This window comes from Pinus tabuliformis, chromosome 4_2 (genome assembly GCF_031772625.1).
Source record: "Pinus tabuliformis cultivar Carrire ecotype Pingquan chromosome 4_2, CPIR1, whole genome shotgun sequence".
Taxonomy (NCBI): Eukaryota; Viridiplantae; Streptophyta; class Pinopsida; order Pinales; family Pinaceae; genus Pinus; species Pinus tabuliformis.
This window is the reverse complement of record NC_142304.1, coordinates 116074099-116218277: the sequence shown is the minus strand read 5'-3', so window position 1 is coordinate 116218277 and position 144179 is coordinate 116074099.

Below are 144179 nucleotides of genomic sequence, written 5' to 3'. Positions count from 1 at the left end.
TTAAATAACTGAACTCACAATTAATTCAACAAACTATTTGAATTAATCCAACTGGACTTGACTCAGTTAACTGAGCCAACTAATTACAACTCAATATTACAACTCATCCTTATCTCTTTAACTGAAGGATAAATGCCTCAATTAATGGAGAAAATGTTGCATGTCCCCACATAGATGTCATGTTTGATTTTCTACAACTAATTAACTCATGGTGAATTAATTAATTATTTTACAAACAGTTGCTAAGGTCAAATTCGAATTTTTACTTCTCTATTTTAGTTTAGGGACTAACTAAAATAGGAAGGTATCCTGAAATTCTATTTATAGAAGTACTAAATTTAGCACTTCTATATTTAGCATTTCTTGTTGTTATTTTCAACACTCCATCTCAACAAGAAAGGGATTATCAGTAACTACAATCCTGTCTCTGTGGAAATCAAACTTGCATTTTGACAATGCCTTAGTCAAAATATCTGCATCTTGTTCCTCGATCGAAACATACAACAACAACATGATCCTCTTGACCACACAATATCGAAGATGGTGATACCAGCTATCAATGTGCTTGGACCTGTCATGAAAAATTGGATTCTAAGACAGTTTGATACAACTCTGATTATTGCAGTAGATCATGGTTGGATCCATCCTCTGACCAAACAATCCCACTAGAATCTTCCGCATCTAAATGGCCTCACATGCAGCCTGACTAGAAGCCATGTATTCAACCTCTGCTGAGCTAAGTGCAACTGATCTCTTATTCCTGTTGTACCAGGAAACTACAGCTGAACCAAGGTTGAAGATTCTTCTAGAAGTGCTCCTTCGATCTGATGGACTCCCTACCCAATCTGTATCTGTGAAGCCTTGAAGCTTCACTCCTTCTGTCTGTCTATACCACAATCCAAACTGAGATGTGCCTCTGAGGTATCTCAGCACATGCTTCGCTGCCTTCCAAAACAGCTTGGTAGGCTGAACCATAGCTTGACTCAGCTGGTTCACCACAAAGCATAAGTTGGGTCGTGCGTTCACCAGATACATAAGTGAACCCACCAACTATCGATAAACAATAGAAGTTACTACCTCACCTGAAGTAGCATCCTCCTTCCTCCATTTCCCAGCTAGAGGAGTCTGCATGGGCTTGCACTACTCCATGTGAAAGTGCCTGAGTATCTCATTGCATACTTTCCTTGAGACACAAATACTTCACCATCTTTATGCCACACCTCCATACCTAGAAAGTAGTGCATAAGACCCATGTATTTCATTTCGAACTCTCTTGCAAGGTCCTCCTTGCAAGACTGTATCCGCTGATCATCACGTGTCAAAATCAGATCATTGACATAAAGAACAATGATCAATGGTTTACCTTCTATCATGATGTGGTAAAGGTTTGCATCTGCTTCACTCTTGGTGAAGCCCAACCTAGTGAAATAGCTATCGATCTTGGTGTACCAAGCACAGGGTGCTTGCTTCAGCCCATACAAAGCTCTCTTGAGTCGGCACACATGTGACTCACAATTGAAGGTCTCGAAACCCTCTGGCTGCTCAATGTACACCTCCTCCTCAATCTTCCCATTGAGGAATGTTGTCTTCATGTCCATCTGGTGGATCTTCCACCCCATCTGAGCTGATAGTGCCAACATCAATCTAATAGATGAGTACCTTGCTACGGGAGAAAAAGTCTCATCATAGTCGATCCCCTAGACCTGTGAGAAACCTCAGGCAACAAACCTTGCCTTATGTTTCTCAACACTTCCATTAGCTACCTCCCTCACCTTGTAAAGCCATCTGGAACTCACCACTGACTTTCCCTGAGGTCTTGGGACAACATCCCACACACTGTTCTGAATGATAGAGTCATACTCCTCTACCATTGAATCAACCGAGACTGGTTGTTGCACTGCCTCCTCGAATGAAGAAGGTTTGGTATCTACACACTCCCCAACCAGGTCCATGTACCCAGTGTACCGCTCGGGTGAGATCCTCTATCTGTGCTGAGAAGATGGCTATCCCACACTCTCCCCTGCATCCAACATCAACCTGTTAGCTTCCCTTGAGCATTTGCGCCCATCTCTGGAAGTCTTAGCATGGGTGGATGTTTCCACTTCTAGATCCTCTGCATGCGGCTGCTCTGCATCAATATGAGGCTCCTCCTCCTTAGGAACTGAAAGTTCCTCCTCTGCATGTAACTTGAGCTCCCTCTCAAGTGATAATCGCATGGCTTTCTATTCATCGAACTGCAGATCCCTACATACCACTGTCCTTTGACTAGTAGGCAGGTACACCTGATAGTTGTGGGGTGTATCTGTGTACCCCACAAGTATTCCAAACTCAACTATTGGATCCAGCTTCTTCTAGGCATCTTTGGTCACATGACAGTAAATTGATGATCCAAAAATTCAGAAGTGACTCACATCTGGTCGCTTCCCGGAAAAGGCTTCCATAGGTGTCTTCATCCCTAATATATGGTGTGGGCTTCTGTTCTACAAGTATACTATTTTATTGCATGCCTCAGACCACAAATGCAATGGTAGGTTTTGGTCATGCAACATCACTCGAGCTACTCCCACAATCGATCTGTTATTCCTTTCGGCCACCCCATTTTGCTGTGGGTTATGGGGTGCCATCAATTCCCGTTTAATTCCTTCTGCAGTGTGAAAGTCTTTAAACTGCTGGGAGACATACTCTCCACCATTGTCGCTACACAAGGCTTTTCTTTTCTTTCCATATTCTTTCTCTGCCAAGGCTTTAAACTAACAAAACCTCAAGAAGGTACGATCCTTATTTGCATAAAGTAGATCCAACATCTACGAGAAAAATCATCAATAAAAATAACATGGTACCTGTGTTTAGTGGTGGAGGCTATAGAGAATGGTCCACAATCATCTGAGTGAACTTGCTCCAAGATTGCTCTAGCTCTACTATCTCGATCCGGAAAGGAAGATTTTGCATACTTACCTAAAGTACAACCTTTGGATGTATTCGTCTGCTCCAGTTTTCCCTTGGGTAGTCCAGTAGAAATCTGTTGCATGATCTTCAGGGCTCCATGGTGCAAGTGGCCCAATATTTTATGCCATAGCTCGCCAAAATCTTGGCTTTGCACCATCTCAACTTTGGAACTCAATGCATCATAGTCGTCTACCTCTAGCTTGTAGAGATTCTTTACTCGAATATCAATTTGCTTTGTCTGTCCAGTACCGATATGCCTCAGGAATACTTTTCCTTTACTAAAGACTACATCATAGCCTTTATTTTCTAGCATAGCGATAGACACAAGATTCTTCTTCAGACCTGGTACATACTTTACATCAGTCAGGGTGAGGGAAGCTCCATGCTCCCTTTGAAACACAACTGTACCTTCACCTGAAACACGGTACTTTCCATCATTGCCCATCTCGATCCGCATCTGGAGATCCTTCTCCTCCAAGGTACTAAAAAGATTCTTGTCACCTGACGTGGAATGAAGCTCCACTGTCCAGGTACCACACACATCCCACCATGGAAGAAACCATGCATGCGATAAGCGAGAAGTCTAGCTCAAACTGTGAGGGCAGTGCCTCACCATTAGATCCCTTCGAGGAACCCTTCTTGGATTTCTTCTGTGGACAATTTGTAGCATAATGGCCCACTCTTCATGACAATGAAAGCATCACACTTTTGATTTGTCAAACTTCTTCCCACCATGGGAAGAACTAGATTTGGGATGGGACGCCTTCCCTTTCCCTTTCCTCGCCTTACTTGCTAAGGCTAGATTTTCCTCATCATCTTGCTTCGATGAGGATCCATTTGTGGTGCTTCTTCTTATTTCCTCCTGCATTAGATCCGACCAAAGTTGTTCCCAATCTGGTAGTTTTTCTCTTCCATTAACCAAGTCTTCGTAGCTATGCTAGCTCTTAGGAAGACCGAGGAGTGAAAGACTCACCATGTCATCATCAGCGGTCGTGATCCCTACACTTACAAGCTCATCCCTGTAGGTGGTGAGCTTGTTTAGATATGTAGAGATCGTGTCGCCCTTTTCACACTTGATTTTCCAAAGCTTGTCTTTTAGCACCAGCTTCCTCTGATCACTGCTATTCTGATATAGATCTTTCAATGTTTTCCACATCGAAAATGGTGTCTCCTTCCCATGGAGACTCGAGACTATGTGGTCTCGAACTCCCTCCAGAAGGATTCTCCTTGCTCTAGCCACACATTTCTTCCATTTCGCCAATTGAGTAGCATCAGTTGGCTTGGGGACTTCTTGATCAATGAAGTCCTTTAGACCATTATCCTCTAATACTGCTTCCATGCGATCCTTCCAGGCTATATAATTCGAGCTGCCATCAAGGGCATACTCGAGTCTTAAACCGTTGAACGCCATTGGTGAAATTGAGATGTGATAAGAACTCGATTTCTATATTCAGGAACCTCAAACTTCAAACTTCTCCCTTCTTGTATACTTTTCTTCTCTTTGATCACCTTTGCTCTGATACCATGTAGAAATTCCCACTGTAGATCAATAAATTATGCAATAGACTAAAGCGAAATACAACATCTACTTCTATAATGAACTTTGCGGAAGCCTAATCGAATATGAGCAAGATCAATGAGAAAACATATAACTGGGAATGAGAAGTCAATCACACATAACACAGAAGAAATAACCTGGGGAAATCCTCAGCTGAAAACCCCAATCTTTGCATTATCATACAAGTGGAAATATGTTCAAGTTACAAAAAGAATCAACTCTCAAGCTATCCTGCTCTCTCTGCAATCAAACAATATAGCTCACAAACTGAGTAGACAAGAGACATGCCTGTTCTCAGCCCTCCAAGCCTCCTTTTTCCTTGTGTAGTTTTTATTGGGGTCCAGTGATGCCACATGTGTGAATTGACCTCATCACACTTAAAAAAGCTGAAGAAGTAACTGCGCAATCCTCAAGGAAAGAATTCCTTCTTCATGAAAGAGATATTCACAATAGAATATTCTAGCAACTGATAGTACACTGTCCCTCCATCTGATCTCAGCTGGGTCTCTGTCTGGACTGACATGCATGAGTTATTTATGAGAGAATATTTAGTTATCTGAAGTGCAACAGTTACATGCATGCATGCATTAACTAACTAAACTCACAATTAATTCAACAAATTGTTTGAATTAATCTAACTGGACTTGACTCAATTAACTGAGCCAACTAATTACAACTCAATACTACAACTCATCCTTATCTCTTTAACTGAAGGATAAATTCCTCAATTAATGGAGAAACTGTTGCATGTCCCCACATAGAATTCATGTTTGATTTTCTACAACTAATTAACTCATGGTGAATTAATTAATTATTTTACAAACAACTGCTAAGATCAAATTTGAAATTTTACTTCTCTATTTTAGTTCAGGGACCAACTAAAATAGGAAGGTATCCTGAAATGCTATTTATAGTAGTACTAGATTTAGCACTTCTATATTTAGCATTTCTTGTTGCTATTTTCAACAGGACCACACAACCAAAATCGAGGTTTCCCATGAAGCACCATCCCTAAAGAAAAATGGTCAGTAAAAGAGATCCCACGAGACTAGAATACATGGTTAATATCAAAAAGGGGTATAGGGTACAAGGGCATAGACCTAGCCCATTCTTTCCATCGAATCCCCCCATTACTCGATTCCCAGAAGTGTAGATGATAAGAAACTACAATAGTTAATTACCAACTGAAAAGGCATACCTTTTGGTTTGGGAGGCCCACCTTCAAACATATGATCATGGAAGATGGTGAGGGACCGCATGGTTGTCTCAGGTGGCGAAGAAATGGCACAATGAGATAGATGGTGGTTTCAAGGCGCTACTGTCTGCCAACTGAGGACAATATTGGAGAAGAAAATTCTCCTAGGGATATCACCCACGAAATGGTGGGTAACAAGGTCAAAACCCTAATCTCCCCAAATCAACAAGTTCCTATCCACCACATTATCCAATAAGTACCCATGATCATAAATTCACAATCACAAGATTACAATACCAAAAGTTTTCACAAGAATACATAGAATTTCATTACAACACTCATACAAGATTGGGGAGATAAAACATATCCCTCTTACATGTAACACTTGTTTTCACATACGAAAATAATTAATTATTTAATTCCACAAGTTTGATTATTCACCAAGACACATGTCTTAACCATAATTTGGCTATCATGTAAATTCCTATTATTTTATTTACAGTAAAGATTTTCTCTCACCCAAGAGTCACATGTTCCTAAATTTACTCCTAGTTGTTCCCTTATGCCCTTTTCCCCTTCCTTAATGTTTTCAATTGATCTTTGTTAACTAATTGTTACCTATCAGGTGTCCAAGTTAGTTTTAGTCACTTTTTTAAATTTCTCCATTTCAAAATTATGTCTTTTTCTTGGATTCTCTCAACTAGTTGTGGTTCTTTGATTTTGATTTCTTTGAATTATTTATTTAAGTAATTTTATTCTTGCACATGTCTATTTAATTTTTTGTTCAAATAAGCTTACAAATTAATATAACTTTAATTTCTTTCCTCCTTGAAATATGATGATTAAAATTCATACACATATATACTTGTTTAGCTCTATCTTACATAAACCCCCCTTTTTAAGTATTAGTTTACTAACATTAGATAATACATTTATTTAAATTATTATGTTTTCATATTAATTTTAGTTTTCAAAGTTGGCACTGATTTTACTTTAGATTAACTTGATGCTCAACAAATCTCAAGTTTTTATCTTTAATCACCCATAAAACAGCAATCCTTAAGGGCATATGAATTACCCATGATCACATATTTGCTTATCCTCTATTTGGTGCCAAGAGTGCCAACTCTAATGCTATTCAAGAACCTCACATTCTAAGGGTGCCATGGGTTTCCCTTAAAAACACCTATGGTTTGAGAAAGGTAGAAATATTAGCAGAATGGAAACTCAATAGTCTTCTCATTGCACTTTCTGATATTTTCATGGCGACGTAGGATTAAGGCTCCCCTTGATGTGTGACCCTCAATAGTTCCTTGTGAGCGACCATATCCATGGTCCAACCCTCATGACATCATGCAATTCCAAGGATAATTGCCCCATGTGCTTCATCTTGAGTGATGACTGGAGTGCTAGTACATATGACCAGGGACACTGATCACGCCCTTCCAAATATGTCCATTATCCTTCACTTACAACCCCACTACGCATATATGGGTGGTCTATTCAACACTTATTAATTCCTAAAAAGTTGTGATAACATCCATATATATATAATCCATATCAAAATGCCCACTATCTACATCGATATCAAATATCAAAACATAAACAAAAATCACAATGTGATTCAAAGCATCATTATATGGGTTGTGTCCATAGTCCTCTTTTCCTTCCAACTCAAGAAATAGTTATTAAATTTGATAAAAATGATATATCTATCATCTAGTAAGCATCATAAATGATCACGTATAAATTCCACAATCAACATAATCATCGTCATAATGAATGTAAAATATCATAATATCATGAAATACATTTCTCATTAAAATACGTAAAGTGTCCAGATCATCATAATGTTGTTCTCAAAGAATAATGTATAAGCCAAATGATTCCTTAAATACAAGATAGAGTAAATATCCTTTAAAATAGAGTGGGGCACTACATACACCCATTTTGAAATCTATACTTTATCCCTAAGTCTCAAAACAAGAAAGGAAAATGTTGATGCATCTCCTCAATATCCTCCCATGTAGTGGAACTGGGACTATAATTGTCCCACTAGACCTTCACTTGGTGAACCAATCACCACCTAAGATATATAAATTTTTGGTCCAATATGAAAAATAGGTCAACCATCACTGTCCCCTCACATGAGATCTGTAAATGACTCAAGTCAATAACAAGCAAAGGATTCAAAATGTAGTGACACAATACAAACACATGGAACACGTCATGCATACACGATAATTATGCAGGTAATGGAAGTATATATGCTACTATCTCTTTCTTCTCTATGAATTTGAATGGTCCCACAAATCATGGAGAAAAATTCCCTCCCTCCGCAAATTTTATGGAACTCTTTTGAGGTTTTATCCTGAAAAAGTCCTTATCGCTGATCTCATAACTACGATCAATCTGATGAACATTCATGTAGCTCTTTTTTCAAACTTGAACTTCCTTTAACCTTGTATTAATCATGGTCATATAATATTCCATCTCTTTTATTGCATTAGTCTATCCCAACTTAGAGGTGTCCTACAAGGCCTCTCGTATAGGGACTCAAAATGTGCATCTTGATGGAGCTTTGGCAACTGCTATTGTTGGAAAATTCCACCAAGGGTAGAAACCCTTCCCATGTGTTTTGTTTTTCCATCACATACATCTGTAACATGTCCTCTAGGATTTGGTTACTTCTCTCTATCCATCCATTTGTCTTAGGATGATAAGTTGTGCTAAATTTTAATGAGGTCCCCAAGGCCTCTTGGAAACTAGTCAAAAATATTCTGGCAAACACTGCTCCTCTATTCAATGTAATATTCCTTGGCACTTCATGCAATATCACTATATCATCAATACAAACTCTAGCTATCTCAAAAGTCATATACACAGTCTTGATTGGTATGAAATGGGAACTTTTGGTTAGAGATTCAACTACTACAAATATAACATCATGTCTCCTTATTGTAATTGATATTTCCACAAGGAATTCCATTAATATAACTTCCCACTTAGACTCTAGTAATTCATGAGGTTTCAGTAATATTGTTGAATGTTCATGTTCAAGCTTTACACACTGACATTACTAACACCTTTCCACAAAATTTACGATGTTGTTCTTCATCCCCTTCGAGAAGAATAGTGGTTTAATTTTTTCAATCATCTTCTTCACATTGGGGTGTGCCATGTGTATAGCTAATTAACTTTACTCAAGATCAGTTGTTGTATTTATTCAATTGGTGGCATGTATATCCTCCCATGGAACCGTAATAAGTCATCATTATCTAAAGAAAAACCTGCGTATTTTGGAATTATAATTTCATCTTCCTTCAAGCCTCAACTATCCTCCTTATACCAAGCATCCTCAATTTGTAATCTAAGAAAATTATCCTTCAAATTTGTTCTTAAGGGATCACCAAAAATATTTGAGGCCTCCTACTTCAAGCATTCTCCACCCTATTTATTCTCCCATTTATGTAACTAATATTGAAATCATATTAACTTACTAACTATGGCCTCCTTCTTTACCTTGCATTTAAATGGTCTTGCATGAAGATGTGTTGTAGCCCACAATGATTAGTCTTCAGTTCAAACTTCCTTCCTCATATGTAGTGACTCCAAATCCTTAGTGCATACATGGTAACAACCATCTCTAGATCGTGTATCATATAGTTCTCCTCATGGTGTCTAAGTTTTCTTGACGCATATGATATTACCATTCCATATTGCATCAATATGCATCCAAGGAATGCCTTGGATGCATTGAAGAAAACTAGAAATTCTTGTTCCATATTAGGTACTTTCAGGATCAGTGCAACTGCTAACGATTTCTTTAACTTCTTGAACACATCTTCACATTTTTCAAGCCAAGAAAAATTCGTGTGTTATTCCTTTGGATTTCATTAATGGGAATTTTTATCTTTTAAAACCCTTTGACAAATCTACAATAATATTTGGCCATGCCCATAAAAATATGTACTTCGTGAACATTAGTTGGTGACAACCACTCTGTAATGGCCTTAATATCTGCAGGATCTAATGCAATACCTTCCCTAGAGATAATGTACCTAATATAATGAATCTTAGATTGGTAAAAGGATGAATTATACAATTTCCCATATAGTTCTCTCTAAGACACTGCAAAATGAGTCATAAGTGTTCATTATGCTCTTCCAGGGTCTTTAAGTATAACAAAATGCCATCAATAAAGACATGCACAAACTTATCTAAACACTCCTAGAATATCTTGTTTATTAGGGTCGAGTAAAAACTTGATAAATTTGTCAGTATAAAAGGTAATACTACAAACTCAAAATAGCCAAATCTTGTCTTAAAGGATGTCTTTGGGATGTCCTCTTCCTTGCTTATTAACTAATCATATCCCAACATCAAATGTATCTTAGAAAACATAACTTACCCCTTTAATTGGTCGGACAAATCATCTATCCTTGGTAGAGGATATTAATTTTTTATCGTCACCTTGTTTAACTGATGATAATTAATGCATAATTTCTAGGACCGGTCCTTATTTTTCACAAAAAATTAGAGGCATCCACCACAGAGATACACTGAGTCATATGAACTCCAACTCTAATAAATATTTTAACTAGATTTGCAATTCCTTTAACTCAAGAGTTGACATATGATATGACATCCTTTATATAGGATATGTGCCAGGTTTAAGTTTGATCGTGAAGTCAACATCCCTTTTGGTAGGTATCCCTACTAATTATTTTGGGATTAAATCCTTGAATTTGGTAAGATTTGGATATTTATTTATATCCTCAGGGTCATCTGTATCATTAAACTCCACAATTGTGACAAATTGACATCCTTTTTTTTTGCATTTAATTAGTTGCATTGACAAAATGAAACTAAGGGACACCCTTGGCTCTTCCCTATCAAGGATTTCCTTTGACCTTCATCATCTATGAAATTATTGACGGTGCTGGATGTCCTGCCAATTCCTAGGGGTTCTCCCTGGTGTGAAGTCCCAATTAGACCTCACACTATTTGGGCTAGGAGCCCCATCCAGTATGTGGGCCTAATTTCCACCATGAATGTTTTTCTCTTAGCTGCGAAATGAGGATATGTTAGAGTGAGGACAAGAATGAAATGATTAGACAATGAGACAAAGTCAGCCCAATATTGTGTTGGGTCCCTATAATACTAGTGATTACCCCATTAATATTGTAGTTATACCCCTTATTAATATTGTTGTGCCCCTATTGCCCCCATATTGTTATTACTGTGCCCCATAGAATCCCTCTATTGTTATTTTTGTGGCTTTATATTATTATTGTTAGGTTGGCTGGGTTATATTGTGACTCCTTAGACTCCTATATATAGAAAGGAGGTTTTGTCATTTGAATCATCCAAGAATTGTTCATTTATGTAATGTAAAGGAGGTTTCCCCCTCGAAGAGGCTGAATTCTAAGGCGTTGATCTATATTTTCTATCTTTTCTTGAGCTGGTTTCATAACATTTGGTATTAGAGCTTTGGATTCTAGGGTTTCGCTACTCCAAACAAGTCATCGTGGAATTTTCGCTGTAACTTTTTTTTGCGACGTTTTAGAAGCTAAAAGAAAAACCCATTTGAGAAGACATCGCGCTGAATCTCAGGTCTGAATTTCAGAGCTTTTCGCGCTATATTTTCGGAGATATGATCTGAGGAAGTTTGTCCTTTTACAGAATCCTGAATTACATTCAAAACAGGTGACCTGGGGAAAATCGTCATAACTTTCTCTCTGAGCATCAGATTGAAATTTCATAAGAAGGTACAGAAAGAGGACGGACTGTAGTTTCTTTAATATATTTTTCAGAGCCAAAGGTCAAAACAGGGACACGTGGCACGTCGTACAAGTTAGCTCTACTGAATTAGTCTATAATCAGGTCAGTGTGGGAGATTTGGCATAACTCTTCATTGGAGAATCTAATTGGGGTCAGACTGGTGGCATTGGAAAGAGGATACAGAGGGATATAGCAAGTCACAATTTCAGAACTGGATGATCCAAAATTACTGAGATACATCAGAGGAAATATCGAGCTCCTACAAAGTGAAAAAAGGTGTGTATATTTTTTTAAATGTTTGCTTAAGCTTGGTTTGAAAAATTATTTTGAAGGAATTCAAAGAGCATAGTAAAGCATTATTATCTGTAATTGATGCCCCGAGGAAAGAAAATGGAAACACCTAATAGGCGACCTGAAAGCTCTAGCATGAATCGTGAAGAAGAGGAAGAAATGCAACATGATATATCAAAATTACAAGACCAATTGCAACAAGTGTCACTTGCACAAAAAGGAATAGATCTAAGATGGATGGTTTAAAGAAAGGCATAGAAGCTAAGATGGATTGTTTAAAGAAAGGTGTATAAGCTAAGATGAATGACGTGGAAGCTAAGATGGACGATTTGAAGATAGATTTGAAGACAGACATGGAAGAATTGAAGATAAATATGAATAAGTTGCTACAAGAATGGGTCACTAATGGTGAAATGGTAGTAAAGGAAAATCATGATGAGAACAAAAGAAATATTAATCATGATTCCATAGAATCTAATGTTGGATCGGAGACCCACCATATTCCAAAAATCGATATGAGGAAGTTTGATGGCAAGGATCCCGCAACATGGATATTACAGATGGAGCAATTCTTCAATCTCAATAATGTGCAAAACACACAAAAGGTACGTATGGAAACTTTATATTTGGAACCAAATCAGTTTGTATGGTATCAATGGCTTTGCTCGAGTAAACAATTTATCACTTGGGTAATTTTTACGGAAGAATTGATAGCACATTATGAGGATACAAAAAGAAACATTTTTTTATTCAATTGATAAGTCTCAAACAAAAGGGTTCAATAATGGAGCACATTGAGGAGTTCCAAAAATTGAACATAAGGGTAAAAAATATTCCAGAGGAGCATAGGATTGATGTGTTCATAGGGTCTTTAAAGGATAATATACAACATGATGTTCACCTTTGGGAACCTGATTCATTAGAGAAGGCATTCAGGTTAGCAAGAAAAATGGAAAGCAAAATTATGGCAACCAGGAAGCATACCACTCATAACTATAAAGACGGAAGTGTTGTTGCCCCTAGTATTCCACAAACTATAAGGTTGACACCACAACAACTGGAAGAAAAAAGAGCAAAAGGGCTTTGTTACAGTTGTGATAGCAAATACACTAAAGGTCATAAGTGTGCTGAGAAGAAATTATTCTACATAGATTGTGAAGAGGAAGAAGAAAAGGAGCAAGAAAGGTCAAAAGAAGAGGATATACTCCAGGAACAAAGCCTAGATGAAGAAAAAATAAATCCAACCATATCTTGTAATGCATTGGCAAGAATTACCACTCCTCAAACCATCAAGATAGAAGGACAAATCAAGAAGAAAAAGGTAATAGTGTTGATTGATTCAAGAAGCACCCACAATTTTATTCATTGTAAGGTAGAAAAAGAATTGAATTGCTTCCTATATCCAGCACTAGAGTGTCAAGTGATGATTGCAAATGGAGGAACAATAAATTGCTCTGGAAAGTGCCATAATATCAAGCTATCCATGGGAGAATATGTATTGACTAGCCCAATGCTTTCCATTCTAATGGGAGGTGCTGATGTTGTACTAGGAGTCCAATGGCTACAATCCTTGGGTACAATAGCTTTTAATTTTCAAGAACTTTTCATCAAATTTTCTACGAAAGGAAAGGAAGTTGAATTAAGGGGTATTGCAGGGAAACCAAGAAAGATAATCAGCTCTAATGGTATGGCAAAGCTTCTAAAAAGGGAGCAAAGAGGTGTAATTGCACAATTATGTTCGCTAGATGTTTCCACATCGGAATCATCTATTTCTCCAGATCTCCAAAAAGTCCTGGACAATCATTCCAAGGTATTTGAGACTCCCAAAGGTCTCCCACCTATGCGTGATCATGATCATGCTATTCATCTGATTCCAGGAAGTGTTCCTCCAAACATCAGGCCGTACAGATATCCTTATGTCCAAAAGAGTGAAATTGAACGTATGGTTGCAGAAATGCTAGAGGCTGGTATAATTCAACCGAGTCAAAGTTCTTTCTCTGATTCAGTAGTATTGGTGCACAAGAAGGATGGATCATGGCGCATGTGTCCGGATTATAGGGAGCTCAACAAGCTCACTATTAAAGATAAGTTCCCCATTCCTGTCATTGATGAATTACTGGATGAATTGCATGGATCAATTTACTTCACCAAGTTGGATCTTCATTCGGGATATCATCAAATCAAAATGAAGAATGAAGACATTCTGAAAACAACATTTAGAACTCATGAGGGTCATTATGAATTTTTGGTCATGCCTTTTGGCCTTACCAATGCACCTTCAACATTTCAAGGTTTGATGAATTCAATTTTCAAACCATTCCTTAGAAAATTTGTGTTAGTATTTTTTAATGATATACTAATCTATAGCAAGTCTTGGAAGGATCATGTTGAACATGTTGACAGGGTGCTACAACTATTGGAGGAGAAACAATTATATGCAAAAAGATCCAAATGTTTCTTTGGAGTCCAGGAGGTGGAATATCTGGGTCATATTGTATCTCATGAAGGAGTTAAGGTAGACCCTAGCAAAATTAAAGCCATTAAGGAATGGAAAATCCCCACATCCATAAAGCATCTGCGAGGATTTCTCGGGTTGACAGGGTATTATCGCAAGTTTGTTAAGAATTATGGGAGAATAGTGTTGGGACTCAGAATTGACCTATTTTTGACCTTATCTTTTTGCCGTATTATTATCCTTTTGCAGTCATAGGTTGAAAGCTTTTATTTTATAATGACATAATTACCCCAAGGTACGAAGTAACCTCCCGCATATCTATGTTTAATTGTTCATTGCATATTCGTGAATATCTTTATATTTATCCTTGGAAACGCTGACTAAACTGTCAAGTAATTGCCTTAAGCTTGCAGGAATTATAATGTATAGTTGTTGTAACACCAGAAACAGCAACTATGCAGTTGTTGTAACACCAGAAACAGCAACTACGCAGTTGCTGCAACACCAGAAGCAGCAACTTCGTAGTTGCTACAGTCAGCAACAGCAATCACCTAAAGCAAGCTATTTTGTAACAGCCGCGAATAACATATGGCAACTATTTAAAGAACCCTGACATGGCATAATCAAGCGGAGGTCTAAAGCAAGAAGAACACAGTCAGCATGGCCTAAATCAGGAACAGCATGGGGAAACGGAAAAGGAATGTGAAGATCCCGAGAAGACGGTCGAAGTCAGTTACCAGCTGTGTAACAGCCAGAACCCAAGAAAGAACATATTATCATACTGTTGTAACAGCGTTCTGAAATGCTTATTTTTGATAGAATGGGTTAACTGAATGGGCTGTAATACTTTATTGTAATAGATGTCTCCTCTATAAAGAGGAGACATCTACATGAAAAGGGGATTAGTCAGTGTCTATGGTCAATCTGTAAGAAGAGATCTTGAGAACATCAGCAAGTCTGAACTTTATTGTATTCAAATCTTTTTGGCAGATGAATATAAAACTGTTTTGAGCACTTAATCTAGTCTTCGTTTTCCTGGGGAATCTTGTGAGAGGGACTGGGCCCACTTTCCTCACAAGTTTCACCCATTTACTTTCTTGTCAAGTGTGTAAGTGTGCAATAGTTTCTTTCTGGTACTCTGTTTGGATTTTATAGCATTACCTCTGGTATTTTCTGTTTTGCTAGTACTCTGTTTCATTAATCACTTGAGTTTGTTTCTCACCGGTGAATGAGAGTGCAGTGTGCATTAGTAATCTGATTATAGGGGCAGGTGCTGAACGTCCCCACCTGGAGGATAGGGTCCTGATCCTCTGCCAACAGAGCATCCATCATTTTGCTTTCCAGATTTGTAGCTTTAATTAATTGCTTTTATTTTAACAAGTACTGTAATGACATAGCGTAAGAATCACGTATACTACAGCTTTTCAATGCTTTTAGAATTTAAGTACATATAGTACGCAGTAGCCTTTGGAATAAAAAGACTTTCCCTGGTTGACAATTAATGTGGTACTTGAATGTTTAATTCATAAACAATTCAACTATCCAACATTTTGGCGCCGTTGCCAGGGAAGGCAACTAAAGATCTCTAAAAGCATTAATGGTTTCTTTGTGAAAATAACAGGTGTATGAGAGGACGCAAGAAACCTAATTTTGCAGGCGGCAAAGGAGGAAGGAAGACTTATATCGACGAAATCATCTCTAAGGCCGAAACATCACAGAGGACGAGTTCCTGAAGACCTCAGATCCAATACTCCTCACAAACAGACCAACAGACGGAGGAAGTAATAGGACCTAAAAGGAAGCTGGAAGCACCAGAATACACTGAGGAACCGGTAGAAGAACCTGAAGAAACAGAAGACATAGAAGATAAAGCAAGTGATTCAGGAAAAAGACCAATGGAGGATAACAGAACAGAAGGAAGAGGGGAAAACTCGCTCTCTACCCTGGAATTCCCTATTGGGGAGCTCCCGAGAGGGACAACCCCCATGAAAAACATCCCACTCTCGGCATTACCCAATTTTCATGGGTTATCCTCCGAAGACCCGGACGAATTCCTCTTTGAATTCGACATACTGTGTAGAAGTTATGATTACATAAGTCCTAATCAGAAGCTGAAATTGTTTCCAGCAACACTAAAAGGGAATGCGTTGAGGTGGTTTATGAGCTTAGGAGCTCAGGCAATCACCACCTGGGACCAGATGAAAGAGGGATTTCTGGCAAAGTATCAAGACTACTGCCGGACAAGAGAAAGGAAGGAAGAATTGTTTAAAATGGTGCAGAAAGAGGACGAGAATTTGGAAGATTTCGTGGAAAGATTACAGTATAATCTACAGCGGTCTGATCATCCTAATATGAGTAAAGATATTTTGAAGAACAAACTGCTGAAAGGGGTAAGAGATGACTGCCTGGACATGTTGAACATGCTTGGGAAAGGGGACATTTCCAAAGAACCCTTTGATGAAATTATTAAGCTCTGCATGAGGTGTTCAAGGGGAGCGGCAGGTAGATCAAAAAGCAGAGATAATGTGTATTCAAGAGTTCAGAAGTCAGCCAGTGGAGGAGCAACAAGAGCTGAGATAGGTAACTTATTAGAAGAATTTAAAACTAAGATGCTAAGTTCTTTTGCTTCACAAATTGATGCTCTGCAGGTTAAGAAGAAACAGGCAGAAGCAGAAGCTGCTCTGGCAATTTTCTGTTCAAAATGCAGAGAAAAACATCCACTCAGAGAATGCCCACTGGATAAGATACCTATATGCACAATCTGCGAGAAGGACCATGAAACACAACAATGCCCCTCTCTGGCCGGAATCAAAGCAGCACTGCAAACAACTGAAGAAGAGGCTGAAGCAGTGTACCTGATGACACAGAGGAGGCAATGGCCGCAAAGACAAGGTATGAGCTCTAATACAACATTCAATCGTTGGAATAATAATCCTCCTTTTTACCCACCCATGAACCAAATGCAATACCCACCCTTCAATACAATGAACTTTCCACTTATGCAGCAACCAAATCTTCCTTTTCCTGACCCTACTATATGGAATCCTTGGGCTCCCCAGCAACCATACTTTAATCAATGGAATCCAAACTAGGCAGCCCAACAGATACCATTTCCTCAACAACAACAGTCTCTTTCCTTACCATCTAATAATCCTCCGAATAACCAGGCAATGAGACCACAGCTGCCTGTACAACCTAACCCCAATCCAAATAATAATAAAGCCCTGCAAGTTATTGACATTCAAAATCAGCCTGTCTCTCCCCTGCAATGTAATGATATTCACCTTCGCTCAGGGAGAATAGTCGAACCCATTATAGATGATATTACGGACTCTGACAAAGAAGAGGATAGAAAAGAGAAACCAGCTAACCATAGTGCTGAAACAGCAGAATCAACACCTAACAATAATGATCAAACAATAGATCCGCCATTCCCTGAAAGGCTGACTCTCACTAAAACACCTGAACAACCTACCTTCAACCTTTTAGGAGAGCTACAGAACTTGTATGTCAAAATCCCATTATTGCAAGCATTAAGGGATGTTCCTATATATGCTAGAACTATTAGAGACATTTGTATAAAAAAGCCTGGAAGGAAGGCTAAAGATCCCCTCACAGTTCATGTGATGGGGGAATTAACGGCCTTAATGACTGAAAAAGATTATCCCGTGAAGTATGGTGACCCTGGTCACCCTACAGTAACAGTCCAGGTCGGAAAAACCTTTATCTCTAAAGTCTTAGTAGATTTAGGAGCTGCAATAAATATTATGACACTCGAAATAGCACAATTGCTCCAACTAAAAAGCTTTATCAGGGAAACTCCAGCTATCTTAGAATTAGCTGACCGTTCTACGATTAAACCTGAAGGGGTCATTGAAGACCTTATAATCTCTGTAGAATCCTGGAATTACCCGGTTGACTTTGTGGTGTTACAAACTAAAACAAAGTTGGGGGGTCATCCGTTGATTCTAGGGAGACCTTGGTTGGCTACAGCAGATGCTTTCATCAGCTGTAGATCTGGATCAATGACCATCTCCAATGGACAAGAAACTAAACAGCTGACCCTCTATCCTCATGCCACACCCATGATTAATAGTGACAATTCTATATGGGTAGACTATGAGGATGAGGAAACCCAACCGATATTAACTATTGGACAAGCTTTGACTTTTAAAGACTCCACCGAAGATGAACTAATTAGCAGTTTTATTTCTGAACCCTCTTCGGTTAATCCAGAAACATTTAACCACTTCGCTGCAATCTTAGAACCTGAATCCCAGCAGAATATGAAAGATGAAAACTTATGCCAGACAGCATTAGGCAACCCTTCCAAGAGCACAACAATTGAAATTGAACCTGGTAAAACACTAAATATAAATCCTGATTTGACTGATGATGAAAAACAGAGATTAATAAAGTTACTCCAAGCAAATAAACAGGCATTTGCATGGGACTACACAGACATGAAAGGGATCTCCCCTGAATTATGTACTCACCGTATTTATATTAAGGAGGGATCCCGGCCAGTCTGTCAACCCCAGCGAAGAATGAACCCTAACCTTAGAGAAATTGTGGAGGAACTCCAAAAACTTTTAAATGCAGGATTTATATATCCAATATCTGATAGTGAGTGGGTTTCCCCACTCGTAATTGTACCAAAGAAGAATGGGAAATGGCGAGTATGTGTAGACTATAGATCATTAAATAAAGCAACCCAGAAAGATCATTTCCCTTTACCTTTTATTGATCAAGTATTGGATAATTTAGCAGGTAAGAAATTCTTCTCATTCTTGGATGGGTTTAGTGGATACAACCAAATTAGGATTGCACCCCAGGACCAGGACAAAACCACATTTACTAGCCCATGGGGAACCTTTGCTTACAGAGTACTCCCATTGGGCTATGCAACGCTCCAGCAACATTCCAAAGAGCGGTGATAGGAATCTTTTCTGATATGTTAAATGATTCATTAGAGATATTCATGGACGACTTTACTCCTTATGGAGTGACCTTTGAAGATGCTCTGCAAAACCTTGAAAAAGTACTTAAGCGGTGCATAGAAGCACACCTTGCTTTGAGCACTGAAAAGTGCCATATGATTATGAATCAGGGTATTGTATTAGGTCATTTCATTTCATTCTTAGGAATTCAAGTCGACCCAGCTAAGATTCAGGTGATTCAGAACCTTCCTATCCCCAAAACACAAACTGAGGTGAGAAGTTTTCTAGGACATGCCGGATATTACAGAAGATTCATTAAGGATTTTTCTAAAATAGCTTCTCCTCTGTTTGTATTATTAATGAAAAATGCTGAATTCAAGTGGACTGATGACTGTGAGAATGCATTCAATAAACTTAAGCATCAGTTGTCCGCAGCCCCTATTTTGAGAGGACCTGATTGGGCATTACCCTTTCATATTTCCTCTGATGCCTCAGATACGACAATTGGAGCTGTCCTGGGTCAGGAAGAAAACAATCTCCCCTATGCTATCTATTTCATCAGCAAAAACATGACACCAGCTGAGCTAAATTATACAGTAACTGAGAAAGAATTTTTAGCAGTTATTTATGCTATTAATAAATTTCGGCATTATATTACTGGCTATACTACCTTTGTGCATACTGACCACTCGGCCATCAAGTATTTAATGAATAAATCAATTACAAATTCTCGAGTCACCAGGTGGTTATTACTATTACAGGAATTTGATATCACAATTGTAGATAGGCCAGGAAAAGAAAATGTAGTTGCTGATTTTCTTTCTCGTTTAAAAACTGATGAAAATGTTCCAGTAGATGATTCTTTTCCTGATGAGTATCTATTTGCAGTATCTGCTCACTCACCTTGGTATGCAGACATTGCCAATTATCTAGTTGCAGGAAAATTACCATCACACCTATCACACAGGGAAAGAAGGAAGATCATCCAGCAAAGTGCTAGGTACAGCTGGATAAGCGGGTGTCTGTTCCACACAAGAATAGATCAAGAAATCCGGAGGTGCGTTGGGGAAGATGAGATTTATGATATATTGAAAGCTTGTCATGATGGTCCTTGTGGAGGACATTTTGCAGATAAAAGAACAGCTCACAAGGTACTTAGAATGGGTTATTACTGGCCATCACTTTTTAAAGATGCTAGAAAATATGTGAAGGCTTGTGACAGTTGTCAAAGAATGGGCCAGCCCAACCATAGGGATGAAATGCCACTTAATCCCCAGGTAACTCTCGAACCCTTTGAGAAATGGGCATTAGATTTCGTAGGTCCCATTAATCCTCCATCTAATCAAAAAGTTTATATTTTAGTATGCACAGATTACATGACTAAATGGGTAGAGGCCAAAGCACTCATTAAAGCTAATGAAGAAGCAGTACTAACATTCTTATTTGAGGAAATATTTGTTAGATTTGGACTACCCAGAGAATTAGTCACTGATGGAGGACCTCCTTTCAATTCTCATGGTTTCAAAGATACGCTCCAAAAATATCATATCAAGCATAAGATGACCACACCATACCACCCCCAAGCAAATGGGCAGGTGGAAAGCACCAACAAGGTCATAGAAGCTATCTTAACAAAAACGATAAAGGAGAATAGAAGGGACTGGTTTCAGCGCTTGCCCGAGGCTCTTTGGGCCTACAGAACCACTTGGAGAAACACAACAGGATTTTCACCCTATGAATTAGTTTTTGGAAAGAATGTTATTTTTCCTGTAGAGTTTGAAATTAAAACCTCAAGAACTGCCTTAGCTGTTAACCTTGATTTAACTGATGCACAGACAGCCAGGTTGCAGCAGTTGCAGGAATTGGATGAGAAAAGACTGGATGCCGTCCATCAAACAACTATGATACAGCAACAAAGAAGCAGATGGCATGACAGAACCATCAAGAAAAAGCAGTTCCAGAAAGGTAACTAGGCTTTACTTTATGATTCACGTTTCGAGAATTTTCAAGGGAAACTGAGAACAAGATGGTTAGGGCCGTACGAGGTGGATACTATTTTCCCAAATGGAACAGTTAGACTTTTAACAATTGATGGAAGCAGAACACCACTGTTAGTGAATGGCTACTGACTTCGGTTATATCAGCGGCCAGTTTCCAAAGAGGACTTTAAAGCCACTTGCATGGAAATAAAACAGTATTCTTTTCCAGGGGAACTTGTTGTCCCTCAAAGCACTTGAGTTTCTATTATTTATGTAATTTTTAAGATTAGACATTCTTTTTTTTAGAAACTAATAAATCCTGCCAAGGATTGCGATATTACATTTCAGTATTTTGCAGGTGTTAGCATTGGGAAGTAGCTGAGAACAAAAGTCTCAAAAGGAATTACTGTGTGGACTCCGAATTCCTGTTGCTGCAACACCATTCCCTGTTGCTGCAACACCACTTCCCGTTGCTGCAACACCACTCCCTGTTGTTGCAACACCATTTCCTGTTGCCGCAACACTATCCCTGTTGCTGCAACACCATTCCTGTGCTGCACCACCATCCCTGTCGCTGCACCACCATTTCCCTGTTGCTGCAACACTAGTTCCATTACTCCGGCACATTCCCCGTTTTCACAAACGTCTTTTTCCCAATCCCTGTTGCCCCAACGGTAATTTTCCATTGCTGCAACACCAATCCCGGTGCCACGATATTGCTTCCCGATCACGAAACATCCTTCCCAGCAAAATTCCCTCACGAACAAATCCTGACAAAATATACCACCTCTCGTGATGATTACAGCACCTTACTATCACTTCCCATCATTATCATTACAAATCACCCATATTCCCATGCTTTCAGATCCGCGGTAATTATTATAATTTGACAGAAGACAAGAAAAGACTTTTTGACGCAGCAATCAAAAAGGTAAAATATGAAGGTACGCACGTTTATGAATGGGCATTAAATAATAGATAATGCAGAAAAGTTGATAGGTCCATCAAATGATTGCATTCCCAATCATATCATTTACACGTAGGAAGGGGGGGGATTACCAAAGCAATTCTCATAATGACAAACCACGCCAACCACCGCCACCCTTAATTCTCCCGGTCGTATGTAAAAGCCACGGCATGTTACCATTTGCGATGTATACTCTGAGTTGAAATCGGTAGCTCGGCTCCGAATTCTGAAGATTCACCGAGACAATAGCCATGGGAGGAACCCTCATTACTCATGAACCTGGCACGACAGCAGTCCTGGAACTCTTTCCGGAAATTTACCAAATTTTCTTGCAAGCTGGATGGATAGAGTATTTCAGGAGACTTCCGGACTTTGACGAGCAGCAAGTCCTGGAATTCGCATGCAATTTGACAGAAGGATTCTCTGTCGTCCAAGGAATTCAAGTTCCAGTCACGGAAGAAATCATAGCTGAAGTCACCGGACTACCAGCCAATGGCACACGGTGGTTCAGCAGAAAGCACCTGATTCTGAATGCACAGCAAGACTTTCTCCAACCAGGCGAGGAAGTAGAAACCAAGGGCATAGGTGTAGCACTACGGTCGTTACCTCAACCATGGCCAAAAGTCGCTGAATTCGTCAAGCAATATCTGACGTGCGAAGGTCGTTACCAGGTAATTTACCAGCACGACTTCGTCCTGTTGAATCACTTAAGAAATGGTCAATTATTGAACATGCCATATTATTTGCTGGGTTGTCTCAAAAATATGTCACGATATGCTATGAAAGCGAAGCATCCAGTTCTCTCCCTAAAACATCATCGCTTAGCCCAATTGCTGATTAACAGAGCCCTCGCTCTAAACAACCCTCCACCCCCCATTAATCCCCATTCGGAGGAAGGAATTCCACAGTCAGAGCATGAAGGTCCTCATCAACAAGAGGAAACTCTTCGTCAAACTGAGGACACACCTCAGCAAACGGACGACATGCCTGAACAAATCCCTTTGGAAAACCCTCAGCAAACAGAGCATATTCTCGAACAACCCCAGCAAACACCCCTGCACGTTACTGAGAATGAACAAGCAGCAGCGGAATTAACCACATCTCCCAAAAGGACCAATCCTTCCGCTCCCATACTCTGTATTTCTACTGATGATTCCGACGATAATATCCCAATTACTCAGCTTAAACGAAAAATGCAGCAGGAAAAGAAAACCCCAGCAAGAAGAAGAAGAACTAGGGTTTCAACCAAAGCACCTACTACCCCGACTACTGTCCCTACCTTAAAGGCCAACAAGAAGAGAAAAATGCCTCAATTCCTTGCTTCTCTACCAAAACGAAAATCAGTAGTAGTTGAATCCCCTAATTCCTCCAGTTCACCACCCATCGCTTTAAGAACTCGCACTCCAGCCACTCCTCGAAACTCCTCTCCCTCACCCACAGAGGCTGAGATGCAGAGCGTTCATAGCTTCGTGACATCATATCTTAAGACAGCTGATACACAAGAACCAGCTGCCGACACCCAGAGTGATAGTGACCAAGTGGCTACAATACAAGAAACAGCCACTACCCCAGGTGATACACAAGAACCACCTGTGGGGAATACTGATCAAATTGACGAAGCACAACCTCTGCCTCCACTGGAGTCTACTGTCCCACAGGATCAGCCTACTATACCTGCCCTACAAGAAGAAATTGAGTTTCTGAAATCTCAGATTTAGGACTATCAGGAAGAGATAATAAGGGTCAGGGAAGCATATCAGAAAGAATTCAGCCTGCATGTTTTAGCAAGAGTAGCGTCTGCAGCAGAGAAAAGTAAAGATAACGAATATATGTGTACAAATTGTGGTGAAATATATACTCAGGCAGGATATAAGGTAGTACAAGAACCAATGAAGGAAGCCTCCGCTGCTGAAGATGAAACAAAGGAGTCTACTAATGCAGAAATAGAAATCCCACAATCCTCTGCTGAGATAGAAAAACCTGTTGACACACAAGAACCAACAGGTCCTTTAGAAGAAATGCAGGCAGAAAAACCTGTTGACACACAAGAACCAACAGGTCCTTTAGAAGAAGTGCAGACAGACAGACCTGTTGTTACACAAGAACCAACAGGATCTTCAGAAGAAGTGCAGACAGAGAGACCTGTTGCTACACAAGAACCAACAGGCTCTCCAGAGAAGATGCAGGACCAAGATCAAGGACTTACTGACACACAAGAACCAGTAAGTTCACCTGAAACTGCACAAGACCAAGAGCTTACTGACACACAAGAACCAGTAAGTTCTTCAGAAACTACACAAGATCAAGGACTTACTGACACACAAGAACCAGTAAGTTCACCTGAAACTGCACAAGGCCAAGAGCTTACTGACACACAAGAACCAGTAAGTTCTTCAGAGACTGCACAAAAACAAAAAGAGGAGCTTGCTGACACTATGCAGGAAGAAAAGAAAGAGGAGAACAAGGATTCACCCCGGCCTACCCAATCTTCTATGGAAGAAGAAGCTACACAAGAACCAGGAAATGAAGAAGGAAACACTGAAAGTGTTATGGAACGAGAAGAAGACATAGAAGGAAATGAGGAAAAAGGTACAGACTCACCCCGGCTTACCCAGAGTATTATGGAGGAAGAACAAATAGTTTCAGAAGGGAATAAAGAAGAATTGAATTCGCCCAGCCTCAGTCAAACTGCCAAGGAGCAAGGAGAAGTCGAAGAAAAAGGGACAGATTCACCCTGGCCCACCAAAATCACCTTGGAGCAAAATGGATTAGTACAACAGGAGGAAGAAACTCTAGTCAGAGATGAAGAGAGAGATGCTGGATCATCCCAGCCCACTCCAACAGAGCAGATGATCCTGGTTGATGCCTGTATACAAACAGAGCTCCCCACTGTTAATGATGCATGTATAGAAACAGAGAGTTTTCAGGAATTAAAAGGTAAGTGGTGGAGAGAATATTAGCAGTCCCAAGGCAAAGCATTCGAACAACAAAAGGGGACCTGGTTTGATCATGCTTATAAGAACTGGGAAGCACTGGAACAGTGTAGGGCCCAGTATAAAGAAATCAAGGAACTGAAAGACAGAATGTCCCAGATGTTTGAGTTATGTCAAAGAATGCTTGCCACAAGGAAACCCTCTTCTAACTATGCTACATTTTGAGGGAAAGACTTGCATTTATACAGATGAAGGCTGTCAAAGAGGGGAGGCCTCATCAAGTGGTCACAGCAGAGCAGTTTATGCAAACCTTTGCAGAGGCATCCAAAAACAATCAAAACCTGCTATGTGAACTATACCTCCATAATGAGGCCGTGTCTGAAGAAAGGAACATGAACATGATACCTGTAGTTGGTGACATACAGCTGAGAGCCTTCATCTCCTTTTTGGCTAATCAACTTACCTGGCAGAATGCCTTTGTCTCAGCCCACCATAACGAACATAATTGTCTTCTGTGGATTCGAGCTGAACCACAGAACGCTGCCACTTTCATTTCACAACACCTAAAAATGGTAAGCGACCCTGATATGAAGGATCATGTCATGAAACTGCAAACAGAGGTCCTAACAGACTATCAACGTTATGTAAAGACCAAAGCATCCTTGGCTGTTAAAGCAAATAAACTGTTTTGGGAAAACTGCCCCGCAGAGAGGCAGGAATATCACCCGTATAACCCATCAAATCTGCAGGTAGCACTTTCAAGGGTACCTCAGTATGTTGAATGCATGCAACATTGTGCTGAAAATTGGATGGGTTATAAATTTAAATTTCCACTTTTATGGTTGTCTGGTGATCAGTATAAGGGCCAGTTTGGACTATCTAACAGGGAAGAAGCGGCAGCATGGAAGCATATACAAACTGTTTGTGGTTTCAGAAAGAAGTTTGATGCTACTCCCTACAGCTATTGTCTTAGTAATCTGCATTGTTCGTCCCAGTTCTCTGACTCAGACTCAGAGTAGCCATTGCATGGGGACATGCAATCTCTTCAGTTGAGGGGGATGTTGGGACTCAGAATTGACCTATTTTTGACCTTATCTTTTTGCCGTATTATTATCCTTTTGCAGTCATAGGTTGAAAGCTTTTATTTTATAATGACATAATTACCCCAAGGTACGAAGTAACCTCCCGCATATCTATGTTTAATTGTTCATTGCATATTCGTGAATATCTTTATATTTATCCTTGGAAACGCTGACTAAACTGTCAAGTAATTGCCTTAAGCTTGCAGGAATTATAATGTATAGTTGCTGTAACACCAGAAACAGCAACTACGCAGTTGCTGTAACACCAGAAACAGCAACTACGCAGTTGCTGCAACACCAGAAGCAGCAACTCCGTAGTTGCTACAGTCAGCAACAACAATCACCTAAAGCAAGCTATTTTGTAACAGCCGCGAATAACAGATGGCAACTATTTAAAGAACCCTGACGTGGCATAATCAAGCGGAGGTCTAAAGCAAGAAGAACACAGTCAGCATGGCCTAAATCAGGAACAACATGGGGAAACGGCAAAGGAATGTGAAGATCCCGAGAAGACGGTCGAAGTCAGTTACCAGCTGTGTAACAGCCAGAACCCAAGAAAGAACATATTATCATACTGTTGTAACAGCGTTCTGAAATGCTTATTTTTGATAGAATGGGTTAACTGAATGGGTTGTAATACTTTATTGTAATAGATGTCTCCTCTATAAAGAGGAGACATCTACATGAAAAGGGGATTAGTCAGTGTCTATGGTCAGTCTGTAAGAAGAGATCTTGAGAACATCAGCAAGTCTGAACTTTATTGTATTCAAATCTTTTTGGCAGATGAATATAAAACTGTTTTGAGCACTTAATCCAGTCTTCGTTTTCCTGGGGAATCTTGTGAGAGGGACTGGGCCCACCTTCCTCACAAGATTCACCCATTTACTTTCTTGTCAAGTGTGTAAGTGTGCAATAGTTTCTTTCTGGTACTCTGTTTGGATTTTATAGCATTACCTCTGGTATTTTCTGTTTTGCTAGTACTCTGTTTCATTAATCACTTGAGTTTGTTTCTCACCGGTGAATGAGAGTGCAGTGTGCATTAGTAATCTGATTACAGGGGCAGGTGCTGAACGTCCCCACCTAGAGGATAGGGTCCTGATCCTCTGCCAACAGAGCATCCATCATTTTGCTTTCCAGATTTGTAGCTTTAATTAATTGCTTTTATTTTAACAAGTACTGTAATGACATAACGTAAGAATCACATATACTACAGCTTTTCAATGCTTTTAGAATTTAAGTACATACAGTACGCAGTAGCCTTTGGAATAAAAAGACTTTCCCTGGTTGACAATTAATGTGGTACTTGAATGTTTAATTCATAAACAATTCAACTAGCCAACAAATAGCATCACCTCTAACAACATTATTGAAGAAAGATGCATTTTCATGGACTCTGGAAGCAACAAAGGCCTTTGAACATCTTAAAGAGGTAATGTGCCAAGCACCGGTATTAGCTATACCGGACTTCACAAAAACCTGTATTGTGGAATGTGATGCTTCAGGAAATGGAATTGGTGTTGTTCTAATGCAAGATGAAAGACCCATTGCTTTTGAAAGTTGTCCAATCAAGGGAAAGTTTTTAAGCAAAGCTATTTATGAGAAGAAAATGTTGGCAATACTCCATGCACTTAAGAAATGGTGACCCTACCTAATGGGAAGACACTTCAAGGTAAAAACGGGTCATGATAGCCTTAAATACTTTTTAGAACAAAGATTATCCTCTGAAGAGCAACAAAAGTGGGTCACAAAGATGTTGGGTTATGACTTTGAAATCATCTATAAAAAAGGGAAGCAAAATGTGGTGGCAGATGCACTCTCAAGAAAGGATGAGGATGTGGAAGCATTGTTGTGCGCCATTTCTATTATCCAACCAGCTTGGATAAACGAAGCAAGGGAGGAATGGAAGAATGACAAAGATGTGTGGGCACTTATTCGAAAGTTACAACAGGATTCTAGTATGTCTGATACATTTAGCTGGAAAAATGATTTGTTATGGTACAAAGATAGCTTATACCTTTGTGAGAATTCCCAGCTAAAACAAAATATTGTTATGAAATTGCACACTTCTCCCTTAGGAGGGCACTCAGGATTTTTAAAAACTTACCACAGGGTTAAGAAGGAATTTTTTTTGGATGGCCTTAAATCAGATATTCAAAAGTTTGTGGTGGAATTTTTGGTTTGCCAACAAAATAAAGTTGAAACAATTAAGACACTGGGTCTATTACAACCTTTATCCATTCCAAGCCAACGTTGGGAGGAGGTTTCAATGGATTTTATCACAGGTTTACCCAAGTCTAAGGGAAAGAGTGTCATCATGGTGGTAGTTGATAGACTTACCAAGTATGCACACTTTTTTGCATTATCACATCCATTTAAATCTAGTACAGTTTCTACTGCATTTATGGAAACAATTCAAAAACTACATGGAAACCCAAAGATTATTGTAAGTGACAGAGATCCCATTTTCACTGGAAATTTTTGGACATAATTATTTTCTTGTCTTGGTACTCAGTTAGCTCATAGCTCATCTTATCATCCTCAATCTGATGGGCAAACTGAGATAGTAAACAAATGTTTGGAAAGATATCTTTGTTGCTTTGTATCTGATAAACAGACACACTGGGTCAAATGGTTGCCTCTGGCTGAATGGTGGTATAACAATTCCTTCCATACAGCAACAAAAATGACCCCATTTATGGCACTTTATGGGTATCAACCACCATCCATCACATCATATTTAAGAGAAAATTCTAAGGTTCAGGCAGTGGAACATCACATCGAACATCAACAACAAGTCCTCCAACTCTTAAAGGATAACCTCGTGTTGGCACAAAATAGAATGAAACAACAAGTAGATCAACATCGTAGTGAAAGAAGTTTTGATGTAGGTGATTAGGTATTCCTACGGCTACAACCATATAAGAAAATGTCCCTCAAGCAAGCTAACAAGGATAATAAATTATCACCAAAGTATTATGGTCCATACAAGGTGTTGCAAAAGATTGGTACTATGGCATACAAATTGGAGCTTCCTGCAGCTTCTCGATTGCATCCAGTTTTCCATGTTTCATGTTTAAAGAAGGTTATAGGCGACAAGCTCCCAGTTCAAACAATATTGCCAGAACTTGATGAGGAAGGAAAAATTATATTAGAACCAGAAGCAGTCACAGAAATAAGAACTCGACAGCTACGAAATCGATCAATTTCGGAGTATCTTATCAAGTGGAAGAACTTATCTGTTGAACATTCCACATGGGAGGATGAAAATTTTATGCAGAAGTATCCAGAACTACTCAAGCATTGAGGACAACACTTTTTTAAAGGAGAGGAGCATGTTGGGTCCCTATAATACTAGTGATTACCCCATTACTATTGTAGTTATACCCCTTATTAATATTGTTGTGCCCCTATTGCCCCCATATTGTTATTACTATGCCCCATAGAATCCCTCTATTGTTATTTTTGTGGCTTTATATTATTATTGTTAGGTCGGCTGGGTTATATTGTGACTCCTTAGACTCCTATATATAGAAAGGAGGTTTTGTCATTTGAATCATCCAAGAATTGTTCATTTATGTAATGTAAAGGAGGTTTCCCCCTCGAAGAGGTTGAATTCTAAGGCATTGATCTATCTTTTCTTGAGCTGGTTTCATAACATATTGACAAACTACAGAAAGAGGTACAAGAAAGTCACAACAACAACAAGAATAGGTATGCCATGAGAAGGATCAGTGAGCCAAAACCATATTAGAAATACATGAACAAGAACATGCTAGAGGTTAATTACAAATTAGTTCACAATATGTCACTAACATGGTGTGGAATAAGTAAGCATAGATTCAAAAGAAAACAAAGATGCAACAACTACAAACTAGTCCATAACATATTTCCTGTATGAAATCACACATACAAATACAATGAAGATGCCATACAACCAATACAACCACTATGAGTGAGCATGGGAATGAATGCCAAAAAAGAAGACTTCTTATTGATGTTGTTTCCAATAAAATTACATGATTTGCAATTCACTAAATCCCAACAGTGGAACATGCATTTCTCATACCATTATCTAATGCAAAACCATAACCTCATCACAATTCATCCTACTATCTACCAAGAGTTGAGTGCCTCTATATCTTCAATCACATATCAACTATATATTGCTAGTCCTAGCTCAAAAGCTAAAAGTCCCTCCACTAATGAGGCATGAGAGTCTACTTATAGAGGTGAGGAGGGTGACCTTTCATCTACCCTCATGAATCTTTACCTTACTCACTATCCTCGTATGTTCAATGACTATTACATTCCCAGTTGATATCTACATAGATGTGGGCATCATGATGAGAAACATGTACATATTGATAGAAGATACGATATGAGGAGAGTACATAGGGTTCTTGGAAACCCTAGAATCCTTGTTGATAATTTTGCTACAATGGAGACTTTCATATGCGAATGAACTAAGTATTAAATATTTATTTGCCTGCTATTGTCCCTCCTTTACATCCAACCAAATTTGATGTAATAGATTTGAGCTTCCTTTACACAGGTCAATATTTTCATCCTTCATCATCCTACAAGAAAATTACAACGGTTATCCATGTTTGCAAAAAAATAATATGTTAAAAAAAATAATTTACTAAAAGAAAGACATTAAATGGACCCCTGTATAGTTCCCTTTTGTGTAACGGTGGTGTTAGAGCAAGTGGACCTTGCAGGGTCTTTCTAGGCTTCCTCAATCATGTTTTATCCATGGACCTTGTTGTAGTTAATTTGTTTTATTCTGAAAAAAAATAAAAATCATAGATATATATATATATATATATATATATATATATATATATATATATATATATATATATATATATATACATACATACATACCCACCCAAATAAAATATTTTATATATATTTTTCAATCCAAACTTTGGGCCCATGCCAATTCTTACAACAAAATATTAGAGTTTCGAAATTCATGGACAAACAATCCCCTTAACATCATTTTATTCCTTTTTTCTCTTGCTTTTCCTTTTATTTTCATTCATATATATATATATATATATATAATGGTGTTTTCTGAGAAAGTGGACTTTGCGGGGTCTTTCTAGGCTTCCTCAATCATGTTTTGATCTCTGGACCTTGTTGTGGTTAGTTTTGTTTTATTATGAAAAGAAAAATTATAAAAAATCGTATATATATATATATATATATATATATATATATATATATATATATATATATATATATATATATATATATATATATATATATATATATATATATATATATATATATATATATATATATATATATTGCAATCCAAACTTTGAGCCCATGCTGATTCTTACAACAAAATATTAGAGTTTCAAAATTCATGTAGAAAGAATCCCCTTAACATCATTTTCTTCCTTTTTTCTCTTGTTTTATATATATGTGTGTGTGTGTGTGTGTGTGTGTGTGTATTAAAAGAAAAAAAAAAGAGAAAAAAGGAAGAAAGTGTTGTTAAGGGGATTCTTTGTGCATGCATTTTGAAATTCTAATATTTTTTGTAAGAATTGGCACAGACCCAAAGTTTGGATTGCACAATATATATATAATATTTTATTTGTGTCAATCCCACCAAGGCAGATCAGAGCAAAGTTAAAAATTACACAACTTTGGTGCCGCGATGTCGTTGTGTGGATCTGGGATTTATATATAGTGAGCCCAACATCACAAAAGGCCTGATCATTATGTGGAGGAGTGCCCCCAAGGGAAGATTTGGAAAATCCATCATCAGGGCGATTGACGACTATGCTCAACCCTAACAACACTCCCCAATGAAGTCATCTACCACCATGGGTGCCCCCGGGGGCAGTAAGTTATTTCCGCCTTCAACACATTTCTAAGACAAGAGAGCGGGATCAAGCCAACACATTTCCATGTCAAAAATTCCACGTCGTCACCACGTCACCTCTCTTCACGTCACCTCACCCACCCTCTTCCACATCACCTTCCACGTTGTTCACCACATCATCCATCCATACTCTTTTGTTTGCATTCCCATAACTCAGTTTTTTCTACTCTTTTGCCTATAAAAACCATGTTTTCAGCCAATTTACTCATTTTATTCGTTGTTTTCATGCCAAATGCTATTATTTTCAAAGATTGTAATTTTTTCTCCAATTGCCCACAAAATTGACAAGTATTTAGACAACCTTAACCACTTTCTGAATTTGAAAAAGAAAATCAAAATGAATAAAAAGGTTGGTATGATTGGTTCCTCAACCCATATTCCTCTCATGGACATGGAACATGATCTATTCGACCGTGTCTCTCCACTCATTTTAATGGAAATTCGTCAGAATTTCCTTGCCAACCAGGTAGAGTTAGAAATACCATTTAGAATGATCAAGTTGGGCTTGGTCTCTGCAATTATCCCTCAAGCATACTTGTTCCCAGAATTTATTAGTTGGTTGACTTCGTCCCTGTACCCACAAAGGTGTTATGTAATGAACTCTATGGGAGAAAATATTATGCAAGTTTCCTCATTGTTAATTAGCCAAACCCTTGATTTTCCTCAATCAAAAAACTACATTTCTTTCTTTGATGAAACCCTCTTGTTCATCTATCAAAATATATCAACATATGACATATAAAAATTGTACAACTATATTTTTCCTCCATATGTAGTTTTACCTTAAGAGTCAAACCAATTTCCCATATCTTGTTGTCTGAGAGTGTCAGTCCTGTTTTACAAATAATTGTGAGAATTTTGGGAAGAGATGAAACCTCAATAGTAGATTGTCAATATATAGGGTTGTTTCATTTGATGATGTAGCCTCATGTGGTACCAGAGATTCCAACCTTTTAGGAGCATGCAATTAATTCATAATTCCTCAATTTCAGTATTTCTAGGTGCTTTAGGTTTCCTTCGTTGTTAGTATACCTCTTCTTGTATGTTCATGTTGATCAATTTATGGACCTTGGTATAAATGTTAATGATGTCAATAGATAGAAACAAACAATTGTTAATTGGACTGACCTATTTAGGAGTACACTGAAAAATGGCAATTTTTCTTATTAGATTGCCTCCTTAATGTCCATTATGTATAGAATTATCAATAATCCTACCCGTCCAATAATTTTACCAAAGGGTCAGTCTCTTTTGCAAATGAGAAAAGAATTAAAGGTTGGAGATTGACTTTTATTTGAAGATTATGTAGAAATGAGATTGTATGGAGAAAAATTTTCACCATATAGGTTTCATTATTTTGTGCCTATGAGGATATTTGCATTGGAATTCATCAGAAAAAGCTTGAATGTGGATCAAATACACTTTGTCCTAGATATAAAATATTTTATATTCAAATTACCAAGGATTGTTAGCCCATTTATTGTAAACAATAGACAAGCAACATAGGATGTTGAAAAGATGTTGCAAGGAATGAATTTTCAACAAGGAGAAATATGACACTATGATCCATAGATTAGAGATATCTTGTGCACCTTATACTCATGAACCAAAGCCTCAGCTTGAGAAGTTAGAAAATGGTGGTTTGGTCGAGGCACAAGAAATCATGAATGTAGAAAATCCTATCCCAACTAAAAAGGGATTTAAAAAATGTGTTGCTGATGTCATTTATCTTAAGGGAGAAAATTCTCAAGATAGTAAAAAAACAAGAAAAAAAGGAGGAGAAACAAAATTTGAGCAGTTCATGGAGAGACCTTCTAGTGAAGTTGGTTTTCAGTTGTAGCTAGGAGGAATTAAATTTTCAATGTTGCCCTTTGAGATAACCCAAGGTCAATTGGTTATGCCAAAGCATATATAATGTTTTGTTGATTTTGATTTAGTTGGAAGACCAATGTATGAAACAAATTATAACAATAATGCTCAACCTTTTGAATAATACTAACAAGTAAACAAAGGGCTACTATTTAATTCCCACAGTGATTCAAGTTTTGTTGATGTCAAGTAGAAGATGTAAGAAAATATGATTACTTTAGTTTCAGACAGAAGGTTAAATAATCATAAGCTAGAAAACCTTTAATCAAGGTTTGAATATTTAACAAAGTATACTAAGATTGTAAAGATACTGATAATTTTATGATTTAAAGGGAGATACTTAAACAAATAGTTTGGTAACCCATTCTCTTTTAATGATTATAACTTCATAAAGGAAATAAGAATAACTGAAACACAGTCAAACTTACCAAATTACCTTATAAAAATTAAACATGTGCAGAATACATAATGAAAGATGTACTGGAAAAACTTACAAGAGAAACAAACTATGTGGAACAAAATTTAGAATCCTCTACTTTATTATTAATGATCCAAAAAAGTCGTGTACATGGAATGATTACAAAATTATTATGCAAGGGTGCAACCCTTAATAACTCGTAGAAGAGAGTTATTTATACTAGTTTGGATAGAAAACAAAATATCCTAAACTGATTACAAAAATAGCCTGAAAGAAAATAGGAAAAGAAAACTGTTGAATGATGTGTTCCTATTAGGCAAGAAGTTGTTGATGACTGTTCCTTCCAAAAATGTTGTGATGTCTTCTTGTTGGGATGGAAAGTTAATCAATTATTTCACACAATTGATCCCACCTCTCCTCGCTTGGTATCTCAAGATTTACCATTCTTCTAAATATCTCATGAACTTCAATGTATCTTTCAAAATTGGGTTTAGTGAGAAAAAGATGTCCAAGTTCATATTTCATTGTGAGGTTAGGGCTCAAAGATTCTAGAAACTCCTTTCCAGTAATCTATCTTTTTATCCCTACAAATTGACTGTTGTTTTCTTCAACAGTATATAATCTTTCACAGTAATTTTCCAATTTGACTAACTGATCATTTGATGACACTAACTCTGGTAAACCTTTCTTATTCAACATACTGAACTTAGAATGAAACCTTCGAACTGCAGTGTTCAAATCTTCACACTTTGTTTTCAGCTGAGTCATTAGATTCTTCTTCATTAGGACTTTCTTAATCTCCAAAATAGTAGTTGTCCTATTTGAAATATTCATCTCTTGTAACTGTTGCTTAGTCTTAGAGTTTTCTACTTTGATCATCCCTGTTGCTTCTTTGGGTTTTGTCTTCAATGTTGCCTTCTAATTATCTATCTTTGTCCTACATCTAGCAATCAATTCTTGCTGCTAAAAAATAATCTGTATGGATGGCCATACATCTGTTATGGAGTGGCTGACGTCTAATCAGATGTCCTCTTTGGCCTGGGCCAAAGTGTCTCCCATTAGAGTTTTAATCTCTAATTGTTTAACCTTGAGTTCTAACCTGTGTGACTTTTGCATTTCCTCTACATACAAGGTATCATTCTTTACCTTCTGTGACTCCATGGTTTGGAATTTCGGGAGTAACTTTTCATTCTGTTGTTTTTTTGCCTGTAACTCCTGTGATAACCTTGTTGTTTCAACTGTTGCTAATGATGAAGCAATGTTAGTGGGGTATGAACTTGGCTCCATACTTGCCATGGGAATTTCTGTTACTGGGGTCACAGGGAGCTGTGCTGCCTCATTTTCCTTGAGCAGTTGTTCTATTTGCTCTTCCATGTTCTTGATCTATATGTTTTTCTCAATAATGAGCTTCAATGTCTCCTCCTTGTGTTGTTCATTTTCTGCCATCTCTCTAGTTTGTGGATCCTAAGTTGAAGGCAGTTTCAATTGTTTCTTCAAAGTTGATATCTTTGTATTCTTTTTCTTAAGTATTTCTTCAATTTCTTTACAGTCTTGGGGATCATACTTAATTTTAACAATAAGACCTTCTAAAGACTTTAATTTGTTATCTTTAGCTAAAGATGACAGTTTTTCAATCTTAAGTTGTGACTGCACATTTGACAAGGCAGTTCTGAGCTTAGAAAGAGACATGTCAGTTGTAGTCATTGTTGAAAATAACATTTCACTTGATTGCCTATGCAAATCCATTTGATCAATAAGATGTATCTGGTTTACATCAAATGAAAATATGGTCTTCTTGTAATCTACTGTGGATTTGGGAAATGGAATTTGAGCTTGAAAAAATGCCATTTGCATCCTTCCTCTTTCGCTATCAAAGGTAGATAGAAGTCTGTGTTGAGAAGTGGATGTCTATGTCTAAAACTGATTGTACATTTGTGACTTAAGATTTTCATTATTTTGTTTAATTTCCAGAAATCTTGAGAAGATATTAGTGTCTTCTGATGAGCTCATCTCAGTTGACTGAATAATCTCCATAGGTTTAGTTGAAGAAGGAGTTGAATAAGTAGAACGAGGTTTGGGATCAATGGTCTCTGCTAATGAAATATATTCTAAATCTCCAAGATCAATTATTTATAGTGGCTTGCTTCCTAATGATATTGACAATCCTGTGTTTAATTTCTTTTGTAGTATAGAATACTCTTTAATGGATTTTGTAGCTGACTGAGTTTCTTCTCTGGATATTTTGTGTTGAGTACTCTGAGTGACTGGAGTATTTACCTATGGAGAAGTTATAACCTGTTCATCTGCTTCTAAGATATTTCCTTCAGATCACTACTCCTGGTTCATAAACTTCTCCAATTCTAGCCCAGGAGTATGGTTGTAAGGTGTTGCCTTCAATTGAAATCTCAGGGTTGAAATGATCCCAAAAGGATCATAAGACCAGGTGAAGCTTGGCTGGAGATTCATGTTCTTCAATAATTTGTCTGCCTCTGTACCTGTAGACCTAGTATTACAAATGAATGTCCCTACCTTGGCTTTGAGTTTGAACTGTGAATTTTTCTTACCTGAGACAAAATGGACTTCATCCATATTTATCATCTGCCTGATGTATTCCAGTGAGAATATCCTCATTGGCACATACTTAGGTAGTTTTTATGGAGCTAAATCACTGCCATATATCCTAATTTTAGTGTAGTTCTGGTATAGATACCAGTCACCAGTCTTGGTCTGTTTAGATAGGTGCAATATTTTCTTAATTTCTTCTCCAATTTTGGGCTCTGCCTGGCTATTGAGTAATTGAAGAACTGGATGTACAAAAGAATCTATAAACTGAGAGAATGTAAACTTTGATGATGCTGCTTTAACTAAATCTGTCCAGTGAATCACTGATTGATTCACTCCTTTCTCATCTTGCCTATTAAGCTAAATGTTCAATGAATCTCCCTGTTGAAACAAAATCAAATGAATTATGACTGAGCTACATTTGAACACTCCTTCTATGGTAAAATTCATAAATTGTTCATGTATATTATCATCCAGGAATTGGCTATAATTATACATGAAAGCAGATTGATATTCCTTATTGAAAATGGAAAAGAATCCAAGGATAGATTCATCAACAAGTTGATCATTTTCATAGCCTAGGATGTATGATAGCAGGGAGATGTTATGTCTAGTGGCTTCAGGGAACATAGAAGATAAGTAAGGTGGGTTTCTTTCAGGTAATTCAACATCTTCTTGCAGAAAAAGTTCAAAAATAAGGGCTCTCTATGGGAAGGTGAGTTTATTATAAAGGTCCATGAGAGATGCTGGTGAGAAATAGCTGAGGGAGTCAGATGAAGGTATCATCAACATTTGGTTGATACTTTGAGCAGTAATGGTGATCAAGATTTTTCCATCCTAAGTCATCACTATTCTCTACACAGGATCATACCTGGCTTGACACAAAGTGATCAAATCACAGAAACGATGAGTCTTGGGAAAGGAGAATAAGGGCAAAAGTGTCTCCCAAAAACAAATGGGATCTTCTTTATCTGTATATTTCTGCAGCCACAAATGCAATTCATGGAAATCAAATTCGCATTCACAGTCTGTGACTTTGAACAGAGCATTTGCAAGGGGAAGGTGATCCAAGTCGAGTGAGGTTGTAGATGGATTCTCTTCTTCGACAATTTTTTGTGTTTTAATTTTGGGAGCCATCTTGCTGCAGGGGGGAAATACCAAAACTGATTTGACTGAAGGATAGATGATAGGGAAAATATACACAGGGTGAACAAAGCTTTCGGCGATATGGATGGAAGCATAAAAGTGGTAAATGGTAGAGCCATGGGCTATTTATAAGTAGAATTGAGCTTAATTTATCGTTTAAGATATAACTGTAGGAAATTTATTACAAAGGAGAGAGATTAATTGTCCAATGGGAGGGTAAAATGGTTAAATGAGATTGGCAATGGGATAGGGGCGTATGGCTTTATGATGTGGCGGCTTGTGATTGGGTGAGGGATAATAGATGGGTAATGGATTTATGACATGGCAGATTCTGTATGGAGAAGGGGATAATGGGCAGATGATATGGCACAAGAGTGAGGTCAACTGTTGGAAGGATGGAAACCGTCGACGAGATTTCGGGGGGGTGGTGGTGGTGAGGTGGTTTATGGTTTTGGGCTAAGGGGGGCGGAAATGCTACGGGAGTGACACATAGAAAAAATGGGTGGCCATTGAAGCAACTTTTTGGACCCCCCCCCCCCCCCCATGCTAATGGGAAACAACTGAAGGGGGGCTGAAATTCTACCTCTGTCATTGATCCGAGTGGCATTAATCATGTCCGTTGAAAAGTGTCGGGATTTTATTCGGTGTTCATTTAATGTTTTGTTGTTTTGTGACTTTAGACAATTTAGCGATCTTTGCTTTTTATAACCTTATTTTAAAAGAAATTAAACTTCAAAATGAAAGCATAACTTAATAATCAAGCAAAACACATTTTTGATGGCACATTTAATCTGGATGCCTCAAATTTATTTGATTTTCAACTAAAGCAATGTTTTTTCTTTTGTTTGCTTGTCTAACATTTTATTTTATTTTTCTTTCCTTTTTTAGGGCAATCTAACCTACCATTTTTTCTGATATGGACATGAAATAAAATATTCCTAACATTCTGTTTTGTATTTTTCTTTTTGTCCATATCCTAACTTAACATTTTATCATATTTTATTTTTTATTTTCCTAATATGCTAACTTATCAAAACCAAAATTGTTACAAAATCGACTCTAGATGGGGACTGCTGCCCCCTGTGGGATACAAAGAATAAGCAGATCCAAGTTCCTTCTCCTCGGGCTATGGAGTCTTTGCTGAAACAAATACTCACTTGAAATTTTCAAAAATGAATAACTCTCTGAATATTTACAGATTATGCATGACCAAATGAAGAACTAGTACTGAATGTAATGTTTCAGGTATTTCCCATTGACTGGCAATGAGGAATACTCTCCTTCCAAGTTTTGTAGGATGAATGTATTGTTCCCTCTGACTTTTATAATAATGAATGGACAAAACCAGAGGTTGTCAAATTTTGCATGTTTGCCTTTATCTTCTCTCCTAGTATCCCATCTAAACAGTAGGTCACCTTTCTTGAAATTCCTTTCTCTAGCCTTTCTGTCAAAAATTTCCTTCATTTTATTTTGATATTTCTTTAGCTTATACTGAATTTCACTTTGTATTCATTTAACTCAATAATTTTATTAATCCTTCTTGAGAAATCATCCTTTTCTTCCCAAGATTCTTGGAGGAATTTGATAATAGGTAAAGCTAAATGAGTAGGAAAAACTGCTTCCTTACCATAAACTAATTGGAAAGGAGACTTTCCTGTTGATCACTTAGGAGAAACTCTGTTTGCCCAAATGGAATGAATAATATGGTTGTCCTAACTCTTTTTATGGTCTTCAAGGGTCTTCTTAATGACCTTAACTAAGCTCTTGTTGGAGGACTCTACTAGACCATTACCCTGTGGATAATATGGTATAGAATGGTGCAAAAGGATTGAATATTTTTGGCAGAACTCAATCATTTTAAGACTGCTCAAAGCTGCTGCATTATCTATAACAATCTATTGAGGACATCCAAATCTTGATAGGATGTTTTCGTAAAGAAACTTAATGACAGCAGTGTCAGTTGCATTTTTCACAGGTATAGCTTCTACCCATTTGGTAAAGTAGTCTGTAGCAGTTAAAATCCATTTGTGTTGATTGCTTGATTGTGGATGAATTTACCCTATAAAGTCTAATCCCCATTGTGGAAAAGGAGCATTAACTGATACTGGGACCAATGGAAGTGCTGAAAGTTTTTTTTTCCTGCAAACAGTTGGCATGGTTTGCAACTACTTACTCTTGCTCCAACCTCTTTGAAAAGTGTGGGCCAATAGAAACCTGCTTTTAAAATTTTGTAGGTTGTTGCTCTCCAAGCATAATGTCCACCACAAAACCTTGCATGAAACTGATCTACAATACCTTCTATTTCATTCTCAGTTAAACACAGAAGAACGATATTAAGAGGGTCCTTCTAATACAAATTAGCATTGATAATGCAGTTTTTTATGGATTTAAGCTTCAGAGATTTGCACCGCTATAAATGAATATCAGGTGGACATGGAAAATCCCTCAGAAACTGCACAATGTCAAAATACTAATTAGAGTGTAGATATTTCTGATCTATATGAACAAGAATGTCTTGGTGTGGAGGAGGAGGTTCTTGTGGATTCTCACCTTCTCTAAGAGGAGGAGGTTCTTGTGGATTCTCCCCTGATATTGAGGAAACCAAATTTATCCCCAATACTTTACAGTTGGATTCAACTAATAATTTGGCCAAGCCTTGGCCTTTCACTAGCTTTGTGGTTTTAATTTCAAGGTCAAATTCAAGAATCTTTGCAATCCATCTCCCTCTTCTCCCATCAGTGTCAGGCTCGATCAAAATAGTTTTTATAGCATGATTGGGAACATAGGTTGTAATGTGGGAATGTAAGACATAGATTCTAAAGGCTTTAAGGGCTTGGATCAGAGCATAAGCTTGCTTTTCAATAATATCATACCTGAGTTCAACATCTCTCATGACTTTGGAAAAGAAAGCTCTAGGATGGTCATCAGAGTCTTCATTCTTTTGTAATAGGACAACAACAAGAGTAGTTTTTGAGGAAAAAGAGAAAATACTGAAAGGTTTAGCATAATGAGGGCTAGCAAGAGTTGGTGCTTCTGAAATGGATTTCTTAATTTGATCAAATGCAAATCTAGAAGGGATAATCCATTTAACTTCATGATCCTTTTTTAGCATATCAGTTATGTCTTTGACAATTTCAGCATAGTTTGGGATAAATCTTCTAAGAAAATTATTTTTTCCTAGAAATGCTTGGATTTCCTTTTTGTTCCTGGGTAATGTCAAAGTTTGAATTACAGATACTCTTTTGGGATCAATCACTACCCCTTTCTCTGAGATGATATGTCCCAATAATTTTCCCTCTTTGATAGAAAAAAGTGACTTCTTAGGGTTCAGGGATATTCCAAATTTTCTGCACCTGTCAAAAACTTTCATCAAGTGCTTTAGATGTTTCTGATCAGAATTAGAAAAAACTGTAAGATCATCAAGATAAATAACAACAAATTTATTTACCTACCCAACAAACACTATATCCATAGCTATTTGGAATGTTTCTCCTGCATTTGTTAAGCCAAAAGGCATCCTAGCATACATGAATGTACCCCAGGGTGTAGTAAAGGTTGTCTTTTCTCTATCTGCTTGATCTACCATAATTTGATTATAACCAGAAAAGCCATCAAGCATGGAAAGTTTGTTTTCTCCTGAGACCTTTTGAAGTAGTTGGTCCATCTTTGGTAATGGATAATTGTCTTTTAATGATGCTTTGTTTAAGTTTTTGAAGTCTACACAAATTCTAATCTCTCCATTTCTTTCTAACAGGAACTAAATTGGAAATGCAACTAGAATACCTTAAAGGAAGAATTATCTAAGCGCCTAACATTTTCTTAAGCTCTTTTTCTATAGTAGGTATAAGAATTGGATTAATCCTCCTAAGTTTTTGTCGGTGAGGTTTTGCTTCAGGTTTTAATGGGATTTTATGTTCAATGAGATTAGTATCATAAGTGTTCGAATCCGCATAGTACCAAGAAAAAACATATTTATATTTTCTGAGTAGCTTAAGATATTCAATTTTAATTTTAGAGGTTAAATAGGCACAAATTTTTATATTCTTAACTTCTTCATTGTTTCCAATATTAGCTTCCTTAATGTCATCTTGTGGAGAAATAGATTGTGGACTTCTAGGGACATCATTATGATCAAATAATTTCTCCAAGGGGATAAGACCTTTGGGGATAAAGTTGTTAGACAACTGTATGATGTCATAATTAGCTATTTTGGAATTTAGGTATGAATTATCATTTTCCTTGGAGGTTTCGTTTGCATCCATCTTATCCTCATCAATTTTCAGAATAGAAAATTGATCTATAAGTTGGAGAAAAGATTTTATTTGTTCATCATCTTCAAATATTTGCCAATGCTTGGGATTGTCTGGAATGGATGGCCTATATTTGACTTGGATTTGGTACTGCAAATGTGTTTTATATGGGATCTTAAATGAGTTTGCAGAAACAGCTAAGTAGTTTGCATGAATATTCTCATTTCTAAGAACATAAGTTATGTTAAAGGCATTAAGGAAATTTTATATTGAATCCCAAACTTCATTTATATAAGACCTAAGCCTGGGATGCTTTGTTTGGCAAAGATTCCTAACATGTCTCACAATGAGTTCAGAATCAATGAAGACACTTGAATTTTATACCTTTATGCTTCTAGCTAACTCTAATCCTAGAAGGAAAGCTTCATACTCTGCTACATTGTTGGTAACTTCAAAATCAAGCTTGCATGATTGAGTGATATTTTCCTTTTCTGGTGAAATTAAAACTACCCCAGCTCCAACTCCATATTTTGTGCAGGAACCATCAAAGAAAAGTTTCCATACATCATTTTGAACAGGCTTAGGGTTTTCGATTATATCTTCAATTTTAGCTTGAGAATCTTGTATTGTATTTGACGATAACTGAAAGCAACCAAAGTCTTGATAAATTTCATAAATGGGATGGTTTCTTGGTTGGTTTGTTTTACACACAGTATGAACAAATCTAACTTCTCTATACAATCTCAGTTGTTCTCCTCCATAAACAGGAATAGTAGCATAAGACATGTCCATTTGAAGGGTCCCTCCTAACTTGGCACAACAGGATCTAGAAAGGAGCATCCCAAATTTTGGAGGAATATCAGTCACAACTATGTCTAACACTATGCTTTTTACTGGTATCTGGGCAAGGGTAACAACTAAGTCTTTTATCAGTCCTAGGCAGGGCACCCTTTTAGAATCAAAAGTGTAAAGGTCATGATAAGATATGGTAATATCAAGATTTAGATGTTCCATGATAATTTTGGGCATTAGGTTATGTGATGCTCCAGAATCAAGCATACAATTGTACAACATGGAATCATGGGCTTTCAAGGTTACATAGAAAGGAGGGACATTCTCATCAATCATATCTACACTGGGACCAAAGACTACTGATGGTTTCTCATCCTGAAGGCTAATTACATCTCCCTCAGCGTCTACAATTGTGTTTTGAATCCATTTTGTGACGTGATTATTCTATCTAGGGTTCTTGGAAAGTTCAGAGAGTGGAATAGGGATTTTTACTCTCTCAATATCCCTTTCAACATTGAAGGTGGTCAAAAGTGTTTTATCCATGAGAGGAGTTTCAGTTGACTGGTCCAAGTTTTGAATTGGAATAGTTTGGGTTTTAACAGATTTTACTTGAGGTTCAATGGTAACAGGATCTTTTGGAGGTCTTCCAGGCCCTGCCCTAGGCCTTAAATCATATCTCCTATTTAGCTCAACAATTAGAAATTCTGAGGACGCTTGATATTTGGATATTTTTGAATTTTCAACATCTTGTTGAGATACTGAAGATTGTGTAAGGGGGACAATGGCATTCTGTAGAAAAGAGTGATCTAAGTTATTAATATCTTCAGTTATGGTCATGGTATTGTTATCAAATTATTGATCATCAATTGATAAAGGTGTAGGAACCTGTCGATCATTACTAGGTCTTTGATGAATTATTGAGGGGTTCTTTTGTATTGACCTTGGTTTTGAGTTGGGGGCCTAGCAATAGTTTGTGGGACTATTCTAGGTTGTGCTTCAATTTTTGAAATTTTGTTAGAAAGGTTCCTAAGCAAAGAAGTTATTTATCAATTTTCTAATCTTCAAGTTTAGATTTAGAGGAGGATGAATCATCTATATTAGCTCTCAGTTTTCTTTCTTCTTTTTCGGATTTAGCCTTAAGTTTACCAGAAGTCGACCTATTGGATTCTACCTCTATGGAATTTGTCTGCATATCTTCTAGAGTATTAGCAACTCTTTCTCTTAGCATGACTGCAAAGTCATCATCAAATGTTTTTGAAAATTTAGCCTTTGTAGCTAATACTGGTGGTTTACAATCAGTAGGCATTTTATGCTAGAGTTTGTTGAACCTTTTAATGAATTCAGATACTGGTTCACCAGGGTCTCTTTTTGGTTCCTCAAATTCAGTAAGAAAGTAAACAGGATCTTTATTGACCCCCCATTGGTTTTTAAAAATAGTTATAAGATCATTCCAAGTTTGATAGAGTCAACTCTGAGCTGCCTAAACCAGATTCTAACATTCCCTTCCAGAGATTGTACAAATAATCTCATATAAAAATTTTCCTCTTCAATGTTCATATTGTCAGCAAAATCTAAGAAGGTTGATACATGATCTTCTGATGAGGGACCGGTTTCTCAATTAAATCTTGGCAAGTGTTTTAGGTATCCATCAGGAAAATTTCCTAAATTTCTAGGAAGGAATAGAGCAGCATACCTTTCTTTCACAATGGGCCGAAAAGTCATTACAACTGGAGGAGTTGGAGGTGTCTGATTGGATGTTGATGAGGAAGAGGAAGATGATGAGGGTGAAGGTGAATCGACAGGAGTATTAGAATCTGGAGGAGAGAAAGGGGGAGGAGACCTTATTAAGGATTTGAAAGGGGTCTTGATAACCAACTTATGAACTCCTGGTGTAATTATCCTTTACTATCAAACAAAGGATTTGAATAGACATAAAATGTCTCTTCAAAATTAGTTAAGGTTGATGGAATTGAATAAGGAGTTGGAGTGATGAAGTCTTGAGGTTTGAATTTAGGTAAATGAAAACCTAATTCTTCCTCAGATAAAGGTGATTTTGAAGGGATGGAGGGGACTTGATATGATTCCAGTGACTATATTAAAAATGTTGATTGAAGATCTACCCCTTTAGAATGAAGCTTAGAAACCCTAGGAGGTAGTTCAGTCCAATCAGGATGGGATGGTATTGATGAGAAAGGATCTACATATGAGGAATATTTAGGGTGTAAAGTTGAAGAAGAAGAAGAAGAAGAGGTTCTATGTCTTCTCCTTGAAGTGGCTCCCCTAATGAGTCTTTCTGGGTCTGGTAAGGGGTTAACAATCTCAGGATCAGAATGTGATCTAGTGTGCTTAAAAGGAGCCAACTTTGACCAGTGAAATCTCCAGGTGAAATATTTTGACCTATACCTTATCCTTTATTCACCTTAAAGGAAAGGGAAAATCGTTGTCCCAGGAAAAATATGGCTTTCAATCCTTCTTTCCATGGCAATGATGCCAATCTGATGTTTCCCTTTAAGATAACCTAAGGTCAATTGGTTATGCCAAAGCATCTATACTATTTTTTTTTTCTTTGATTTAGTTGGAATACCTATGTATGAAACAAATTATAACAACAATGCTCAACCTTTTGAATAATACTAACAAGTAAACAAAGGGTTGCTATTTAATTCCCACACTGATTCAAGTTTTGTTGATGTCAAGTAGAAGATGTAAGAAAATATGATTACTTTAGTTTCAGACAGAAGGTTAAATAATCGTAAGCTAGAAAACCTTTAATCAATGTTTGAAGACTTAACAAAGTATACCTAAGATTATAAAGATATTGATAATGTTATGATTTAGAGGGAGATACTTAAACAAATAGTCCAGTAACCCATTCTCTTTTACTGATTATAACTTTAGAAAGGAAATAAGAATAACTAAAACATAGACAGACTTACCAAATTACCTTATAAAACTTAAACATATGTAGAATACATAATGAAATATGTATTGGAAAAACTTACAAGAGAAACAAACTATGTGTAACAAAATTCAGAATCCTCTACTTTATTATTAATGATCCAGAAAAGTTGTGTACATGGAATTATTACAAGATGCTTATGCAAGGGTGTTGAAGCCCTGAAAATCGGGTCGACAACAAGGGGGATACCCACCCGGTCCGGAGCTTGGTTGGAAGCTCCTTATCCGTTTGGTGTAGCGGGTCCGACTGGGGATAATGGGACTAGTTTCCCAATCTAAGGGTGTGTGTGTGTGCAGAGTTGGATGATGCTGATCTAAGAGTTCTAATCTTAGCTACTTTAATCTAATTCTATGCTATTGTAATCTAATGAAAACGGCACATCTAATCTATGCTAACCCGGGATGTATTTCTTCTATTATGCAATCTAAAGAGATTTCAAATAATAACTGGTAATAAAGATCATTCAGCTATCATAGGAATGGAAGTTAATTAAGATGAACCACTTTGCATAAAAAGTTAGGAAAAACAGTTGTGAACAGCATATCGCATAATAAGTTATTCATATATCAAACATAAATAAATGACTCCATCGTACAAAAGTGCCAAATGGTAACTCAAACATTCATGCAATAACATATAAACAACTAAAAACTGTATATCACTTTAAGAATATAAGCAGAAATGGCCAAGAGATAAAAGTACCATTTATGACTGGTCCTACTCATAAGCTTCAAGCAACAATGACTTATCTCTCCTTGTTCTAATATCTACCAAGAGTACAGAAGTGCAACATCAGTAGTAGATATCAAATGCAAAGATTAATAAACCATGATCCATTCATTCATCAAAACCTCCTCTAAGGGTGCAAAAGTGCATGTTCTGAGGACAAGTTTTTGACAAATTTATGGACCTTTCTCTAAATGCATGAGAAGGGTTTAAATACTGCTAACTAAATAAATTAATTACATAAATTTTGGATACGGTTTAAATGACCGCCCTTTATCTAAGCAAACTTATTTCTAAAAATTGAATCTAATTCCTAACTATTTCTGTATTTGCTCCTTAATGTTGCGAGCATTCAACATTCTCCTGGGAAGAGTCAGCTGGTTGTTTTCTGCTTTTGCTTGAGCTACGAAAATAGAAATGGCAAGCGCTGGCACCACTTTTTAGTAAACTAGAAGATATTTTTGGGAATCATCATCTGGCTAGGCGAATTTACTGCGTATATACTTGGTAACAACCCAAATTCCTCTTAAATTGCCTCTGCTTTTGCTATCTCAGTTTTCGGACTCGTGGATGACTAAGCAAGTTAGGGAATTTGCTTTCTGAACAATTTTCTTAGTGATGCGCGATTAGCGCTAGCGCTAGGCGCTAATCGCGCATCAAAAACTGCCTCCGTTCTTTGATCCGGGCCTTTCTGGTGCATTTTCCGCCTTTAGTGCTTTTTCCTTTACCAGGCATAAGCTTCAGAATTTTGTAAACATGCTACTTTTGTGAGCTTTTGACCTTGAGTGTCGAATCGCCTATTGATATCAGCATCTGTTTAGTAATACTCTGAAATCTGCATTTCTGTTGCATGCGGTATCTGTTTATGACGACATCTCTTCTCTGTTCTCCGAGCATTGACGCTTTCCCTTTTTCCTTAGATGTTTCCTACACATTGCTTCATGTTGTTTCATGTTTTTTGTTCCTGCAGTTCACGCAAAGGAAAAGAGTAATGATAATAAATTTTGACACGAATGCTTTAAGCTCTACGAATGTATAAAATCATGACACCCACAGTGAATCTGACTCTTCGAAAAACACAAAACTATCCTTCATGAATACTTTGGCATACATTCATTAATTTCCTTTAAGGCACGCACCCAATTTTTTGGCTTAGGGACAGCTTTTCTTGAATGCTGAGCCGAGGAAAATTTGATATGGGTGATTTCTGCGACTCGCATCGCATCATCGCGGATCGCATTATCAAGATGTGTCATCGCAGAGTTTCCTGATCAGTTTAGCGTAGAATCGCGCAGACCGCAGGATCACAGCATTGCAAGATTGCAGATCGCATTTATCGCAAGATCACAGATCGTATTTATCATTGCAATTTGTTAAGTTAGTGTGTGATGTTTATGCGATGTTACGATATTCGATGTCGCATATCGGCCATCAGAGATTTCTTAAGATTTTCATTTATGGGCACTTCTTAATGTATGCGATGCGATGAATTTCGCATCGCTTCTTCGCAGTTGTTTTTATTGTGCTCATAAAGAAATGTTTCACTCTTCTCCGTGCGATGTATTTTTTGAGGAGTATAATACAAAAGTTTTTATAAATTTTTTTGAATTTTTTACTAAGGGTACCCACTTCTTTAGCGTTATTGCTAATACTAAAGAAGGAGGGGGGTTGTTAGTGGTCACAACAAAGGGTTAAACCCTTAATAACTCGTAGAAGAGAGTTATTTATACTATTTTGGATGGTAAACAAAATATCCTAAACTGATTAAAAAAGTAGCTTGAAAGAAAATAGGAAAAGAAAACTATTGAATGATGTGTCCCTATTAGGCAGGAAGTTGTTGATGACTGTTCCTTCAAAAACTGTTGCGTTGTCTTCTTGTTGGGATGGAAAGTTAATCAATTGTTTCACACAATTGATCCCACCTCTCCTCTCTTGGTATCTCCAGATTTACCATTCTTCTAAATATCTCATCAACTTCAATGTATCTTTCAAAATTGGGTTTAGTGAGAAAAAGATGTCCAACTTCATATTTAATTGTGAGTTCAGGGCTCAAAGCTTCTAGAAACTCCATGCCAGTAATATGTCTTTTTATCCCTCCAAATTGACTGCTATCTACTGCAATAGTATATAATCTTTCACAATAATCATCCAATTTGACTAACTGATCATTTGATGACACTAACTCTGATAAACCTTTCATATTCAACATATTGAACTTAGAATGAAACCTTCAGACTGCAATGTTCAAAGCTTCACACTTTGTTTTCAGCTGAGTCAGTCAATTCTTGTTCATCAAGAATTTCTTAACCTCCAAAATATTAGTTGTCCTATCTGGAATATTCATCTCTTGTAACTGTTGCTTAGTCTTAGAGTTTAATACTTTGATCATCCCTGTTGCTTGTTTGGGTTTTGTCTTCAATGCTACCCTCTGATTATCTATCTTTTTCTTGCATCTGGCAATCAATTCTTGTTGCTCAAAAAAAATTTGTATGGATGGCCATACTTATGTTATGGAGTGGCTGATGTCTAACCATATGTCCTCTTTGGCCTGGGCCAAAGTGTCTACCATTAGAGTCTTACTCTCTAATTGTTTAACCTTGAGTTCTAACCTGTGCGACTTTTGCATTTCCTCTACATACAAGTTATCATTCTTTACCTTTTGCGACTCTAGGGTTTGGAACTTTTGGAGAAACTTGTCATTATGTTTTTTTTGAGCCTGTAACTCATATGATAACCTTGATGTTTCAACTATTACTGATGATGAAGAAATTTAAGTGGGGGATGAACTTGGCTCTGTACTTTCCATGGGAATTTCTGTTACTGGGGTCATAGGGAGTTGTGCTGCCTCTTTTTCCTTGAGAAGTTGTTCTATTAACTCTTCCATGTTCTTGATTTGTATGTTTTTCCCAATAATGATATTCAAAATCTCCTCCATGTGCTATTCATTTTCTGCCATCTCTCTGGTTTGTGGATCCCCAGTTGAAAGAAGTTTCAACTGTTTCTTCAAAGTTGCTACCTCTGTATTCATTTTCTTGAGTATTTATTCAATTGCTTTACAGTCTTGAGGATCATATCCAATTTTAACAATAATATCTTGTTGGGAATAATACTAAGAGGGGGGGGGGGTGAATCAGTATTATTAGGTCAAATATTTTTTATTTCACACCCAAATCATATAGGCTACTTTAGTTAGAGAAAACCGCGTATATACACAAATTCAGATAAGCAAACCAATGTATAGCATGCAGACTTATAATTTAATGTATAAAAAAGATGTTGATCATTAATCTGTGCATCAGATTCATATAAACTGTAACTAGGAACAGTAAAAACAGAGCAGAAGACAATCACACACAAGAACACAAGATATAAGGTGGAAACCCAATGTGGGTGAAAACCACCTGCTGCAATTCGTCTCTATCTTCTTTTAATTAGAAACTTCTTTTTACAATGATTCTGTACTGGTGTAGACTTATACCAGTACGCAGGCTGCAACCTGTAGAGAGCTACAACCCTCTCTCCTTCTCCAGCTTCTCCTGGAAGGGAGCTACAACCCCCTTAGTTCTTGTACTAGCTGAGATACTAGTACGTAGGTGCTAACCTACAAAAGGCTACAACCTTCTCTTCTCTTCCAGGGACCACGTTTCATCAATTTTCAGACTGGATCCATGAATATCAAACAAACATCAAGTATATGTGCATCTACCAATCTCCTTTCCACAACCAACTACTGAATCAACCAATAACTTCTCAGAATGTTGTAACCAGAAAACAATACTAGTAACCAGACACCAATGCTGAACCCAGAGCACTGCAGTAATCCATAGAAGCAGCTAAAACGTATTTCAAGAGACGTACGCTACTTCACTATATATAAACCTGCGTACATACGCAGCTAAATCAAGGTAAACCAGCGTATACGCTTTCTTCTCTTGCTGAACCTGCGTGTATACGCACCTTTTTAGAGCTGAACCTGCGTATAGATCTATAAAAGGCAATTCACCCTTTACACTTAAACAGACTTCAGTTATACTTAGATTATCAGATTTATAGATCTAATTATGCGCTGATTATAACAGATCAAATCACAAAAAGATATAACTATTCAAGCCTTGAGATCTCGACCCATCAATAGAACTTATCTATCTAGTAATGCTCAGGTTCCTCCTTGATTCAGATCCAGCCACACAAACCAATCAATTGCACGTCTTCAGATATTCAATGCATCAGATGATCCTTGCCTAATGATCTCCTTCCTCTTTTATAGTCTTAGGCCTTTCACAATACCACGGTCCAAAACCATAACAAACCAATACCATGAACCCAATACTTGGGATCAACACATCTGATGAGATACTATGGTCCAAAACCATAGGTTCAAATACCAAGGGCTAAATGCCATGGACCAAAAATAAGTTCTCCCATATGTACGCGCTTTTCCTTGCGCAAAAGTGCATGTATACGTATATGCATCTTTGGAACGTATAACCCGCGTGTATACGCGGCTTGGTCACGATTAACCCACGTATATATATTTTTCCTTCATTCTGAGAGCCTGAACTGATATCTGTCACCAGAGTGAGTTTCCATCAAGGAAAACACCTGTGCTATAGCGCCAAACCTATGTCATAATGCTAACAATCTCCCCCTTTGGACTTGATGGCAACCCCAAGATCCTCAAAGTCATTCTCCCCCTTTGTCATTAAGGGCAAAGGGTTATGCTCCCCCTGAGTACATGCTGAAATCTCTGCTCTGCTGTGCTGACCATGCTCCCCCTGACTGTAGGCAAGATTTGCAAAAATATGTTCTTCAAGAAGAACCATGACTTATACATCATAAAATACCTTCCTATCACTAAAAGACTCTATAAAAACATCCATCACCCAACCAAGTGGGGATCATCCAATTCCACCCAACCAAGTGGACATATATCAAAAGTTTACACATGATAAAACAAGAACATTACATCATCCATCCTAGGCATAGTGGGGAAATCAACATAGGCCATTACATGACCTTGATAATGATAATAAAATATAGAGACGAAATATCTAGAGCAAGACTATGAAAGTCACCAATAGCTAATATCAACAACACTATTCAGATCAGCAACCATGTTCACCTTCTGTTCTCCTTTTGCAGCTGATCCACCTGAACCCAAAATAGCTTGTGTACTCGAACCAAGATCTTCTAATGAAATGCAAACAATGCATTATTAGAAGTTTATCTGCTCCCCCTGAACCTATGTCAGATGGTCTCTGTCAGACCCATATCAGACTCTTTTCAACTAGAGTCTATCCCCATTGATTTCCTTCAAACCACCATATACACGACTGTATCTCGTAAATCGGCGTATGTACGCGGATCCCCCTCATGCAACTTGCGTACAACCATATTCTTTGAAACAGACAGGTTTCAATAGTAAGATGATGCATCAACTACCCCAGCTTCTGTCTGAGGTATTCAAATGTCTCCCTGGGCAGTGGTTTGGTGAGAATATCAGCAACTTGTTCCTTGGAGGGAACATACTCCAATTTGACCTTTTGTTCTAGTACTTGTTCCCAGAGAAAATGATACTTGATCGATATGTGCTTAGTCTTTGAATGCATGACAAGATTCTTTGAAATGCTGATTGCACTTGTATTATCACAAAAAATGGAAATAGGTGGAGTACAAATGATTTGAAGATCTTGCAATGTTTGCATCATCCAAAGGAGTTGTGTGCAACAAGATGCAGCAACTACATACTCTACTTCAGCTGTAGATAATGCAATGGAACTTTGTTTCTTGCTGAACCATGATACTAATCTAGGACCCATGAAGAATGCACCACCACTAGTGCTTTTCTTGTCATCCACGCTACCTGCCCAACCTGCATCTGTATATGCATGAAGTGTGATATTTGTATCTCTAGGATACTGTAACCCATAGTTTTGAGTCCCTTGAAGGTATTTGAAAATTCTCTTGACTGCCTGAAGATGAGTTTCCTTTGGATTTGCCTGAAACCTTCCAACTATCCCTACTGCATGCATAATGTCTGGTCGGGTACCTATTAGATAGAGTAGACTACCAACCATGGATCTATAGGTAGGTTGATGTATAGTTGCTGATTCATAATTTGTGCTGAGACTGCATCCTATAACCATAGGAGTACATACTAGTTTTGAATCCTCCATCCCATATTTCTTCAAGATCTACTTGAGATACTTGGTTTATGATAGAAAAATGCCGTCTTTATTTTGTTGGACTTGTAAACTAAGAAAATATGTGAGCTCACCAAGCATGGACATTTCAAACTCCTTTTACATTACCAAGGAAAAATTTTGACTCATGTCTTCTTCATTGCTGCCAAAGATGATATCATCAACATACACAACAAGTATTAACAACCTTTCATTGTCAACCTTTATATACAGATTGTTGTCTGTTGATCCTTTTGCAAAACCTTGTTGATGAAGGTACTCATCCAACCGAAAATACCAAGCCCTTGGAGCTTGTTTAAGACCATAGAGAGCCTTTTTGAGTCTGCATACAAGATTTGGATCATTTCCAAGGATGAACCCATATGGTTGTTCAATGTACACTTCTTCATTCAAGTCTCCATTCAGAAAGGCAGATTTTATGTCCATTTGAAATACTTTGAACTTTTGAAAGCTAGAGAGAGCAAGTAACATTCTTATAGCCTCAAGTCTAGCCACTGGTGCAAAGGTTTCTTCAAAGTCTATGCCTTCTTGTTGCGCATATCCTTTACAAACAAGTCTTGCCTTGTTTCTAACCACATCTCCATTTTCATTCAGCTTATTTTTGAAGATCCACTTTGTCCCTATGACATTCTTATCTTTTGGTCTGGGAACCAACTCCCAAGTGTTATTCCTTTCAATCTGCTCAAGTTCTTCATTCGTTGCCTTGACCCAACATTCATCTTTGCATGCTTCTCTTACATTTTGTGGTTCGGTGGAGGAGAGCAATGCTAGATAGCTTGAAGCTTCTGAAATGGTTCTCCTTGTTTGTACCCCTACCTCTTTCTGTCCCAAAATTTGAGATTCTGGATGATTCTTCTGAACGTATCTGGATGAAGTCTTTTCTTCTATTCTTATTTGTTCTTCTGGTGCCTCATGGATTCATCATGAATCTGATTTGACGTTGAGGGATAGTCCTCATCATCTTCGAAAACTTCATATCTTTCCTGCCTAGGGGTATTTCCTTCTTCATCAATCACTACATCAATACTTTCAATAATTTTTCCAAGTCTTTTATTGTAACACTTATATGCTTTGCTATGGGGAGAGTAACCAAGAAGAATGCCTTCATCTGCTCTAGGTTAGAACTTGCCAAGATTTTCATCGGTCCTTATAATGTAGCATTTTCTTCCAAAAATTTTGAAGTATTTCACCGTGGGAGTCTTACCATACCAAATTTCATGAGGAGTTGAGTGCCGTTTACCCAAACATTTGTCTTGTTAAGAATTGTTACTGCAGCAAATGCGGCTTCACCCCAGAAGGTTGCGGGAGTTCCAGATTCATTGAGCATAGCACGAGCCATTTTTTGAACCATTCTGTTCATCCTTTCCACTACTCCATTTTGTTGAGGTGTCCTTGCAGCAGAAAATTCCCTTCTTATGCCATGTTCTTCACAAAAATCGAAAAATTCATCTGAGGTAAATTCTCCTCCTCGATCAGATCTGAGACATTTGATTCGTCGATCTGATTTGTTTTCAACTAAGGCTTTGAATGATTTGAACTTTTCGAAAGCTTCATCTTTATACTTCATGAGTCCTAACCAACACATCCTTGAAAAGTCGTCAATAAACAATATGAAGTACTCTTCACCTCGAGGTGACTTCTTCCTAGTTGGACCACATATATCAGTATGGACAAGTTCAAGTGGCCTGCTAGCTGATCCTTCCTTCTCCGAGAAATTAGTTATGGTTTGCTTACCAAACTGACATGATTTGCATATTGTATTGTCTGGAATTCTGATGTCAGGAAGATCACGAACCGCCTGATATTTGCATGCTTTCCTTATCTGAGAGAAGCTAAGATGCCCCAACCTTCTGTGCCATAGCCAGTGTTCATCATTCTTGCTTAGATAGCATTGATGTTGTCCTTCTTTGAATATGTATAAATTATTTGGAGTTCTTATGCCTTTGATAATTGTTTTTCCTGTATCAAGATCACGAACACTACATCCATTTGATCGAAATATTACCTCAGTTCCTTGATCGCACATCTGACTGACACCCAAAAGATTATTCTTTAAGCCATCAACATACATAACATTTCCAGCTTTGACCTTTTCTTTCAACTAAACAGAACCTTTACCTTTTATGAATGCAGGGGTGTCATTTCCAAATGAGACCTTCTTTGCCTTTTCTAATGCAATATATGATTGAAGTTTTTCTTTATCACCTGTCATATGTTTCGAACATCCACTGTCGATATACCATTGATTCTCTTTTCCTTCTACATATAAGGCTATCCCACATCTTTCCAGTTGCGGTTCTTTCATTCTCCTTGTTTTGGCACTTGAGACTTGTTCCTTCTGAGTTGTCTGTCGAAACCTACTCCTGCATTCAGAATCTTCATGACCAAAGTTGTTACAAATAGAACATTCTATTTCATTTTCAAGAGCAGAAAAGTTATTGTAGGTCCTTTTCATGATCCCAGTCATACTTCTTTGTTTTTGAGCTTCTCTAGTCATGATTGTCTTATAGGCAACACATTGAGCCGCTTTATGACCAAAGTTATGACAAGAGAAACACTGGCCATTGAAGAAAATCCTGCGATTATCAAATCTACCAACCGAATGATTGTAGTTTCTATTGACATCCGTTCTTGAGGCAAATTGAGAATGTTTTACCTGTGGCTGGTTTTAGCTTCTGTTTATCCTTAAATTAGATTGTCCCCGATTTACCTGGTAGTCTCTGGTTATTCTTGAGGTAAATTGTCCCTGATTCACCTGGTGATCTCCATTGTGCCTTTGTTGTTGATTGTCAAATTGTTCACTCCTCCTTGCTGCATCAAGATAACTTTTGGAGGTGGATGGCTCCTGTGCTTGAGACGCTTCTTCATTATATCCTAGACCTGTCTTGATTAGTGGAGAACGCTGCACTTTGATAATCTCATCTAAATTTTCAGATCCTTTAGCAAATCTGAGATTAAGGGCTCTTGTTTTCTCAATTTCTTTTCTAAGTCCCACAATTTCACATTCTAACTTTTCATTGTATTTATCTTTTTTGCCAAGTTGGAATGTTAGAGTATCTATAATCATATTCTTTTCCTCTAAACAAACTTTAAGTCTAGAAATTTCTTCATAAAGACCTTCTTCATTTATAGCATCCAAGAAATCCTCATCTTCAAAAGCCATCAAAAGTCTATCATCATTACCTCGTTCATCTTCATCACTATTTGACAATCCATCACTGTCATCATGCGTGTAATAGCTCTTCTTATTCTGCTTTCTGTTCCATCTGATAGGTTCCTTACCTTTGTCTAGTTTATCTTTATGAGGACATTTTGCAGCATAATGACCGACTCTTCCACAAGCAAAGCATTTGAAAGGCAGCTTACCTCTGAATCTTCCAGTTCCCCGTTGGAGTTTCTTGACAAAATTTGATTCTTTCTCTTCTTCTGACATATGTCCTGACTCATAGTAATCTCCTTTGCCTGAAGCCTTGAATGAAGCTTCTCTCTTGTCTGATGGTCCTCCTTTTCTCATTTCATAAGCAGTTAGAATTCCATGCAGCTGTGACATGGTAAGGCTCTGTAGGTTCTGCTTTTCTTCTATGGCAGAAACTTTTGATTCAAACTTAAAAGACAAAGATCTTAGCACCTTTTCAACCCAAACAACCTCTTTTATTTCTTCACCCAAGTTTTTCATACAATTAACAATCTCATCTATACAAAGGAAATAGTTAGCCACACTTTCTTCATTGTGCATTCTTAGATTTTCATACTTAATTATGAGGGTTTGAAGTTTTGCTCATTTTACCTGTTCATCTCCTTCATAGCTCAGAACGATCTTGTCCCATATTTCTTTTGCGGTTTTGAGCTGCATAACCTTGACGAATTTTGTTTGAGATAGACTCCCTAATAGAGTATTGACAGCCTTTACATTTGTTTCATAGTGCTTCTTCCCAGCCAAATCTGTAGGAGTTGCTGATGGAAAAGTGTATCCTGTATCTATGATATCCCAGACTTCTGTACCAAGAGATTGAAGATAGGCTGTAATTCTTACCTTCCAATAGACGAAGTTGGTCCCATCAAAAATTGGTGGCCTGATCGAGGCTTCTCTCTCGTAGTTTCTCATGATGATAGATCTTCCTTCAAGCAATCAAGCTTCTACTGAAGGACCTGCTCTGATACCAATTGTTGGAAATAATACTGAGAGGGGGGGTGAATCAGTATTATTAGGTCAAATATTTTTTATTTCACACCCAGATCATATACGCTACTTCAGTTAGAGAAAACCGCGTATATACACAACTTCAGATAAGAAAACCAGCGTATACCATGCAGACTTATAATTTAATGTATTCTACAGATGTTGATCATTAATCTGTGCATCATAGTCATATAAACTGTAACCAGGAATAGTAAAAACAGAACAGAAGACAATCACACACAAGAAAACAAGATATAAGGTGGAAACCCAATGTGGGTGAAAACCACCTGCTGCAATTCGTCTCTATCTTCTTTTAATTAGAAACTTCTTTTTACAATGATTCTGTACTGGTGCAGACTTATACCAGTACGCAGGCTGCAACCTGCAGAGAGCTACAACCCTCTCTCGTTCTCCAGCTTCTCTTGGAAGGGAGCTACAACCCCCTTAGCTCTTGTACTAGCTGAGATACTAGTACGTAGGTGCTGACCTACAGAAGGCTACAACCTTCTCTTCTCTTCGAGGGACCATGTTTCATCAATTTTTAGACTGGATCCATGAATATCAAACAAACATCAAGTATATGTGCATCTACCAATCTCCTTTCCACAACCAACTACTGAATCAACCAATAACTTCTCAGAATGCTGTAACCAGAAAACAATACTAGTAACCAGACACCAATGCTGAACCCAGAGCACTGCAGTAATCCATAGAAGCAGCTAAAACATATTTCAAGAGACGTACGCTACTTCACTATATATAAACCTGCGTACATACATAGCTGAATCAAGGTAAACCAACGTATACGCTTTCTTCTCTTGCTAAACCTGCGTGTATACGAGCTTTTTCAGAGCCGAAACTGCGTATAGATCTATAAAAGACAATTCACACTTTACACTTAAACAGACTTCAGTTATACTCAGATTATCAAATTTATAGATCTAATTATGCGTTGATTATAACAGATCAAATCACAAAAAGATATAACTATTCAAGCCTTGAGATCTCGACCCATCAATAGAACTTATCTATCTAGTAATGCTCAAGTTCCTCCTTGATTCAGATCCAGCCACACAAACCAATCACTTGCACGTCTTCAGATATTCAATGCATCAGATGATCCTTGCCTAATGATCTCCTTCCTCTTTTATAGTCTTAGGCCTTTCACAATACCACGGTCCAAAACCATAACAAACCAATACCATGGACCCAATACTTGGGATCAACACATCTGACGAGATACTATGGTCCAAAACCATAGGTTCAAATACCAAGGACTAAATACCACGGACCAAAAATAAGTTCTCCCATATGTACGCACTTTTCCTTGCGTGAAAGTGCGTGTATACGTATACGCGTTTTTGGAACGTACAACCTGCATGTATATGCGGCTTGGTCATGATTAACCCGCGTATATATATTTTTCCTTCATTCTGAGAGCCTGAACTGAGATCTGTCACCAGAGTGAGTTGCCATCAAGGACAACACCTGTGCCATAGCGCCAAACCTGTGTCATAATGCCAATAGATCTTCTAAAGACTTTAATTTGTTATCTTTAGCTAAAGATGACAGTTTTTGAATATGAAGATGTGAATGCACATTTGACAAGGTAGTTTTGAGCTTAGAAAGAGACATGGCAGTTGTATTCATTGTTGAAAATAACATTTCACATGATTTCCTATGCAAATCCATTTGATCAATGGGATGTATCTGGTTTACATCAAATGAAAATATGGGCTTCTTGTAATCTGTTGTGGATTTGGGAAATGGAATTTGAGCCTGCAAAAATGACATTTTCATCCTTCCTCTTTCACTATCAAAGGTAGAGAGAAGTCGTTGCTGAGAAGTGGATGTCTGTTTCCAAAACTGACTGTACATTTTTGACTTAATATTTTCATTATTTTGTTTAATTTCCAGAAATCTTGAGAATATATTAGTGTCTTCTGATGAGCTGATCTCAGTTGACTGAATAATCTTCATAGGTTCAGTTGAAGAAGGAGTTGAAGAAGTAGAAGGAGGTTTGGGATCAGTGGTCCCTGCTCATGAAATATCTTCTAATCTCCAAGATCAATTATTTCTAGTGGCTTGCTTCCTGATGATATTGACAATCCTGTGTTCAATTTCTTTTGTAGTATAGAATACTCTTTAATGGATTCTGTAGCTGACCGAGTTTCCTCTCTAGCTCTTTTGTGTTGAGTACTCTGAGTGATTGGAGTATTTACCTGTGGAGTAGTTATAACTTGTTCATCTACTTCTAAGAGAGTTCCTTCAGACCACTGCTCCTGGTTCATAAACTTCTCCAATTCTAGCATGGGAGTATGGTTGTAAGGTGTTGCCTTCAATTGAACTCTCGGGGCTGAAATGATCCCAAAAGGATCATAAGACTAGGTGAAGCTTGGCTGGAGATTCATGTTCTTCAATAATTTGTCTACCTCTATACCTGCAAACCTAGTATTACATATGAATGTCCCTGCCTTGGCTTTGAGTTTGAACTGTGACTTTTTCTTACCTAAGACAAAATGGGCTTCATCCATATTTATCATATTCCTGATGTATTCCAATGAGAATATCCTCATTGGCACATACTTAGGCAGTTTGTATGGAGCTAACTCACTGCCATATATACCAATTTCAATGTAGTTCTGGTACAGATTCTAGTCACTAGTCTTGGTCTATTAAGATAGGTGCAATATTTTCTTAATTTCTTCTCCAATTCCTGGCTCTGCCTGGCTATTGAGTAATTGAAGAACTAGATGTACAAAAGAATCTATAAACTGAGAGAATGTAAACTTTGATGGTGCTTATTTAACTAATTCTGTCCAGTGAATCACTGATTGATTCACTCCTTGCTCATCTTGTTAGGATATTTCGACACATAGGAAATAGTTAAGTATAACTTTGTCTAGTGTAGAGCTAGGTAAAGTGTGTTTCTTTACTATGTACTTTTGTAACTTACAATCCGACGATCATGATATGTTCTAGACATGAAGTGATCTGACAGTTCATTCTCTCCTCGGTATTACCAACACTTGATCTGTGGATTAACACCTGATTGGTCCATGATATATATTTAAAGAGCATGGAGGGTCATTTGTAGAGCAACTGTTCATGAGAGAAGCTTATGTAAATTTTCTTTATTTTATTAATAAATTGCCTGAAGTGGCTGTGTTGGGTCAGGCCATGGACTGTTTCCCTCCTTGAGGGTTTTAACCATGTCAAGAATACTAGTGTAGATCTGTGATCTATTTGTGAGCAGTGTCCTTTGGTGTTCTATCTGAGGAAATTAGCCTATATATTCCTACATGGTATCAGAGCTATTTGAGGGTGGCATCTGTTGGTGATCCAAATTCGAAGCTGATACAACTGCATCCAACTTTCGTTTCCTAGATCTATTGTTTCTGACTGCTTTCGGGCTAAGAGGACTGCTCTATTGTGTTAGGAGCATCTGTTCCAGTGAGGAACCCCTTTTGTTTCATGTGAAAAGGTTTCTGGTAGCCCTAGCTACGTCATTTTTAAGATCTAGAGGTATACATTCTTCATTTGCAGTTTTAGTTATTCATCTCTCTGTCTTTTATTACCGGATCTATACCTTTCATTGTTGTGTATGCTCTTTGCCCTGCGACTCTATGTGATCTAGGCAAATCAGAAACAGAAAGGAAGAATTTTTCTCATGCGTATGCTCTTTTCCGCCACGCCTCAGTGTGATCTCGGAAAATCACAAACATTGAGAAAAATATTTAGTTTCCGACGAAAGCTAACTTCAAGCCATAAGATTTGTTTTTTTTTTCATGTCCGTGTTGGGTTGTGTGGTTTTTTTTTTTTGTAGGCAAAAAAAGTTTTTTCAAGTAGGCACGCACCCAAAAGCTTTAGTGACTAAAAAAAACATAAAAAAACCCCCTTTCCTCTTTTCCAAAAATTACTAACCTTTTAAACTAGCTCACTTGGTCCAAAGTTATTTTATGAGAATAGAGGTCTTGGGTTCAAGTCTTTCTTTTTGTTGGGTTACTTTTTCAAAAAGAACATGTAACCTATGTTTTAAAGTTACCTTATGTAAAAGTCTTCTCACCCATTATAAAAAGTGAGTCACTTATAATTCTAAAGTCTCTTTATCTTTTATTTCAGTTAAAATTTAGTGAGTAGCATTGTAAAAGTGGCATTCACTTATTAATAAAAGTGGGTCACATAATTTTTTTTTTTTAAGTGAGCTAATTAGATTAGGTTTGGAAGGGGGGGGGGGGGGGGTGTTGGCACTATGATACAAGTGTTGTCCTTGATGGAAAATCACTCACAGGTCAATTCAGTTTTGGTAAAAGGAATATCACAGTACAACAAGTATATTTAGAGGTTACATGGCAATGGTACAGAAGAACAGGAAGATGGAACTAAGGTCTACTGATCAGAATAAAGAAGGTAAAGGAAAAGGCTGTTGAAAAGAAATTTAAAAAGTATATGAAGGTCCTCTTAGTCAAAACAGGTATACACGTTGGTCCACAGAACAAAAAGAGTGTATACGTATACATGTACTCCCACAGGAAGAAAAACACGTACATGTTGGAAAACCAAGGTTTTGGTCCATGGTATTGACCCTAGGTATTCAGTCTGAGGTATTTGGTCCTAAGTATTTGATCTGAAAATCACTCTTCAATGATCTAAGTTAAATAATTAATGAATGAAGGTATTACAGACTCATGTGCTAGTGTGTGTCTATGTTATTTTAGGCAACGGATCGATCAGATTGCAAAATACACAAACACTGGAAAATGGAAAACAATAAGAGAAACACAGTAAGCAAATACAAGAACACAACAAATTAATAAGGAGTTCACCCTCTTCTCCAGGGCTACGTCTCCGGTCCAACTTTCAGTGGTGGCATTCTTTTAATGTGTCTTTAAAGCAGAGAGTTACAGTGAGGAGCTCAATTTGAGTCTCCTAAAACATATGATGCTTGGTAGGGTGGTTCTTGGATTCCCCAAGCCACTAGAGTGCACAGACTCTTTCCCTTTCCAAGTGTTGACCTCTCTGGTCTTTAATGGGAGGAGTCCAATGTGGTACTCGAATCCTGATAGATCCTCACAGGGATTGCTTGAACCTCTCAAGCCTTCTGTCTGCTCGATGCTACCTTAGGTCATCTCGGCTCTCTGTTTTTGCTTCTTGCTTCACTGTCTTTTCTTCGCTCTCGCTCTCTTTGTCTTTCTCTTCTATTCTCCTTCTATTCATGGCTTAAAGCCAATTTGTCTTTGACCATTCTCTTCCTCTTCCACCCCTTCGGATCGCCTGCTGCTGTTCATTTGGAGTTCCCTGCCTTTGCATAATCGCCAATGTCCACAGGGAGTGGACACTTGTCCTCTCATGAACTACGCTAGCTCTTTCCTCAACGGTTTGGTATTTCAGTTACACTGTGGAATGACTCATCCGCCAACTCAGCGGTCAAATCAGACTTCAAACTTCTTTATGTCGCAGCTTAATTCCCCTGTCAAATCCGGTTTCTCCATCGGGCACAATCTCTGCCGTTCGATCTGGAGCCCCCAGATCCTACGATGTTCGCTCATTTCACGTGGTTGGATTGCTTGACCGTTAGTGCGTGATGAGAGGCGGTTTTCTCTCTCATCCATCGGACACGTGTCGTGTGCTGAATGGAATCGCTCGTTTTCTGCCAAATCCGCTTACCACCCAAGGATGCCTCCAATATATCGTCGGTTTTGGAGTGCGGGACCTGCTTTCGCCTTAGCACCTTCCCTATGGTTTCCCGGCTTCCATGTGACCGAGCGCTTTGGGGTTTTTCCTTCTCGAGGGGTTTTTCCCAACGATGCGCGATTAGCGCATCAGAATTGGCCTCCGTTTCCTGATCCGGGCTTACCAACTACCAGTTTTGCCTCTTGCACGGTCTCCATGGGCCTCGGTCAACACGCTTTAACCGAGGTCCTCGTCGTTCCTTGCTGCTACAAACTGCCATTGTCTAGAGGTCTTCCTAATCGCTTCTTTGTTCATAAATTTCTGAGGTCTATCCTGATTTGATACAGTCATAGTACTTTGTTGATTTTCATGGATCCAATTTAGATCACAGCCTTCCCACTGAAAAATATTTTGGACCACCAAAATTTAGTTTTTAAGCATCGACTAAGTGAGGGTACAATTGTCTCACTTGTCCAATCTCTACCCACTTTGCACTGCTCGGCTTTGAACCCTTGAGCCCAACTCTAAGGTACTCAACATCTCCTTTGCACGTCATCCTCACCTTCCTGTCCAGAACTGTGTCTTCCTACAATTCATTAAAATATTCAGGTAGCAGGTCATCAATAGAAGGCAATTGACTCTGCTCTTTGGGATCCTCAATTAATGAAGGTTCAAACAATCTCAAGCAATCTGCATTTACGACTGAGTAGATGTGCATGTAAGCTAGTAGATCAAGGTGAAAAGCATTCTCACCAATCTTCTCAAGTATCTTGAAGGGTCCATACCTTGCATCCTGTCCTTGCTGATATACAGCCAACCTTGGTCACCAACTTGGAAACTATGCTCCATCCAATGCTTGTCATCCCTTGCCTTGTATTTAGCTTGGCTCTTTTCCAGCAGTTCCTGTACTACCTGGTGGATCTCTTGGATTTGTTCAATGAACCTAGTTGCCCTGTCCACATCATTGTGTCCCTCAACTGTGGTGTCTTTACCAAAGACAAAATCCAAAGGAGACCTTGCTGTGAAACCAAAACGGGTCTCAAAAGGATATCTCTATGTAGAAGAGTGTTTTGCTCTATTGTAAGCATGCTGCACATAACACAAATGTTCATCCCAAAGCTTAGGATGCTTGCTGCAATATCCTTTGAGTAACTAGATCACTGTCTTGTTAACTACTTCTGTCTGGCCATTAGTTTGTGGATGAAAAGCTGTGATTTTCTTCAGTTTGGTGTCCATCAGTTCCCACAGAATTGACCAAAACTTCCCCACAAATCGGGTGTCTCGATCAGATACAATGGAAGTGGGTAATCTAAAATGAACCCATACATGTTCAAAGAACAGTTTTGCAGTTTGTTCAGCTGTAATCTAATTATTACAAGGTATCAAAATACAAATTTTGCTGAACCTGTCCACAACAACATATAGATAATCATGACCTTTCCTAGATTTAGGCAGTCCTCCAACAAAATCCATGGAAACACTTTCCCAAGGGTGAGAAGGAACTGGTAATGGAGTGTACAAGCCTAGTTTTCTATTATTGGGCTTGCTTTTAGCACACATAGTACACCCTCTTACATATCTAGAAACTGTCTCATTCATTTTTGGCCAATAACAAAATCTTTGCAGCTGTGCAACTGTTTTACTTACCCCAAAGTGACCTGATATTAGAGAAGTGTGTGCTTCTCGAATTATCTTTACTCTTTCAGTTTGTGGAATGCATAACTTCCCACAATGGTATAAGAGTTAGTCCTTTACATGATAATCCAATTCTTCTACTCGTTTACCTTGACTTAAAGTTGCATATACATCTTTAAAGTCTATATCTTGAGCATATTGTTCAATGTAGCTCTCATGTAACACAAAATTATGCTTAAGTATAGTAGATGCATTTATAATGGGTCTAGATAATATGTCTGCAACTTTACTGTGTATGCTCTTTTTATATCTGATGACTAAATGAAACTATTGTAGAAAACCCATCCATCTATAGTGTCTTGATTGCTGCAACTTAGTTTGGGAGTGTAGATATTGAAGTGGTCGATGATCAGTATGTATTATTGTCTCTTTGCCCATTAAGTAATGTTTCCACTTTTTCACACTCTGTACTAATGCATACAATTCTTTATCATATGTAGGATAGTTAACTACTGCAAAATTAAATGTCTTAGAATGATAACATATGGGTTTACTATGCTGTGTCAACACTGCTCCCATGGCATAGTCACTGGCATCTGTTTGGATCTCAAATGGTCTTTGAAGATCAGGCAGTGCTAGTACAGGTGCTGTACTAATCTTTTCTTTCAAGGGGTCGAAGGCATTCTGTTGGTTGCCTCCCCACTGAAACACCTTGTTCAATCCTATTAAAGCATGTAAGGGAGCTGCAATTAAGGAAAATTTAGAAATGAACTTCCTCCAATATTGTGCTGCTCCTAAGAAGCTTCTAACTTCTGTAGCAGATTTGGGTTTTAGCCAGTTTACAATGACTGCCACCTTGGACGAGTATATCTTCAATTCACCACCCCCTACTATATGACCTAAATAATTCAGAGATGTTTTTCCAAATTCACATTTTGAGAGTTTAAAATAAAATATTTCTCTTTTCAAAACATCTAGTGTCTACTTAACATGCTTTAAGTGTTCTTCCCATATTTTGCTAAATATCAGAATGTCATCCAGATACACAATAACAAAATCATCAAGAAAAGGTCTGAGTACATCATTCATTAATCTCATGAAAGTAGTAGGAGCATTAGTTAAGCCAAAAGGCGTAACCAGCCACTCATACAATCCATACTTTGGTTTGAAAGCAGTCTTCCATGCATCTTGTTTTGTAACTCTAACCTAATGGTATCCACTATGCAAGTCTAGCCTGGAGAAATAAACAACTTCTTTCAATTGATCTAAAAGATCATCTATGCGAGGAAGGGGATAAAGATTTTTAGTCGTTATCTTATTCAGTGCTTAGTAATCAATGCACATTCTCCACGAGCCATCTTTCTTTCTCACCAAAATGATTGGTGACCCACATGGTGATGTGCTAGGTCTGATGAACCCTTTATCGAGCAACTCCTGCACCTGCTTCTTGATTTCAGCATTCTCTAAAGCAGACAACCTGTACATTCGAATGCTAGGCAATGGAGCATCTTGCTACAAAATAATATCATGCACTATTTCCTTTTTGGGTGGCAGACCTTTAGGTTCTTGAAACAAGATATCATACTCTGAAACAACCTTTTCTAAATCAGCTTGCTGTTTAGCATTACAGCCCTCAAATACATTGGTTTTATCAAGTTTATTTTTTATTGTTGAATTGAGGCTTCTGTGATCCATATTAGGTTAAGAGAGACTTTTCAGCGTAAATCACAAGATAATCCATTTGTCGACACGTTTCGAACCAATAAGTGTGGTTCATCGTCAGGACAAGTTGAATGAGCAGATCAAGGTTTGCATGTTAAATAGATAGAGCAGAAACTCCAACGGCTAGATTTGACTGGATAAAGGGAAAACCTTTATTTAATTAAAAATTAACATGGTTAGTTAAATTATTATTAAAACAAGAGTAAATGCACCCTTCTTAACCACTTATAAATATAATTAATTAATATTAACAAAGTTGTTATATCTAAAAAGTTAGAGTAATTAATAAAAATATATAAAAATACATAAATATATAAGTCAAAGGTACTATTCCATATCCTAATAAATATTAAATTAATTATAAAATAAATCAATTTTAAATAATAGCTAAATATAGAAGTTAAACAAATATATCAATAATAGAGAAATAGAGTAATTTAAATTATAATTATGATCTATATATATATATATATATATATATATATATATATATATATATTATAAATTAATTTAAGTAAATAGTAAGTTATTCAAGTTATTAAAACTAAATATTTAGAGTAGTTAGTTATAAAAATATTAGGGTAATAGTAAGTTATAATAATATTTATGTTTAAAAGTAAATTAACAAATTAAATTTTAATTCAATGGTTGTTTATAAAAGCTAGTTAAATATAAATATTAGAGTAAATTAAGGGCTAGAAAGCAAATTTTTAATATTTAAAAATTAAAGGTTAAAATAATCAAAGATTAATTTTAAGCTTATTTTCTTTACGTTATAAAAAAACAAAAAACAAAAAAAAGAAGGGGGCAACTACAAAACCTCAGACTAAAAACCTCAAGGAACAAAGGCCCCAAGAAACAGGAAACCAGGGGCAAAAAATCCTAAAAGACAACCGGAAAACCAAAAAAAAGGGAAGGGAAGGCAAGAAGACCATGATTAGGAGGAGAGGGCTGGGACCCAACAACTACTAATCTTCCAGCCATCCTCTCTATTGAGATTGTTTGGCCTTTTTTCGATCTCAAGCGCTTCCCTAAATTTCCGGTGATGGAACTGGGACACTCTAGCAATCACACTAGCCTCCTTGATGCAGACGTGATGATTGGTTTTCTCCACATGCTCTGCTAAAGCAACAAACTTGGCTCTTCTATGTTTAATATTAGCTGCGTGCTCACTAATCCTTTGATTAATGGAGCGTCCAGTCTCACCAATATAGGGAGTCCCACATGAACAAAGAATAATATAAACCCCTTTCATGTCCTTGGGGTCGATAGGATCTTTCACCGATCTGAGGGACCTACGAATGATATTGAGAGGTCTAAAGGTCGAGGGGACATTATTCTTCTTAAGAATCCTCGCAATCCTGCCCGTAGTCCCCTGAACAAATGGAAGATGGGTCCCAAGAATCCTCTCCCTCTTATCTCTTTTAGCTACAGAATTCTTAGCTGCTCTGAGGAAAGCCCTCTGACCCAGGATCCTACTATAACCATTCTCAACAAAGACATTAAGGAGATGGGATTTCTCCTCCTCGAAGCTCTTATCATCATAGATCCTTAAGGCACAAGTAGCAAGGGTGTTGAGAACCCCTAACTTCTGAGCTGAGAAACGGTGGGAACTAGCATGAAGATATTGTTCCGTATGAGTTTTCTTATGAAACACTCGGTGGGAGAGGGAACCATCACTATTCTTAGAGATAAGAATATCAAGGAAAGGGAGGCAGCCATCGACTTCCTGCTCCTTCGTGAACTTAATGGCCGAGGATTGATTATTGAGATGATCAAAGAAGAGGTCCAACTCCTCTTGGCCGTGAGACCAGATGACATTAGTGTCATCTACATATCTTTTCCAAAGCTTAGGCAAGAGGTGAGATGAGTTATTTTCCTTTACAACCATCAGTAAGAATTGCTTGCATGAATTTATCATTCTTTTCATCTGCCCTGAGTTTATGAGAGTATAATTATTCTTGAGCTTATGAGCTTTTACAAAGTATTCGATTCCATCTTTAGCAAGTAGATACTTGTTCTCAGCTCTATAGAAAATAGCTTTTCTGTCATACAAGCAAGGACTTCCTAAAACAATTCCACATATATCCAAAGGAATTATGTCTAACTCAACCTCATCTACAAATGCTGACCCAAAAGAAAACTTGAGTTTGCACTGTCTAGTCACTTGTAGTTGTGCTTTATCATTTAACCATCCTAATGGGTATGGCTTCTTGTGAGGTGTAGTTACTAATCCCAACTTCTTTACAATTGCTTCAGAAATTAAATTTACTTGTGAGCCACTATCAAACAAAGTATCAATATTTTGATGTTTTGAAATAACTCGAATATGGAAAAGCTCATGTCTTTTCCTCTCATTTTCTTCATAAATAGTAGATTGTGCAAAATTACTAGTAGATGCTTCAGAATTCTTACCTTTTATACCTGTGGCTGCAATGGTTGTTTCATCTCCCGAGTTTGACCCCAAATCTTTCTGAATAGTTGCAACAGTCTTCTTCTTCTTGCCCTCGAACTTCTTAGGTCTCAGCTCTAGATGCAAAATTCAACAGTGCTCATCATCATGCCCATCCTTTTTACAGTAAGTGCATGCAACCTTCCTCTTCTGTGCAGTGTTAGCCTTCCTTGCTTTCCATTTCTACTTTCTTTTCTCCTTATTCTTGCTTGCAGTGGGTTGGGATGATCCCCCAACTTCTGGACTTCCATTCTTTCCTCTAGCTTCTAGATGAGTAGCTTGTATAGATACCTCATCTATAATAGTGGGATTAAACATGAGGATAGTGTGCCTCGTGTAGCTGTGTAGACCACCAATGTACTTCAACAGAGTCTCATGTGAGTCTAATGAGATTCCTAGAATCAATGCTCTCTTTCTAAATTCTTGAGTGTACCCTTGCACAATTTTCCCTTTCAACTATCGAAGAGTTTTCAAACTCATCATGGCTTGCTGCATGTAGGCCAATGGATAGAACTGCTTTTTGATTGAAGAAACAAATTCACTCTAGACAGAGATAGTCTTACCATGTATTTTCATGTCAGCTTGGGTTCTACCTTCCCACCAAACCAAGGAAGTGCCTCCAAGGTGTAGGCTTGCCAGATGAATCTTGCTCTTGTCTGAATCAATATTCTGCACTCTATAATAAACATCAATTTGTCTAATCCAATTGTCCAGCTATTTTGCATTCAAATCTCCATCATATATAGGTAAATCAAATTTGACATCTAGTTTGATCAAAGTTGCTTTCTTTTTGTGTTCGGGGTTGTTAGGAGGTGTGAGAAAGATTTCCTCTTTCCATTTTCCTTTTGAGTGGTCATGGAAATGTGTCTCATCTTCTCCTTTGTCTTGTTTAGAGCCTGATGAATCTTCATCCTTATGTTTTCTAAGGTCCCTATACATTTCTTATACCATGGACTTTATGGCTAGGAAACTATCTATGAATTGAGGGTTTGGCCCCACAGAACCTTCCTCTGACATTGTCTTCTGAGGATAAACTCTCCCAATTTCAGGATTAGTTTCGACCAACTCTCCTTCTCCTAATTTGAGCTTTGATCTAGTTAGGATTCAACAGCTAAACCAACACAAGCTTGTCTAACCTTACAGCCTAAAGCTCTAATACCACTTGATCTGAAAATCACTCTTGAGTGATATTAGTTAAATAATTAATGAATGAAGGTATTACAGATTCATGTGCTGGTGTGTGTCTATGTTATTTTAGGCAACGGATCGATCAGATTGCAAAATACATAGACACTAGAAAATGGAAAACAATAATAGAAACACAGTAAGCAAATACAAGAACACAACAAATCAATAAGGAGTTCACCCTCTTCTCTAGGGCTACGTCTCTGGTCTAGCTTTCAATGGTCGACTTCTTTTATTATGTCTTTAAAGAAGATATTTACAGTGAGGAGCTCAATTTGAGTCTCCTGAAACAGATGATGCTTGGTAGGGTGGTTCTTGGATTCCCCAAGCCATTAGAGTGCACAGACTCTTTCCCTTTCCAAGTCTTGACCTCTCTGGTCTTTAATGGGAGGAGGCCAATGTGGTACTCGATTCCCGACAGATCCTCACAGGGATTGCTTGAACCTCTCAAGCCTTTTGTATGCTTGATGCTACCTTAGGTCAGCTCGGCTCTCTATTTTCTGCTTCTTGCTTCACTGTCTTTTCTTTGCTCTTGCTCTCTCTATCTTCCTCTTCTGTTCTCTATCTGTTCATGGCTTAAAGCCAATTTGTCTTTGACCATTCGCTTCCTCTTCCACCCCTTCGGATCGCCTACTGTTGTTCGTTTGGAGTTCCCTGCCTCTGCGTCATTGCCAATGTCCACAGGGAGTGGCCACTTGTCCTCTCATGAACTGCGCCAGCTCTTTCCTCAACGGTTCGGTATTTCAGTTACACTGTGGAATGACTCATCCGCCAACTCAGCGGTCAAATCGGACTTCAAACTTCTTTATGCCGCGGCTTAATTCCCCTGTCAAATCTGGTTTCTCCATCAGGAACAATCTCCGTCGTCCTATCTGGAGCCCCCAGATCCTACGATGTTCGCTCAGTTCGCACGATTGACTTGCTCGACCGTTAGCATGCGATGAGAGGTGGTTTTCTCTCTCATCCGCCGGACACAGGTCGTGCACTGAATGGAATCGTTCGTTTTCTGCCGAATCCACTTACCACCCATGGATGCCTCTGATATATAGCTGGTTTTGGAGCGTGGGACCTGTCTTTCACCTTAGCGCCTTCCCTATGGTTTCCCAGTTTCCATGCGACCGAGCGCTTTGGGGTTTTTCCTTCTCGAGGGATTTTGCCCAGTGATGCGCAATTAGCGCATCAAAAATGGCCTCAATTTCCAGATCCGGGCTTCCCAACTGCTAGTTTTGCCTCTTGCGCGGTCTCCATGGGCCTCGGTCAGCGTGCTTTGACCGAGGTCCTCATCATTCCTTGTTGGCTGCAAACTGCCACTATCCAATGGTCTTCCTGATCACTTCTTTGTTCATAAATTTCTGAGGTCTATCATGATTTGATAAAGTCATAGTACTTTGCTGATTTTCATGGATCTAATTCGGATCAGTATTGACCCTAGGTATTTGGTCCAAGGTATTGGTCCTAAGTGGTTTTGGTCCAAGGTATTGATAAAGTATCTAAGTGTATAAGGAGGAGAAGATCAATGGGATAAGGACACAAGGAATGAATATCTTATGAAGTGTTATGTGCAAGTGTATGGGTTTCTAAGGAATACTTCTATCTGAAATATATTTTATGTTGCAGGGGCTATGTTTGTGATTTGATCTGAAATACTTTGTGCACCTTGAATTCAATGTTGGATCAGGGTCATGAGACCTAAAATGACTTATTATTGGATGATATGATATTGGTTGGGCTAGATCTGATTGTGTACCCCTATTTTATTATTTAAATATCGTGATCTAGGTTTGTCTGAAATTTAGAAGTGCAGCAAAGTTATGAGTTGAAATTTGCAGATCTGTATGTTGGTTCGTCTCTTCAAAAGCACGTGTACACACAGGTTATACTATCGGAAATAGCGTATACAAAATAAAATCTTCTTTTTCATATCTGACTAATCTATCTAATCAAATTCTGTTGTTTTACTGCTGTTTGTCAATGAAATCTTCTTAGATCTGAATGTAAAACTGAATGCATAAGGAGTCTGGTATTTGATTGATTGATTGTATAAGTGAGAAGAACTGATCTCTGTTGTTGCCTGTGTAAAGCTCTGTAAGTTGACAATAGATGTTTAGTATATCACTGGTTGGTATAGGTTTGATTCAAAAGTTTATGTTTGCAGTAGTTTTGAAGGTATACGCAGGTTTGATTAACAGAAGTAGCGTATACATGCAGCTTGGGTTCAACCAAGTAGTGTATACATTCTGTTGCATGGTTTTTGAGGTTACAGCTGCATCTAAATGATGATGAAGGTTTCTAGGTTCAGCATAGTGTTCTGGTGTCAGGGATCTGATTGTTTAGATTAACTGAATGTTGGTTGATGCAATTTAAGTTTAAAAGTTTTTATGGGTCCAGTGTGACAATTTTAAGAAACATGGCCTACATATAGTGTTGTTGTGTACCGGGAGTATCCAGTGTGAAAATTTATGAAACGTGGTCCTTGGAGGATACTGAGGGTTGGAGCCTTCAGTGAGGAAGTCAATTTTTCCTGCCAGTAGTGGTTGGTGATTTGATCAAGGGTTTGGAGCTCCCTTCCAGTAGCAGTTGGAGAATGAGTGAAGGTTGTAGCCTTTTGTAGGTCGGAGCCTACGTACTAGTAAATATATCGGCTAGTACAAGAACTATGGGGTTGTAGCTCCCTTCCAGAAGAAGCTGGAGAATGAGAGAAGGTTGTAGCCTTCTGCGGGTGGGTGCCTGCATACTGATATGAGTCTGCACCAGTACAATATTGTAAACATATTTTCTTATTATTAAAAGAAGACAGAGACGACAATAGCAAGTGGTTTTCACCCACATTGGGTTTCCACCTTAAATCTTGGTGTTCATGTGTGTTGCTTATGTGTGATGCTTTATTCTATTTTTACTGCACTATTTAATAATTTACTGATGTACTGGTTTAAGATCAGCACATGATAAATTGTCGAAATCACAAGTTCTTTGGATATACGATGGTTTCTCTAATCACGGTTGCATGTACATGCTTGTTCACTTCACTGAATTAGCGTATATAAATCTATTTGGGAAACAAAATTATTGATCTGATAATACTGATTCACCCCCCTCTCAGTATTATTTCCAACGGGGGGGTTTTAATATAAAATTATCATTCACTTCCGCCCATTCATGCACTTCGTCGACATCTTCAACAACTTTTCTTCAAAAATCCATAACTTCTTCATCCGGAAGCCATTTTCAGAGATGTTTGTTTTGAATCAGCCTAAGTTTTCAAGATCTTTCCATTGGGACAGTTAGTTTCAACATCTACAGCTTAAGTTTCTATTAAAATGGAAATTCCATGCCAAGTTAATCTTGACAACACCAATTATTTCCAATGGTGGTCCTACATTGTGGATTTACTTAGAAGTAAAGGTCTCTACATAATAGCCTCAAGACAAGAAACTAAACCTAAAGATGAAGATAAGGAATCCAAATGGGAAAATAGGCAATATCAAGCACGTGGTTTGATAGGGATGTCTATTTCTCCAGACCTTAGATTCCATATCGCAGAACTTGATACCCCTAATGAAGAAGTGAAACAACTCGCATAATTTTTTGGAATTAAAAATGAAATTAGAGCCCATCAACTCAAAAATGAGTTGCTTACGTTGGACCCCAATAATTTTTTTTCCATTGAATATTTTTTGTCCAAGTTCAAGACCCTTAGACTTCTCTTGGAAGGTGTTAAGGTTAAGAAAGAAGATAGTAGCCTTATCTATTCCATTCTTACTAAGTTGGGACCAGTCTACTCTATGTTTGTTTCCACCTTCCATTCTGCTAGAGAAGCCTTTATTTCTCAAGGACAAGACTACCAGTCCCCCTCTTTTGATGCCTTTTGTGATTCTTTAATAAGAGAACAAGAAAAACTCTTACATCTTTGTCTTCTTAATCTTGGAAACTCTTCTAAGAAAGCCTTAGCCACCCAGCAACAACCAAATTCAAAGAATCCTAAGAAGCAGTATCCTAAAAAGAATGGTCCAAAACCAAACAAGGGTCCTAAGCAATTTCAGTCTCAAAATGAAAAATCATTTCAACAAATTGATAAGGCAAATAAAAACAAAGGGAAGAAGACTGATAGACATTTCCACTTTTGTAATTGAGATGGCCACTTAGAGTCTAAATTCTTTAAGAAGATGGAAGCCTTGGAAGTAGCAATGAAGAAGCATAACATCCATTTGGAGCACTCTTCAACTTTAGCTTCATCTTCAGGAATAACACTTTCTGCATGTGGTTGTCAAGCATCTCGGTCTGGTTATGCACCAAATGTGTCTTCTTCTTCTCATTCTCATGAGTGGCTCATTAATTCTAGAGCTTCTTATCACATGGCCAAAAACGAAGCCATGTTTTCTTCTTTAAATGATTGTAACACAAAAAATATATATGTTGGTGATGATAGATCTCTTAGTGTTGTAGGGACCGGAACTGTTCATCTAGACAATGGTAAATTTAATGATGTATTATGTGTTCCAACCTTATCCTGCAACCTTCTATCTGTATCTCAGATAACTCATTTAGGTGAAGGTAAAACTGTTGAATTTTCACCTCACGATGTTGTAATTAAGGACCTAAGAGATCCTAAACAGATTTTAGCTACTAGCATTGCTGATGATTCTACAAGGTTGTATAAGTTTAACAACTTTGGGTCATCAACTCTTCTCTTGGTATTTGTTGCTCATAATGATGAAGTGAGCAAACTTTGGCATGAGCGATTTGGTCACTTAAGCTATCGCTCCCTTCAAAATCTATGTAAAGAAAATATGGTGACAGGTCTTCCTATGGTATCTTGCAGAGATGGTGTTTGTTCCGGATGTGTACTCGGAAAACATCATTGAGATAGTTTTGAAAGATGTGCCTCTAGGCACGCCTCAACCCCTTTACAGCTTGTGCATAGTGATTTATGTGGTCCACTTCCAGTGGTTTCATTCTTTGGCTACACGTATTTCTTAACTTTCATTTATGATTTCTCCAAGCATACTTGGGTATACTTCTTAAAACTCAAGAGTGAAGTTTTTAACATGTTCTTGGCCTTTAAGGCCTTTGATGAAAAACAATCTGGACATCAAATTATTAAGCTAAGATCTGATAATGGCGGAGAATATGTTAACAACACATTCATCAAATTTTTCACCGAGCATTGAATTAAAATGCAACATACTGTTCCATATACTCCACAAAAAAAATGGTTTAGCTGAAAGGAAGAATCGTAGCTTAAAGGAAATGGCTAATTGTATGCTTCAATCTAAAGGACTTAGTCTTAATTTTTGGGCAGAATAAATTAACTGTGAAAATTACATAGTAAATCACACTCCTACTAAGGTTTTAACGAATATCACTTCAGAAGAAGCATGGAGCTCCATTAAACCAGATGTAAGTCACTTTCATGTTTTTGGAAGTGAAGCATGGGCCCATATTCTAGATGAGAAACATAAAGCTTTAGAACCTAAGAGTGAAAAATGTATTTTTGTTGGATATTCTAAAGATGTCAAAGGGTATAAACTTATTCCACTTAAGTCCAAAAATGTTATCATTAGAAGATATGTAAAGTTTGCTGAAAATATATCGGCCTACGAGCCTAGTTCCGTGGATGTGCCACCTCTCTCTATCCCTTCTACTTATGAAAATATTTCTTCTTCAGATGATGCCATCGAGGATGAAAATCCTCCCCCACCTTCTCAGGATCCTCCTTCAGCTCCTCAGCTTCCAAAACGGGTCCGTTCTACTCAGGATGCAGCAGGTGCTCTTGCAAGTGATCCTACAAATAAGTGGTATACACGTTCTCAGTTCAATAGAGCCTCTTCTTTACTAGCTCAAGCTTCAACGAATTGTGATCTTGACACCTTTGCAGAAGCTTCAGGGAATCCAGATTGGGACACAACTATGAATGAAGAATATCGTTCATCATTGGCAAATGATACATGGGATATTGTTCCTCTTCCAAAGGGACGAAGACTTGTTAGATGCAAATGGGTTTACAGAACCAAGTTTGGACCAGATGGAAAAGTTGATAAACATAAAGCTCATCTTGTTGCTAAGGGTTTTTCACAAGTTGAAGGCATTGACTATACTGAAACCTTCTCCCCTATTGCCAAAATGAACTCTATCCACCTTGTTCTTTCCCTTTTTACCTCTTTCAAATGGGAAGTCCATCAGATGGATGTTAAATCCACCTTCTTGCATGGGGACTTGCGTGAAGAAATATAAATGGAACAACCTCCTGTCTTTATACAAACAGACTCCATCCTTGTATGTCAGCTTAAGAAATCCCTTTATGGTCTCAAGCAAGCCCCTCGAGCTTTGTATGCCAAAATGGATAGCTTTCTTTTAGATATTGGCTTTTCTAGGTGTCATTCTGACAATACTATCTACACCAAGAAAGTGGATAAGTATCTTATCATTCTTCTTCTTTATGTTGATGATGTTATCCTTACTGGTAGTGATCCCAACCTTATAAACCATGTGAAGTCTAGCCTTAAAAGGAAGTTTGAAATGACAGACTTAGGACACTTGCAATATTTTCTTAGTCTTCAAGTCTTGCAAGCCAAGGAAGTATTTCCCTTTCCCAGTCCAAGTATGTCTGTGATCTTCTACGCCATTTTCACATGGAAGACTATAAGCTAGACCCTTCTCCCTTTTAGTTTGGAGCCAAACTTTCAATCACTTATACTTTCCCTGAAGTTGATGCTACCTTATATCGTCAACTTGTAGGAAAACTTTTGTATCTGACCCATACTCATCCTGACCTTTCCTTTGTTGTTGGCCTTATTGCTCAGTTTATGCAAAACCCACATGAAAGTCATTGGAAAGCAGTTAAAAGAATACTTCATTATGTTCGAGGTACAGTTCTGTTTGGGATTGATTATAGTGCAAAAGCATCTCCTCTATTGGTTGGTTTCACTGATTTCGATTGGGCTAGTGACCCTGATGATCGGAAGTCTACTGCAGATTATGTATTCGCTCTTGGTTCTAGACCTATTACATGGGCTTGAAAAAAACAAAGTTCCATTTCTCTTTCTTCAGCAGAAGTAGAGTACCGTGGTGCCGTAGAATCTAGTAAGGAAGCCTTATGGCTTCGTTAGATCCTGTCAGAGTTTGGCTTTTAGCAACAACATCCAACTACATTTTGGTGTGATAATCAAAGTGACATTCAAATATGCAAAGATCCAGTCCAACATCAACACAACAAACACATTGAACTACACATGCACTTCATCGGAAATCTCATTCATGACCATGTTCTTGAAGTGCAATATTTTTCAACCGACGATCAAGTTGCATACATCTTTACAAAGGCTCTCACAGAAGCGAAGTTTACTAAACTTCAATTTATGGTTGGAGTTCAGGAAGTTGTCACTAAGGAGGGATAGGCTCTAATGCCTCCTTCCTTATCCTATTGTGTCATATTTTTACATCCTTCAATCCTATCCAAAGTTGTTTTTAAGGGGGGGTGTTATGATATTATCATACATAGGAAATAGTTAAGTATAACTTGGTCTAGTGTAGAGTTAGGTAAAGTGTGTTTCTTTGCTATGTGCTTTTGTAACTTACAATCTGATGGTCATGATATGTTATAGACATGAAGTGATTTAACGGTTCATTCTCTCCTTGGTATTACCGACAATTGATCCATGTCTTAACACCTGATTGGTCCATGATCTTTATTTAAAGAGCATGGAGGGTCATTTGTAGAGTGTCCGTTCATGAGAGAAGCTTATGTAAATTTTCTTTATTTTATTGATAAATTTCCTGAAGTGGTCATGTTGGCTTAGGTTGTGGACTGTTTCCCTCCTTGAGGGTTTTAACCATGTCAAGAATATTCGTGTATTGATTTGTGATCTGTTTGTGAGCGGTGTCCTTTAGTGTTCTATCTGAGGAACTTACCCTGTAAATTCCTACACATCTTGCCTGTTAAGCTGAATGTTCAATGAATCTCCCTATTGAAAGAAAATCAAATGAATTATGACTGAGTTATATCTAAACACTCCTTGTGTGGTAAAATTCATAAATTGTTCATTTATATTATCATCCAAGAATTGACTATAATTATACATGAAAGTAGGTTGATATTCCTTACTGAAAATGGAAAAGAATCCAAGGATGGATTCATCAACAAGTTGATCATTTTCATAGCCTAGGAGGTATGATAACAGGGAGATGATATGTCTAGTGGCTTCAGGGAACATAGAAGATGAATAAGGTGGGTTTCTTTTAGGTAATTCGGCATCTTCTGGCAGAAAAAGTTCAAAAATAAGGGATCTTTATGGGAAGGTGAGTTTATTATAAAGGTCCATGAGAGCTACTGGTGAGAAATAGATGAGGGATTCAGATGAAGGTATCATCAACATTTGGTTTATACTTTGAGTAGTAATGCTGATCAAGATTTTTCCATGTTGAGTCATCACTATTCTTTGCACAAGATCATACTTGGCTTGACAACAAGTGATCAAATCAGGGAAATGATGAGTCTTGGGAAAGGAGAATCAGAGAAAAAGTGTCTCCCAGAAACGAATGGGATCTTCTTTATCTGTATATTTCTGCTTCAGCCACAAATGCAATTCATGGAAATCGAATTCGCATTCACAGTCTGTGACTTTGAACAAGAGTTGAGCGAGGTTGTAGATGGATTCTCTTCTTCAATAGTTTTCTCTGATTTAATTTTGGGGGCCATCTTGCTGTAGGGGGAAAATATGAAAACTGATTTGATTTATGTATGAATGACAGGGAAAATATACACAGTGCGAATAAAGCTTTCAACGATATGGATGGAAGAAGAAAAGTGGTAAAGGGTAGAGCCATGGGATATTGATAAGTAGAATTGAACTTAATTTACCATTTAATATCTAACCGTAGGTAATTTATTACAGAGGAGCGGGATTAATTGTCCAACCGGAGGATAAAACGGTTAAATGAGGCTAGAAACAGGATAGGAGTGATGGCACAACGTCTTTATGACGTGGCGACTTGTGAGTGGGTGAGGGATAACGAACGGGTAACAGATTTATGATGTGGCAACTTCAGTATGCAGAAGTGGATAACGGGCGGATGATATGGTGCGAGAGCGAGGTCAACCGTTGGAAGGCTGGAAATCGCCGATAGGTTTTTAGGGGGGTGGTGAGGTGGTTTATGGTTTTGGGCTAAGGGGGGGCGAAATGCTACAGGAGTGACACGTAGCAAAAATTGGCAGCCATTGAAACAACTTTTCGGACCCCCCCCCCCCCTCCTCACGTTAACTGGAAACGACTAAAGGGGGGCCAAAATGTTGCCTCCACCGTTGATCTAGGTGGTGTTGATCATGTTCGTTGAAAAGTGTCGGGAGTTTATTCGGGGCTGATTTAACATTTTTTCATTTTGCAACTTTAGACAATTTAACATCCTTTGCTTTTTATAACCTTATTTTAAAAGAAATTAAACTTCAAAATGAAAGCTTAACTTTATAATCAAGCAGAACCCATTTTTGATGGCGCATTTAAGCTGGTTGTGTCAAAATTATTTGATTTTCAACTAGAGCAATGTTTTTTCTTTTGTTTGCTTGTCTAACATTTTATTTGATTTTTCCTTCCTTGTTTAGGGCAATCTAACCTATCATTTTTTCTGATATGGACATGAAATAAAATATTCCTAAAATTTTGTTTTATATTTTTCTTTTTGTCCATATCCTAACTTAACATTTTATCATATTTTATTTTTTATTTTTCTACTATGCTAACTTATCAAAACCATAATTGTTACAACATGCACCATAATATCCAATTCCAGGTGAAGAAGAGCATAGTTCTTTGAATGTTCTGAAGGATTCTTATGATCAGATTGAAGAGAAAATAAAATAAAAAAATGCTAATTTTATCACCCGATTTGAAGCTCAATCCATTTCTAGTTATCGAACCAGACTTCTTTCGACAATGGATTTGGAAAGGAACCAATTGAAATTTTCCTTTACTTATCTTGTTTCTTAATCAATTTCTTCTAGAACTAATTTTAGGATATTTAGTTCATCTGTAAACACAAAATATATTCCATTTCCAGACAAGATAAACTTACACAGGTAGACAAGAGAATTAATATACAATGATCTCATCATTGGCAGCAAGCAAAACAAGGCCTTATTAGGAAAGGTAATTGATCAACTGAAGTTGGAGAGAGCTAATTCAAGCTCTTCATACCCAAAATGAGGAATTTAAGAAGTTGATAATTAAGCTCAGGGTGAATCCAGAGGATAAGGTAGTTGTTCAAGACTTAAGCTAGAGTGTAGAGTTTGAGATCCAACCTCTAAGAAGAAAATTGAAAGTTCCTACCACATAGCATGTTCAAGATCCAAAGTAGGAGGCATCAGTTCTCAAGGAGTTCAATGCATATTTACAACACAAAATAGACAAACATGTCTGTACAATTGTGGTGCAGACAGACTCAAAAGACCCCACTGAAAAACTCACTAGAATCATGACAAAGCTAAATATTTCAGAGGATGAGTTGAAGAAACTACAGAAAAGTATGGATGATACAAAGGAGAAATTAATCGACAAGGATTTACAATTAAATATGGCCATAGAAAATATAACTCAACATAACAAGAATTACCAATCAGCATGTGATGAATTTAAGGAGTTGAATTAAAAGCTAAAAAGGAATATGTCTCTTGTTCAGGCAAGAAAGAGAATCTGGAATTACATTATTCAACAATCAAAGTAGTATAGGATCATATGGTGGTCATGTCTAAAGAGAAGACAATGATTAAGGCTACTGAATCTACTATTTATGCCAATAAGGCACAGTCATAAGAAAATGCACAACTAGCCAAAAACATGATTGATTATTTGAATGCCAAATCTTCCATAGAATTGAGGGCAATGGACATTGTACACAAAACATCTATGGTGTCAGAATAAGTAAGATGGTGCAAAAAAAATATATACAATAAGAATGAAGAGATTAGGCTATTGGAGGTTAGAGAATTAATGGCATCTTTTAATTCTAATATTGGCAAAAGAGTTCGAGTAGGGTTACCTTCATGTTGGGACTAGCAGGGAAATCTCCTACCTTGGGAACAATATGAAACATTCCTAGTGGAGGCTAAGAGTAATATAAATGCTTCTTATGAAAGAACATCAATTTTAAAAGGAACAACAATTGTAAATTACTTGCAAAGGGATTTTTAGTTGTTATGGATAATGAAAAAATTGTTCACTAAGAAGACAACATACAACAAGGTAACCAATTTAAGGATGACCTACAACAGAATGGTGTAGTGTCCAGTTTCTGACTTGGAAATATGGAAGGAATGTCATAATTTAATTTCCACAACAAAGGTTCAAGTTATGGAACCTGGAGCTTCATCAAACGACCCTGCACAGTAGTCTTAAGTCATTGAATAATTATGTTTACTTCATTTAAAGTTTTGGAAAATATCTCATTATTGTAATCTCAAAAATTAGAAATAGTTAGGTATTTTGAATTTCACGAGGAACCGAATAATTAGAAGTATTTTAGATAGCTATCAGTTTTGTAATTGTTTTCAATGTAACCATTTCTTTAAAAAGAGATGAAGGGACCAATTTTGGCCTCAAAGAGACAATTTTTGCTATGTAATGTACAAGATTTTCTTGGAGAAGCAATAGAAATTTCTGGATGATTCCAACTATCTGTTGAATATCATATGTTTTCTTTATCTCACTGTGAGTCATTATGTGTTATTAGTCCTTGGAAAATGTCTAAAGAAGTTGTTTTTTCTTTTGAAATAAACATATTTACTTGTGCTTAAAATATCTCACAGTACCTGTATATCTTCATTAAAAGTAACCTTAAATTGCACTCCACATTTTCATCATTCCATTTCTTTAGTCTTTCATGATTTCAACTAATATTTGGTGTAAAATATAATGTGCGTGTAACCTTATACATTGAATCATCCACTTTTTCTTTATTTAACCATACTGCAACTTTAGTAAGTCATTGTCATAGATAGCATGACCATCTTGGGAGGGATTTTTTTTTCTCCAAGAGCTACCCACACATTACACTTCTAAAGAATATCTATGGGAAATTATGTACAAGATGATAAACAAAGACTATTTAATTATTCTGCATATATGCCCTAGGCACTTACTTCCTTTCAACTAGAGGTTGTCCCTAGGGTTACAACATATTTTGGCACCGTTGCTAGGGAACATAGAACGAAGTTATTTTTCCCTAGGTTTTTCTTGAAATTATTTCTCTATCTAGTGAGCAAAGAAAGTGAGTTTGTTGAATTTTTTCACCAAGTGGGGAGTTATAAGAAGAAATCTTGGCTCCAATAAGACCACATACACGGTCAAATACTTCCCAGCAAAAAAACCCAGCCCTATATGGTCTAGAAAATCTTGTTTCCAAAAGGGTTTGGAGAGAAAAACAGTCTCCTAAAACCCCAAGTACTACTTTGTCTACCCCTAGTTCTAGTTATTTTTCCCAGAATATCAAAGAAAGACACCCAGAAGAAATTTCAAGAAACTTGGATTTTTCAAAGGGGAACTTTCCTACTCCTCATTTTCCTTTTCCATAGCCTACACTTGAAGAAAGGAATTTTGAATCTATTTCTTTTATTCCCCTATATTAATACAAGTGGAAGAGATAAAAATTGTATACATTACAACCTCATATCAAACTATTCTTACTATTTCCTAGCTTGTTCCTATCTCAGTAGTCCCTCCACCTTCCATTGCATCTCAAACAGTAAACGTTCCTCCTCCCACCAATCAAAATATGGTGATTCTAGGATTTCTACTAAATAGATACGCTCCTATGAATTTACCTCAACCCATGAATGTGATGCATCAAGATTATTTGAAGTTGTTTCCAAGATTCACAGGAGAGGATGAACTTACAACAGAAAAACATGTGGCTACTTTATGTGCCTTTGGAGAGAATTTAAATGTTGAATATTTGGATGTGGTGATGAGATTTTTTGTACAATATCTGGATGGAGAGGCCAGAAAATGGTTTAAAACCCTCCCATAAAATTCAATTAATACTTGGGAAGAGTTGGAGAATGTTTTCATACAAAGTTGTAGAGAGAGAAAATATCATGGCTATTTCCTAACATAATTTAATGCCATTAAAAGAAAGCCAAGTGAAGAGGTTACACAATTTATTAAGAGATTTAATAAACTTTACAACAATATCCCAATAGAAATTAAACCTCCTCCTGCAGTTGCTAAGGTGGTTTTTGCAAGAGATTTTGAATCAGATTGCATTTTTAATTTGAGGGAACGAAGATTCCCTACTCTATACCAGATTCAAACAATTTCCTTGGAGATTGAGGAAAATTTATTTGTTGCTGGAAAATTAAAATAAAAAACTGATCATACTAAGAAGAAAAAGGGAAAATAATAAGTTGGGTCTTCAATTCAGCATAAAAGTTCATAGGAGCAGAAGCTATATGAGATGACGAAGGTCATCAGGAATTTGTCAAACAAGTTGGTGAAAATGGAGCTTTTGAATAAAACTCCTCCTAGGAAAATTCAGGGAGCATCGAATATAAACTTTAATCCTAAGTTTAGAAGACCTCCTTTGCAAATTATGCAGAGGGAGAGGAAGGATCAACAATATCAGGTTCAACCTTCCTTATACCTTGAAGATGAACCAGAGGAAGCACTAGAAAAAACTTTAAATTTTCAAGAAAATCAGTATTCCACCTCATCAGAGGAGGAATAAGGTGAAGAGATGTATGAGAAGAATCTTGATTTGGATCCTCAAGTTACCCTATATGAGGAGGAAATTGATAATTATTGTAGAATGTTTGTAGACATGATGTAGGCCAAATTTCACAAGAAGTATGATCTGAGACCAAGGTAGAGATCCAAAACTCAAGACCAAAATGAGGAGCAGTCTGAGATACCTATTCAAAATATGATGATAAGGGAAAGAAACCAATTCAAACTATTCCAATCCAGCAAGGGGAGTCCTCCAAAATCCAACAAGTCAAAGTCAATTAGGAAAAGAAAACAAATCAAACTGCTCAAGGTTGAAAAAAGATTCAAAAAGATAAAATAGTAGAAGAAGAATAAGAAAAGGCAGAGAAAAATGTGCACTCTTTCAATTTTTAAAGGGAATTGGAGAAAGTGAAGATTCCAATCCCATTGGTTGAGTTGGAAAAATAAACTAGTTATAGAAAGAAAATTACAAATTTCATTAATTTATCTCAAGTGTCTGTTACCCTAGATATAGTTAATCTGCAAGAATAAATTCAAGTGGTGATGTTTGGTCCTCATGTGGAGGAACAAGACTCGACCACACCTCCTTTTTATATTACTCTTTTAATTCATGATCTCATGTTGCACAACTACATGCTTGACTCAAGGGCCTCTCATAATTTGATTCCACTTTCTGTTATAAAGTAGGTGAATTTACGGATCACTAAACCATATAAAGATCTATATTCTTTTGACTCAAAAAGAGCAAAGTGTGCTGCCTTGATAAAGGATCTGGTGATTTCCTTAGCACAAATTCCAGTCAGGATAATTGTGATGGATGTCATAGTTTCTGACATCCCAACAAGATTTGGAATGTTGCTTTCCAGATATTGGGGCACAAAGATGGGAGGAATTCTCAAGTTGGATTTCACTTATGCTATAATCCCAATATTCAGTGGAGAGGAAAAGGCTATATTGGGAATCCAAATTTGTTGAGACAAACAGAAAATAGGGAAGTTCAAGTAATTCGCTAGTATATAACCATGATAAGTATTTTTCATGTTTTATTTTGGAAGTAAATGATGAAATCGCTAAGGATACTTAGGTGCAAGTTCCTCCAACAATTCGGAAACAAGAAGCAGTAGATAATTGTGTTTGGAAGTTATATTTTTATGGTGCATATTCCAAGGAGGGAAATGGTTCAAGGGTTTTAATGATTTCCCCAAAGGGTGAAATGTTACCTCTTTCATATAAGTTGGAATTTGATTCCACGAATAATATTACAGAATATGAAGCTTTGATTCTTGGTTTTCAAGCTTCCAGGAATATGAAAATTGATTGTTTGTCTATTTTTAGAGATTCATGTTTGGTTGTGAAATAGATAAGAGGTTAATGTCAAAAAAAACACTCAAGGTTTAGATCTTACTAGAATGAAGTGTGGGACTTAGTGGAAAATTTCTTCTCAACATTTAATATTCAATTTTTTCTAGGGGAAAACAATAGGTTGGTTGATTCAATTGTAGTGGTAGCCAACAATTTCAAATCTCCACCAAATCCAAAATTGGTGTATGAAGTTAAAATTAGATGCAGGACTTCCATACCTAATAATGTAAAATATTGGCAGGTATTCGAGGACGAGGAGAAGATTAAAATATTTATGGAGGTAGTTGGAGAGTTTTCTCCTTCAAAAATTGATCAAGAAGAAGAAGGTGAGAATAATGTTGAAGAATAAGAAGAAGAATTTGAAGGTGATTTACCTTGGAAGGATACTATTGCAGACCATAAGATTGTACAACTCAAGAAAAACATGCTTCCAAAGGGTTTGGTTCCTTTGGAGAGTCTATTTGATGTGAATTCTATTCCTATGAATGTTACCAAGAAAAATTGGGAGGATGACATTGAGGATTGTAATATTGGCACTGAGCAACAACCTAAGCTTATAAAATTGGTTAAGGGTATTTCAAAAGACTACAAAGATAGGTATGTTTATCTGTTTAAGATATATTATGATCAATTTTCATGGTCTTATGAAGATCTAAAAACATATAATAAAGATATTATACAAAATAAGATTCCACTAAAGTCAAGGGCGAGGCCATACAAGCAAAACCTTAGATAGATTAATCCTTTGTTGCTTCCTTCAATTGAGAAAGAAGTGAAGAAGTTGCTTTAGGATAAAATTATTGTGCCATTAAGATATTCAGATTGGGTAGAAAATATGGTGCCTGTGAGGAAGAAGAATGGGGAGATTAGATTGTGTGTGGACTTCCAAAATCTGAACATTGCATCATTAAAGGATAGCTACCCTCTTCCCAAAATGGATTAGATTTTGCAGAAAGTTATAGGCTCTTCAATATTATCAATGATTGATGGGCTTTTTGGATATAACCAAATGACTATCCATCTAGTTGATCAAAAGAAGACAAATTTCACAACACTGTGGGAGACTTCTATGTATCCTAATATGGCTTTTGGTTTGATGAATGTTGGGGCTACCTTCTAGAGGGCTATGGATATAGCCTTTGTTGGAGAAAAAGATAAGTTTGTAGTTATATATCTGGATGATATTACAATTTTTTCTAAATTTGATGATGAACCTTTGGAACACTTGCAATAGACTTTTGAGAAATGTAGGAAGTATGGGCTATCCTTGAATCCTAAAAAGTCACTTTTTTCTCTCCGAGAAGGAAAATTGTTGGGGAATACAATATTAAAGGAAGGAGTTAAAATTGATCCAAAACGTGTGGAAGAAATCAATAATATACCTTTACCCAGAAACAAGAAGGAAATACAAATTTTTCTGGGCAGAATAAATTTTCTCAAGAGATTTATTCCCAAATATGGATAAATCATAAAGGAAATAAGTGATATGTTAAAGAAATATGCAATATAGTAAGGTAGAATCCAACAACTAGAGAATATTTTTCAAGAATTAAGAAGGCTTTTGGAGAAATTCATGTTTTGTTAAACCCTGATTATCAAAATCCTTCTCAGATTTTCTCTTTTTCTTCTACTAAAATTGCAACAATACTTCTGCAATTGAATGAAGATAATAAGGATTAGCCTGTGGCATTCTTTAGTCAGGTACTAAGGGATGTAGAACTAAAATATAACATTTTAGAGAAGAAATATTATGCCCTTGTTAAATATTTGAAGGTGTTTATAACATATATTTTATAATCCAATATCATTGTATATGTACTTAATACAACTGTCAAAGATGTACTGATGCAGGGGGACAATGAAGGGAGAAGAGGTAAATGGATAGCTAAGATACAAGAGTATGAAATGGATACTAAGAAAAAAAAAGTAATAAAAGGATAGGGATTATCCAAGATCTTGACATAAGCCAATTGTTAGGCAATGGGGACACATTTCTTGGCTGAAATTTATTAACCAAATCTAGTTGTTGAAAAAGGCCAATCCAATAAATAGGATAATATAATTTCCTATAAATATCTATGTTCTGAATGGTATACAAATATTTTCCATTATTTGTTATTTCTTTGTTGTACATCACATCTTGATATATCCAAATATAAGGCCCTAAGAATGAAAGCCCAAAAATATGTTATTGTAAATGGTTAGTGATATTGGAGGGATCATGTCGGTGTTTTTCTACTGCATTTAGCATAGGGAGAAATGACTAAAATCATAAATGAATATCATGGTTGCGCCTATGGGGGTCATTATAGTTGGAGATTTAAACACACAAAATCCTCAAGGTTGGTTTTTACTATCCCACCTTGTTTTCTAATGTGTATAAGTTGGTTAAATGTTGCAAAGAATGTCAGCTTTTTGCTGAAAAGAAAAAGTTGGCACCATTATCATTAATTATAGTTTTTGTAAAAGAGCCTTTTAGGGATTGGGAGTTGGATTTCATAGGGGAAATAAACCCACCTTCTAGTGGACAAAAAAAGTGTATCTTAACAACCACTAATTATTACAAAGTGGGTGGAAGCCATTCCAACCCGAAATGCAACAAACTTAGTGGTTATTAAATTGTTGGAGGAAAATATATTTGCTAGATTTGGTTGTCTAGAAAGGTTAGTGACAGAAAATTCTCAAGTATTTAAATATACAAAAGTAATTAACTTTTGCTAGAAATATAATGCAATCCTTAGTCACTCTACCACCTATTATCCATAAGTAAATGGGTTGGCAGAATCTTCTAATAAAACTCTGCCAAGAATTTTGAAAAAGACTATTGCAGAAAACAAAAAGAACTGGAATTCCCAACTTAAGTTCACTTTGTGGGAAAACGGAGTGGAAACCAAAAGTTCCACTAGGAAGTCACCTTTTGAACTAGTATATGGAGTGGTATCCTTATTTCCCAGTCAATTAGATAAGCCAATAGTTGCATTAATTCAAGATGCTAAATAGGAGCCTAATGCATTGACTAGGAGAATAAATCAGTTGTTGATATTGAATGAAAACATAGAACAAGTGACTGAAAATTTAATCAATTATTAGGAGAAGATGATTTTTTTTATAGGAAGGCCAAAGATAAACTCTTTCAACCTGGAGACCTTTTTCTGAGATGGGTTTTCATACGGGAGGACAAGGGTAAACATGGCAAGTTTTACCCCTTATGGTTTGGTCCTTTTAAAAGAACAAAAATCTGAGGTAATAACACCTTCATTCTAGAAAATATTGATGGTGAATTGCCACAGATGCCTGTCAATGGGCAGTATCTAAAACATTACTTCCAAAATTCAACATTTATTTTCTCATTGTAAATACCAATGTGCCCACTGTAAGTATTTGGTGTGCTTACTCATTGCATTGTCAAAGCAAAGTTAAAAAATACACAACTCTGGTTGCACGATGTCATTGAGCAGATATGGGTTTCACATATAGCAAGCCCGACATCATAAAATGCCCGACCATTATGTGGAGGAGTGCCCCATAAGGGAATATTTGGAAAATCCACAATCGGGGTGATCAACGGCTGCAATCAACCCCGACGAAACTCCCCAATGAAGTCATTTACCACCTTGGGTTCCCCAGGGGTGATTAGTGGTTTCCACCTACACCACATTTCTATGGAAAGCAAGCAGGATCAAGCAGCAATTCCACATCGCCACCACGTCACGTCTCTTTGCAACCATCTCACCCACCCTGTTCCACATCACCTGCCACGTTTTCTGCCACATCATCCATCCGTACTCTTTTGTCCTCATTCCCATAACTCCGTTTTTTCCACTCTCCCACCTATAAAAACCCTGTTTTCACCCAATTTAATCACTTTGTTCATTGTTTTCACACCGACCGTTGGCTTGTTAGGGCCTGACCCAGGTTCAGAGATGATTTAGCCAAACAAATTCCGGTACTATTGGCCCTTTCGCAACAGTCCACAGAGCATGGACTGAGGTCTCACCTGAAGTAGTATGGGAGGGTGCTAGAACTAGGTTTCCACACCCTGGGGATGTCTGATGGGTTCCAAGTGGTCTGCGGTTTGACCCTGCACACACGTTTCTTTATGCACTTATCAGTACCTCGCAACCTGAGATGCTGCCTTCGTGCAGCCCTACTCAGGGCCTGAACAATGTTATTACCCAAATCCTTACTATAAACCCGATATTAGTTGATTGACTTAGCTTATCTGTATGCTTTTAGTTATACTTAACAATATTCACTATTCATACAAGTACGCGCAATAAATAAATAGTATAATTGCAAATCATATCAAACAGGAAATAACACAAGAACAGATACACGAAATTTAGATAAAACTTCTCTTTATTTTTCTTCTTCCTTGGTTATAGACTTGACTCTGCCCTGCGCACTCAGCTGCAGGGGTCCGCGCACTCAACTGTGGACTCTACTAGGCCTCTACACACTCAGCTGCAGAGCCTCTTCCTACTACTACGACCCAATATACTAGACTCGATCCGTTGGTTCACTCCCTTCATTCCTTAGTTACTTTACAACTTAGAGCCTCGCTCTATTTATACAATCCCATGGTCCGCGGACCATGGGTAGGCCGACACTACATTCAAAACTTAGGGCAGACAACCCTATGACTCTAACATACAATTCGTGCTCCGCGCCCACAATTCGCGGAGTTTTTACAATAATAACAACTCAAAACTTGGGCTTTAAGCCCCAAAACATGTTGTGGGGGGATTCCATGCCCAATAGGCCCCCAACACAAACATCATGACTTGCCCTCGAGTCACTCTGTCAACACGACAATCTTGGCGCGGAGTCCCTCCAGCTGGTCTCGAATGGTCTTGATTTCTGTAGCGCATTGAGCTGCTGCTTACTGAACCTGTTACATTCTCCCTTCTGAGACCTCTATTTCTGGCGTGTTGCACTTCATTTGTGCATGCATCCCCTAAATCCGTGTGAGCTTTCCTTCAATATCTGCCATGATTGTGAAGGCTTCGTCAATCCATGGCTGGACACGCGCTTTGAGAACTACTTCCTTATGGCACGCTGCGTCCACCTGCTCCTTTAATTCCTTGGCTTGATGCATTATTGCAAGCCGCTGAGTAAGGACTATTGTCTGCACAGTCCCTCTGTAACTGTCATACTATTGCTGGAGTTCGCGTGCCTTTTTCTCCAACCGCTGGATGTTGGGGTCCTCTTGCAATTTCGTGAGGACCTCAAGCGCCTGTTCCAACATGTTGGTACAGTCACACAATACACCTCCAATATCTTCCAACCCTACTGCAATAGCATTGGCGCGTTGTTCTCTAATCTCTAGGGGAGTGGAAGGCTGCGCTTTCAACCACAGCTAGGCAATCTAAAGGTTCAGATCTAGCTGAACCTTTGTTGTCTCTTCTCTCTCATCGCAGAATCCACTTGCCAAACTGTGAATTCGCACTTCTACTAGGAAATCTGTTGTGATAACTAGTTCTGGGATGCGTCGGTAAGCGTCATCTACCGTTTGCACCAACCTTTGGTTCTGCGACACCAAATCGTCGTGTTGCAAGCTGAGCTGCTCCATATTGATCTTCTGTTCACTAAGAACATGGATCGTGTGGTTCTCCCTAGCTGTTAGGGTCCAACCCTAACCCCCTTATTTATGTAATAGGATCGAGCCATAGTTATAGTTAAGTAAAGAGTAAATAAAGCCCATATTAGTAATTGTAAGTGGTTAACCCGCATTTAATGAAGGGACCAAAGTTAGTTGCAAATGGGCCATGGTATTAGATAGATGGTATTAATAAGAACCATGGTATTACCCCATGGTATTGCATGTATGAATCCTATATAAAGGATAGAGACTCCCCTCGAGGAGCATCGTGTCTTATTTTGTAATTGAGCTCAGCTCTATTGGAGGTGGCCCCCTCGAAGAGGCAAGTGAACATTACATTCTGAATAATAAAATACTTGCTATTATTTCTCATTGTTCTATTTTCTGGGTATATTTCATTGCATATTTGGTATTCTGGTATCGTCTTGCAGGTTAAGAGCATAACAAGTGGTATCAGAGCACTTTCCAAGGCTGGTGGGATCTCAAATTTTTTGCAAATTTTTTTTTGGCTAGAGACATGTTCCGGTGTCTTTAAACCATGTGATCTATTGTTGAGTGCATAAAACTGCGGATTTGGGGAGGCATGCATGTAGGAAATACAAGAGGTGGTAATGCTTTTTGGACTCCCTTGTAACCCCTGTGGGTATCCCTTCAAGTAGTAGCGCATTAGACAGAAACATGCACAGACTATCTTCCAAGTACCCTCTAGGTATATCGAAAGCCCCCTAGCTCCCTTGAAACCTTGCCATAGATAAACCGTCGGCCATCCTGCTGCTACAGTACACCGAGAACAGCACTCGGAGAGATTACTCACGCGTACGATAGGGTAGTCAGGTTGTACGGCTAAAGGTATGGTTGATCCTCCTTGGTTAGTGCCCTAAAAAATTGGGCTGAGTACTACTGTCAGACCCTTATGTATATTGTGATAGGTAGCACCTGACACTCCTGGAGACCATAGTTCCCTTCTCTATCTCTGGATCACGCATAATCTTTGCCAGATCAGATCTTGCGGGTGGGGTTTTGTCGCAACAACAACAATCAGTTTCGCCATTCATATCTATCAGATCCATCAAATTCACAGCAACAATTAGTTCCGCCGTTCAGATCTATCAGATCAACCATTCAGATCTCTCAGATACATCAGGTCTGCCATCCATCTGGCAGTTTGGGCTCTGTGGCCGTCGCAACAATCAGATCCTCCATTTAGATCTAACTAATTGTGTGGCTTCCTATACTTGGGCGTGATTTTTGTAGGACTTTGGGCATCATTGACATTTCTGGGATTCGGCTACTACAGTATTCCTAAGCAAGGAGTAAAACTCCATTCGGAGTTTAAAAAAAAAAAAAGTCTGAGACCCACTGGGGCGCTTATTGGTGACTTAGCCCATGAGAACCAGGTCGACGAGCTGAGCAAGGTGGTACCATTCAATTGTTAGTGCCAAAAATTTCAGGCGGTCCCAAATTTCAAGTACATCAGATTGGTGCATGGTACAAACTAGAGCTCAAGCTATGGCCAATGAGAGGATTGACAGCCTTGAATCACAATTGAAAGATGTCATGTTGCAGCTGAAGAACTTAAATGAAACACTCTCTAAGGGCAAGGTGTAGGAACGCGTGGAGGCATATATTAGCAATGAAAACATTAAGGGCGAGTCCATCTAGTCTCTTCACCTCTTTGGCACCCACCAACAATCCCATCCGCGACCACCCAAGCTGGACATGTATAAATTTGATGGCTCTCGCCCAGCTGCATGGATAGCACAAATGGAGCAATATTTCACACTCAATTACATCCTGGATGATGCGACTCAGCTTAGTGTGGGTATCATGTACTTGGATAATGAAAGATGGCAATGGTGGCAATGGCATCAACGTTGCTATGGAAGGCCCTTGACTTGGCAGACATTAAAAAAAGCTCTTACGGATCGCTTTGACCATGAATCTGATTTTTTGGGTCGTCTCACTAAGCTCCGATAGACAGGAACAGTGAACGAATATATTATAGCCTTTGAAGCCTTAACTTTCCGCACTAGAGGTCTACATGATGAGGTTTACGTGGAATGTTTTGTCAGTGGTCTCAAAGAAGCCATACAAGCCCACGTCCGACTGCACCACCCTAGCTCATGGCTGCATGCTTGCAGGATAGCTCATGAAGTAGAACGTGCATTAGCGGCCCAGTCCAATCGCCCAAATTTCATCGCCAAGGGTCACCCCACACAGGCTCAAAGCACTACCCAAACACTCAAGGTTCAAAAGGTGTCACCAGCAGAAATGGTAGAAAGAAGAAAGCAAGGATTGTGGTACTACTGTGATGAAAAATACTCACTCGGGCATAAATGCAAGGAGCCAAAATCCTTTCAAATTGATGCTACTGATCACAGTTCATCGAAGGAAGCCCCACCACTTGAGGAACCAGAGGAGGAAGAAGAGGACAACCAGCAGGACAATGTACCTGAAGAACTAGTTATCTCGCTGCATGCTTTGGTAGGGATTTCTTCTCCCCAAACTCTCAAAATCAGAGGTTTTATTAAGCATCGCCCAGTAGTAGTCTTGATTGGTAGTGGTAGTACACAATTTTATCCATCAAAGAGTCACAGAAGAAGTGCATTGTTTTGTCCGAGCAGTTTCTAACTTCCAGGTCCAAATTGTTGATGGGGGGACAATGAAATGTGAAGGCCGTTGTGAAAATGTCAAACTTCAAATGGGGGATTATCAGTTAAAGACCCACATGTTTGCCATACACATGGGAGGGTGCAACATTGTCCTAGGTGTTGAATGGCTTCGCACACTTGGCCCAATCACAATGGATTTCCAGGAGTTATATATGAGCTTTAAGCAAAACAACCACACACATACCCTCCGTGGACTCCAGGCAGGAGCTCCCTCTATCATCAACTCACATCGGATGGAAAAATTGTTAAAAAGGGGCCACCATGGAGTTATAACCCAATTTAATGCCATCCAGGCCTTCGAACCTAATTCTCTTCATATTCATCCTGAGATGCAATAGATCTTAAACAACCATCTGCCAGTCTTTGACAAGCCTCATGACCTTCCACCCTTGAGAGGGGAACATGATCATAGCATTACTTTGGTCCCAAGGGCCCAACCACCAAATGTGCGCCCATATAGATATCCGTTCGCCCAAAATAATGAGATTGAAAAACAAATCAAGGAAATCTTGGAAGCAGGCGTCATTTGTCCCAGCATTAGTCCTTATTCATCGCCGGTGGTCATGGTGCTCAAGAAAGATGGGGAATGGCGTATGTGTCCAGACTTCAGGGCCCTCAATAAGTTGATGGCCAAAGATAAATTTCCCATCCCAATTGTCAATGATTTGCTGGATGAACTAAATGGGGCTCAATTATTTACTAATCTCGACCTTCGCTTGGGCTACCACCAAATTCGCATGAAAGAAGTAGACATTCCACAGACTGCTTTCCGAACTCATGAAGGCCATTATGAGTTGATGGTCATGCCATTTGGTCTTTGTAATGCCCCATCCAATTTTCAAAGCCTTATGAACCACCTGCTCAAACCATATCTCAGATAATTTGTCCTTGTTTTCTTTGATGACATCCTCATCTACAGTCGCACCTGGGCCACACATCTTCAGCATGTAGATCTTCTCTTGCAACTGCTCCGCAAGCATAAATTATTTGTCAAGATGTCCAAGTGCACTTTTGGCATGGAAGAAGTTGATCATTTTGGCCACATTGTGGGGCGTGAAGGTGTCAGGGTGGACCCCAAAAAGATCCAGGCAATGAAGGATTGGCGTCAACCAAAGACCTTGAAGAGCTTGAGAGGATTTTTGGGTCTCACAGGCTACTATCGCAAATTTGTCCACAATTATGGTCACATTGCTAGGCCCCTCACTCAACTCCTCAAAAAAAATTCATTCCTCTGGAATGATGAAGCACAACAGGCCTTTACAACTCTCAAACACGCCATGTGTTCCACTCCAGTCTTAGCACTACTCAACTTCACCAAATCTTTTGTGATTGAATGTGATGCTTCTGGTATGGGTATTGGGGTGGTCTTAATCCAGGAAGGTCGACCCTTGGCCTTCACAAGCCAACAACTAAGTGGGAAGAATCTGGGACAATCTACCTATGAGAAGGAGATGATGGTCATCTTACATGTAGTAGATACCTGGCAACCATACTTATTGGGGCGACGTTTCCAAATCCGCACACACCATCAAAGCCTTAAATATTTTTTGGAGAAATGCCTATCCTCACCATAAAAAAATAAATGGCTTGCCAAAATGCTAGGAAATGATTATGAGATAATTTACAAGAAAGGCACGAAAATATTGTAGCAGATGTGTTATCCTGCCAATTTGAGGAGGAAAGTACCCTGTTCGCAATTTCCCTTCCCATTCCAGAATGGATTGAAGAGGCTCGCAAGGAATGGTTTTCACATCCTTGGCTCTCCCAACTCATTAATCAATTGCAGACGGATCCAAATTCCACAGCGGGCTACTCGTGGTAGGATGAGATTCTTCGCTACAAGGATAGAGTCGTAATATCACCAACATCCACCCTCAAAAGCTGCATTTTGGCAGAGTTGCACTCATCTCCCACTGCAGGACATTTAGGCTTTCAGAAGACGTATGCTCGCACTCGAAGATCATTTTTTTGGACAGGCATGAAAAAGGACATTCTTACTTTTGTAGCTGAATGCGACATCTGTCAGCAGCACAAAAAGGAAACAGTCAAATCCCCAGGCACATTACAGCCATTGCCCATCCCGGCCTCAATCTGGACGGAGGTTTCTATGGATTTCATTACAGGTCTTCCAATGTCAGGAAACAAGTCAGTCATCATGGTGGTTGTGGACAGACTTTCTAAGTATGCTCATTTTTGCACCCTACCCCACCCTTTTACACCGACTTTGGTCGCTCAATATTTCATGGATCAGATCTTCAAATTGCATGGCATGCCCACTTCCATTGTGTCTGATCGTGACCCAATATTCACCAGTAACTTTTGGCAGGAACTCTTCCAGCTACAAGGTACCCAACTACAACTCAGTACTTCCTATCATCCACAAACTGATGGTCAAATTGAAGCAGTCAACAAATGTTTGGAGACCTACCTTAGGTGTTTCACTTCAGAAAAGCAACATCTCTGGGTACAGTGGTTACCTCTAGCCGAATGGTGGTATAACACCAACTATCATGCCACCACCAAAATGACTCCATATGAAGCAGTTTATGGTCAACTCCCTCCTTCCCCTACTTCTTATATCAAGGGATGCTCGAAGGTACAAGCAGTGGATCAAATCCTACAGAACCGCAAAACCATGCTGGCCCACCTTAGAGAGAATCTTCATCAAGCCCAAAACTGCATGAAGCAATAGGCAGATCAACATCGCTCAGAACGCCAATTTCAAGAAGGGGATCAGGTATTTTTGAGGCTGCAACCATATAAGCAAACATCACTCAAAGACAAGGGTTGTCAGAAATTATCTCCAAAATTCTACAGACTGTATCAAGTACTTCAGCGCATTGGAGAAGTCGCCTACAAGCTAGCTTTGCCACCCACTACAAAAATCCATCCAGTCTTCCATGTCTCATGCCTCAAGAAAGTGATTGGGAACCATTCAAAATTCAAACCAGTATACCTAAAGTGGATGAAGAAGGGTCAATCTGGCTCCAACCTGAACAGGTTCTTGACACATGAGAACGGCACCTGCGTGGCTGCACGATCAAGGAAGTCCTCGTCAAGTGGAAAGACACCTCTCCGAAAGATGCAACCTGGGAACCAACCACTATCCTTCAGCAGTTTCCATAGCTTCAGCCTTGAGGACAAGGCTATTCTTATGGGGGAGGGCATGTTAGGGTCCAACCTTAACCCCCTTATTTATGTAATAGGATCGAGCCATAGTTATAGTTAAGTAAAGAGTCAATAAAGCCCATATTAATAATTGTAAGTGGTTAACCCGCATTTAATGAAGGGACCAAAGTTGGTTGCAAATGGGCCATGGTATTAGATAGATTGTATTAATAAGAACCATGGTATTACCCCATGGTATTGCATGTATGAATCCTATATAAAGGATAGAGACTCCCCTCGAGGAGCATCGTGTCTTATTTTGTAATTGAGCTCAGCTCTATTGGAGGTGGCCCCCTCAAAGAGGCAAGTGAACATTGCTTCCTGAATAATAAAATAATTGTTGTTATTTCTCATTGTTTTATGTTCTGGGTATATTTCCTCACATATTTGGTATTCTGGTATCGTCTTGCAGGTTAAGAGCATAACACTAGCACACAACTCTACTGTTATTCCATATTGTAGCTGATAGAGCGTTTCCCAGGGAAGGGAAGCTTGATTAAGGCCAAGGCCTTTCATCATGCTAACTGTCATTCGGTCCATCGCATTTGATGATATTAACGCTCCCTCTGGTAGCACTATTATGTTGGCCATCCTCACGCGTAGCATCTGCTCTGTTGTTGTAGTGCCTGCTGTGATGTGGGTAGACAGGATACCTTCCTGAGGGGGCCACACCTTTAACTCCTGCAACTACGCCCTGAGGGCCCCCAACACACTCTGGTGCTCCATCATAAACTCTTGGAGTGCTTCACTGGTGACATCACAGACTGTCTCGCCGATGTCATGGAGATCACCTTCAGTTAAGGTGATCAGGTCAATGGCCAGCTTCAAGGCCTTGACCTTCTTTCTTGGACCCGATCTTTCTGTGATGCATGATCATTTGAGCTATGTGGACATGATCCTTGGGTCTGCACTCCCTTCTGCTATTATTGTGTCTTCTGCACCCTGTCCTGAGGATGTTTCTTGGCCCTCCTCTGCTTGTACTGTTGTAGCCTCTGTTGTCTATGCTGCTGCTGCTTCTGCGGAATTCTTCTACTCCGTGGCTTCCTGTGCTGCTTTGCAGGCTTCCCTTACCTCCGCTGTCGCCTTTTCGTTACGCCTTCTCTCAGCTAGATGGGTGACGCACAGCTTGGCATCATCCTTCTTTTTATGTGCTACCGCCTTCTCTAGTTCTGCCAAATCTGGGGCACGCCACTCAGGGGGCCATGTTTCCAATACAGTGAAGATTGCATCGTCAGTGGCTACAAATGGTAGCTTTGTCCGCTTCTTCACCAGATCCTTTAGCGCCCTGATGTAGATGTTGTGCATATCCGCCTTGAATTCTGAAAAACTCTGCAGGCTATTTTTCATCATAGGTGACAGGCGTGGCCTCCCGTAGATCTACATTCGGATGCTCGCATCCATGAGCACCCATAAATTTTTTGTATCGTGAATCCATTTCGCGTCTTTGGTGGCCTAGAGCGAAGCGTACTTTGCAGCCTCTGGTAAGTCTCGTTCAATGTTCAGGAACTGGCTATCCTTCGGCAATTCGCCCGCTACTAGTAAGATGGATAAGAGAAACCACGAATATTGGAAGGTATTACCCTGCTCCTGGGCCTTGTGGCATTTTAACAAAAACTCCTCGCAGAGGAACTTGGCCCAGTTGAATTGGACCCCCTCCATGTACTGTTTGGCCAACGCAACCATCGGCGTTGGTACCTCATCAATGCAACATTTTCTCATCACTTTACTGGCCAAGAGTTGGGTGACTACGTGCACCCCCTTATCCTTGATGCTAGTGATGGCATAGCCCCTCTTCTTTTTCTCCAACTTATACTTTTCCTTCATGGCATCTACGAGAGCCAAATCACTACCTTTCCCAGTTATCATCGTGGGGTCCTTTCATTTATAGGGAAGCCAAGAAATTCTGTGGATGAGGTTTACCGTGATGGGAATAGGCTCTCCAGCCATAGATACCCATCATGCACCAGGCAGAGAAGTTGCCTGATGACGAAAATGGTGATGGGTGCGCGGTGGAAATGTGGTATCCATAAAAAATGCAGCAACCCGACCTTTTCCACACCGCGCAGCCATTTTCATGGCTCTAACATTATCATCACCCCCTCCGTGTTTTGCTTCATCAGATTTTTCATCTCTAAGTGTGGGAACTTCTCGCTATCTGCGAGGTCCGAGTCTTCCAATTTCATGGTGGGCATGCGGCCTAGGTGCGAGCCCTCAAATACAATTCCATCGGGGAGGAGCGGGGTCTAGAGTGAACTCTTTGTTGCATCTAAATCCTTCGGTACTTTGGCTTTCCCTTTTTGCGGAGGGACATACGCGGGTAGTTTTGCAGCAGAGCGCAATGGTTGGATGTCCTCCTCCACGTCTTCTTCTTCTTTTGCAGTGGCAGTCAAGGCCTGCAAATCTTCTTCCTCTTCATCTTTTTCAATCGTGACTGCCTTCCCTTTTTCTTCCATTGATAACTTGTTGTGTCGCGGATTCCACAGGGACATGCGTACAGGTCCCATTGCTTTCTTATCGTTCTTTCACCTCAGCATCCACAGTGATTTGGGGATTTCCGTCATAACCCCAGTGTCTTCGGGAACATCCTGTACCATGGGGGTCTACGCGGCCTCGTCGGTGGTTCATTCTTCGATTCCCAACCCATCCTTAGTGGTCGTCATCATTTCTACACTGTATGTTGTCTGTCGCGAACTCAGGGGCTCTATTATCGCTCGGCTCTGAACACTTTGTGCTCTTATCAACTGCTTAATGCTTAAATTACCAAGTGTTGTTCGTTGGCTAGCCCTTTGAGTTTTATAGTGCCTTTTGAATTCAAATTAGACTGTTCCCCCCAATTCCGGGCCATTAATGCTTTCTTGGCAGTAGATTTTCCCAAATCTTGCCCATAACTCACGTCTTAAATGCCCACTACCCACTCCATTTAGCCTCAAATTAGACATCCCATCATGAATAGTTACACCAATGGTCACTTCCCAGCTAATCCGCATGGTAGCACAGCCCTTCATGCGTGGTCGTGAACCTTGTGACGTCTTGCTTCTGCGCACACCTGTCAAAGTGCACAGCTCCCAAGTAGAATATTTTCTAGTCCCGCGCTCTCTTTCAACTACCTGGAGTGCTAAGACTATCCTTCCTACGACTATTCAGGTGGGTACACCACCCGTGCGGGGGTTCATCTCATCCTCCATCATGGTTCGCAGAGAATCCCCATCTGCCATTGTGGTGATCGGCACCGCGTGCTCTACTATTTGCAATGCACTTCCCTGGTTACTGTGTTTAGCGATATGCGGTCCTAGCCACGGCAACAGACTAACCAATTTTTAGTGATAGTCCTCTAATTCATTAGTGTGATCATCTGCACCTTGCCTTTCCATCCTTGGTTTATCGATGAGAAATGCTCCCTTTATTTTGTTTCCCATTCTCTCGACCTCTGCATCCATTAAAGCGCCTTTCTTTCTTAGCCATACCCGGTCCTTTTCAAGTTTGCGAAGTCTAAAGTTCCCTGTTGAAGTGCTTCCTGAAGTGTTATATGTTCTGCTTCACGTAGTTGTGTGATTTCTTCGTCTTGGGCTTCGCGCACTATCGAATCTATGGGTGTTGTTATGTGCGAATTCATCTTTGCATGCTCCTCAGAGATTACAGTCCCTGCTTCATTCCACAACCTTGGAATTGCTCTTGCGGTCAGGGTTTTGCACATGGTCCTATAGGCCCATCGAACTGCTGGTACGCACAGGTCCCAGTCAGTGCGTCTCACCTGGTGGAACCTATTTAGCACTTCGTACACCCTATCAAATGCTTCCCCACATATAATCTTTGGTGCGCTTCATCTTTCCTACCGCTGTAGTTTCCTATTTTCTATCCTGGGAGTGGTGTGTGTTTGTGCGGGCTGCGTGCCATACGTATGTACCCATCTGGAAAGGTGAGCATGCAAGCCATTTTTCCCCTCATAACTGGCTCTCATTCATAGTTGGGGTTCTCCAAATCGTATAAGCATCCCCCTTCTGCATTTGCACAAATCCCCAAAACTTTGTCAGTGTGTAACCCACCATCTTGAAGGCATAGCGTGTAGTGCCCATTTCAGAGAATCAAAACGCTGCTGTTTCGGCACTTCGCTCTCAAATTTGTTTAGGAATTCATCCATCGCTATCAACCCATCATACACAGGTAGATCTCTTAACTCTGTTGCCACGCAGCACAGTAATCTTACCATCATGTTTCAATTGAGTGTGGTTACCTCGTGTAACCGGTTCTACCATCGTTCTGTTTCCTCATCCCAATCTGAAGTGCAAGAGCTTTCGTGCTCCCACAAAATCATACCATCTGTTGTTGGATTCACCCAGTCCTGCTCTCGCATGGTTATTTTATAAATATAGTCTAGTTCGTCATCGCTCTCGTCGTAGCGCACTAGCTCTGTGTAGCGTGCTCCTTCTACCGAGTCTAAAGGTACTACTATGCGTAGTGACTTTTTCTCAAATATCATTTTGCAATTCTTTAGATTTATTACTCCGTTCATATCAGTGGCCCAGTCTATTCCCAGTAGCACAGGATAGGGATTTCTGTCATCGACAATCTCTATCACCTAGAAATCTGCAAGCGCACTCGCACCTTGGATGTCTACTGTTATCCCCTGCAATCTTCCCATCTATAGGATCTTCTACTGGTTCTCCATCCGTAATTGAATAGGGTACCATTGCAATGAGGGCCTACCCATGCGCTCCCATGTCTGCTTTGGCAGAACATCCGCGTTCAATCCTAGATCCAGAATTACTTGATCCATTTCATACTCCCTAATTTGCACAGTCAATCTCATTTCCCTTCCTATTCGCGATGTGTGCTTTCTAAGCTTCCAGACTACACGCGGCTCTCCTTACCCAGTGCACCTAGTGATAAGTTCCTACAGTCCTTTCACAGCCTTTCTATCGCGCAACAGTTTCATACATGTCTCCAGAAAGGTAGTGATCATTGAAGGATCCATCTTCGGCTCTAGTTGATTCTTACTACCTGAAGTGGAGGCCTCTATGAAGCTCTTCTTAGATTCCATGAATGTCTCCTTCATGCGCTCCAGATCAAATTCAGGTTCCTTTGTAGGAGCCTTGTGAACCCATGCACTTTCTTCAGGCTACTTACCTTTGTCATCTCTTGTCGTGATACCGCTTCTGAGCACTATGTTTACATTCGGGTCCTCTTCGCGTGGCTCAGACCTCATCATTTGCAAATTCTGAGTCGGGGGAGGCTGGAGTACCCCTTTCTTGCACAGCCTCGCTATCAATGTAGGGCAGTCCTCTGCCTCATGATCAAACTGAGTACAGTATAAACATGATGTTCTTGTCGGATTCGTACAATCACAGGCATAGTGCCCTAGCCCTCCACAATTGTAACAAATTAGTTGTTCGTGACCCCTTCCTGGTCCCATTCTACCTCGACCTTGTCTGCGCACCTAAAATTGAGTGCACGCCATTCCTACATTTGGGTTGAGGGCTCGCATTTCGGTCTGCACTCTGTAGGTAGGAGTCCAATCCATCATCAGCTCGTAACTTCTGCATGTGCGCTCATCTTGGCATACCGACCTGTAGAAATTACAGAAAAATTGTTGGGATGTCTGCGTATACTTCTACAATAGATGAAAATTATCTGTAGTGTGTTTTCCTCTAATCTGAAAAATCACGCACCATAATGCAGGTGCCTTGCTCAATCCTTCTTGTGCCTCTGGTCTTAATGGCATCATCCCCCCTCTCACTAAGTAGTTCGTGAAGACTGGACAATGGTCCTTGTCATGCCCCTGGCCTTTGCATTTTATGCACCATACTTCCTCGCGCGCCTCTGGTCGAGTTGTCCTATCCTGTTTCAAACTCTGCATTTCCAGACACAAATTTTGCAATTTTACGTGGTTTTGTTGGACTCCCAGACAAGGATCTTGTATTGGGGTCTCGTAAAGTCTCATTGCAATCTCTAAAGCTTTGATCTAGGTGGATAACTTTTGCTGCGACAGCACCATCCTGAGATGCGATGCTAGGGATGCTACAAACCATGTGTGATGCTGCCCATTTGTCAAGGTCATGTTGGCTTCACGAATCATATTCTTCAGTATCTGATCCAAATCCCATGGGGTCTCTCCTGGAAGCATCACGATCTCCTTAAACCCGCTAATTGATTGTGTCTTCGACTTTGGTCTACTAAATTCCCTGTTTAGCGCAGCCTAGATATCTTCGATCCCTGTGTTCAGATGGCCATTAGAATGCTTAATGTACCATGTCAGTGCATGATCCTGCAACATGCTTACCAATGTTGCCTTCTTTATATTGTCATCCACGACTCGTTTTGCTTCCCATACGACCCTTACCACGAACCAAAATTGGTTCAGGTCTTCATTCCCTACTCCTCTGAATAACGACAATTTTATTGCGCTCGCCATATTGAATTGTGGTGGTGGCGGAGGTGGTGTGGGCAGAGATGGAGGTGAAGATGGTGAGACTGGTGGCAGTGTAGGTGGAGGTGGTAGGCGTGGAATTCACTGCCTTATTAGACTAACCGCACTTCTCAGAGAAACTTTCATGAGCTCTTCCTCGCTTTCCCGCCGAGGCAAAATCAAGGGGTTATTTTCCATCTTTGCGCTACCTTCTTTTCTATAGATCCTCCCACTTCCCGTAGCCCCAAACATCAATTTATTTGCATAACCCACTTTTCACACAATACATCTTAATTCAAGTGTTCAAAGATTTAATGTACTTACCTCGCGGTCCTTTGAGGAAGCATCATTCCACCTCACTGTAGCTGACTGTCGTGTCTACCATGAACTCAGTGATAAATACTCCTATAATTCGATCAAGCCAATGGTACACAGCACGCACGATCTTATCTTCTGATGCTTCTAGTCTGCGCACTAATTCTGGAGTCCACATGATTGGTTTGTCAAGCCTACACCTTCCTTGACTATCTGCTAGCTTCAAGATCCACTCATACAACTCAAAGGGAAAGGATGCAGAGAAAATTTTGTGGATTTCCATATATAAGTAGCACTCCAAAAAATGTTCCTTTGATACTCGCGGATTCCTATTTTCCTGCACCACGAACTCATGAATATTTCTGTCTAACCACCCTTCAATTTCTTTCTTTGTTGGATTCCAGTGACATGACATCATACATCCTTTATGCATATCCCGGTCCCGGCAACGAAACCATTTTTTGGCTTGTTGGGGCTTAACCCAGGTTCGAAGATGATTTAGCCAAACAAATCCCGGTACTACTAGCCCTTTCGGCAACAGTCCGCGGAGCGCGGACTGAGGTCTCACCCGAAGTAGTATGGGAGGGTGCTAGAACTAGGTTTCCGCACCCTGGGGATGTTTGATGGGTTCCAAGTGGTTCGCGGTTTGACCCTGTGCGTACATCGCTACGGGAACTTATTAGTACCTCGCAGCCTACGATGCTACCTTCTCACAGCCCTACTCAGGGCCCGAACAATTTTATTACCAAAATCCTTACTAGTAACCCGATATTAGTTTATTGACTTAGCTTATATGTATGCTTTCAGTTATAATTAACAATATTTACCATCCATACAAGTACACACAGTAAATAAACAATATAATTGCAAATGATATCAAACAGGAAATAACACAAGAACAGATACACGGAATTAAGATAAAACTTCTCTTTATTATTCTTCTTCCTTGGTTTTAGACTTGACTCTTCCCTGCGCACTCAGCTGCAGGGGTCCGCACACTCAGCTGTGGACTCTACTAGGCCTCTGCGCACTCAGCTGCAGGGGTTCGTGCACTCAGCTGCGGACTCTACTAGGCCTCTGTGCACTCAGCTGCAGGGGTCCGCGCACTCAGCTACGGACTCTACTAGGCCTCTGCACACTCAGCTGCAAAGCCTCTTCCTACTACTACGACCCAAGATACTAGACTCTTACTCTATGCTCGCTATCTTTCAAACTCCATCCATTGGTTCACTCCCTTCATTCCTTAGTTACTTTACAACTTAGAGCCTCGCTCTATTTATACAATCCCATGGTCCACGGACCATGGGTAGGCCGACACTACATTCAAAACTTAGGGCGAACAACCCTATGACTTTAACATACAATTCGCACTCTGCACCTGCAATTCGCGTAGTTTTTACAATAATAACAACTCAAAACTTGGGCTTTAAGCCCCAAAACATGTTGTGGGGGGATTCCATGCCCAACACCAACTGTTTTTGTTTTCAAATATTGAAATTTCATCTCCAATTTCCAGTAAAATTACCGGTATTTAGACATCCACAACCACTTTGTGAATTTTACAAATAAAATCAAAATGACTAAAAAGGAAGCTTTGATTGGTTCCTCAACCCATATTCCTCTCATGGACATGGAACATGATATATTTGACCTTGTCTATCCATTCAATTTAATGGAAATTTTTCAGAATGTCCTTATCAACCAAGTAGAGTTAGAAATATCGTTTAGAATGATCAATTTGGGTTTGGTCTCTGCAATTATCCCTCAAACATACTTGTTCCCAAAATTTATTAGTTTCTTGACTTCATCTTTGTACCCATAGAGGTGTTATGTAATGGACTCTCTCAGAGAAAATAGTATGCAAGTTTCCTCGTTGTTAATTAGCCAAGCCCTTGATTTTCCTTAATCAAAAAACTATACTTCTTTCTCTGATGGAATCCTCTTGTCAGTCTATCAAAATATGTCAGCAGAGGACAAAAACAAATTGTACAGTTATATTCTGCCTCCAGATCGAGTTCTGCCTTCAAATCCAACCCAATTCCAATATCTTGTTTTTATGAGAGTGTCAGACCTGTTTTACAAATAATTGTGAGAATTCTGGGAAGAGATGAAACCTTAGTAGTATACTGTCAAGCTATAGGGTTGTTTAATTTGATGATGTAGCCCGATTTGGTACTAGACATTCCAACCTTTTGGGAGCATGGAATTAATTCACAACTCCTCAATTTTGGTGTTGTCGGGTGTTTTATGTTTCCATCATTGTTAGTATACCTCTTCTTGTATGTTCATGTTGATCAATTTATGGACCTAGGTCTAAATGTTATGGATGTCAATAGACATAAGCAAACAATTGTCAATTGGATTGACCTATTCAATAGTAAACTGAAAAATGAGGGTTTTTCTTATTACATTGCCTCTTTCATGTCCATTGTGTATAGAATTATCAATAATCATGCCCCTCCAAGGATTTTACCAAAGGATTAGTCTCTTTTGCAAATGAGAAAAGACTTGAAGGTTGGAGATTCATTTTTATTTGAAGATTATGTAGAAATCAGATTGTATGGAGCAGAAATTTCACCGTATAGGCTTCCGTCTTTTGTGCCTATGAGGATATTTGCATTTTAATTCATTAGTAAAATCTTGAATATGGGTCAAATACACTTTTTTCGAGCTAGAAAAGGATTTCCATGCAAATTACAAAGGACTGTTGGCCCATTATTGCAAACAACATATAAACAACAAAGGAGGCTGAAAAGATGTTGCAAGCAATGGATTTTCAACAGGGAGAAAAATGGTGCTATGATTGACATCATATCATTTCAAAGAGGAGATTAGAGATATCTTGTGCATCTTATACTCATGAACCAAATACCAAGCTTGAGAAGTTATCAAATGGTGGCTTGGTTGATACATAAGAAAGCATGGAAGTAGAAACTCATCTCCCACTAAAAAAGGATTAAAAAGAAGTGTTGCTGATGTCATTGATCTTGAGGGAGAAAATTATTAGGGTAGCAAAAAGACAAGAACAAAAGTATGAGAAACATAATTTGAGTAGTTCATGGAGAGACCTTTCAGTGAAGTTGGTTTTTAGTTGTAGCTAGGAGGAATGAAATGTGCACCATCATATCCAATTCTAGGTGAGGAAGAGAATAGTTCTTTGAATGTTATGAAGGATTTTTATGAGCAGATTGAAGAGAAAAATAGAAAAATAAAGGCTAATGTTATCACCCAATTGGAAGATCAATCAATTTTTTATTATCAAACCAGACTTCTTTTAGTAATGGATTTGGAAATAAACCAATTTAAATTTTCCTAAACTCGTCTTGTTTCTAAATCAATTTCTTTTGGAGATGATTTTAGGACAACCAATTTGTCTATAAACACAAAATATATTCCATTACCAGACAAAATAAACTTTCATAGATAGATAGGAAAATTAATGTACAATGACCTTCGTAAATCATCATTGGAAACAAGAAAAACAAAGGCCTTATTGGGAAATTTAATTGATCAGCTGAAGTTGGAGACAACTAATTCTTTAGCTCTTCATACCCAAAATGAGGAATTTAAGAAGTTGATAATTAAGTTCGGGGTGAATCCAGACGATAAGGTAGTTGTTCAATCGTTGATCCAATGTGTAGAGTCTGAGATTCAATCTCTAGGGAGAAAATTTAAATTTCCTGCCACGAAACATGTTTAAGATCTAGAGATGGTTCAGATTTAGAAGGAAAAGGAGGTCCTAACACATGAGTTGGTGGAAAGGAATAAGGAGGTAGCATATCTCAAGGATCTCAATGCATATTTATAGATGAAAATAAACAAACATGTTTGTATAATTGTGGTGTAGCCAGACTTGGAAGATCCCACTGAAAATCTCACCAAAATCATGACAAAGCTGAAGATTTCAGAGGATGAGTTGAGGAAACTACAAAAAGGTCTGGATGATACCAAAGAGAAATTAAAACACAAGGAGAGATAGTTAAATATGGCCAAAGAGAATGAAATGAACATAAAAATAGTTATTAGTCAGCATGTGAAGAATTTAAGGAGCTGAAGGAAAAGCTAAAAGGGAATATGTCTCTTATTCAAGTAATAGAGATCATATGGAATGACATTATTCAACAGGTAAAATCATTTTGGGATGATATGGTGGTCATGGCTGAAGAGAATACAATGATTAGTGCTATTGAATCTATTATTTGCACCAATAAGGCTCAGTCATAAGAATGTGCACAACTGGCCAAAATGATGATTGATTATTTGAAGGCCAAATATTCCTTGGAATTGAGGGAAATGGACATTGTAGAAAGAACATATATGGTGTCATAAATAAGTAATATGGTGTAGAAAAACATATATAGGAATAATGCAGAGAGAAGGCTATTGTAGGTTAGAGAATCAGTGGAAAATTTTAGTTTGAATCTTGAAAAAAGAGTTCGAGTAGGGTTACCTTCATGTTGGGACCAACAGGGAAATATCCTCCCTTGGGAACAATATGAAACATTGCTAGTGGAGGCTAAGAGTAAGATCAATGCTTCTCATGAAAGAACAACAATTTTAAAAGGAACAACAATTGTAAATTACTTGCAAATGGATTTTCAATTGTTATGGTTAATCAAAACTATGTTCACTGAGAAGCCAACATACAACAAGGTAACCAATTTAAGGATGGCCTACAACAGAATGGTGCAGTGTCTAGTTCCTGACTTGGAAATATGGAAGAAATGTCATAATTTAATTTCCCCAGCAAAGTTCAAGCTGTGGAACCTGTAGCTTCATCAAGAAATCATGCACAAGAGTCTCAAGTCTTTGTATAATTATGTTTACTTAATTTCAAATTTTGGAGAATATCTCATTATTGTGATCTCAAAATTAGAAATAGTTAGGTATTTTAACTTTCATGAAGAACCGAATAGTTAGAAGTATTTTAGACAATTATCAGTTTTGTAAATGTTTTCAATGTAACCATTTCTTTAAAAAGAGATGAAAGGCCCTGTTTTGGGGTTTCGAATTTTGGCCTCAGAGAGACAATTTTTGTTGTGTAATGTACACGATTTTCTTAGAGAAGTAATAGAAATTTCTGGATGATTCCAACTATCTGTTGAGTATGATATGTTTTCTTTCTCTGACTGTAAGTCATTATGTGTTATTCTTACTTGGAAAATGTGTGAATAAGTTGTTGGTTATTTTTAATTAAACAAATTTACTTCTACTTTAAATAGCTCACAGTAACTGTATATCTTTATTAAAAGTAACCTTAAATTGTGCTCCACATTTTCATCATTCCATTTATTTAGTCTTTCATGGTTTCAACTAAGATTTGGTGTAAAATATTTTGTGCCTGCAACCTTATACATTGAATCTTCCACTTCTTCTTTCTTTCACCATACTACAACTTCAGTAAGTCATTTTCACAGATAGCATGGTAATCTTGGGAGGGTTTGTCTTTTCTCCAAGAGCTACCCACACATTACACTTCTAAAGAATATCTCTAGGAAAACATGTAAAGGATGATAAACAAAGACTATTTAATTATTCTGCATAGATGTCCTAGGAACTGAGCTCCTTTTAGCCAGAGGTTCCCTAGGCTTACAACAGACCTACTATAATTCATAGAACAAGTGTTTAATATAGCTTCATTGTCTTTCATTGTCAAGAGGCATAGTGCTTTACAACTAGAAAATGTCTTTTCTATGTCTCTGATTTTCCTGAGTCATGCTAGACCTAGTGCGATGAGCGTATTATGTAATTTTGTCTATGTTTCACACATCGCAACATTTATCATCAACAAAAAAAGAAAGGCCAATCTAATTTTGAATTCCTCTAATGCTTCATTATTATCTACTTAATATAGTAGTTTGGCCTTCTTTATCCATGAATTTATCTTCTAAAAATTGTGCCACATGTCAGTTATGTCATGTTCGATGTCAATTTCAGCTATTGTAGTGTGGGCTTCACTAACTTATATGAATTAATCTTCGCTAAAATGAAATATTAAGTGTACTAACATTTTTTCCAAATACCGACTGATTTAAATGAGAAGTTTTTGGATGCGCACAAGCCACATATAATTCATGAGAAAGTGAGGTTGGTCCTTTTCCATGGTGTTTATGTTATGGCTACCACTTGTTTCCATTACATGTCATTTGTATGGCTTGTGTTGGTAACCTCCAGGACTTTTCCAACAAACCTAAAATGAAATATGCACTATGCTTGTAACCTTCAAGTGCCTTCACCATCTTGCATGTACTAAGAACATCCTATCTCATCACTGCTCTTCAAAAACATGTTGACCATAACGACATTGTATATGTCTCTCTATACTATCATGTGCTTCCTCATATATCGAAGTATGGGACTTTTGGAGATTGTGAATGTATGTCATTTCTTTTTTCTCTTAAATGATAATTTTGAACCTTGCTCAAAACATCTCATGCCATGGCCCTTGTGGCATTTGTGTATATCTTTGCACACCAAACTCTATGTCAAGTGGCATATTGTTTCTGTAATTATTCATTGTTCCAAAAATGCATTCAGAAGTAGTAACTTATGGAGGTCACAAGGTCATAGTTTAATAAGGTCGCATTCCTTTTTGTCTTGTTTGAAGTTTTATCTTGTGATTTACGAGTTGACAGAGTGATCTAGTAGAAAATTTGGCAAGGAGTAATGATGCGACTCTATCCAATTCGCATTGTGGAAGTGCAATCATTCAAGTCACGACTAGAAGGTTGGAAGGTGAAACCTCCATTCAAGTCGTAGATGGAAGGTGAAAATGTGAGACCTCCATTCAAGTCGCGGCTAGAAGGTGCAACCTCCATTCAAGTTGTAGCTATGAGTTGTGACCTCTAGGTCGTATTAAAAAATGAACATTGTGACTCATACTCATATTTGGATGTGCCTTGGAGTAGTCTTCCGAATTTACCAACAACATTTGTGTACAATTGATATGGAAATTATACTCAATGCATTACATCATGAATCTAATCCTACTGCACTGAAATATGCCAAGCATATGCAAGGGACCCTCACACATCACATTATTGATAATTCCCAACACAATTTGTCATAGGACTCAATAATCCTTCTAATGGAAAACCATACACCCTCCCCCTACATTGATCCTGAACCTTTTTCCTCTGCTGCAATGGGCTTATAATCTTTTTTTTAGATTGTAGCCTCTATTTTTTTCCTTCCACATGCCATTTGTTCCAATACATGTTAATTTTCAATGGATGTCTCGATAGCTCTTTGACTGCTACCCTTTATATCCTTTTAAAGTAGTGATGGAATAGTTTATAATCACATATTTTGCTTTCTTTCAAACTAGCCTTTGAAGTGTTCACATGCGTCATGCAACAAATTTTATAATCCCCTTCCAATGCACACATAACACTTCATGCATGCCTATTTTAACGTGTTTTTTCAAGCGCATTTTCATGCATTTCCTTTAAAGGAATAGTCAATGCCACTACAAGGTGTTTTGTGCTCATAGTTTCAATGTTGTTGTTAGTGCATATATTAATGGCTCCTGTTAACTGCCCAAACGCGTACATTAATGTCATATACGTCTTTTACAAAGCATTATTTTAGGCAATGTTAATGTATGAGAAGCTCCAATCATATATCATCGAGTGCTCGAAATAGTTGGAACACACACACACACATACAAATACATACATACATACATACATACATACATACATACATACATACATACATACATACATATATATATATATATATATATATATATATATATATATATATGTATGTATGTATGTATGTATGTATGTATGTATGTATGTATGTATGTATATATATATATATATATATATATATATATATATATATATATATATAGATATAGATGTCATAAACTTACATTTCACCATATTGCCTCTCAACAATTAGGATTTCCAGGCATCTATTTTCCCATGGCGTATAATGCACCAACATTATTTAAAAATACTTTGTTATATATTGTGCTCGAAATATGTTTGTCCATATAGCCTTCGTACATGAGAGGATAAGACCCTTTGATTGTGCCTTAATAATGATATTAGGTGTGTTTCCTTTGCTTGTCCTACATGGTACCATGTAACAATAGATTAGTTAAATGATGTTACACGATAATGTTTTGTAATTATAAACTAAAGCCTAGGATGTATAACAAGAATTGAGAAAGTGCACAGAAGCTTGAAGGAATATGTGAATGTTCTTAATTTCTTTTGCTACTGCAATATATCAGGCACTTGGTGGAATTTTGAAGGGTTAGTCTTTCATATCTCAATAATATTTTCTCTTCAAAATGTGGCATTCAAGCACATGAAAAAGCTTAATGATTGTAGGGGATATGATATGCAATGATTCTTATCATGATGAAATGATAGGTACAACCAAACAAAAGCTCAAGAGAAAGCACATTAAAAGTTGGGATTACATTAAAATATAGTTGAGACTTTCATCATGACAATTTATTGTTTAACAAGTGTGTAAGTACATTCATGTTTTCTCAAACCCTAACGCAATTAGGGAGGAGCCATTTTTCATTAAAACAAAGTATATTTACCTCATTGCAATGCTCGTTGAAAGATGAAGCTTGAGGGTGCATGAGGCCTGTAATGCCTTATCAGAGAAACCACCCTCAAAACCATAACTCATCAATGCAATATGCATTGCGTGAGCAAGGAACTGATAGGGTTTGATAAAAATTGGGTCATGGGGACTTGATTAATTCAAAACATGGCCATAACCTTTATGAATTTAGGTAAGCAGAAGGAGACTCGAAATTTTGGATATGCCAAAAAGGTTTAGGTGTTGTTATAATGGTTACAACAATTGGCTAACCGCTGGTAGAATATAGCATCTTTGGCTATGTCCCTATAATATATTGAGTCTGGATAATAGTGCAAGGAAGTATTGAATGGGTACTCATAGGGTTGCTTGAACTTTTACAAATATGTCCTTCCCTATGTCTCAACTAGGTCTTTTTAGTGATTAGACACCACATCAGAAGTTCACACATGCCAATAATTAATGATGATGCAGAGAACAAAGCAAAGGGATTATTGTACACAAAAAATTAAGGCGCGTTTTTGGTGTTGCTTTACTACCATTAAACTTATTCAATACCTCGACAGAGTCACCCAAGGAATCACAAACGTTGCTTCACTACTAGCAAGCCTGTTTAGTACCCCGACAAATTCGCTTGAATCACTTCCCTTCATAGGAAGCCTTTCTCAATCCTTTACCCTTCATTTGATTTATTTCACTTAGTGTGCTCATTGGCATCATTTATAAGGTGTTTATTTCTTCATGTTGGATGAGGAATCCTGACATATTTTATGAGAATGAGAGGTTTTTCCTTGTTTGAAAGAAACTGAAAGATCTTTTGATTTAGGTTCTAATCTCATGTCCTGCTTCTAAATCATATCTACAACCAATAGGTGGATAGTGAAAAAATACCAAAAAATATCCAAGACCAAGATAGATTTAGGGTTTAGGTTATAGGTAAGGTAATTTGAACTGATTAGGGTTCAACATAGGAATTTGTTCATATTTTCCTCATTAATAGATCATAGCCACAATAAAATATGTTTAGGACGTTGTTTTTATAGCTAGATTTATGAGGGGCTACCTCCTCGGGTAGCCATTACAACCATAATAAATCATTAGCGTTGGGGTTTTAGCATTAGGGAAAGGTAACTAGGGAAGGTCTTCTAGGGTTTTCATTAGGTGAAAAGAGGCATATGGTGAGCTCATCATGGGATATAATATTTCCAAAGAGCGTGAATAGAACAAGGATTGGATGAAAATATGATAGCTCATTGTGACATACGAGATTAGCAGGGAGCATGCCCATAAAAAGGCTTGCTATGGTTGATGCAGTGTCATGTATCATAGATATCAAATGTAAGGCTAGGTCAACAACCAATGTATGTTATGCAAGAAGATGAATGCACGATGTAATGCAGCAGGAAGGTCTATAATGCAATGAAATTCTATGTAAATGTAAGGAAAAAATCAACCAACTACAACTAAAAGGATGATGTAATGCATATGTAGACAATGCAATGAAAAATGATGAATTCATGATAAACATATGTTAATGTTATGCAACAAAATAACTTCCTTTGATAAAGAAAACATGACAAAGCATATCTAAATCTTAACCATAATAAGAAAACCTTAATTAACAAAGTTTTATAAGTAAACCCTAATTAGAAAACCATAAAATAATGTAAACCTAAAAATCTAATTTAACCAGGGTATAGATTGGGTCATATGAAATAAACTTCCAGTGCAGCCATTGTAGCAGTTCCCAACCTACAAAGACAAATATGTCAACAATTAGAACTAGTGTAATGAAATGTGTAGAAATAAAAAATCTTACTTGAAGATCATGCACAAGAGTAAGAAGGTCATGTATGCTAATAAGAAAACAAGCCAGAAAAGTCTCTTCTAGCACAACTGCAACTTTATCATAGTAAATTGAATAATAAATGTGCCTAAGTATCTAGCCATAATATGCATTCATTTGTTCTTAACCCTAAATTAAGTGCAAGAGAGAAAAGATGTCTCCCACTAGTAAGGAATTCACCAGATATGATTCTTCAAGACAGTTAGCCATCCTATCATGATATTTAATATGATCAACTTGTTGACCCTCATAATTTTCCAAATATGGAAATCATCGAGTTCAACTGATATACCGGAGGATTCTAGCATGAAAATCCTGATTTTAGAAACCTTGATTTGAGGGTGTTCAAGGATTTCGTAAAGGACATGAGGATATGACAATACCATTAATAGAATATGAAGTTCCTCACAATCCTGACAAACCTCTGAACCCTCCAATGATAGGTTATCAAATATTGGTAGTTTCATAAGATCAAAAGGTGAATGAATACAGTCATCATCAACCATGATAGGACAATCATTAGGGAATATATTGTTGGTTAGATTAAATGTTCTAATATTGATAGATTGAAAACTAAAAATATTAAATTCTTCTAATTTCAAAGATGGAAATGAATCAACCAGGTGAGACTCAGGAACCCCAACTTGTTCCCTCGCATATGATGGATGGTAAGGCAACCTCAACTTGTACCTGATCACAATCTGCACCATCTAGGTGAGAATCAAAAGGACTTGAAACAATGGTCATTGTAATTTTTTTAACAAACAAATCAAAGTAAAAGGAGAGATGCATCTAGAATCTTCAAAAAATGAGCCTTCACTGGGTGAGATGGTGTTGAGATGGGAATCATGCAAGGAAACCCTAACTTCATAAAACCCTAATTTGACGTAGTTTAGGGATCTCGTCAGGATTGTGAGAAACTGACATAAACATCAACATAAGCTTAAGTGCCTCATCTTCTTGATGAGTCTTTGAACCATGAAAAGGTTGAACATCAAATCTCAGTGGCTTAGTGAGGTTAACAAGTGAACATGGACGATGGTCATCAAGGTTATTAAAGAATATGTTTTCAATAGGAGGACTTCCTTGGGTATCTAATACATGAGACTCTCGAATGATTAAAGATGTGGAAAAAACAAAAGGAGGACTTCCTTGAACATTTGGGGATATAGGAACTTCTTCTTCACCTATTGTAAATGGAAGATTGAATATATCATAAGCCAAGGATTTAATATCCTCATCCTCTAATTGTGAGCCATCACCACCATGTACATGATTGCAATCGAAATCAATAGGGTAAAGATCTAAATGAATTGAAGAAACCGTTAGTGTAGTAGACTCATGAAATAAATTAGGTTATAATGGATGAAAATGTTCAAGTGAAGAGGCCTCAGTTTCAACCAAGTTTAGTTCAGAACTCAAACCTTATACATTGACGTTAGCTTGAGAAAGAAATGAATCAATGTGCATGCTATACTCCATGGAATTGATATGCCATTCAAATTTATCGGAGACAAGGCCTAGGTCATTGAAAACAGGTGTATAAGGGAACATAATATGAAGGAATTCAGGAATAGATCCAGGAAATTTCTCAACGGGGTCAAGTTGAATCTTTTCAATAGGGAAAGGTGTTTTATCAATTTGATTTTTAGGTTGTTCAATTCCAATGGGATGTATGGGAGCTTCAAAAGGAAGACAACTTAGTACATTTTCTTGTAAACACTTTTCATCACCTAGATGGCCAATGAAAAAATCATTAGGTGATGGAGGTGAAGGAGGATGTAGAAATTAACAAGTGATAATTTCCTCCCTGGAGGCATGAGGCTTTTCTTGACTCATATAAATAGGAAAGACAAGATTAGGGATAAGATCTAGCTAATTTGTAATTTGTAGATTATCATGATGATTATTAGAATCAATATTATTTTCAAATTAAAAAGGTTGCAAAGAAACATAAACCAAACGTCAAAATTTCTCATTCATATACATCCAATCCAAATCTCTTTCAATAAATTCATAATAAATATGAAAAAAACCTACCAAAAAAATATTCTAATTATTCTTCAGGTTCCATTCTAAGCTGATTTAACCTTTTAAACACATCATGAAATTTGTACCTATCAAAGGCTTGACAAAGCTCATTAATGAGTTGCTCGAATGAATGGATTGAAGAGGCAAGTAATATGTGGCACCACTTCTTGACACGATATTCAAGTGTGAGGTGAACAATCTTCCAATAACATCTTACAATCGATTCTGTTAGATTGAAAAAAAAAAACTTGAAACATGTGTCTAAATATCGTTGTTTGACCCTTGCCATCAAACTTCCACTATGACAAGTGATAGAATATTTCCACGGGCACCGAAAGATTTATGTTTTTATAAAAACAACCCAAGATAGAGATTTGGGATGGATCCATTTAAAGATATGAATTTAAAATAAAGGCTCCACAGGCTCAACTTGTCATTTGGCCCTCCTTCTAGTGCCAAAAATCCATTGACGGTGTTGGATGTCCCGCTAACAGTTGGGGGTCTCCCCGGTGTGAATTCCCAATTATACCTCACACTGTTTAGGATAGGAGCCCCATCCTAATGTGGGCCCATATTCCACCATGAACTTTTCACTCTTGGCTGTCAAATGAGGAGATGTTAGAGCGAGGACTAGAATGAAATTCCCAAACAATGAGACAAACTCAACCCAAGATTGATAAACTATAGAAAGAGGTACAAGAAAGTCACAACAACAATAAGAAGAAGTATGCCATGAGAAGGATCAGTGAGCCAAAACCACCTTAGACATATATGTACAGGAAAATTCCATAGGTTAATATCAAATTAGTTCACAATAGGTCACCGACATGGCATGGAATAAGTAAGTATAGATTCAAAAGCAAACACACATGCAACAACTACAAAATCTTCCATAACATATTTCCCTTATGAAAGCACACAAACAAATACAATGAAAATACTAGAAAACCAATACAATCACTATGAGTAAGCATGTGAATCAATGTGAGAAATGAAGAATTCTTATTGATTCCACTGCCAATACAAGTACATGGATTGCAATTCACCAAAGCCAAATAGTGGAACATGGGATACTTATACCATTATCCAATGAAAAACTATAACCTCACCAAAACTCATCCTACTAGCTACCAAGAGCTGAGTTCCTATAGCTCTTTAAATGCAAATAAGTTATCTACTACTAGTCTTAGCTCAAATGCTAAAAGTCCCCCCACTAACGAGGCATGAGGTGTTAAAAATATGCAACTACGGTGAAATTCCACTTTGGACAACTCATTTGATGGAGATGATGATGGCGTTGAATTCCTCTTTTTGATAGGGCCAAAATTGACCTAAAGATCACTCAAATCCGATAAGGGAAAGTGTACTTATGAAGGAAAGCCCACATATGCACAGTTGAACAAGGTCAGCCTTAAAGAAAATTGAACACCCTTGGAAGCCTATAAATAAAAGTGACCTCAAGCTCATTTCGAAATCACCAAGCATATTCTTCTCCTCTTCTTCATTGATTGGCTCTCATAGGTCTTAGGCAGGGGCGACAACAATGGTTTTCAAAGGTTCGAAATTACAGGGTTCGAGGCTCACATATGTTATAGGGTTTTGGTTACATTCGATGGCTTGCTACAGGGAAATTTTAACCACATTCATAGGTATCACAAGCTCAAGGGAGAAAATGGAAACCTCTAGTCACGCACACAACTCCTCATCCATGACATTGAGAAGTTTGAGTGAGTTTTGACGATTGACCGCAGTTGACTATAGTTGACCACATACGGGAAAAGTTGTCTCTGATATATTTTGATGCTAGAAACATATTTCTTAATATTTTTGGGTTGTTTTGTTGAATGATATTGTATTGGGCTCATTGTACTCTCTGCTAAACATTTTATGACAATATTCTAGAAGAATATTTTTCAAAGGGTTTTCCCTTTTGTGGGGTTTTCCCCTGGTCTTTGACCAAATATGGTGTCTCTTGTTGATGTATTGATTGTCTCCTTTGTCATTGCTTTTATTGATTGATTAATGGAAAGACTAATTGTAATTGGAAATATTTCTAATTGAAGTATTGAATTGGACTAAAGTAATTGATACAACATAGAATATTTAGGAAAAATTAACATGGTATCGGAGCTAAGGTTAAGGACAAGCCCAAAAGGAGATAAGCATTGAAGCAATCATCTTTGGAAAGTTGAAGGATCTAATCTAGTCAAGTCAAGTTGGAGATCACAACTGATAACAATGATGTTCTAGATTACATTCAAGGAAAAGTACCTAAGCCTCCGGAGAATGCTTCCGCTGCTGTCAAGAACAAGCACCATAAAGGTGAGTTAAAAGAAAATAAAATTAGATTTTATGGTTTACAATATAATCTACTTTCATATGTTGGAAATTTGAGAAGGTCTAAAGATATGTATGATAAGATAGTCGGCATGTATGATTTCAACAATTTGAATGAAATCATCTCCTTGAAATATCAACCCAAAGACATGAAAATGATAAAGGGAGAGTCTATGCAACCCTAGATTATGAGGATATCTCACCTTAGAGATCAATCACAAAGAGTTGGGGAAATTCTTTCTGACAGGGAATTGGTGATCATAACTCTAATAGGTCTTAATCCTATTTGGGAAACCTTCATCACTACCATAAGAAACAACAATGTCATCTCGTCATTTGATGAAATTTTTGGAAATATTACTCAAGAAGAATCAAGGATGATATCAAGAGGAAGGATTCAAAAGCATGAAGAAAGAGAACCCGCTGCATTCATCACACAAAATAAGAAGAAGAAAGGAAAAGAAGGTACATCAAGAATGCCTCCACCTCGAGATACAAAAAGAAGGAATGATATAACATCATATCACATTGAATACTACAATTGTCACAAGAAGGGCATTATGCTCAAGATTTCCCTAAGAATAACAATGGTCCATGCTACAACACTAGAAGCAACAACAAGTTTGATGATCAAAGAAGAAGAGATGACTGAAGGAATGATCGCAATGGAAGAGATGAAAGAAGAAGAAGAGATGCTCCAAGTGACCATGAAGAAGATTGTCATCCTCAAAAGAATTCAAGATACTCCAGGTATGAAAGTAATGTCATCAAACAATTTGAATATATTCTTAATTCCGCTCTTAATAGTTCCTCTCCTCCAGATTCATGGGATATTTGGTTGATTGATAGTGGGGCGAGTCATCACTTCTATTGTTATAAGGAAGTTCTCTCTAATTTGGTGGAGAGGGAGTCAAATTTGAAAATAATTCTTGGAGACAACTCCACTCATCCAGTCAAATATTTTGGTCCCATCAAATTTCATTTGAATTCGAGAGAATATATTTTTCTCCATGATGTGATGTATGTGGTAGGGTTAAAGAAGAAATTTGTATCAATATCCACTTTGGAAGACAAAGGGATGAGGGTTTCCTTCATCAGGGGAAAGGTTCTTACTTGTCCTGTTGGATCACCTATGAGAGATGCATTCACATTAGGATCAATATATGAAGGGCTCTACATGGTTACTAGAAGACCACTTATAGCATTGGTCCATGATACTAATCATCTAAGGGAGCTATGGCACCAAAGATTGACCCATCTACATTATGATGCTCTTTCGAAATTGGAGAAATTGGTCTTAGGGATTCCTAATGTTCAAGCCCAATGTGATGGAGTATGTGCGGGATGTGCCAGTGGGAAGAGGAAAAGGGAACCATTCCCCTTTAGTGAGAACAAGACAAATGATATCCTCCATCTTATTCATTGTGACTTGGGTAGTCCAATGCCTGTACACTCTCTTGGTGGCCATCTCTATTATATCACCGTCATTGATGACTTTTCAAGAAATGCGTGGATATATTATTTGAAGCACAGGAATGAAGCCTTTGAAATGTATAAGGAGATCAAATCTTTGATTGAAAATCGAACAAGGAAGAAAATCAAGATATTTAGGTCTGACAAAGGTGGAAAGTACACTTTGAATGAATTCATTGATTTTTCAATAAGGAAGGTATCAAGAAGGAAATGACTGTGCCTTATATTGGTTGAATTGAGGCTTTTGTGACCCATATCAAGTTTATGAGAAGAGTCTTCAGCAAAAATCACATCATAATTCATTTGTCGACACGTTTTGAACCAACGAGTGTGGTTCATTGTCGGGACGAGTTGAAGAACCAAATCATGGCTACATGTTAAATAGAGAGAGCAGGTCCTTAAACGGTTATATTTGACTGGGAAATGGCTAAATTTGACAGGACAACTAGGCTGGACCAACAGCTACCAAGCAATGACTAAGTTTGACTTGGCACCAAGACCAAGGAATAGGGAGAGGAAAAATTAATTATTTGATTAATTTTTAAGTTTGTTTAGTTATATTTATTACCATATGCTAGAGTATTAATAATCTATTACTAAGCCTTTTTATTAAAATTAAATAGATAAATAGTTAGTTAGTTAACTTGAGGGATAGTATGTTATATTTAATTTAATTCCAAGAACCATAACCTAATAACTAAAAAACCATGTTAATTTATGAAATAATAAGAAATTTCTTTAAATAGATAACATTTTAAATTAGTTAAATAATGACCCCATACTAATTAAAGGGAATCCAACAATATTTGGACAATTATCAATTCTTAACCACTTAATTATAAATATATTAATTAATATATATATATATATATATATATATATATATATATATATATATATATATATATATATATATATATATATATATATATATATATATATATATCTATATATATATATATATATATATATATATATATGTAATATAATTATATATATATATATATATATATATATATATATATATATATATATATATATATATATATATATATATATAAGTCCAATAAGTAATAAGGTTAAAATTACTCACAAAATAATTAAAATTGTAAGTTAGTTTGTTATAATTATTACTCTAAGGTTGAGCAACAATCTTTTAAGAGGCCTTTTTGTCAAAACTAGGTAGGCAAATAGTTAGTTAATTAAATTTTTAAATTTTGGGGGATTCCTGAACAAAATGGAGTAGCTGAAAGAAAGAATGGGTTTATTGTTGAAGTTGCATGTACCATGCTCCATGATCAAAAGTTTCCAAAGTTACTTTTGGGAGAAGCAACAATTTCTACAATATATGTTCAAAAGAAGGTGCCTCATGAAGCATTGGACAACAACATCCAGGAAGAAGTGTTCACAGGTGTCAAGCCCGATGTTAGCCATCTTCGTATCTTTGGCTACCCCGTATACTTTCATGTGCTGAAGGACAAAAGAAATAGTTTGGAAGCCACGAGAAGAAAAGGTATGTTTGTTGGATATCGTGAAAATTCTGAGGAATTTATAATATATATTCTTAGTCAAATGAAGGTTGAAATTAGCAAGGATGTTACGTTCAATGAAGATGAAACCCTTGGAAAAGAAAGGGACCTTCCTCCACCTCCTCCTCCTAAGAATAATGATGATATGGATATTTTGGATGGTCATTTTATGCCCGAATCTAAGACAAATATTGTTGATGATCCCATGGATACCTTAGATCCTCCTCCATGTGATCCTCCCGCTAGGAAGAGGCCACTTTGGCTTCGAGACACATTATAGGATGATGAGAGACAATTTCCCGTTTGAAGATCATTTAGAGAAAGGAAGAAGCCATGTAGGAACCCGAGATATGTTGCAACCATGAGCACTATGATTCAAACCAAACCTCCCACATTTGAAGAAGAGATAAAAGAACAAGATTGGAAATATGTTATGGCCAAAGAGTATGAATCGATTATGAAGAATGATGTATGAGATGTTGTGCCAAGACAGAAGGGGAAATATGTTGTGACTTCGAAGTGGTTATTCAATATCAAGCATGGAGTTGATGGTAGCATTGAGAAATACAAGGCAAGATTCGTGGCTTGAGGATTCTCCCAGAAAGAGAGAGAATATTATGATGATATATTTGCACCTATGGCTCGATATACAACCATTCATTCAATAGTTTCCCTTTCCGCAAGTCAAGGATGGAATCTTCATGAGATGGACATAAAGACAACATTCCTCCATGGTATGTTATAGGAAGAAGTGTACATTGAGCAGCCACAAGGATTTGAAGTAGAGGACCGAAGGACACATGTTTGTAGATTGAAGAAGGCATCATATGCTTTGAAGGAAGCCCCGAGAGCATGGTACACATGCATAGAAAATTATTTGGTAAAGATGGGATTCACAATAAGTAATATTGATCCCAACCTCTACTTCAAGGTAGTCCAAGGTATGCCGTTTATTTTGGTTTTATTTTTTGACGATCTATTCTTGACAAGTAGTGAGCCCTTATTATTGAGTGTAAGAGGGCGCTAGCCTCTAAATTTAGATGAAGGACCTTGGAATCATGCACTACTTTCTAGGCCTTGAGGTGTGGCAAAGGCTCGATGAGATTTTCCTTTCATAAGGAAAATATATTGTGAAGCTATCAGAAATATTTGGAATGACAAAATCCAAGTCACTACCCACACCAATGGAAATTAAATTCAAGAACTTATGTGGAGAAGTTGGAAGACCCGATTTGACGAATCCATATGAGTATAGATAGTTGATTAGGGATCTGATGTTCTTATTAAACACCCATATAGAAATGTGCTATGCAATGAATACGTTGATTCAATTCATGACTAATCCTCTTCATGCACATCAGATTGCAGCCAAACACATTTTGAAATATTTGCATGGGACTACCATACTTGGTCTGAGATATTTTGTTGGAGATGTTTGACTCCATGGATACACCAATGTTGACTGGGAGAGAAACATTGTTGACAGGAAGAGTACATATGGATGTTGTTTCAGCCTTGGATTTGCCATGATATTGTGAATGAGCAAGAAGTATAAGCATGTATCATTAAGTACCACCGAGGCAAATTATATTGCTGCTAGCATGGCTAGCTGCAAAGCAATTTGGTTGAGGAACTCTTTGGAGAGCTATTTGAGTAGGTCCTAGATACTATAGTAATATATTGTGACAACAAGAGTGGGATATGTATTGTAGAAAGTCTTGTATTTCATGACAAGTCCAAGCACATAGAGATTCAATATCAGTTCATTCAACACATGGTATAGAGAGGAGCCATTCGACTCCATCACATATTGATAGATGAGAAGATTGCATATATTCTCACCAAGGTTTTTCTGAAAGGGAAGTTCTTGGTCTTCAAAGAGTAGCTTTTATTGATGGATGTGACCCCTCTTGATAAGGGGCATCAATGATCGAGAACACTAAGCCAACTGTTCCCCCTTGTCTAAGCTCCTAGGGTGAGGAATTGAGATAGAGGGCTCCTGGGGTTGAGGGATATCTGGAAAATAGGGTCGTAGATGTTTCTCCCCTATATGTTACCCATAGGGTTGGAGATGTTTCTCCCCTATATTGGTCTTTGTAGAGTATACCCCAATTAGCATCATACCCACAAGCTTGACTTGTTGGTATTATCACTCCCTGTCTACCCAATGGGTTTCCACTTATACTTGGGGTTGTACAACCTAAGATGATTATGATGTAGGTGTTCTACCACATGAATCTTGAGGGTCATCATTGGGAATATCAACGAGAAATAATATGGTTTGAGATGTGTTCCCGTATATCACCTATTGCTCTATATGGGGTTGTATATTTTTATCTTCTCCATGAGATTCCAGGTTGAGATGTGCTCCCCGATGTAGATTCAAGTTTATATGTGTTCCTTGATATTGTTTTTAGATTGAGATATGCTCTCTGAAATTATAGAGAGTGGAAGCTAATGCTACCCAATTCTTCTTATTTAGATTAGAGAATGTTTCAGCAGATACAGTTGAGCAGATATGGGATACATGATGACAGGATGACATGTTGATGAATGGACAGATATTGACAGGTGGAATTTTCCCTAGTTGAGAGGGAGTGTTAAAAATATGAAAATATGGTCGAATTCCACTTTGTACATCTAATTTCATGGATATGATGATGTCATTGAATTCCTCTTTTTGAGAGGGCCAAAATTGACCTAAAGCTCACTCAAATCGAATAAGGGAAAATGTACTTATGAAGGAAAGCCCACATAGGCACATTTGAACAAGGTCGGCCTTAAAGAAAATTGGACACCATTGGAAGCCTATAAATACAAGTGACCTCAAGCTCATTTGTAAATAACCAAGCATCTTCTTCTTCTCTTTTTAATTGATTGGCTCACACAGGCCTGAGGCAGGAATGACAACAAAGATTTGCAAAGGTCCGAAATTACAGGGTTTGAGGCTCACATTTTTTTAGGGTTTTGGGTTACATTCGCTGGCTTGCTACAGGGAAAATTCGACCACAGCCAAAGGCATCACAGGCTCAAGGGAGAAATTGGAAACCTTCATTCGCATGCACAACTCCTCATCCATGCAACTTGGAAGTTTGACTGAGTTTTAACCATTGACCGCAGTTAACCGCAGAAGAGAAAAGTTATCTCTGGTATATTTTTATGCTGGAAACATATTTATTAATATTGTTGGGTTTTTTTCCTGAATGATATTGTATTGGTCTCATCGTACTCTTTTCTGAACATTTTATGACAATTTAATAGAAGAATTTTTTTCAAAAGGTTTCCCCCCTAGTGGGGTTTTACCCTGGTCTTTGACCAAATATGGTGTCTCTTGTTGATGTGTTTATTTTTTTCTTTTTCATTGCATTGATTTTTCTATCTTCAATTACCGTTGATGAATGGAAAGACTAATTTTAATTGGAAATATTGCTAATTGAAGTATTGAATTGGGCTAAAGTAATTGATATAAAATAGAAAAATTAACATGAGGGTATACTTATAGAGGTGAGGAGGGTGACCTTTCATCTACCCTCATGACGCTTGACCTTACTCACTATCCTATCATGTTCAATGAATATTACATGCCCAATTGATCTCTACATAAGTGTGGGAATTATGATGAGAAATGTTTACATACTGATAGAAGAGAAGACATTATAAGAGCACATAGGGTTCTTGGAAACCCTAGAATCCTTATTTCCAATATTGTTGCAATGGAGACTTGCATAGGCCAATGGACTAAGTGTTAAATACCTATTTTCTTGTTGCTTCCCCTCCTTTACATCCAACCAACTTTGATGTCATGGCTTTGAGCTTCCTTTCCATGGGTCGGTATTTTCATCCTTCTTCATCTTGTAATCAAATTACAATTATTATACATGTTTGAAAACAAAGAATACATTAAAATACAATTAATTTAATGAAAGAAAGACATTAATTGGACCCTTGTATAGTCCCCTTTTTTGTAACGGTGTTCTTTAATAAAGTGGCCTATCTAGGGTCTTTCTAGGCTTCCTCAATCATGTTTTCATCCATGGACCTATTGTCGTCCATAGAACAAGTGTTGAATGTAGATTCATTGTACTATAGTTCCAAGAGGCATAGTGCTTTAAATCTAGATGATGTCTTGGCTATGTCTTTGAGTCACCTTAATCATGCTAGAGCTAGTGCGATGAGTGTATTATGTCCTTTTGTATATTTGTATATTTGTCAAACAACATAACATCTAACATCAAGAAAAAGAAGAAAGGCCAATTTGATTGTTAATTCCTCTAGTGCTTCGTTATGATTTCTTAGCCTTCTTTCTCCATGACTTTATCTTCTAAAATCTGTGCCGCATGTCATTTATCTCATGTCAGATGTCAATTTCAATTTTGTAGTGTGAGTTTCACTAACTTATATGAATTAATCTCCATTACAATGCAATATTAAGTGTACTAACATTTTTTTTAGCTATCATCTAATTTGAAGGATTTTTTTTTTGAATGCACACAAGCCACAAATAATTCATGAGAAAGTGAGGTTTGCCCCTTTCCGTGGCATTGGTGTGATTGTTTCCACTTTTTTCCATTGAGTGTCATTTGTATGGCTTGTATTGGTAACCTCCAATACTTTTCTAATAGACCTAAAATGCAATGCACACTATCCTTGTAACCATCAAGTGTCTTCTCCATATTGCATGGATGACATACATCTTATCTCATCGTTTCTCTTCAACAACACGTTGAAAATAATGACATCGTATAGGTCTCTATAGACTGTCGTTTTCTTCCTCATATATAAAAGTATGGGACTTATGGATATTGTGAATGTCAGTCGTTTATTTTTTATGTTAAATGATAATTTCCAACCTTGGTCAAACGCTCTCGTGCCATGGCCCTTGTGGCATTTGTGTCTACTGGTCACACACCAAACTCTATGTCAAGTGGCACCCCATTCTAGTAATTATTCATTGTTCCAACAATGCATTTGGAAGTCACAATGTATGGAGGTCACATGGTCACATTTTAATGAAGGTCACACTCATTGTTGGCATGACTGAGGCTTTATTTTGTGACTTATGAGTTGATAGAAATGAAATAAAATTTTAACATCCAAGAGACTAGATATAGTCTATGGGACCATTAGCTTCCCTAATTTTTTTCCTTTTGCAATTCAATCCTCTTATTATTCAAATTAATGATGAGTTGACCCAACCTTCTAATAGTCCCCTCATTGAAAATAAAATGCCAATGAACTATTGTTTACATAGTGTTGTAACTGTCTCTGATGTCTCTGAAAGCATCACATTCCAAAATGAAATTATTATTATTATTATTATTATTATTATTATTATTATTATTATTATTATTTCTGATTCAACTGCTCTAGAAGTGAAAAAAGTACACACCCGCTCGTCCCAACCTTCTTTAGGCCTGTACCACTGACCTCTTTCGCACCTAATTAGTTGATGCAAGTTAGTTCTTAATTGGGCAATAAGAATCTTTGCTCTCCATGGAATGCTAGCTCCAATGTACTCTTTTTGTTGGAGATCACACGTGGCGTTGAATTCTTGAACATAGTACTTCTTCTTTCTACCCAACTCTTTTCCCCATATATTCTTACGAAACTTCTCCATAACATATCTCTTTAAATCCTTTCTATTTGTGGGACATGCATTGAGGTAAATATTCAATTTTTGCATCCATTTGTTGTTTTGTCTCATCCATGATTTATTTCTTTCACTCATTCCTTCATTGAAGATAACGTTAGGCCATCTAAATTCTCCCATTTTCTCAATTCTTTGAAGATACCTTATGAGACACAGCATAGTAATTGCTTCGATGGAAGTTACTCATATTTCACTCAACATTATCTAGTTGCAAATTTGGCAAGGAGTAATGATGACTATGTCCAAGTTAAATTGTGGGAGTTATATCATTCAAGTCACAACTGGAAGGTGGGAAGGTGCGACATCCATTCAAGTCACCACTGGAAGGTGTGAAGGTGAAACCTCCATTCAAGTCGTAGATGGAAGGTGCGATGGAAAGACCTCCATTCAAGTCACAATTGGGAGGTGTGACCTCTAGGTCGTATTCGAAAGTGAACATTGTGACTCATACTCAGACCTAGAGATGCACCATAGAGCAATATTCCCAATTTACCATCAACATTTGTGTAAAATTATACTCAATTTAGCTATAGTCAATTCATTTCCTACCACACTTAAATATGCCAAGCATATGTAGGGGACCATCATGCATGGAATTGTTGATAATGCCCAACATGATTTGCAATAGGACTCGATACTCCTTCTGATGTAAAACCATACACACTCTCCTTGGACTGACCCTAGACCTCTATCCTTTGCTACAATGGGCCTATAATCATTTTTCTAGATTGCAACCTCTAGTTTTGTTCCACGTGCCATTTGTGCCATTACATGCTAATTTTCAATGGATGTCTCAATGGCTTTTTGATTTATTTCCTTTATATCCTTCGAAAGTAGCGATGGAATAATGTCTAATTGCATATTTTGTTTGCTTTCAAACTAGTCATTGTAGTGTTCACATTCATCATGCAACAACCTTTATAATCTCATTCCAAAGCATACATAACACTTCATGCATGCATGTTTTAACGTGTCCTTTCGGGTGCACTGTAATGTGTTTCCTTTAAAGGAATAGTCAATGCCACTTCAAGGTGTCTAGTGCGCATAGTTTCAATGCTTTTGTCAGTGTATATGTCAAGGGCTCCTATTCTTGTCCAAATGTGTATATTAATGTCATAAATTTCTCTTACAAAGTGTTATTTAAGGCAATGCTAATGTATGAAAAGGATTTATATTGTGGGCTTCAGAAAAACATTCTCCAAGCATATATCATCAAGTGCTCAAAACTGTTGGCACATATATATCTCATAAACTTATATTTCATCATACTACCTCTCAATAATTAGGATTTCCAGGCACCTATGTGCCCATGGCATAGAATTCACCAACATTATTTAAACATTCTTTGGCATAGAATGCACCAACATTATTTAAACATTCTTTGTTATATTTTGTGTTCAAAATATGTTTGTCCATATAGCCTTCGTACATGAGAGGATAGGACCCTTTGACTGTGTCTTAATAAGGATCTTAGGTGTGTTGTGTTTTCTTTCCTTGCATGACACCATGTAACAATAGATTAGTTGAATGATGTTACATGATAATGTTTTGTAATTTTAAACTAAATCTTAGGATGTGTAACAAGAACTGAGAAAGTGCACAGAAGCTGGAAGGAATATGCAAATGCACTCAGTGCCTTTTGCTACTGTGATATCTTAGGCACTTAGTGGCATTTTGAAGAGTTAGTCTTTCATACCTTAATAATATTTTCTCTTCAAAATGTGACATTCAAGAACATGAACATGTTTTATTATTATAGGGGATATGGTATGAAATGATTCTTACTATGATGCAATTATAGGTGTTGTGGAGGTAAATCCCCTCTGCGGACAGAGGCGATCCCTACTAGTCCAAATACGGTCTAGCAACAATCAAACAACGCTAACACGCAGGTTCCTAATTTCAAATTAAAGACCGATGATGAGGGCCTACCTAGATTCCAATGCTAGTACTTGTAGAAGAGTCGACACACCCGTTCCTTTGCTCCAGCTGGTCACAATCCCCATGATCCTCGTGAACAGACACCTGCACATGCAAAGAACGATACAAACACAAGCGTAAAATCCAATGGATGCAACTATATATCAGTCAGAAAGGATATAACTCAATCACCATCATAAAGACAATAAGAGTGGAACCATAATGATAGTCGTCTATTATTGATAAACAAAGAAGAATACAACCATAGTTCTAACGTCAAATCCTTCTCAAGAGGGTCCAGCCAGCAAGTTCCTCAAGCATTCACCCTTGAAGATAGATCTCCCAAGACAAAACTCTCTCACTCACAAGTTTACACAAGATCAAAACACTTCACAACCTTCCTTAAGCTCTCTAACAATCCCACACTTATCACACCAGCTACCTATCAAGCTCACACACTATCAGCAACACTCCAAATACTATGAATTCCAAACTAGCAGCTCATAGCAATGGTGGAGGCTTAAATAGGAGAAGGAGTCTCCATGAATGGTGGGAAGATGAGCTTATCTCCAAGGAAGGTGGCTCAAATAACGAAACAGAACTGCCAGAGAAGGGAGGGAGACATATACAAGGCCAACAACCAGGTCTGAAGTCATTTGGAAGGCCGGCTGTTAGAACAAACTCACCCAGACTGGATCATTGCGGGTACATAACTGTACTGGAGCGCTGACATTGCTACTGCATAATAGAAAAAGTCATGTCAGCACGATCAAATATAAGCAACAGTCGCGTTGTCTCATGAAATTCGACCATCGCAGGAATCACGTGTACTTCTGCGATGGCAGCGCGTTCGGTCTGTTTTGGAGCGCTCATCAGCGCGTTTATTTTTACAACAGTCGCGATGATGGAAAAACTATGGAAAAGTGGGTCATTTGGCAACATCAGAGAGCATGAGCATGAATGATTTGGACTCATGACACAGTAGGAATACTGGTATGAAGGCAGTGACAAATTACTGTGTAACAATAGGTATAACCAAAACAATTCTCAAGGGAAGGCACATGAAAGGCTAGGATTATGTTAAAATATAGTTGAGACTTTCATTACGAAAATTTATGGTTTAACAAGTGTGTAAGAAAATTTGTGTTTTCCCAAATTGTAACGCAATTAGGGAGGACCCATTTTTCATTAACATAGGGTATCTTTACCTCATTGCAGTGTTTGTTGAAAGATGAAGCTTGAGGGTTCATGAGGCTTGTAATGCCTTATTAGAGAAACCTCCTTCAAAACCCTAATTCATCAATGAAATGTGCATTGTGTGAGTAGGGAATTGGTAGGGTTTAATAGCAATTGGGTCATGGGAATTGATCAATTCAAAACATGAGCATAACCTTTATGACCTTAGGTAAGTAGAGGGGACCCGAAATTTTGGATATGCCCAAAATGTTTGGGTGTTGTTGTAGCGTCTACAATAGAAACGCAGTAACTTATCCTTACATTCTAAAATTTCTTTATGTTGTTCCAACAAATCCATTCCCATGACAACATCATGTGATCCTAGGACCATTGAATATAAGGAAACCCTTGTCATATACATGGCTAGATACACCTCATAGTCTTATTACCCACCACAGTGGGTGACACCCATAGGAGAATTTTTCGCCTAGATATGTCTTTAGCTGACATCCAACAACCCCTTGCAGCCACTAGATAGATTGATATGCCATCATTCTCTACAATCTGAGCTAGCTATTATGTTCCCTTCTCCATATGTGATGATCATATGTTTGAAGGTGGTCCTTCCAACCTAAAGGTATGACTTTCATTATGTAGTTCGGTATATTTTCTTTATTCTCTTGGAAAAAATTGTACATGGAATGGTGGGGGATTCACCAGAAATAATGGGCTTGGTTTGTAATCTTGTTCCCTTGTCGCAAATTGGTGGTTAATCTTGTATCCTAGTCCTGTAGGATGTCCTCCACTAGCTACTAGCTTTAGGAGTGGCACTACATGGGAAACCCTTATTTTGGTTGCGTGGTCCTATTTCCTGACACCATGTACCTTACTCCCCTCGGATTATTATAACCCCTTTTCACACTTTTCCCATCTAGGTCCACATTTTTCCATTGGGTCCACAAGGAGTTAGCCTCCCCCTGCCCTTGTCTACCTTTGGGTCTGGCCTAGAACAATGCCTTGGAGGTTGATGCAGCTAAAATAAAGTTAAAAGCATAATTTGGCCACTTATAATAGGAAATGTACCATAAAATGAAAAATATGGCCTAAACATAAGAATTTAGTATGTGGGGAAAATCCAAGAATGAGCTTTTCCCCCTATCATCATGGGCATCACCCTCATTCCTAAGGCCCCTTATGTGTGCCCACTACAACATTAAAGAACCCATAATTGTCCCAACCCCTGGTGGGCGATGAACTGCCCAACCTTAAAGGTGTAGTCACTACTTTATCATACACATCATGCTCTCATCCCCTGGCGCCCCAAGTAGTTAAATGAAATAAAAATCAATAAAACATGAAAGGCATATGAAGAAGGGTGGAAAAACAAAGGTTGGGGTATCTCATGCACCATGATTTCTCCCTCCTACATTCTTACACCCATGTGTGTGATTCCTCATTGTAGCTACTGTTGTACCATGACATGTGGCTTGGAGCCTCCCTGTTGTCCCATTCCATTCCATCACTATTTCACATGATACCTACAATTTGATGGATGTACCATGGACCTTTTACTCCCTTAGAGGTTGAAACGACCTAATAGGGTCCTTTATTAACCTCTCTCTTGATCTTGGTGACACTTGTACACTCTAAATCCCATTTGGAAGGCCATGCCACTGTGAAGTGTCCACTTTTCCCCCAATTAGTAAACTTATTTACTCAATTGTGTTAATGCATTGTTGTATTGGAAGGCAAGGATATGCATTGGATCTTATATAGGATTGCAGGTGGGTCTTCATCTTGGGCTTGGCCCCCCTATATGAGATCTAAGCCCTCAATATGGTCATAATGACACTTATAGGGTGTACGTTGAGAGTCATGGACATCCACATAAACAACGAATTCATTTCCACGCCATGGGATTTTTTAGCGCCACATATTGTGTAACCACCACATCCCACATTTACGCACTTTTACAATCTCTCCATGTAAACATGAGCTGATATTTACTATGGTGTGACCCAACATCCAAGTTATAGATATGGAAGTGGGGTCTACTAACTGAAAACTTATTGAAACCTCTCAGGGACATCATATCACCTAGGTGTCAGACCACAACCCGTGGTGCTAAGACCCTGAGCTGGAACTTCTCCTTAACTGAGCTCATAGCTTAGTTGCATGCATAGGCCATTGTGAGTGCGGTTGGAAGGCTCAAAATGAATGCACAGGCTTCGCTCTGTGTAGTTGCAGCCAAAATTTTCTAGTTCCATGTAGGAAACCGCAAAATTAGTGCCTCATTTTCAGGGCTAGCCTACGGGCCACTACATAGAACAACCAAAAACTTTCTAGAATCAAGTTTAAAGTAATGAAAATTCTATATGATAAGTAATAAAGCTATATCTTGCTCAAAGTTTCCAAACACATGAGAATATTTCATCAAACACATGGTAAACATAATGACTACAAGTCATGAATGCATATCTATTCAATGTCTTCTTAACTTCTTCACTAGCTGCAACAACACTAGTTAGGCCATGCATTCACATAACCATTCAATAGCTTATTAAATCATGAAAAAGATCCATAATAAGAGATCATCATTTAACCATTCTTATAACCAACATATAACCAAAATGAATCCATCACAAATCAATCATAAAATCACACAATAATCAACACATGCACTCAATGATCACAATAAAGAAATAACTCATATTAACATATGAAAAAACCAACCACATTAGGGACTTCCATGTACCACCTAACCATAGATTAGGCTGAACCAATCTCTCTTTCAACCAATCACCCTTGTGCCATATTCCAAGCAGGAATGAAGGATACAATGGGTTAAAACAAAATAGAACCAAGCAGGGATTCCAGAGACCACACCACCTCAACCCTCAACCATAGTGATTTCACCTAAACCAGTTTAGAAATCACTAACACCAACAATCTTGGATGCCTACAAATTTCTTCACCATACCCAGAGGAATTTTCCTATCTCCACCCATCCGTCAAGAGTTCTAGGTGAAATCCCATCTCCACTCTCAACCCTTGGGAATTTTCTTGAGACCACCTCACTAGGATTTGAAATCTACTAACCATCCAAAGCTTAAACCAAAAAAAGGAACCTACAACACCATGGCTCTCTAGGAAATGACAAGGCAAGGCTAAAAACCACTGTCAATCTAGGAAAATCCCATGCCAATGACAACAAAACAACTAAATAACCAAATGAATGTACCATGCATCCAAATATCATTAATGAAATCACACATGATACTTGTTACCTGCAATGTCCTCTTGTTGTAGCTACTTTTCTAACCTTTTTCTTGTGCTCCATTGCTTTCCTTTTCTTGATTGCTTGTTTCCAAGTGCTTCCTCTCTCTTCTCTTAGAGCTCTATTTCTGAAAGTGATTAAACTTTAGAATTGACAAAAGTTGTGAATTGTTTCTTTGATGCCTTTTTATCATTCATGTATAGTCTCTTCCTTTCCTTTTTCCCTTTTCTTTCATTTTCCTCTAATTTCTCTCTAATTTCCATTGCATGCATATTTGTGTCTCTTCATCTTCCTTTTCTCCTATTTTTCTTTATTTCTCATATTAAATTTCCATTTATTGGCTCTTGCCTTTGCCAATTTCTATAGCCATTAATAAACCACAAGTGATGCCCACTATAGTGTTTTCCCCTCCATTCAACTTGGAATACATGTCCCATGACCTTGGTCTTATTTGATTTACATGTAAAATCAACCTGGGGCCATCACAAACCCCTCCACCTTGGGGGAACACCATCCTCAATGTTCTATGACTCTTATGACCAACAAAACATACTTCTTATTGGAGCTTTATAACATAACTCGTTGCAATATTTACAATGAAAATTGCTGAAAACATGACAACATGACAAACATACCTCTTATTGGAGCTTTATAAACATAGCTCAATGTGGTATTTACAATGACACACACACACACACACACACAGATATATATATATATATATATATATATATATATATATATATATATATATATATATATATATATATATATATATATATATATATATATATCAAAAACTCATTTGCTTCAACCAACAAATAAAGAATGATATAATGCCCACATTTGATCATCCATCTCCCATTTAGCTGCATCAAGCCCAAAGTGCTTCCACTGCACTTTAACTTGCTCTATTGCTCTCTTCCAGAGCATGATTTGTTTCGATTGCAATATGAATTGTGGCTATGGATATAACTCTCCCTCTAGTTCCACTTGCAATACTAACCAATCAATCACATGATTAGCATCCTACACATATCTCTTAAGCAATGAAACATGGAAAACATCATGTAATTTCACTGTTGGTTGTAGTGCAAGTTTGTAGGCCATTGGTGCAATCCTCTCAAGGATCTCAAAAGGCCTGCAATATCGATGTTCCATATTGGCACATGACCCAATCCTCAAGGAAATCCTCTTGGGCTTGATGTGAAAATACACATGCTCCCCAACCTAAAACTCCATGAATTATCTATGTTGATCTGCATAATTCTTCTTCCTGTCTTGTGTTGCCTTTAATCTCCTTCTAATAACATGCATATCCTGCTCCATCTCATCCAACATATATACTCTTCATTACCTTGTTCACTCGATCACTGCAACTAATGGGAGTATTACAACTCTACTCATAGATAGCCTCAGATGGATTCATATTAAAGGATTCCCGATACCCATTGTTATATGAAAAATATACCAGTGGAAGATGCTCCTCCCACTTCCCTTGCTAATGCATGACATGCATCCTCAACATATCCTCAAGTATATTGTTAACCATCTATGTATATCCATCCATTTGCATATGATAAGTTGTGCTGAAAGCTAAATCTGTCCCCAAGCCTGCAAACAATTCCTTCCAAAAATTGGAAGTGAACTTGGCATATATAACTGATATGATCTTCTTGGGAGCTCCATGCAACCTTACTATCTCCTTGATGAAGAATTGAGCTACCTAGCTTGTTGAATTAGTAGAATTTACTGCAATGAAGTGAGCTACCTTGCTCAACCTGTCAACCATAACAATGATGGAATCATGTTGCCTTGATGTCCTTAGAAAAATTGTAATGAAGTCCATGGAAATGACCTCCCATTTCCATTCTGGAATCAGAATAGGATACAAAAAATCAACTGGATGCTTGCATTCAATTTTCACCTACTGACAGTCCAGGAACCTTGCAACAAACTCATCCACCTCTTTCTTTGAATTCGGCCAATACTATAACTTCTTAAACAATGTTAAATTATTTTGGTATCCTAGGTGGCCTGAATATGGCTTGACATGAAACTCTCTCAAGATAAGCTTCTTAAAATTGTTGTTATCTGGCACATAAATCCTACTCTTGAATATGACCAAGCCATATTCTGTGAGGTGATACTCCTCATCCCTATCACCTTCACCTTGCTGCTGCAATATATACTTCAGTTATTGATACTTCTCATTATGTTTCCCTACATGTAGGATCCACTCCTGTAAATCTATCCCATAAGAGCTCACAATTGAAATGTAATTCACCTTCACTCTCCTATTGAGAGCATCCACAACCAAGTTCTCCTTTCGATTTATGTAATTGATCTCAAAATCAAACTCATTGAGTGTATCCAACCATCTAGCTTGCCTAACATTTAGATTAGGTTGGTCAAACAAGTACCTTATCTCACTATGATCACTCATAAAAAAAAACCTCCTACCATGGAGTTAATGTCTCCACATCTTCAATGCATGAATGTTTCCAACTCAAGATAATGAGTCACATAGTTCTTCTTTTGCTCATTCATCTTCTTTTATTCATAGAAAATTGCCTTCCCTTCCTGCATATCCATGAAGTCATTCCTTACATGTATCTGTACAAACCAAGAAATCCTTATTAATATCTATCATCTTCAAAATTGGATCATTTGTAAGCAACTACTTCAACTGCTCAAAAATAGTTGCACACTCTTTAGTCCATTAAAACTTCTTCCCTTTCCTCTGCAAAGACGTAATAGGGTAGCCAATATTGGAAAATTTCTTGATGAATTTCTTATAATAACCTACTAGTCCCATGAATGATATGACTTCATCCACATTCCTTGGAGCTTGCCACTCCATGGTAGCCTTAATATTTTAAGAGTCCATTTCTATCCCTTCTTTGGAACATGTCCTAAGTAATGAATTTGAGTGTGAAAGAAACTGCACTTATTGATCTTGGCATATAATTAATGCTCTCTCAAAAATCTTAATACTACTTTAAGGTGCTCTGATGTTCCTCCTCATTCTTTGAACATACCAACATATCATCAACAAAGACTATAAAAAACTTATCCAGATAGAGGTGCAACAAACTATTCATCGAACACATGAAGCGTGTTGGAGCATTGGTAAGACCAAAAGGAACCAACACGAACTCATAATGCCCCTACCTTGTATGGAATGTAGTGTTGTAGATGTATTATTTATTTTATGTACACCTGATGATATCCTAATCACAGGTCAATCTTCGAAAATATTGCATCTCCCTTTAGCTAATCAAACAAATCATCAATCCGTGGAAAAGGATACATTTTCTTAATAGTCACATTGTTCAACTCCTTGTAATCAATGCACAATCTAAGAGTACCACCATTCTTCCTTACAGTCAACACCAGTGCACCCCAAGACAAAACACTTGGCCTTATGTATCCCTTATCAAGCATCTCTTTAAGCTACAACTTCATTTCCACCAACTTAGGCAGGCTCATCCTGTAAGGTGCCTTCAATGTTGGTATTACTCCCGACATAACTCAATAGAGAAATACACCTCCCCATGAGGAAAAAAACTCTGGAATATCTTTAGGAAACACATCCTGAAATTAATACAAGACAAGATACTTTCTCAGGGATTTAGTATCCTCATCTTCCTTCCCTTTGTCACTAGAAACATTAACTGCAAACAACAAACATCCTTTTCTATGTCTACTCTTGGCTACCATAGTTGTAACCATTCGCACTAATGTAGGCTTTTTGTTTCCCTAAAAGATTCTCTTTTCTCCATCATCATCCACGAACTCAATGGCCTTGTCATAGAAATCCACCTTGGTCCTATGAATGAACAACCAATCCATACCCAACAACATGCCACATGATCCCAAAGGAAGAAAATTTAGATGTGTTGATGTAGGCATACAATTCAACTCAAATGCACAATATCTCACCCAATGATGAAATCTTATCTTTGTCCCTATAGCCAACTGAACCAACCAAGATTCTGCATGCACTTCTTTATTCAACTAGCATTAATCCACCAATTCAGGACTAATATAGCTATAACTCGATCCAGGATCCATCAAAATAGAAACAAGTTGATCACAAAGCTTACCTTCCATCTCGATAATGGATTCCTGATAATATGCCTGCTTATATCCACTATTGATTAGATCCAAGGAATTATTTGGCCTACATCTCCAACTATTTACACCTCCTGAGCACTGTAAATTTGAGGCCTGCCACCCTGATGTGATGGACAACCCCTCCTGCGATGATCTCCACCACAAGTCCAACACCTCAAAGGCTTTCTACCATTTCCTTCATTCTGCTGCTCCTTAGGCTAAGACCCATGTCCTCTCTCTGCTACATTGAACTTCTTATGAGGTGCCACATTCTCCTTGTCACCTACATCCTAAGATATTCCTTGCTTCCTAGGCCATTTTCCTTTTGTCTTCTCATTACCTTTCTAGTCATGCTTTAACTCAGGCTTGCATTTAGATTGCTCATAAAAATACTTCAACTTTCCAATGAATTCCTCCAATGAACGCAACTCATCATACTTAATTTGGTCCTTGAATTCTCATCCTTGAACCCTTTTTGTCTCATCCTTGAGGTAGAACACATAAGATCTAGAATTATGGTTATGTACTCTTCATCTGTCATGGAACCCATCTTGAGCTCATAGAATTCCTTAGCCTTTCCGTCATAATACCTCTTATATAGGTACTTCTTCCTGAAGATTCTTTCAAAATCATTCTAAATCAACTCCTCTTCCATGATTCCCTGACATGCTTAACATCTGCCCACCAGATGTTTTCCTTTCCCATGAGACTGAATGTAGCTATCTTGGCTTTCATGTTCTCTGAGTAATCATGCAATCTAAATAGCTTCTTCATCTTAAGAAACCATGCTTCTTCATCTTATGATTTATTCATTTCTCCATAAAAAAATAGTAGCACTGGATTTCTTGAAATCCTTTGGAAAGTACCCCATCTCACTCCTCCTATAAGGATGCTCGTGGTGATGATGATGATGTCTCTCAGAACCAAAGCTAGAATAAAATCCATGAGTGTTATCACTCTTCTTAGGTGTATCCAAGGATCTACCACCTCTCACTATATCAGCCCTATCCATCCTATACCCCTTCTGAGACCTGCTTCCATCTACGCCATTAGTATTTCCTTCCTATCCCTAACTGATCCCCAATTATCCTTACTTTTGCAAATATGCAGGGATCTAATGAATCACTGCATTAACCACAACTTTCTTTTCTTGAGATATGGAAAGGCTTTCCAATTCCTCAATTAAATGCTCATTGTCTTCCTTGCAATTCACAATTTCTACCTTTAAACTTCTCAATATCCCTCTCCCTACTACTCAACAGGTCGCTCTCATCCTACCAAGGTCTATTTCGACTTGTACAGAGAATCATATGAACTGTACTAAGATATTATTCTCTTCAACTCTTGGCCTTCTATTTATTTCAATATGCCATTTCTAGCTATGTAAAACATAATAAAAAACATACCTCAAGGTATCTCAGGGGAGGCTGTTGCATCTGCACATGACAATCTAGATTAGCATGATACAACATCACAATCATAACAGTTCATACATGGATATCATAAACATAACAACAAATAACCAACATGCATCATAAAAAAAAATGACATGCATGCATAGAAATATGCATTTACCCCAAGGTCCAGTGTTGCAACCTCGCTTTAATACAAATCTGTAACCACCCCATCCCACATTTACCCACTTTTAGAGGCTCTCTCGGTAAACATGAGCTGAGAGTTAATATGACGTGACCTAATATCCAAGTTCCAATTATGGAAGTGGGGTCTACTAACTAGAAACTTACTGAAACCCCTCAGGGACATAAAATCACCTAGGTGTCAGATCACAACCCCTTCTTCTTAGACCCTGAGTTAGAACTTCTCCTTAACTAATCTCACAACCCGACCATAAGCATAAGCCACTATGAGTATGCATGGAAGGCTCCATCCACATGCACAAGCTTCCATCCATGTGATTGCAGCTGAAATTTCCCAGTTCCATGCATGTGGTTACGACATCAGTGCCACATTTTCAGGGCTATTCTACATGCCACTATGTAGAACAGCCCAAAACTTTACAGAATCAAGTTTAAAGTGATAACAAGTCTATATGATAAGTAATAAAGCTAGATATTGCTCAAAAGTTTTCAAACAATGATAAAATCTCATCAAGAACATGGTAAACATAATTACCATAGGTCATGAATGCATATCTATTCAATTTCCTCTTGAATTCATCAAGGAATCATCAAGAAGGCTCAATTCCCTCTCAAACTAGCTGAAATGACACTAGTTAGCCCATGAATTCACATAACCATTTGATAACTTATCAAACCATGAACAAGATCCATAACAAGAGAACATCATTTAACAACATATAACCATAATTAATCCATGAAAAATTAGGCATAAAATCACACAATAATCAACACATGCGCTCACTGATCATAATAAAAAAAAGCTCATATTAACATATGAAAAATCCAACCAAGTCAGGGACTTCCACGTACCACCTGACCATAGATTGGGTTGAACCAAATATATCTTTCAACCAATCACCCCTGTGCCATATCCCAAACATGAATGTGAAATCATATCGATTAAACCAAAATAGAACCAAGCAAGACTTCCAGAGGCCAAACCACTTCAACCCCCAACCATAGTGATTTCACCTAAACCGGTCTAGAAATCACTAACAACAAGAAGCTTGGATGTTGTTGGAATTATGGCTCAGTTGTTTGGTTGGCATTGATGTCAACGTAGTAGCATTGGTGATTGGTTGGCATTGATGTATGTGATTGTGTATGGATGATCTACTGCATGGTTTATTGGTACAGGACTGGACTTATGCTAGTGAGATGGTACTTGGCTCATGCATTGGTTGCAAAACTTATCTTAGTGGTTACAGATGTTAGTGCATATTATTGTATTGTGTATGGATGCCTTGGTAGGATGTGGAGCTATTACACCTAGTTGTTAGTATTGGATACTTTCAAGTCATGTTTATGTTACTAGGTGTGTGGATGGATAGATTTCAACTTTTATTATCAGTTTTAGGTTCTATCATTGATGGTTGCGTATGTTGGAGTAGTTGCGATGAAGTTTGATGGCTTGAGTATTGGAGTAGCTGATGAATGGTATTCAAGTCAACCTAATTTGACTTCTTATCATGATGGAGTTACTATAGTGGATTTCTAGAGTGTTGCAGAGGCTATTATGGCTTCCTGAGGACTTACTGATGATGATTAACTAGTGGAGTAAGTTTGATCAAGTTCTGAGCAAAAGAAAGATGATTTTGAGCATCCTTTGGCACAGTCGCTTGCATGATAGTGTTGTGGGAGTGACTGAAAGCCCTAGTCACTGGAAGGAAGGCTTATGGGAGCGATTGAGGAGTTCTAGTCACATGGAACCTGTGTTGTGGGAGTGATCGAGGCTTTTCATGAAAATTCCTCTACATTCCTTGTGCTCATCAAATGTTTATTTGGTTTTCCGGCTTGTCTTGTTTGAGACTCATCATGTAAAGTTAAAAAAAAGGTTATTATGCTTATAAATGATGGTTAAAATAGAATATTAATTAGTAAATGAATTGAGTGGCTTGATTGAGTCAAGAAGCAATGAACTCAACCACTTCCAACATATGAAAACAACTCCACTACATAATTGGAATTAATTGTTTTAATCATTATAGAAGATTACAAATAGATGGAGATCATGAGTCTATTTGGTTGGTTCACTTGAGAAGAAAGTGTGATGGTTGTGTGATCTTAGAGAATGTGAGTAAGAGAAGAGTAATGTGTGTGAACTGTGCAAGGATGTAGAGTATCTTCAGCAGATCACAGTGATATAAAACGGCAACAAAAATTTGATTCAGCCAAGATTATATGCATAGTATCTTAAAGGGGTAGGAAGGATTGTAGATAATTTCCTTCATACTTGCTTATCATGTTTTTTAGTAGATTATCTTTTATGTATGTTGCATATATTGTTGATTGGATTTTTACAGTTATTGAGTGAGTTGTGTAGATTATTTTTTAGTGGGTTTTCTATATTGTTTTGAGCCTATATTGCTAGAGGTTGTTGTGTTGTTATGGTTGAGTGATTCAGATTGACTACAGTATAAAATATTGTGAAATGAGGGTCAAATAGAAGAGTGGATTGGGTTCTCTAGAAAACTCAATACAAAGAAAAAATTTCTTTCTAAGTCCAACGGTTGTTGGGAAAGGCTTGTTGATACGATGGGTGTTTGTAGAGTCGTAGATGAGGATCATTGTTCCTCTGATAGTATCCATTTAAATATATTTTGTGTAACTGAATTTCTTGATGATTAATATAATTATTTGAGTAGATCAGTAGCAGCAAGGGTGGTTTTTGACCTAGAGGGGGTTTTCCACTAGAAAAATATTGTGTCTTCTTGTGCATGATTCTTTGGTTATTTATTATGATTATGATGTGTTTTGATATATGATTTAATCTACTAATGGTTAATGAATATTATTTTGCAGTAATTGAAAAGGGTTTAAAAAGTTAATATACACTGTCACTACTAATTCACCACCCCCCCCCCCCCTCTTAGTCATGAATACATTTATAACAATTGGTATCAGAGTAGGGTTCTCTCGATGAAGCTTGATCACTTGAGAGAAGATAATGGGATTATGGAAAAGAATAAGAACAAGAAAACTCAGAAAAGGAAGAGCTTCAAACAATCCAAGAATGTTGAAAAACTCGAAGAACCTACTCTACTGGTAAAAGGTATGGCCAACGGTATTTTTAGTCGTGGACATTTTCCTTACCATTCTAGTAACGATGATTTGGGGGTTATTGAAGAAGTTGATGATCACAGTTTTGAAGTTGATTCCTTAAGAAGTGAGGAAGAAGGTGAAGATATTAAAATAATAGTGACCCTTGAAGCCAAAAACAAATCTCAAGCAAGGTTGATTGAAGATCTTAATATGGAGAACAAAAATTTAAAGAAATTTCTTCAGATTCTTCAAGAGAGAGAACATGATTTCAAAGAAGAGATTTATGATTTCGAAAGTAAGTTAGAGAAAGTAAAGAAAATTGAAGAGGAGATTGGTAACCAACTCAAGAATCAAAACAACGACTGTGAGAAATTAGAATCTAAATTAGAAAATACCATCAAGAGAACAAACACGGTAGTATTTGAATATCCTAAAACAAAAAGTTCGAGAAATAATGAAGGAAACCACCGGCAAAATCAAGTTCCAAGCCAAGAGCCCAAAAATGTGCCAAGGAAAGATATGAAAAATGTTAAGTGTTTTAATTGTAAAAAATTTTGGCACATTTCAGCCAATTTTAGAAACAATAGGATAAATCATATCAAAAAAAATAAGCAGCCAAAGGAGGATCCTTAAAGATCAGGCCCATTAGTCTCTAGGTATAAAAATTTATTTTATGGATACTGTTTCTAATGTAATGATTTTGTTCATAAAAGTGTTGATTGTAGGACCTATGGAGAAAGGAGTAAAAAATTGATCAGCAAAAGATATGAGCATTTTCCTACATTTCTTGGGCACATTAGATGTTATGTTTGTGATAATTTTGGACATAAGGCCAAGGACTGCAAACTTCCCATGTGTTTCAGGCAGCCAAACGAAAGGAAGAAAGTCATGCAAAACATATCATTCAAGAAGCCAAATAAGAATATGCATGTCAAGGATCAACCTCACAAAATTTGGAGAAGAAAGGAGCAGCAAAGCACTCCCACTAAAAATTGAGGCCTACATGGTCTCAAGGGGAGGATATGGTTGCATTATGGATTGCACCTAGATCATTAAAAGTGTTGCCATACTGAAAGTTTGAATTATAATTAAGTTGCATGATTTTGTAGCACTGATAGTTGTTTGTTGCAGGAGATTATTTAGATATGGCACATATGCAGGGGGAGCATCTCACATTCTTTCATTTTCTAGTTGTTTATTGATCACATCCTAGTCCATGAGATTGTTTGGAGGAGGTTTCTATGTTTCTCATGATGATATATTTATCTAACATTGGCCATTGCAGGAGCTATTAGAAGTTGAGGGGTGTTAGAATCCCATATTGTCTATTTTTGACCTTATATTTTGTCATTATATTACCCTCTTCAACCCATAGTTGAAAGCCTTTGCTAGTGTTTTGACTTAATCATTCCAAAAGGTATATAGTAACTCTCCTCATTGCTATATGTTTAATTATTCAACACATAATCATGCTATCTTTATAATTGATCCTTGAAGTTGACTAAGTTGTTGAACAATTGTTGAAACTACCTAACTGGTAGGACCACATTTTGCAGTTGTTGAAACAGCGGAAACAGTGCAAACCGCGAAGCTGAAACAGCAAGAACAGCACGAACCTCGAAGCTGAAACAGAAAGAACAACATGCGAACTTCGAGGAGGCAGTTGAGATTTGCATAACAAATCTGCAACAGCAAAGGAGTCCGTCCGATTACTACATTGGTCGTAATGATCATGATCCACATGACTGTAACAACATTCTATTAACGAGAACTGATTTCCCTATTTTTGGTACAAAGGGTTGAACTAGATCTTTTGTAATAGATGTCTCCTCTATAAAGAGGAGACATCTACATTAGAGGGGGATATATAGTTGTATGGAGAGAGGATGAACAGGCGGTAACACAGGAATTGTAGTGAAGAGATGAGACTGAATCTTTCTTGTAATATGGTATATTGACAGATGAATAAAGTTCTGTTCTGAGTATTTCATCTTAGTTTCTGTGTCCTGGGGAATCTTGTGAGAAGGACAGGGCCCACCTTCATCACAAGATTCACCCATCTTCTTTCTGTTGTGTGTTTTGTGTGATTTATGTTTATATCTCATTCACGAGTACTGCTTCTAACGATATTTTACTTTCGCTGAGACTCTGTTTTCCTTTTAACTGATTGATTTTGTATATGAGTGCCTCACCGGTGATTAGGATTTATAGAGTGTATTGATGAACTGGATAACAGAGGCAGGTGCTGAATGTCCTTACTCTAAGGATAGGGTCCTGATCCTTTGTTACAGGACAGCCATCACTCCCTTTTGCAGATTTGTTTTCTTTAATTATCTGTTCTTATTCCATTCCTGCAACAGGCTATAACTGCTGTAACATAGAGTAGGGGTTTAACAGAGAGTGAACTGTTTATACTACAGATTTTAATACTATTAAGATTGAGTACATACAATACGTAGTCACCTTTGGAATAATCAGACTTTCCCGGGTTGATAATTTATGTGGCACTCGACTGTTTTATTAATAAACAATT